Source organism: Salvelinus fontinalis, chromosome 23 (genome assembly GCF_029448725.1).
Source record: "Salvelinus fontinalis isolate EN_2023a chromosome 23, ASM2944872v1, whole genome shotgun sequence".
Lineage (NCBI taxonomy): Eukaryota > Metazoa > Chordata > Actinopteri > Salmoniformes > Salmonidae > Salvelinus > Salvelinus fontinalis.
Window position 1 is genome coordinate 3,073,026 of NC_074687.1, and position 144,179 is coordinate 3,217,204.

At 43.7% G+C, this 144,179-nt stretch overlaps 7 protein-coding genes across 15 annotated transcripts in view; 4 read left to right on the forward strand and 3 right to left on the reverse strand.

Moving 5' to 3' along the window:
- Positions 1–2,964: 2,964 nt before the first annotated feature.
- LOC129820712 (growth hormone-regulated TBC protein 1-A-like) lies at positions 2,965–10,123 on the reverse strand. 3 transcript variants are annotated; one of them, XM_055877606.1, is made up of 8 exons: positions 8,935–10,113; positions 8,358–8,503; positions 8,035–8,199; positions 7,667–7,791; positions 6,785–6,881; positions 4,425–4,597; positions 4,135–4,320; positions 2,965–3,902 (listed from the first exon to the last, which is right to left on the reverse strand). In XM_055877606.1, exons 1-8 carry the CDS (start codon positions 9,051–9,053, stop codon positions 3,798–3,800), a joined length of 1,116 nt encoding a protein of 371 aa, XP_055733581.1. In that variant the 5' UTR covers positions 9,054–10,113; the 3' UTR covers positions 2,965–3,797. The 3 variants fall into 3 exon arrangements, with proteins under 3 accessions (XP_055733581.1, XP_055733583.1, XP_055733582.1); XM_055877607.1 differs by having other exon boundaries at positions 3,813–4,005; positions 8,935–10,123; XM_055877608.1 differs by lacking the exon at positions 8,358–8,503 and having other exon boundaries at positions 8,935–9,021.
- An 11,798-nt stretch (positions 10,124–21,921) lies between these two features.
- On the forward strand, positions 21,922–35,657 carry LOC129820714 (transcription factor Dp-1-like). Of its 5 annotated transcripts, none has more exons than XM_055877615.1 (12): positions 21,964–22,005; positions 25,209–25,252; positions 25,372–25,438; positions 25,784–25,887; positions 26,624–26,745; positions 26,950–27,115; positions 30,246–30,392; positions 30,567–30,635; positions 30,764–30,915; positions 31,120–31,286; positions 31,517–31,598; positions 34,515–35,657. In XM_055877615.1, exons 2-12 carry the CDS (start codon positions 25,241–25,243, stop codon positions 34,651–34,653), a joined length of 1,227 nt encoding a protein of 408 aa, XP_055733590.1. In that variant the 5' UTR covers positions 21,964–22,005; positions 25,209–25,240; the 3' UTR covers positions 34,654–35,657. The 5 variants fall into 5 exon arrangements, with proteins under 5 accessions (XP_055733586.1, XP_055733590.1, XP_055733588.1 ...); XM_055877613.1 differs by lacking the exon at positions 21,964–22,005 and adding an exon at positions 22,012–22,936 and having other exon boundaries at positions 25,209–25,276; XM_055877614.1 differs by lacking the exon at positions 21,964–22,005 and adding an exon at positions 22,012–22,936.
- A 94-nt stretch (positions 35,658–35,751) lies between these two features.
- On the forward strand, positions 35,752–41,355 carry LOC129820713 (rhodopsin kinase GRK1-like). Its single transcript, XM_055877610.1, has 7 exons — positions 35,752–37,377; positions 38,119–38,246; positions 38,483–38,640; positions 38,729–38,812; positions 38,914–39,038; positions 39,302–39,503; positions 39,700–41,355. Exons 1-7 carry the CDS (start codon positions 36,679–36,681, stop codon positions 39,987–39,989), a joined length of 1,686 nt encoding a protein of 561 aa, XP_055733585.1. The 5' UTR covers positions 35,752–36,678; the 3' UTR covers positions 39,990–41,355.
- LOC129820715 (protein-lysine methyltransferase METTL21C-like) lies at positions 41,349–45,551 on the reverse strand. The gene is made up of 4 exons (XM_055877616.1): positions 45,418–45,551; positions 45,046–45,188; positions 42,197–42,314; positions 41,349–42,045 (listed from the first exon to the last, which is right to left on the reverse strand). Exons 1-4 carry the CDS (start codon positions 45,536–45,538, stop codon positions 41,648–41,650), a joined length of 780 nt encoding a protein of 259 aa, XP_055733591.1. The 5' UTR covers positions 45,539–45,551; the 3' UTR covers positions 41,349–41,647.
- A 12,951-nt stretch (positions 45,552–58,502) lies between these two features.
- Positions 58,503–67,263, reverse strand: LOC129820716 (fibrous sheath CABYR-binding protein-like). Its single transcript, XM_055877617.1, has 7 exons — positions 67,186–67,263; positions 67,013–67,055; positions 60,851–62,920; positions 59,791–59,873; positions 59,505–59,645; positions 59,312–59,423; positions 58,503–59,131 (listed from the first exon to the last, which is right to left on the reverse strand). The coding sequence occupies exons 2-7, from the start codon at positions 67,053–67,055 to the stop codon at positions 59,064–59,066; spliced, it is 2,517 nt and encodes an 838-aa protein (XP_055733592.1). The 5' UTR covers positions 67,186–67,263; the 3' UTR covers positions 58,503–59,063.
- A 3,093-nt stretch (positions 67,264–70,356) lies between these two features.
- On the forward strand, positions 70,357–82,012 carry LOC129820717 (junctional adhesion molecule 2A-like). Of its 3 annotated transcripts, XM_055877619.1 has the most exons (9): positions 70,358–70,567; positions 72,582–72,647; positions 72,726–72,836; positions 72,956–73,105; positions 74,822–75,009; positions 76,115–76,223; positions 77,091–77,199; positions 81,404–81,428; positions 81,645–82,012. In XM_055877619.1, the coding sequence occupies exons 1-9, from the start codon at positions 70,363–70,365 to the stop codon at positions 81,681–81,683; spliced, it is 1,002 nt and encodes a 333-aa protein (XP_055733594.1). In that variant the 5' UTR covers positions 70,358–70,362; the 3' UTR covers positions 81,684–82,012. The 3 variants fall into 3 exon arrangements, with proteins under 3 accessions (XP_055733596.1, XP_055733594.1, XP_055733595.1); XM_055877621.1 differs by lacking the exon at positions 72,726–72,836 and having other exon boundaries at positions 70,357–70,567; XM_055877620.1 differs by lacking the exons at positions 81,404–81,428; positions 81,645–82,012 and adding an exon at positions 80,259–81,384.
- Positions 82,013–135,230: 53,218 nt separating this feature from the next.
- Positions 135,231–144,179, forward strand: part of LOC129820718 (beta-galactoside alpha-2,6-sialyltransferase 2-like) — an 81,877-nt gene continuing 72,928 nt past the window's right edge. Inside the window, exon 1 of the mRNA XM_055877622.1 lies at positions 135,231–135,453. The gene's annotated coding sequence lies outside the window, so the exon portion shown is untranslated. The remainder of the gene's footprint in view (positions 135,454–144,179) is intronic.

Consider the following 144,179-nt stretch of genomic DNA (forward strand, 5'->3'; position numbering starts at 1 on the left):
CATATAACAATGCATATATTTATGTTTATATGATTATGGTTATACTTTATTAATCCCTAATCTCTGCCATTACATACAATGAAAGAAGATCACTTGGCTACATAGCTGATGCCTGCTGGACTGTTCATTAATCACGGTACTCCAATTTTTTGTTTATCTGTCCACCCCAGCCTCGAACTCAGGCCCTGTGTGTAGTTAACTGACCCTCTGCCCATTCATCGCCATTTTACCTGTTGTTGTCTTAGCTGATTAGCTGTCGTTGTCTTACCCGTTGTTGTCTTAGCTAGCTCTCCCAATCAACACCTGTGATTGCTTTATGCCTCGCTTTGTCTCTCTCAAATGTCAATATGCCTTGTATACTGTTGTTTAGGATAGTTATCATTGTTTTAGTTTTCTGCGGAGCCCCTAGTCCCACTCAACATGCCTCAGATACCTCCTTTGTCCCACCTCCCACACGTACGTAGTACTAACTAGTACGTCCAGTGATGCAACCTTTCTTATCGTCAAAAAATGCCTGGGTTTACCTCCACATTACCCGTACCCCACCATACCCATCTGTACATTATGCCCTGAATCTAATCTACCGCGCCCAGAAATCTGCTCCTTTTATTCTCTGTCCCCAACGCACTAGACGACCAATTTTGATAGCCTTTAGCCGTACCCTCATCCTACTCCTCCTGTTCCTCGGGTGATGTGGAGGTTAATCCAGGCCCCACGTGTCCCCAGGCACTCATTTGTTGACTTCTGTAACCGAAAAGGCCTTGGTTTCATGCATGTTAACTTCAGAAGCCTCCTCCCTAAGTTCGTTTTACTCACTGCTTTAGCACACTCCGCCAACCCTGATGCCCTTGCCGTGTCTGAATCCTGGCATAGGAAGGCCACCAAAAATTAGATTTCCATCCCCAACTACAACATTTTCCATCAAGATAGAACTGCCAAAGGGAGAGGAGTTGCAATCTACTGCAGAGATACCTTGCAAAGTTATGTCATACTTTCCAGGTCTAAACCCAAACAGTTCGAGCTTCTAATTTTACAAATGAATCTCTCCAGAAAAAAGTCTCTCACTGTTGCCACCTGTTATAGACCACCCTCAGCTCCCAGCTGTGCACTGGGCACCATTTGTGAATTGATTGCCCCTCATCTATCTTCAGAGTTTGTTCTGTTAGGTGACCTAAACTGGGATATGCTTAACACCCTGGCAGTCCTACAATCTAAACTAGATTCCCTCAATCTCACACAAATTATCAAGGAACCTACCAGGTACAAGCCCAAATCTGTAAACATGGGCACCATCATAGATATTATCCTGACCAACTCGCCCTCCAAATACACCTCTGCTGTTTTCAATCAGGATCTCAGCAATCACTGCCTCATTGCCTGCATCCGCTATGGGTCCGCGGTCAAACGGCCACCCCTCATCACTGTCAAACGCTCCCTAAAACACTTCTACGAGCAAGCCTTTCTAATCGACCTAGTCCGGGTATCCTGGAAGGATATGGACCTCATCCCGTTAGTAGATGATGCCTGGCTATTCTTTAAAAGTGCCTTCCTCAACATCTTAAATAAGCATGCCCCATTCAAAAAATGTTGAACTAAGAATAGATATAGTACTTGGTTCACTCCAGACCTGTCTGCCCTTGACCAGCACAAAAACATCCTGTGGCGTTCTGCATTAGCATCGAATAGTCCCCGCGATATGCAACTTTTCAGGGAAGTCAGGAACCAATACACGCAGTCAGTCAGGAAAGCAAAGGCTAGCTTTTTCAAACAGAAATTTGCATCCTGGAGTACTAACTCAAAAAAGTTCTGGGACACTGTAAAGTCCATGGAGAACAAGAGCACCTCCTCCCAGCTGCCCACTGCTCTGAGGCTAGGAAACACTGTCACCACGATAAATCAACTATAATTGAGAATTTCAATAAGCATTTCTCTACGACTGACCATGCTTTCTACCTGGCTACCCCTACCCCAGTCAACTGCCCGGCACCCTTCACAGCAACCCGCCAAAGAACCCACCATTTCTCCTTCACCCAAATCCAGATAGCTGATGTTCTGAAAGAGCGGCAAAATCTGGACCCCTAAAAATCAGCCGGGCTAGACAATCTGGACCCTCTCTTTCTAAAATTATCTGCCGAAATTGTTGAAATCCCTATTACTAGCCTGTTCAACCTGTTCAACCTCTCTTTCGTATCGTCTGAGACTCTCAAAGATTGGAAAGCTGCCGCGGTCATTCCCCTCTTCAAAGGGGGTGACACTCTAGACCCAAACTGCTACAGACCTATATCTATCCTACCCTGCCTTTCTAAGGTCTTCGAAAGCCAAGTTAACAAACAGATTACCAACCATTTCGAATCCCACCGTACCTTCTCCGCTATGCAATCTGGTTTCAGAGCTGGTCATGGGTGCACCTCAGCTACGCTCAAGGTCCTAAACGACATCATAACTGCCATCGATAAGAGACATGACTGCGCAGCTTTAAGCACCAGCTGTCAGAGCAGCTCACAGATTACTGCACCTGTACATAGCCCATCTATAATTTAGGCCAAACAACTACCTCTTCCCCTACTGTATTTATTTTGCTCCTTTGCACCCTATTATTTCTATTTCTAATTTGCACATTCTTCCACTGCAAATCTACCATGCCAGTGTTTTACTTGCTATATTGTATTTACCTCGCCACCATGGCCTTTTTTTGCCTTTAACCTCCTTTATCTCACCTCATTTGCTCACATTGTATATAGACTTATTTTTCTACTGTATTATTGACTGTATGTTTTGTTTATTCCATGTGTAACTGTTGTTGTGTGTCGAATTGCTATGCTTTATCTTGCAAATGAGAACTTGGGGGCGAGTTTGGTCCCCCCCAATGTTGACTCCATGGCCTACAGCCTTGGAACAAAGCAATACATTGTTTAAATCCTCACATTTTAAACCGACAGTAATTCACTTCATCTACAAAGGTGATGACAGTGAGAGAGCAGTTCTTTATTGTGGCAAAACAGTAAAAAGGTCCAATTCCAAAACCTTATACCCTAAAGTCAAAATCTATAGAGGTATGATTGCATAAGCATAATTCATGCATTCAATGGAAGATTAGCGCAGAAACATACATGCACAGATCAAGTTAGGATTCGGGCCTAAGGATGTACTTGTTCATGTATTAAAAGCATTTGGATGGTGTAAGTATAGGCTGGAATTTATTTTCCCAGACGATTCCTGGGTGGGAGTGAATGATTCTACACTTCGTGGGGGAGTGGACTACAGCCCGTGACTTCATTTCAGAGGTGACACCTCATTATCTTCAACCCAACAAGCCTATGCTTACATATTGGGGTGGCACGTAGCCTAGTGGTTAGAGCGTTGGGACAGTAAACGAAAGTTTGCGGGATCAAATCCCCGAGCTGACATGGTAAAAATCTGCCATTATAAAATAATAATTTGTTCTTAACTGGACTAAATAAAAGGTTCATAAAAATATATATAAAAACAACCTCCACTCTGACATACCCCAACCTATTGTTTCCAAGATCCTACCACAGGAAAATTACAGGTAGCTTTTTACAATGCAAAGAATTGCTACCTGAGAACAAATAAATAATATTTAGTTAGATGGGGTACTACAATCGCTCAGACCATTTTAGCACCTCAGATGTCATCATATGGTTCCTGAGATATTACACATTTCCCCAGGGATTGTGAGATCTAATAATCTGTTTAGCGTCAGGGCAACAAAAATGACCTGGAACACGGCCAGGCGAACCGCAAGGCGATTGCTTTAGGCAGGTTATTAATGGTGGTCAGGGGCAGAGTCTGGTCTCCTCCGCCACGATACGCTCTCTGTACGTCTCCCGCAGCTTAGTGATGGTTGCCATGGAGAGACTTCCTGGTTCCCTGAAGATTTCCTGTCAATATCAGGAAGAAGAGAAAGGAGGATTTCCTGTCAATATCAGCAAGAAGAGAAAGGAGGCCTTCCTGTCAATCAGGAAGAAGAGAAAGGAGGCCTTCCTGTCAATATCAGGAAGAAGAGAAAGGAGTTAGTAAACTGTTTGTGGAACAGATTAAGTTACCAATATACACTGATCACAGACCCTAGATCTGTGCCTAAGGTTACTTCTCTCTTTTGGAGTACCTTACCTGCATGAAGGTGTGGCAGTCGTATGTAAAGGCTCCCTGGGTGATCAGTTTGAAGCTCTCACACACCTCGACCATGGAGCGGGCCTGCAGGATCTCAGCCTGGTGGTGGCGAATCAGAGTTAAGGCCACGCGGAACAGGACCTTAGAACCCTCGTAAAACAGGCAATCCCAGATCCGCAGAACTGTCTAGGGAAGACGAAGAGAATCATTATCTTACAGAGGGTGGTGATGACAGTATTTCAGTCTGGGTCCTGTGTCAACAAGCACACGGAAACCCCCCAGACCCTCACCTCTACAGGCAGGACGTCGATGTAGAGGCAGATGAACCATTGGGAGACCACCAAGGTCCACATGACGTTGTGTTGGACCATGGCCTGCCACACGGCTGGGGCTTTGACCCTTACCAGCTCCCCCAACACCTCCTGGTCCGTCTTCAACCCCAGCATGGCCGGGCTGTAGTAGTCTACCACAACATGGACTGCTCAGGTTAATTCAGTTCTGTGTGTGTGAGATGAGGTTGTGTGTGTGTGTAAAATCAAATTTTATTTTTCACATGCGCTGAATACAATGGGTGTACACTATATAGCCCTTCCCAATGATGCAGAGTTAAAACAATATAATAAAAATAAATATATTAACACGAGGAATAAAATACACAAGAATGGAGCTGTATACAGGAAGTACCAGATCAATGTGCAGGGGTATGAGGTATTTGAGGTAGATATGTACATGAAAGCAGGGTAAAGTGACTAGGCATCAGGATAGATAATAATAAGAGTAAATTAAATAAAAAACAGTAGCAGCAGCATATGATGAGTGTAAAGGTGTGTGTGTGGTACATAAATGGTATATATCCTGAGAAACATCCTGTGGTTATTAATCTTGTAATGTGAGCCTGACAAACCAACAGCAAACAGTGTCTTACCACAAGCCACGTGATCATGGTGCTATTGCACAGAAGCACACAGCAATAGAGCCTTCCACAAACAAATAGGTCTACAACTACTGTATGTACAGTGGCCTTAGGAAGTAGTTACACCTTTTGACTTGTTCCACATTTTGTTGTGTTACAGGCCGAATGTAACATTTTATTGTGATTTTTGTGTCACTGGCCTACACACAATACCCCCATAATGTCAAAGTAGAATTATGAATTTTGAAATGTTTACAAATGAATGTAAAAAAAAATTTTTTAACCTTTGTTATGGCAAGCCTAAATAAGATCAGGAGTAAAAATTTGCTTAAGAAGTCGCAAGTTGCATGGACTCACTCAGTGTGCAATAATAGTGTTTAACCAAATTTTTGAATGACTACAATACCTCATCTTTGTACCCCACACAAACAATTATCTGTAAGGTCGAGCAGTGAATTTCAAACCCAGATTTAACCACAAAGACCAGGGAGGTTTTCCAATGGTTTGCAAAGAAGGGCCCCTATTGGTAGACGGGTACTGGGAGATGGGAGAACCTGCCAGAAGGACAACAGTCTCTACAGCACTTCACCAATCTGGGCTTTATGGGAGAGTGACCAGACGGAAGCCACTCCTGAGAACAAGGCACATGACAGCACGCCTGGAGTTTGTAAAAAGGCACGTGAAAGACTGAGATCATAAGGCACAAGATTCTGTGGTCTGAAATAAAAATGTAACTCTTTGGCCTGAAAGCAAAGTCCTATGTCTGGAGAAAACCATGCACAGCTCATCACCCATCTAACACCATCCCTACCGTGAAGCATGGTGGTGGCAGCATCATGCTATGGGGATGCTTTTCAGCAGCAGGGACTGGGTGACTGGTAAGGATAGAGGAAACAATGAATGGAGCCAGATACAGGCAAATCCCTGATGAGAACCTGCTTCAGAGTGCAAACGACTTTAGACTGGGGGGGCGAAGATTTACGTTCCAAAGGTACAATGACCTTAAGCATAGAGCTAAAGCAACGTTGGAATAGCTTCAGAACAAGAATGTGAAAGTCCTTGTGTGGCCCAGCCAAAGCCCAGACTTGAATACAAAAAAAATTGTGAAAAAATTCTGCAAGGAAGAATAGTAGAAAATCCCCAAATCCAGATGACTCAAAGCTGATACAGACATACCCAAGATGACTCAAAGCTGATACAGACATACCCAAGATGACTCAAAGCTGATACAGACATACCCAAGATGACTCAAAGCTGATACAGACATACCCAAGATGACTCAAAGCTGATACAGACATACCCAAGATGACTCAAAGCTGATACAGACATACCCAAGACGACTCAAAGCTGATACAGACATACCCAAGATGACTCAAAGCTGTAATTGTCACCAAAGGTGCTTCTACAAAGTATTGACTCAGGGGTGTGAATACTGATATACATTTGATATCTGTATTTTATTGTGAATAAATTTGCAAAAATGTCTAAATACATGTTTTCACTTTGTCATTATAGGGTATTGTGTGTAGAAGGCTGAAAAGAAAAAAATTATATTTAATCCATTTTGAATTCAGGCTGTAACAACAAAATGTGGAATAAGTCAAGGGGTATGAATACTTTCTGAAGGCACTGTACATGCACACCTCACCACACACATCCTCTCACACAACCACGCATGCACACAGGCATACAAACACAGACGAGCAGACAGACACAACAGGAGTGTGTGGTACTAACCGGGGAGTATTCTTCCCAATAAAGCATCCATCAGCCAGAAGGACTTCTCTTCATCCTTAGTGATGATGATGAGGTAGCCTGCAATGAAATTCATACCCTAGAATAGAGAGAGAAACTATAACTCCCTTCACACACACACACACCTGTGCACACATGGTATGCACACAACACACACACACTATAGAGAACAGGTGAGATATAAGCAGTTATGGCTGGGGACAGAACAGGTACAAGCAGAAGAGGCGACAGGAGACGTACAATACACACAAGGTACGTCAGACAGGAGACAAGTGAAATCCACTCAGTTAACAGATTATTTATACCTGGAGCGGCTCTCCAACCATGTTCCTGGAAAGTTATCTTCCTGTAGGTTTTCACTCCAACCCTAATCGAGTGCACCTGATTCCAATAATTAGCTGGTTGATAAGCCGAATTAGGTTACTTACAACTGGGGTTGGAGCGAAAACCTACAGGAGGGTAACTCTCCAGGAACAGGGTTGGAGAACCCTGGTTTATAGTATAGTGTTGCCATCACTAGCATATAGAGTCTGCTGCCTGTATACATAGACTTGAAATCACTGGCCACTTTAATAAACGGAACACTAGTCACTTTAATCATGTCTACATATTTTGCATTACCCATCTCATATACTGTATCTTAGTCTATGCCGCTCTGACATCGCTCGTCCAAATATTCTTAATTCCAGTCCTTTATTAGATTTGTGTGTATTGGGTGTAAGTTGTGTAATTGTTAGATATTACTTGTTAGATATTACTGCACTGTCGGAGCTAGAAGCACATGCATTTCACTACACCCGCAATAACATCTGCTAAATAAGTGTATGTGACGAATAAAATCTGATTTGATATAAGGCCCAGTACCTGGCAGTATCCCACAACATGGTTGTGGTGTCCGTATGCCAGCAGCACATTGTACAGGGCCTTCTGCAGACAGGGCTCAGAGCTCTTCCGGAACTGCACGTTTTCGGGGAATGTCCTGTGCATGTCTACCAAGACAGGACACTCAACCAATCATAAAGGAATTATCAGGGTCTTGATCATCAGGGAACGAAACTGAAGAAAATTGACAGTAACAGGGACCTCAAAAGCACTAATTTCTGTTTTCTGTTGCAAAACACTATAAAACATTTTATATTGCACGCCCTAATGAACATGTTCCAGATGCATCCACGGCAGGTGAGCTGAGTTAAGTAGAGGTGATTACAATCATGTGAATATAGTTACACTACCTATGCGGACTGTCTCCTCCAGCTTGGCGTCGTGCTGCTGCTCGGTGCCCAGCAGAGAGTGGTAGTACCCCGGGTTCTTCTCCAGGTGTTCCTGGGCACCGCTGGCTGCCATCCAGATCTGGGCTCGGTGCTCGTTGGGCACACCCTTACGCACGTACCGCTTCACTAAGGGAACCGAAACCATGACTAAAGCCCTTTTTTCTTCTTTAAAAAAAAAAATGTATGCACTCACTACTGTAAGTTGCGCTGGATAAGTGTTTGCTAACTAAAATGTAAACGTGTGTGTTTCTCCCTCTCGCTCGCTCTGTGTGTGTGTGTCTCACCCTTCTGGTTATTTTCCACGTTGACTTTCCCCTGCAGGAGTTTGGACCACTTGGCAGACTGCCTGTTGAGAACGGCTACATATTGAGCCATCATCTCCTCATAGGATTCATAACCCTCAGGCCTCTCAAACCCATAGGTGTCAACCCTATAGAGACAGAGTCAGGCCGGGAAGAGACACACACACTTAAATAACTATGGATCATTCAGATCTATATGACCCACATTTTAGACCCAGCAGACTGTATTGATCACAGCCTGTAATAGCACAGTGATAGTCAGATGACCTGACATTGGCCAAGCCTTAGCTACAATAACCCAGACTAGGTGGTTGGTAAGGATTTCTGTGACAGATAGCCAGCTATAGAATCAGATAATATGCTGTTGAATCAACCCGTGTGAAATTACAACCCGAGAGACAAGCTGATTAGAGCAAAAACCAAGCCAAACGAGGAAAGATCCCGAGAGAGTTCAAACATCCTTAAAAGATAAATATATAATTTATTGTTTTGATCATTAAAACGTTCATCATGCATAGGTCGGCTGTTATTAAAACATGATTTACAAGATAAGCGTTACCTGTCATTCGCGTTAATGCGGTTGTTCAGGTGAAGCTGGGAAGAGATGTTTCCGTTCGTTCCACTCTCCATAGCGTGAACTCCTCCGAATTGACCGTAACATGTGAAAACGCACCCCATTAGTAGATTGTCTGATCCACCAACTTCAACAGTGCGCAGTTACATTAGAAATCAATTTAACTGCCAGTCCGCATAGGGGGAGAGATACTGCGGTAGCTGGCTCGGAGGTATCAAATGCAGGCCACTATTGAACGTTTCTAGCGCTGCGGGAACCGTATTTACTTTGCTTTGTTCCGGGTCAATGTGGACCGCGCCGACTTTCAATGTAGCAACTGCTTGCTTGTGGAGGACTGCAGGAGCGACGTGGCTACTCCTAACAAGCAAGTAGCAAACATACACAAGCTACTGGGGAACACACGCCCGTTAGTTTTTATTTTTCTTCCAACCCAGTTGCCGAACGCGGCACTGGTCTGGTGGAATTTTCGCCGCCGTGTCGGCTCTCTACAGACGACTGGCCGGTGCTCAGCAGGGTTCCATCCCAGAAGGGGTCTCCCCCTTCCCTGGAGAACGGAGCCGTTCTCGACCCACCCAACCAGCTATGGATGTACGTCACTCGCCGTGGAAGTCGAAGAAAGCGTCCTCTGCCAACGGGGGTCTCCATGGAGATGTTGAACCCGGATCTGACAGACCAGAAACAGCTTTGCCGTCCTGGATCCAGAGGTTCCGGCGCCTTCTTCCTTGGGGGCTTCACATTCAAGATCGGATCCGGAGGTACCTGCGTCTTTGTGCTCGGTTCTGTCTCCCTCTCCGGTGGCTTCTACCTCGGGTTCAGATCCTCGGATCTCCCACCCTCTCAGACCGTGAGGCTGCCTGAGAGACCGGCGTCGTGCCAAAAATCTCCCCCCTGACAGAATTTCACCCCCTTCGCGTGAACTAGCACACACTCAATTCTTCATTGCTGCGACTTGCTTGCTAGTTGAGATTTATGCTCTTCACTCCGTTGTCAGTTTAGCCACTGATCTAAGAAGCAGAAAGCAATGTTTATTTGTGTCCTTCAAGGCAGCTGTCAATGATCACGTTTTTTTTTAATGGCGGTTTGATCACGGGAGGAAATTAGAAGAGGGGGATTTAGTTAAGGCCATTTTCTTGCCTGCCGAAATTCTCTCACCCCTTCTAATTTCCTTAATTTTGTCACTAGAGTCAAATACTTTTTTCTTAAATTTTTGCCTAAAATGACATACCCAAATCTAACTGCCTGTAGCAAGGATATGCATATTCATCTAATTTTATTGGTCACATACACATGGTTAGCAGATGTTATTGCGAGTGCAGCGAAATGCTTCATTTAATTTCACATTTAATTTGAAAGGAAACACTTTGAAGTTTGTGGAAATGAATGTAGGATAATAACACATTCGATCTGGTAAATGATAATTAAAAAAAAAACTTTTTTTTTGTTGTTGTACCATCATCTTTGAAATGCATGAGAAAGGCCATAATGTATTATTCCAGCCCAGGCGCAAGCAGTGTATGTGCAAAGTTTTAGACTGATCCAATTAACCATTGCATTTCTGTTCAACATTTTTAATCAAGACTGCCCAAATGTGCCTAATTGTTTTTTTTATAACTTTTCAAGTTCATAACTGTGCACTCTCCTCAAACAAAAGCATGGTATTATTTCACTGTAAATTGGACAGTGCAGTTAGATTAATACGAATTTAAGCTTTCTGCAAAAATCAGATACAGTTGAAGTCAGAAGTTTACATACACCTTAGCCAAATACATTTAAACTCAGTTTTTCACAAATCCTGACATTTAATCCTAGTAAAAATTCCCTGTCTTAGGTCAGTTAGGATCACCACTTTATTTTAAGAATGTGAAATGTCGCAGGGCCTCCCGGGTGGCGCAGTGGTCTAGGGCACTGCATCGCAGTGCTAACTGCGCCACCAGAGTCTCTGGGTTCGCGCCCAGGCTCTGTCGCAGCCGGCCGCGACCGGGAGGTCCGTGGGGCGACGCACAATTGGCATAGCGTCGTCCGGGGTAGGGAGGGTTTGGCCGGTAGGGATATCCTTGTCTCATCGCGCTCCAGCGACTCCTGTGGCGGGCCGGGCGCAGTGCGCGCCAGCCAAGGGGGCCAGGTACACAGTGTTTCCTCCGACACATTGGTGCGGCTGGCTTCCGGGTTGGAGGCGCGCTGTGTTAAGAAGCAGTACGGCTGGTTGGGTTGTGCTTCGGAGGACGCATGGCTTTCGACCTTCGTCTCTCCCGAGCCCGTACGGGAGTTGTAGCGATGAGACAAGGTAGTAATTACTAGCGATTGGATACCACGAAAATTGGGGAGAAAATGGGATAAAAAATAAAAAATAAAAAAAAAGAATGTGAAATGTCAGAATGATAGTAGAGAGAATTATTTATTTCAGCTTTTATTTCTTTCATCACATTCCTAGTGTGTCAGAAGTTTACATACACTCAATTAGTATTTGGTAGCATTGCCTTAAAATTGTTTAACTTGGGTCAAACGTTTTGGGTAGCCTTCCACAAGCTTCCCACAATAAGTTGGGTGAATTTTGGCCCATTCCTCCTGACAGAGCTGATGTAACCGAGTCAGGTTTGTAGGCCTCCTCGCTTGCGCACACATTTTCAGTTCTGCTCACAAATCTTCTATAGGATTGAGGTCAGGGCTTTGTGATGGCCACTCCAATACCTTGACTTTGTTGTCCTTAAGCCATTTTGCCACAACTTTGGAAGTATGCTTGGGGTCATTGTCCATGTGGAAGTCCCATTTGCGACCAAGCTTTAACTTCCTGACTGATGTCTTGAGATGTTGCTTCAATATATCCACATAATTTTCCTGCCTCATGATGCCATCTATTTTGTGAAGTGCACCAGTCCCTCCTGCAGCAAAGCACCCCCACAACATGATGCTGCCACCCTCATGCTTCACGGTTGGGATGGTGTTCTTCCCCCTTTTTCCTCCAAACATAATGATGGTCATTATGGCCAAACAGTTCTATTTTTGTTTCAAATCAGACCATTTCTCCAAAAAGTATGATCTTTGTCCCCATGTGCAGTTGTTCCTTGCTGAGTGGCCTTTCAGGTTATGTCGATATAGGACTCGTTTTACAGTGGATATAGATACTTTGTACATGTTTCCTCCAGCATCTTCACAAGGTCCTTTCCTGTTGTTCTGGGATTGATTTGCACTTTTCGCACCAAAGTACGTTCATCTCTAGGACACAGAACGCGTCTCCTTTCTAAGTGGTATGATGGCTGCATGGTCCCATGGTGTTTATACTTGCGTACTATTGTTTGTACAGATGAACGTGGTACCTTCAGGCGTTTGGAAATTGCTCCCAAGGATGAACCAGACTTGTGGAGGTCTAAAATTAGTTTTCTGAGGTCTTGGCTGATTTCTTTGGATTTTCCCATGATAGGCAAAGAGGCACTGAGTTTGAAGGTAGACCTTGAAATACATCCATAGGTACGCCTCCAATTGACTCAAATGATGTAATTAGCCTGTGAGAAGCTTCTAAAGCCATGACATAATTTTCTGGAATTTTCCAAGCTGTTTAAAGGCACAGTCAACTTAGTGTATGTAAACTTCTGACCCACTGGAATTGTGATACAGTGAATTATAAGTAAAATAATCTGTCTGTAAACAGTTAAGCAATAAGGCACAAAGGGGTGTGGTATAAACAATTGTTGGAAAAATGACTTCTACAACCGACTTGCCAAAACTATAGTTTGTCAACAAGAAATTTGTAGAGTGGTTTAAGAACGAGTTTTAATGACTCCAACCTAAGTGTATGTAAACTTCCGACTTCAACTGTATGTCTATGTCCTGGGAAATGTTCTTGTTACTTACAAACTCATTAGCCTACGTTAGCTCAACTGTCCGCGGGGGACCCACCAATCCTGTAGAGGTTAACCTTTATTTAACTAAGTCAATGAAGAACAAATGGGATTCCCAATCACGGCCGGTTGTGATACAGCCTGATTTTGAAACAGGGTGTCTGTAGTGACACCTCAAGCACTGAGATGCAGTGCCTTAGACCACTGCGCCACTCAGGATTCCCTGATCCAAGATGATTCAAGACCAGCTCAGTTAATCCCTACCATTGTGACAGTGAGTCGGCATAATGCTGCATCAAATGTACATGATCTTAGGGGCATTGGCAAACACAATGTAAGTAACTTAATTTATGTGCCCCTAATTGCATAAGCCTATGAACCAGAGTTACACTGTTAGCATTGAGGCGGTGTGCCCTAGTAGGAATACCACTTTGTGCAGCTCACCCTGCACTATTAGCTCCAATATAAATAACATGAGTAAGTCTACTTCTGATAAGCTTCCCAGTAAAGCATTAAAAACAATCAAGCAACCCAGAAAAGTGGTAAAAATATTCATATTAACATGCAGCCTGAGAAACAAGGTCCATGAAGTCAATAACTTGCTTGTAACATATGACATTGATATTCTGACTATCTCTGAAACTCACTTATATAATACGTTTAATGATACAGTGGTAGCAATACATGGCTATAACATCTACCGAAAAGACAGAAATGCCAACGGGGGTGGTGTTGCGGTCTATATTCAGAACCACATTGCTGTACAGCTTAGAGATGATCTAATGTTAAATACTGTTGAAGTAATATGGCTACAGGTTCATCTTCCACACCTAAAGGCTATTATTTTGGGAAGCTGCTATAGACCACAATTTGCTAACAGTCAGTATCTGGATAACGTGTGAAATGCTTGATAATGTATGTGATATCAACAGAGAAGTATATTTTCTGGGTGATTTAAATATTGACTGGCTCTCATCAAGCTGCCCACTCAAGAAAAAATGTCAAACTCTAACCAGTGCCTCCAACCTGGTTCAGGTTGTCAGTCAATCTAAGCAGGGTAGTTACAAACAAGCACATGAATTAAATCATCAACATGTATTGATCACATCTTTATTAAAGCTGCAGAAATGAGCTTTAAAGCAGTATCCAAATCAATAAGATGTGGTGATCACAATATAATAGCCATATCTAGGTAAACCAAAGTTCCAAAGGCTGGGCCTAATATAGTGTATAAGAGGTCATACAAGAAGTTTTGTAGTGATTCATATGTTGATGATGTAAATAATATTTGTTGGTCTGAGGTGTGTAATTATTTATGTCACCTTTATTTAATCAGGTAGGCCAGTTGAGAACAAGTTCTCATTTACAACTGCGACCTGGCCAAGATAAAGCAAAGCAGTGCGACAAAAACACAGTTACACATGGGATACACAAACGTACAGTCAATAACACAATAGAAAAATCTGTATACAGTGTGTGCAAATGAAGTAAGGAGGTAAGGCAATAAATAGGCCGATAGTGGCGAAGTAATTACAATTTAGCAATTTACATTGGAGTGATTTATGTGCAGATGAGGATGTGCAAGTAGAAATACTGGTGTGCAAAAGAGCAGAAAAACAAAAATGGGGATGAGGTAGGTAGTTGGTTGGATGGGCTATTTACAGATGGGCTGTGTATAGCTGCAGCGATCAGTAAGCTGCTCTGACAGCTGATGCTTAAAGTTAGTGAGGGAGATATAAGTCTCCAACTTCAGTGATTTTTGCAATTCGTTCCAGTCATTGGCAGCAGAGAACTGGAAGAAAAGGCGGCCAGAGGCCGGCTTTGGGGATGGCTTTGGGGATGACCAGTGAAATATACCTGCTGGAGCGCATGCTACGAGTGGGTGTTGCTATGGTGACCAGTGAGCTGAGATAAGGCAGGGATTTACCTAGCAAAGACTTATCGATGACCTGGAGCCAGTGGGTTTTGCGACGAATATGTAGCGAAGACTAGCCAACGAGAGCATACAGGTTGTTGCGAAATAGGAAGCCGATTCTAGATTTAACATTGGATTGGAGATGCTTAATGTGAGTCTGGAAAGAGAGTTTACAGTCTAGCCAGACACCTAGGTATTTATAGTTGTCCACATATTCTAAGTCAGAACTGTCCAGAGTAGTGATGCTAGTCGGGCGGGCGGGTGGGTGCGGGCAGCGGTCGGTTGAAGAGCATCCACTTCGTTTTACTTGCATTTAAGAGCAGTTGGAGGCCACGGAAGGAGTGTTGTATGGCGTTGAAGCTCGTTTGGAGGTTTGTTAACATAGTGTCCAAAGAAGGGCCAGATGTATACAGAATAGTGTCGTCTGCGTAGAGTTGTATCAGAGAATCCCCTACAACAAGAGCGGCATCATTGATATATACAGAGAAAAGAGTCGGCCCGAGAATTGAACCCTGTGGCACCCCCATAGAGAGTGCCAGAGGTCCGGACAACAGGCCCTCCGATTTGACACACTGAACTCTATCTGAGAAGTAGTTAGTGAACCAGGCGAGACAGTCATTAGAGAAACCAAGAGGAGTCTACCGATAAGAATGTGGTGATTGACAGAGTCGAAAGCCTTGGCCAGGTCGATGAAGATAGCTGCACAGTACTGTCTTTTATCGATGACGGTTATGATATCGTTAATGAGGAGCATCCAGACGCTGCACTTGACACATTTATGAAATTGCTTATTCCAGTTACTAATAAGCACGCACCCATTAAAACTGTTAAATCCCCTTGGATTGATGAGGAATTGAAAAATTTTATGGTTGAGAGGGATGAGGCAAAAGGTATGGCAATTAAGTCTGGCGGCCCAACTGATTGGCAAACGTACTGCAAATGAATAAATCATGTGACTAAAAAAATAAAAATAAACTACACTATGAAACAAATAAATTATGTAAAGAATGATGTTAAAAAGTTTTGGGGCACCTAAATTAAATTTTGGGGAAAAAAGTCAACTCGGCTCCATCATTCATTGCATCAGATAGCTCATTCATCACAAACCCCACTGATATTGGCAACTACTTTAATTACTTTTTCATTGGCAAGACAAGTAAACTTAGGGATGACATCACTACTTTTATTTATGAGAGGTATTGAAATGTTGAATGCACTGAGCTGTCTGTCTAAACTACTGGCACACAGCTCGGACACCCATGCATACCCCACAAGACATGCCACAAGAGGTCTCTTCACAGTCCCAAAGTCCAGAACAGACTATGGGAGGCACACAGTACTGCATAGAACCATGACTACATGGAACTCTATTCCACATCAAGTAACTGGCGCAAGCAGTAAAATTAGATTTAAAAAAACAGATTAAAAAAACACCTTATGAAACAGCGGGGACTGTGAAGCAACAATGACATTGGCACAGACACATGTACACACACACACACACACACACACACACACACACACACACACACACACACACACATGGATTTAGTACTGTAGAAATGTGGTAGTGGTTGAGTATGGGCCTGAGGACACACAGTGTGTTGTGAAATCTGTGAATGTATTGTAATGTTTTTAAAATTGTATAAACTGCCTTAATTTTGCTGGACCCCAGGAAGAGTAGCTGCTGCTTTGGCAGGAACAAATGGGGATCCATAAAATACAAATACCTCAGGTATATTAATAACTTCTGTAAATGCTACAGTCAACCTATACTGTAGGCCTAAAGTCTACTGCTGTAATTCACTACTCTAGGCATATCTATTGTATGATCTCGAGGGCGTTTGAACATCACAAGCTTTAAAGTGGCAACTGTGATCAGGTGAGAATTTTTGTTATTGTCTAAATAGAGTGCTTGTTTTGCTTTCCATCCTCAACGGTCTTCTTTGTTCTATCAAGCCTGGTAACAACCAATGACAGTGTTGAGCCTTTATGCTAACGTTATGGATTTACACACAAAAGACTGGCCTACTTTCCACGCTCCCATAGAGCCCCACAGTGTGTAGGTGTCATAATACCCATAAAACCTAGCAGTCAAACAGGAAAATTGTTCCAATCGTTTTTCCACCGTTACATTTTCCCATAGGGGATTTTAGAAACACTTAAAATAAGGGCTGTGTAGGCTTACACTGGCGTGACATTTTGATAACCATGTAAATCTCTCTCGGACCAGGTGACAATATATTCAGCCCTATTTACTCTGATTCAAAAATGCTCATTAGCATCAAAGTAGACATCATGCAAAATTGTAAATCCCTGCAAGCTCCTGCATGTCATCTCTAGCTGACACCTTTGCTAACAGGTATTGTGTCCATTTAAAACTTGTACAAGACAGTTCACAGAATTGTCCATTTAAAGAAATTTAGCAAATTTATTAATTACTGCATTTAACTAACATTAGATAATTAATCCAGCGATTCTTACCACTGCCTTGATTCGGCAGTCTCGTCCAGATCATCATGGAATTTGTAGTTCTTTATGATAGCCATATTAGCAGCTAATTAGCGCTTCATTTTGGGGGGTGAATACAGGCGAATATATTGATAAGTCACCTTGTCCTAGATTGATTTACACGGTTATCAAAACATCACGCCAGGGTAAGCCTACGTGAAACACAGCCCTTATTTTAAGTGAAAAATGTATGGTGGAAAAACAATTGGAACCATTTCCCTGTTTGACCACTAGGTTTTATGGGTATTATGACTCATTTGGTGGTACTCTGTAGCAGCTTTCCCAAACTCGGTCCTGTGCCCCACCGGGTGCACGTTTATTTTTTTGCCCTAGCACAAATTGTGCCGTCTGGTTTGCCTAATATAAGAAATTTGAAATTATTTTTTACTTTTGATACTTAAGTATATTTGATCATTTACTTTTGATAGTTAAGTATATTTAAAACCATATACATTTAGATTTTTACTCAAGTAGTATTTTACTGGGTGACTTTCACTTTTACTTGAGTCATTTTCTATTAAGGTATGTATCTTTACTTTTACTCAAGTATTACAATTGGGTACTTTTTCCACCACATTGTGTTCAGTAGGGTGAAACGTTAAAACATGTTCGTAATAGCAATAGAGACAGTTCACTAAAATGTATAGGAGACTGAATCATCACATTACAGCAAAACCTGGTTTATTCAACATTCCTTTCCAAACTAACCATACCTGTATGATTGGTGAATGTCAAAGCGTAAATATTGCTTGTTCACAAAGGTATTAATACTGAATGGATTGCGCTCTCTCTCTCAACATGCGAACGGACACACACCGCCCCCTAGTATTGCTTGGTGGTTTTGTCTTTGGAGTGTTGAAATTATGTAATGCAGAAGTACACAACTCACAGTCCTTGAGGGCCACAGTCCATAGCTGCAGAAAGTAGTTTGGGGGTGGGGATGCCGCATTTATTTTTAGGGTGTGGGGGGAGAATTGCCCGCGCTAAAGATGTCTAGATTGGTCCGCTAATACAGGACTAGTAAAGGCCCAGTACTCTACTTTTGTGTTAAAAAAAAAAACTAAATGTACTTGAGTGTTTACCAGCATTTGTAACTTCAGTCTGATAATTCTGTACAAAACAGTTAATCTGAATATAAAAGTAATTGCTTGATATGTTTTCCAGTTTCTTGAAATAATTTGCAAGTGCAACTTATTTCTATGTGAACACTGAAATGGTCTATTCATTCCTTTTCCATAGACACTCTTATCCAGAGCACTTTACCATAGTGAGTGCATACATTTTCATACTTTTTTTGTACTGGTCCCCCGTGGGAATCCAACCCACAACCCTAGCATTGCAAGCGCCATTCTCTACCAACTGAGCCACATCACATCCTCACAAACCACTTGATGTCTCCATGTACTCAGTTACTGTATTGGTCATTGTTTTTCTTCATGGTGATGGAAAGTCTACCGGTACAAACCTAGATGACCAGCCTATGTACAATACAGTAATGTACATGTACATTAAGTGGTTTGTAAGGATGGTAAATTAATACTGCACAAAAACTGGTTGTTTTCCATGTCATTTGATCAAGAAAAATATTTAATGTGATGTGGATGTTTTGTGTCTTTGCCCATAACTCTTCACCTTTTGATGTAAATGTTTGAGGACAGGGTTTTGTTATTTTCTGGATTCCATTAGAATGACAATCATAGAAAAAGTCACAAGGCAACAACTTACAATTCCAACTATTGAATCCTGCAAGATACTGTTCTTAATTATACAACTACATTTTTTTGCCAAAGTAGAGATACAGAACATTTGTGCCCATGTTACAGACGTCTATATCGGTTCGCTAATACTAGTAAAGGCCCAGTGGACTACTTTTTAAAAGGTATTTTAAAATATATTTTATTACAAAAAAATGCTATTCTGATTTTTCAGGGGGTGCTCCAGCACCCTCAGCCCCCCAATGCCACAGTCCTGCTTTTAATTCATGTCTTGCATTTAATTTATCAATTTGTGTCATTAATTGGCCAGCAGACAATGCAGCCCTTGAAGACCTGATTTTTGTTATTTTATATAATCCACCCAACACGACCAGGACTACATGCTTTCTGGTAAGTTTTGAAAACAATACTGGGTGTGGTGAATATATTTTATATGACATACATGATTTTTGTTAACTAGTAAATAGTAGCCTACAGCAAAGTGTGTTTAAATAATTTCAAACTTGTTAACAATTTCTGCTAGTTAGTTCTTGCTACCGTGTGGGTTTTAGCTTGCTTGAGCCTGCTAACTGAGGAGTGTTAATTCACCTGTTTCTATACATGTTTCATTTAAAAACATTTATCTTACAAAGGAGTTGTTTAATCTAACTGCTTAACTATTTATCTGTACATGGATATTTTTGTACTAATTTCTTTCTAATCTTTACAGGAAAATGCCACGGGCACTATCTGATGTGTGGAGACATTTCACTGCAGCTAATGTAGAAGGAAAAGCTGTGTACATTTGCAAATACTGTGCCAAATCATATGTGAAGAATGCAACAAAGATGCAGAATCATCTGGCCAAGTACATAAAGTTCCCTCAGCGCTCGCTCACAACAAGCAACCTCTGACAAAAGTACCTCTACTTCTATTCGAGGTGAAAATTATGAATCAGATAGCAACAGCTTATGGTCCTCCTGGAATCAGACGTTTTTTTAACTCAATGGAGGAACGTAGTCAGACAAATGCTGATGAATGTCTTGCCCGAGCTGTGTATGCAACTGGTTCACCTCTGATGCTCACAGGCAATGTGTATTGGAAGAGATTTCTGAATGTTCTTCGCCCAGCATACACCCATCCAACCAGACATGCTTTATCTACTCATTTGCTGGATGCAGAGTTCAACATAGTTCAAGTGAAGGTCAAGCAAATCATAGAGAAAGCAGACTGTATTGCAATCATCTCTGATGGGTGTTCGAATGTTCGTGGGCAAGGAATAATTAACTACATGATCTCCACCCCTCAACCAGTATCTCTACATTGCAGATGAGCTCAAGGCAGTTATCAATGACCTTGGACCACAGAAGGTATTTGCACTGGAGACAGACAATGCCGCAAACATGAAGGCTGCTTGGTCTAAAGTGGAGGAGTCCTACCCTCACATCACACCCATTGGTTGTGCTGATCATGCCTTGAATCTGCTCCTCAATGACATCATGGCACTGAAAACAATGGATACACTCTACGAGAGAGCCAAGGAAATGGTTAGGTTTGTGAAGGGTCATCAAGTTATAGCAGCAATCTACCTCACCAAGCAAAGTGAGAAGAATAAGAGCACCACATTGAAGCTGCCTAGCAACACCTGTTGGGGTGGTGTTGTCAGCATGTTTGACAGTCTCCTGGAGGGGAAGGAGTCTCTCCAAGAAATGGCCATGTGGACAGGGCCATCAGGAGGATCATCCTGGGTGATGTATTTTGGGAGAGAGTGGAAAGCAGCCTGAAACCTATAGCAGCAGCCATTGCACGTATTGAGGGAGACAATGCCATCCTGTCTGAGGTTCAGTCTCTGCTTGCAGATGTAAGAGAAGAAATCCGTACTGCCCTGCTCACTTCACTGTTGCTCCAAGCAGAGGAAACTGCAGTTCTGAAATACATCAAAAAGCGTGAAGACTTATGCCTGAAGCCCATACACGCTGCAGCGTACACGTTGGACCCCAAGTATGCTGGCAAGAGCATTCTGTCTGGTGCAGAGATCAACAAGGCCTATTGTGTTATCACTACCGTGTCTCGCCACCTTGGCCTGGATGAGGGCAAGGTTCTTGGCAGTCTGGCAAAGTACACTTCCAAGCAAGGGCTTTGGGATGGAGATGTCATATGGGAATCGTGCCAACATATCTCATCAGCCACCTGGTGGAAGGGACTTTGTGGATCTGAGGCTCTTTCCCCTGTTGCCTCCATCATTCTCCAAATCCCACCAACATCAGCCGCCTCTGAGCACAACTGGTCCTTGTTTGGGAACACACACTCCAAAGCACGCAACTGGCTTACCAATACAAGGGTTGAAAAATTGGGGACCATCCGGGCAAATTTGAGGCTTTTTGAGCCTGACAACTAGCCATCCTCAACAAGGTTGGAAAGTGACAGTGAAGATGAGGCCTCAGTCTGATGTTCAAGAGGTGGACATTGAGGAGGTCCAGGGAGAAGACATGGAAGCCTGAGAGGAAGACAACCAAAGCTTTAGTTTCTAGACTATAATTTTACAAATGTGTGTTGAAAACATTTTTGGGAGATGTGATGGATCATTGGGGGTCATTCAACATTCCCTTTCTTTTGTTGTTCAGTGAAATCATCCCATGTGAGTCAACTCATTTAATTAAAGTTCAATTCGTAACTAAATCGTATTTTTATTTTTTTCTATTGGAAGGATTTAACAATTTGAAATTATGTCAAGTTATGATAAGGTAAAAGGTTTATGTTTCTGTCTCCATATGATATGGTAAATATATCTAATGCAAAAAACATCTACATTTAAATGGTATTCATATTAATTTGCATATATTTCCGTTAATTCCTATATATTCCGGTTAATTCCCACGGACAGTTTCCACCTCTGAATATTCCCCAAAATGTACAACCCTAGGTCTACCGTATTAAAAGCTTTGGCCAACTCAATGAAAATAGGTCCTGGCACACCAAGCAATCAGAAAGCACTGAAGGCGTGGCTTTAGTAGCACGGATTGCTTGCGTCATGTTAAAACTATCCAATCCGAAACATCAGATATTAGACACCGCCAAGATTGGTTTGAGAGAAAGGATGGTAAACTGCTTAAGAGGAATTTCGAGTTTACTGCTAACAAAGTCAATAGACTTTGGTCGTTGTCGATTGAAAGGGGATATTTATTAACGTGACATTCGAAATGAGGATTTGTCTATCTAGCTATCGAAAGAATTGCCTACCTGCTTTAAAAGTTGGAGGTAGCTTGTTATGTTAGCAAGTAAGCTAACCATTTGCTAACTAGTACATTGACCGAGTTGTCTAGCATGCCTCTACTGTAGCTACTTCCCGTTGTTTATGCCAACTCGCTAGCGTTGGCTAATTTATCCATCAACTGATCAAAATATTAGTCGTGCTCTTGTAACTAGCAAAGCTGTATGTTTCGCTCGCATGTTGGTGTTAATAATTGCAAACGTAGCAGCTAACATTTATGCCGTTTTATACTAGTTATGTTTGCGGATATATTCTCTAAATAACGTTACCGTTATAATAGCCTCAGGCAGTGGTTTGCGCTAGCTACGCTTACTCTTACAGTCTTCGCTTTCGACCACTTATTAATTGCACGTTTTATTTTAGCTTTATTATAACTAGCTATACATTTATTTTTTATTTAATCGCCCGTGGCATTCAAGCGCGAGTAATATTATTCGTAGTTATTAGCAAGCTAGGTGACTAGCGAGGTTACTTTGAAAAGCATCCATTTTGAGATTGATACATGATTGACCAGAAAGCGGACTAACTGTAATTCCTAAAGGTCCATGTATGCTCCCCAATAAAAATATATCTGTCTGATGCGTGGATTATTGGGTTGTTTAGAAACCTAAATGTATTAGCTAGCTATTATTTCAGAATCACGATAATTTGGCGTCTAGTTTTGTTTCCTGTTTGGCGATAGGGATTTAGACCTCCTCTTCCTCTGTCCTCGATGCCAACAAAAACAGCCGCCGAAGAAGCAGAAGAAAAGAGTGCACTTGTAAGTGCACTTCAAGTTAAACCTTTTAATTGCTCGGTCATTCCTGCTTGCAAATGCATGTTAGTTTTTATTAGTATAACCACAAAATATCAAATTGGATCAGTTTTCTTATACACAATCGTTTTGCACTCGGAATCGTCTCAAAACGTGCCTCAATGAATTAGCTAATGTTAGCTAGCCTGTAATATCACTAATGTTAGGTAGATTGCTAGCATCAGTTAGTCCCTTGTGCGAGCTAGCTAGTCATCGCAGAATGTTAAATGGAAACAAATTCTCATTACAACAAGTAATCAGCCATCCAGGCACCTTTTATTGTTGAAACGTTAGCTGGCTAGCAATTTCTGCTCTGCTTGTAAACTTCGTGGGGAATCTCGCGTCTAGGACGTGGTCAACACCTACTAACGTTAGGCCTTACAGTTTGATGAAATTATGAAAGTTATGATAAGATATCATAAATACTAAAACATGAATGTCTGATACTCATCACAGCTGACCAGTCTCAACACTTTGGAATATGCAATCGAAGTTGACCTGCAAAGATAATTTAGTCGACTAGTAATGTTTTTGTTCTGGCAATAGCGAGGCTGTAGCCAGCTAGTGGTGCTTTTGTGCAATAGCTATGCTGCTTATAAACAGGCAGGCTTTGCTTCTTGATCAATAACACAATCTGCTGCCTACCTTTGCAAACATTTAATGTATATTATGCAGTTCGTATAAATGTGCAATAGTTTGCCTGTGTGAAGAAAATAGTTTTATCAGGGATTGTGAACTGTCCCATAACACCCATAGGCCTATACAACTGTCACACACGGGAGTGATTGAATGTTTTTTTTAATGCAAATCACGATTTTCTTTTTTTGCTCTCCATACCTAAGCCAGTCTACTTTATCCAATGCCACCCTGAAGTGATTTTAAGCAGGTTAACCCCAATTTAAATTCGTTTTCCAGCAGTGTATACTTCTATACACCCAGACAACTACAAATCCAGAGCTCTAACAAAATCAAATTCACATTTTATTGGCCACATATGTTTGATCTTATAGTTCTGACAGTGCAGTAATATCTATCAAGTGATCTAAAAATTCCACAACTACCTAATAAGGGATGGAATAAGAATATGTACATATGGATGAGTGATGACCGAGCGGCATAGGCAAGATGGTATAAAATAGTATATACATATGAGATACAGTATATACATATGAGATGAGTAATGTAAGATATGTAAACATTATTAAAGTCGCATTATTTAATGTGACTAGTGATCCATTTATTAAAGTGGGCAATGATTTGAGTCTGTAAGTAGGCAGCAGCCTCTCTGTGTTAGTGATGGCTGTTTTTCAGTCTCAGTCCCAGCTTTGCTGCACCTGTACTGACCTCGCCTTTTGGGTGGTAGCGGGGTGAACAGTCAGTGGCTCGGGTGGTTGTTGTCCTTGATTAACTTTTTGGCCTTCCTGTGGCATCGGGTGCTGTAGGTGTCCTGGAGGGCAGGTAGTTTGGTCCCAGTGATGCATTGTTCTGACCGCACCACCCTCTGGAGAGCCTTGTGGTTAAGGGCGGTGCAGTTGCCGTACCAGGCGGTGATTACAGCCCGACAGGATTCTCTCAATTGTGCATCTGTAGGGCCTCCCGGGTGGCGCAGTGGTCTAGGGCACTGCATCGCAGTGCTAACTGCGCCACCAGAGTCTCTGGGTTCGCGCCCAGGCTCTGTCGCAGCCGGCCGCGACCGGGAGGTCCGTGGGGCGACGCACAATTGGCATAGCGTCGTCTGGGGTAGGGAGGGTTTGGCCGGTAGGGATATCCTTGTCTCATCGCGCTCCAGCGACTCCTGTGGCGGGCCGGGCGCAGTGCGCGCCAGCCAAGGGGGCCAGGTACACGGTGTTTCCTCCGACACATTGGTGCGGCTGGCTTCCGGGTTGGAGGCGCGCTGTGTTAAGAAGCAGTACGGCTGGTTGGGTTGTGCTTCGGAGGACGCATGGCTTTCGACCTTCGTCTCTCCCGAGCCCGTACGGGAGTTGTAGCGATGAGACAAGGTAGTAATTACTAGCGATTGGATACCACGAAAATTGGGGAGAAAATGGGATAAAAATGTAAAAAAAAAAAAAAAAAAAAATTTGTGCATCTGTAAAAGTTTGTGAGGATTTTAGGTGACAAGCCAAATTCCTTCAGGCTCCTGAGGTTGAAGATGCACTGTTGCACCTTCTTCACCACACTGTGTGAGTGGACCATTTCATTAGACATCTGGCTCTATCATGGTTGCTTTCTGTTTCAGGATAGTAATTGGTGACTTATCAGAGGAGGATAATGGCCAAAGATGTGAGTCTGATCAGAGACAACCAGGTGCAGTGTTTTTCCATGCTGGTCCTGATTCAATACAGAGACCAGCTGTTGAGATTTTACTGGAATAGATGTTGATGATGGTGTCTTTCCCACAGGTTGGTCTGATGGAAACCAATGGAGAACTGAAGGTTTTCATTGACCAGAATCGGAGTCCCAGTAAAGGTGAGCAAAACAGTGTGTTGTGTTCCAGATCTGTTTCATTCAATACCGGTCTCTGTCAGGTATGTCTCAACTCAACAGCAGGGGGCAATGAGACTGCACAGATGTAGCTCATCTCGTTTTACTCCTTTGAAAACATTCTGCTCATCTAATCATGGGCTCCATTATCAGACAGGTATTCTATAGATTCTGGGTACACTCAGAATTTCCTTTGGGTCAGTAAGCTTGCATCCTATAGGGCCTCCTGTCCCCTGAAGCCATCTATCTGAGAACTGGATATGAAAAGAGGCAGCCATTTTGTGGACAGTGGTTCCAGGTAAGCCTAGTGTTGACTCTGTCCCCTCTCAGGTGTCCTGTCTCTGGTTGCTGTCCATCCTGTGTCAATCCCCATGGCCAAACAACTGCTGCCTAAAACCCTGGGGCCCTCCAATGTCAACATTGCTCCACACATGGTGAGTGTGTCCGTTTCCCAGGCCCCCTATTGCGTCTACCACAGAAATATCTCAACCACAGACTTGATGACAAAGGATTTTATTTTGACACAGTGGTAGAGTGCAGGTTGTTATTTGCTTTCAGACATTGCAAGCACAACCTTCTTAACTGCAAGCTCACCACTTAAATACACTTGCTGAAACCTCTACACAGTTTTAACCACACACAGAATCCATGGTCTCTAAGCCCCGTCCATTATCATTGTGACGTGACCGGGGGGTGAGCCTAAGCTGATCAACCTCTGCAGTCAGCAGGATTACTCCCATCATCCCATTACATACATGGTAATATATATATATATAATGTATAATGGGGAACAGCTTATGCTTCACCCGATGACCAGCCCGTAGACAGTGGAATACATCACCTAACTGGCCTGCCTCCCATAACAACTATAAGCAGGAAGTTCTCTTCACCTTATCACCCCAGAGTAGGTTCACTCCACCACAGGCACTTGGTACATTATGAGTCAGCTGCATAATGCTCTTTCCATCTTTCCTGCTGGTCTTGAGGGAGACACACTTGTCACGCCATGATGTCGAGAATCAGTTCAGATTGCTCTGTTGTAGGTATATGTACTGCATTTTGACTGCTTTGTGCAAAGCAAGTTGCTCTATGGGAATAATAAAGATTTTCTATTTTACTCTAAAACTAAAATGGTTGGGCCCTCTCTTCCCACCACCCCGCTCCCTGTAGGTGATTGGTACGCCCCAGAGGCCCAGTGTTTCCAGTGCCATACTTGTGAACAGCCCTCAAACACCCAACTCCCAGTTCCTCACACAGAGCCAGCCGGCCGACGCGTCGCCATGGTCCTCGGGGTGAGTCACTAACCCCCCAAAAGAAAATTGTATCCCACATCCTGGCAGGTCACTTATGAGGCACCCCCTCCTCTCTGTTCATTGATAGAGAAGCTATTTGAGCACCTAGCTGGTTTTAGATGTTTAGGTATTATGTGTGCCTGTGTGCAATATACCATTGGAATCTAGAAGTAAACAGCTGTTTGATCACTTCTTTGTCCACAGGAAGCGTGGTAAGAAGGGGGAGAAGAATGGCAAGGGCCTGAGACATTTCTCCATGAAGGTGTGTGAGAAGGTGCAGAAGAAAGGTGTGACCACCTACAACGAGGTGGCAGACGAGCTGGTGGCGGAGTTCAGCGCTGCAGACAACCACATCTCCCCCAACGACTCAGTGAGTTCTGAAGCTGTATGCACACACTGCATAGGGCTATACCTCAGAGCATGCAGGGGAGGTATTTATGACATCCCTTTTTCTCAGGTAGAATTCTCCATTATGACATCGCACATTCTGTCGGACTGAATAGGTCCTCACCAATAAAACGTGACAATACGGGGCAGAGTGTTCGATTTTGCTGCTGGGGGACAAGAAGATCCCTAGCTCTATTAAAACCATTGACAACTACGTGCCATTTTCAAGGGATTGTTAAATAAATGTAATAACTATTTGGTTTTAATATCATCTATTGAATATATCTATCAATAAAAACGTGGTCAGATAAAGCAGATGCTAAGCTACAGGACTGTTTTGCTAGCACAGACTGGAATATGTTCCGGGATTCCTCCGATGGCATTGAGGAGTACACCACATCAGTCATTGGCTTCATCAATAAGTGCATCAATGACGTCGTCCCCAAAGTGACCGTACGTACATACTACAACCAGAAGCCATGGATTACAGGCAACATGTGCACTGAGCTAAAGGCTAGAGCTGTCGCTTTCAAGGTGCGGAACTCTAACCCGCTATGCCCTCTGACGAACCAACAAACAGGCAAAGCGTCAATACAGGACTACGATCGAATTGTACTACACCGGCTCTGATGCTCATCGGATGTGGCAGGGCTTGCAAACCATTACGGACTACAAAGGGAAGCACAGCCGAGAGCTTCCCAGTGACACGAGCCTACCAGACAAGTTAAACTACTTCTATGCTTGCTTCTAGGCAAATAATACTGAAACATGCATGAGAGCACCAGCTGTTCCGGGAGACTGTGATCACGCTCTCCGCAGCCGATGTGAGTAAGACTTTTAAACAGGTCAACATTCACAAGGCCAGACGGATTACCAGGACGTGTACTGCGAGCATGCGCTGACCAGCTGGCAAGTGTCTTCACTGACATTTTCAACCTCTCCCTGTCCGAGTCAGTAATATCAACATGTTTTAAGCAGACCACCATAGTGCCTGTGCCCAAGAACACTAAGGTAACCTGCCTAAATGACTACCGACCCATAGCACTCACTTCTGTAGCCATGAAGGGCTTTGAAAGGCTGGTCATGGCTCACATCAACACCATTATCCCAGAAACCCTAGACCCACTCAAATTTGCATATTGCCCCAACAGATTCACTGGATTCTGGACTTCCTGATGGGCCACCCCCAGGTGGTAAGGGTAGGTAACAACACATCCGCCACGCTGATCCTCAACACAGGGGCCCCTCAGAGGTGCGTGCTCAGTCCCCTCCTGTATTCCCTGTTCACTCGTGACTGCACGGCCAGGGACGACTCCAACACCATCATTAAGTTAGTCGATGACACAACAGTGGTAGGGTTGATCACCGACAACGACTAGACAGCCTATAGGGAGGAGGTCAGAGACCTGGCCGTGTGGTGCCAGGACAACAACCTCTCCCTCAACGTGATCAACGAGATGATTGTGGACTACAGGAAAAAGAGGACCGAGCATGCCCCCATTCTCATCGACGGGGCTGCAGTGGAGCAGGTTGAGAGCACCAAGTTCCTTGGTGTCCACATCACCAACAAACTAACCTGTTCCAAGCACACCAAGACAGTCGTGAAGAGGACACGACAAAACCTATTCCCCCTCAGGAGACTGAAAATATTTGGCATGAGTCCTCAGATCCTCAAAAGTTTCTACATCTGCACCATCGAGAGCATCCTGACTGGTTGCATCATTGCCTGGTATGGCAACTGCCAGGTCGGCCTCCGACCACAAGGCACTACAGAGGGTAGTGCGAACGGCCCAGTACATCACTGGGGACAAGCTTCCTGCTGTCCAGGACCTCTATTCCAGGCGGTGTCAGAGGAAGGCCGTAAAAATTGTCAAAGACTCCAGCCACCCAAGTCAAAGACTGTACCGGAGCGCCAAGTCTTGGTCCAAGAGGCTTCTGAACAGCTTCTGCCCCCAAGCCATAAGACTCCTGAACATCTAATCAGATGGCTACCCAGACTATTTGCATTGCCCTCTCCCCCTCTTTTGCACCGCTGCTGCTCTCTGTTATCATCTATGCATAGTCACTTTAGTGACTCTACCTACATGTACATATTACCTCAACTAATCGGTGCCCCCACGCAATTGACTCTGTACCAGTACCGCCCTGTATATAGTCTCGCTATTGTTGTTTTACTGCTGCTCCTTTAATTACTTGTTACTTTTATTTATTACTATCCATATTTTTTTTAATTGCGTTGTTGTTTAGCGGCTCGTAAGTAAGTATTTCACTGTAAGGTCTACACCTGTTGTATTCGGCGCATGTGACTAATACGATTTGATTTGAAAAGCATAGTCTGAACTACACATTTCTGGTTATTCTGCATTTATCTTTAACATCAGTTATACAGCAAGTAACTGCATGCTTTTTATGATCAGTAAACATCAGTTGTTTATATGTTTTCAGATATGTAAGGGTAGCCTATCCATTTGGCATTGTAGCTAAGCAAACAACGTGTCATTTAGCTTGCTTCATCAGAGATTAGGCTTTTGGAAAGAGCTTTACATTGGCAAGTCCTCATCCTGGTAAAGTTGTCAGTCGGACTACTGTCATCTCCACTATAGATAGCAAGCAAATATAGCCAACATGACAGAACACCTCATTATGGCATCACTCTCTCTTACAGAACTCCTCATTATGACAACCCTCTTTCTGACAGAACTTTACTATCACTTTCTCTCAAACATAACACATCATTGTGACATCGCTCAGACAAAACAAACCTCTTTATGACGTCACAATATCACAGACACAACAAACCTGTTTAGGAAATAAAGATTCTCTGACATGGTCTTCCTCGAGCCTAATTTACTTGCGCTACTACCGCTTCAGTGTTTGGACATCAAACGTCCTCTCTCGTCCACATAGGGTTTTGCGTCCACATTCACCTCCTTGAAAACTTCTGCTGCGATTTTGAAATCCATGTGCGGACATTCCGGGAGGTAGACTGCACGGAAGTTGTAAATTAGGCTTTAGGGCACTGGTTTTCTTACGAAATCACCTCACAAATCCACTGTAAGCTCTCTGCACACACAGGAATCAAAGAGATGAACCTCTTCCCCCTCTCCTTGTAGCATGTGTATGACCAGAAGAACATCCGACGGCGTGTGTACGACGCGCTCAACGTGCTCATGGCCATGAACATCATCTCTAAAGAGAAGAAAGAGATCAAGTGGATTGGTCTGCCTACCAACTCAGCCCAGGAGTGCCAGAACCTAGAGGTAAGTCTATGCGCGCGCACACACACACACACACACACACACACACACACACACACACACACACACACACACACACACACACACACACACACACACACCTGGCCATCTATGAACTCTCCTCACTCCCCCTTTTCTCTTATGCTCGGACACCCTGTCTGCGTTGTTCCTTTGTAGGTGGAGAGACAAAGGCGACTGGAGAGAATCAAGCAGAAGCAGTCACAACTCCAAGAGCTCATATTACAGGTGATCATAGGACAAGCCTGCCTCATAGACAACAATACAATCAATGTTTAAGGGAAGCATAAAATACAAGACCACGGGTTGACTTAACCTTATTCTAACGTTCTCTCCATGTTGTTTCTCTCCTACAGCAAATAGCCTTTAAGAACCTGGTGCAGCGGAACAGACAGACGGAACAGCAGGCCAACAGACCTCCGCCCCCCAACTCTCTCATCCACCTCCCCTTCATCATCATCAACACCAGCAAGAAGACAGTCATCGACTGCAGCATCTCAAATGACAAGTGAGTGACTATGTGTGTGTTGGTGTATGCCAGTGTAAATTGATCATCAATTTAAGTAATGTAAAGACATTTTATTTTGTCCAACATCGAGGCCATGGCAACACACCGATTGAGTTTTTCATGGTTGAAAGTTTTTAATTCATTCCTGTTCTAACCATACTATTATAGTCTTCATTTCTTCCTCTCCCATTCTGCTGTGTTCAGGTTTGAGTACCTGTTTAACTTCGACAACATGTTTGAGATCCACGACGATATTGAGGTGCTGAAGCGCATGGGCATGGCCTGTGGCCTGGAGGTGGGCAAATGTTCCCCGGAGGACCTGAAGGTGGCACGCAGCCTGGTGCCCAAAGCCCTGGAGCCCTACGTCACAGGTCAGTGGTCATAGGGATCAGGGGTCATAGCGCATGCTTAAACTTCATGCCCAAATCATCTGTCATAGCTTGAGTCATCAAGCTACACACAATCTCTATTAAAGTAAATGAATGAATTGGGCATTGTAAAACGTTGATAATTTGGGGTACATTGGCTATGAGAAACAAGGGCCTGTGTGGTTCTCTCTAATGTCTATATGTGAATGTGTGTCCTACTGTCTGTCACATAGAAATGGCCCAGGGTCCCATCAGTAACGTCTACATCACTGGAGGATCCTCCACCAACGGGCGGCGCCATCACGGCCAGGGCAGGTGAGACTCTCTCCTCTTAGTCAGGCTTGCCATCGGCACTTTCACATAGAAATATATGGTAACTCTTAGGGATGTAACAATTCACCAATACGCATCGGTCCCCGATTCAAATGTTTAAGATACAAGTGCATCAGTCCGTGGACCCCAACCCGATCCAAATGTAGCGGTCAGAATATCGATACAAACGTTACGAATCAGCAGTTCACACATTTGTTTAGCTCATATTACATTCTTCCTTCCAAAAATACATAATCTCTTGTGACAACTGATGCTTCCTCTCCTTCAGTGTCGAACTGCATGTAACTGTGTTGACAGTCATTGATCTACAAGACATTTTGCATGCTGAACAACCTCAGGGAATATTGGTAGGCTAGTCAAACTGCGCACTGTGCCCAGCTTTGCACACTGACCAACGGGAGGTAAACGGCCTGTTCCTGATCTTGCACATTGCGCAGCAGCTTAAGCATTCAAATGCTAAAATGACTTGCGTGATATTAGGCTTTATTAGTTGAGTGACAACCTGTGTAATTAGTTGATTGTTATCTATGCGCTGTTGAAAATTGTGTTTTACCAGAAATAAAAAGTAATCTACCTGGAGACAAGTCATCTGGCTATACCTGTTGAAAGGGGCTTACAATAGATTTTATTTTGATTGTTCAGGTTCACCATCAGCAATAGTTTTGGTTGTTTTTCAGATATACAGGGTTAAGTTGATAATTTCATAACGAGGACAGCAATCACTTGCGAGGCACACTGCATGGCTGAAGCGAGAGGAGAAGAGATCACCACTCTCTAAAAATGTCCAAACCATTTTATTTTGAGATGGGAGGGTGGGAAATCCAAATATTCATTGGCTATGTCATAACTATTTTGTAAATAATAAATATTGATACGTTACTAGCTTAAACACAATCTGCAAAAATGACAAGTTAATTAGTGGGTGATGGTGATTTCAGAACCAGAGTGTGGACACAAAATGGGCTACATTGCCCCACCTAATCCGATAGTGGTAGTGAGTGGTAGATGCTTAGTCTCCCTTATGGCTCAGCTCAGGTGCCTACATAGTACGTACACCATAGTAGTCGGCTCAGACAGATCCAGCTCAGAGGCCCAGCTCACGAGCTTCATCAGCAGCAGATTTTCATTTCGATTGGAAAATGAATGTGTTTATGCTGCAAATGTTGGTGCGATTCGTTCTCTAATCAAACTAAAACGTTTAGTTCCTGTATGGTATCGGAGCCCATGTATCTAGATATAGTGCCTTCGGAAAGTATTCAGACCCCTTGACTTTTTCCACATTTTGTTACATTACAGCCTGTATCTAAAATAAATAAAATAAAATAAAAACATCTCTGTAATCTACACACGATAGCCCATAATGACAAAGCAAAAACAGGTTTTTAGACATTTTTGCAAATGTATTAAAAATACAAAACAGAAATACCTCATTTACATAAGTATTCAGACACTTTGCTATGAGACTAAATTGAGCTCAGGTGTATCCTGTTTCCATTGGTCATTGAGATGTTTCTACAACTTCATTGGAGTCCACTTGTGGTAAATTCAATTGATTGGACATGATTTGGAAAGGTACACACCTGTCTATATAACGTCCCACAGTTGACATGAGGTTGAAGGAATTGTCCGTAGAGCTCAGAGACAGGATTTTTAAGGCACAGATCTGAGGAAAGGTAGCAAAAAATGTCTGCAGCATTGAATGTCCCCAAGAACACAGTGGCCTCCATCATTCTAAAATGGAAGAAGTTTGGAAGCACCAAGAGTCTTCATAGAATTGGCCATCCGGCAAAACTGAGCAATCGGGGGAGAACGACCTTGGTCAGGGAGGTGACCAAGAACCCGATGGTCACTCTGACAGACTTTCTCTGTGGAGATGGGAGAACCTTCCAGAATGACCGCCAGCTCTGCAGCACTCCACCAATCAGGCCTTTATTCTAGAGTGGCCAGACGGAAGCCACTCCTCTGTTCATCATGTAGCCCGCTTGGCATTTTCCAAAATGCACTTAGACTCAAACCATGAGAAACCAGATTCTCTGGTCTGATGAAACCAAGATTGAACTCTTTGGCCTGAATGCCAAGCATAATTTCTGTCGAAAACCTAGCACTATCCCAGCCTGTGATGCATGGTGGTGGCAAGCATCATGCTGTGGGGATGTTTTTCAGCGGCAGGGACTGGGAGACTAGTCAGGATCGAAGCAAAGATGAACAGAGCAAAGTACAGAGAGATCCTTGATGAAAACCTGCTCCAGAGCGCTCTGGGTCTCAGACTGGGGCGAAGTTTCACCTTCCAAAAGGACAATGACCCTAAGCACACAGCCAAGACAACGCTGCAGTGGCTTTGGGACAAGTTTCTGATTTTCCGTGAGTGGCCCAGCCAGAGCCCGGACTTGAACCTGATCGAACATCTCTGGAGAGACCTGAAAATAGCTGTGCAACAACGCTCCCCGTCTAACCTGACAGGGCTTGAGAGGATCCACAAAGAGGAATATGAGAAACTTATCAAATGCAGGTGTGCCAAGCTTGCAGTGTCATACCCAAGAATCCTTGAGGCTGCAATCGCTGCCAAAGGTGCTTCAACAAAGTACTGAGTCAAGGGTCTGAATACTTATGTAAATGTAATATTTCAGTTATTTATTTTAATTATAAATTAGCAAAAATTTGTAAGCCTGTTTTTACTTTGACGTTATGGGGTATTGTGTGTAGATTGATGAGGGGGGGGGGGGGAAACATTTAATCAATTTTAGAATAAGGCTGTAACCTAACAAAATTCAGAAATAGTCAAGGGGTCTGAATACTTTCCGAAGCCACTGTAGGTATAGAATTGTCCTGAAAGGGGAAGATGCACATCCCTACTAACTCTACTACTCTCTTCTTCCCCCTCTGTATCTCTCTCTGTAGTGACAGCGGTGCAGATGGTCCCCTGGCCTCCAGCTCTAATGACTCTCACTACAGCAGCTCCCGTGTTGAGACCCCTGTGTCGTACATGGGGGATGATGACGAGGAGGACGACTACGATGAGAACGACGATGAAGATTAACTTTCTGCCGCGCCAAGCCTCTCGAACAAGCAGTCTGTCTCTTTTTCTCGCCCTCTCTCTCTCTCTCTGAGTATCTCTCTGAGTATTTCTCCCCCTTCCGAGTATCTCTCTCTCTGTAAGGGTCGTTGAAGAATGTTTTTCTGGGTATGAAGGGTGTGCAGCCCTCTTCTCCTCAGAGGGGGTGGTCCTGAATCACATGATGCACATTGGCTCTCTGGGAAGTGTAGTCTATGGCTTTGGCACTGCTGCAGCATTTCTCTGTCTATTATCACCTTCTTCTTGGCAAGCCACCCCGCTGGAGAATAAAGGGAAAATAAACATCTACCAGACAACCCACTGCTGTTGGAGAATAGTGTTCCTTGTGTGTGAAATAGTTAGCTTTGTTATGTTTTGATTTCTTTGGACAGACTCAATGGTGAACCACTGTTTCAAGATGGCTGCCAGTGCAACTTCCCCCAGACCGCTGGCTCAGAGACACTCACTGGATCCAAAATGTCCGGTTTAGTCGCCACAATGCCCTAAGAAAGTTTGGGACTGCCTTTCGAAAGTGTGGACACTGTTTTGTTATCCCCCTCTTTTGTGGCATTGATATCAATGGGCTGGTGTGTTGGGCTAGCTTCCTCTCATTCTGTAGGCAGCTTCTTTTCTGGTCCTTATTTGTTTAAGTTTTGGAGAGCGCCCTTCCACACCATGGTAGTGTTTACAAGTGACGGGCACGAGCGAGGAAAATAACTCTCCTACCCATGCTCCCCTATAGGAAAATGTTAAGCTTTGTGTTTGAATGATGTAAACTGATCCTATGAAGATTGTAGTTTATAACATCCTTTACAGGTCAGTGGCGGAAGGAAGACCTGAAATGTGGGTTGTGTAGATCTGTCTCCATGGACTCCCTTCGAAGATCTCCTTTTTTTTTTTTTTTTTTACTGAACATGTACTGACTCTTCCAAAATACCTTTTCTGTAATCTAATATAATTTTGTCAATTAAATATAGAGAATGTTTTAACACGTTTACTTCAGTTAGTGGTTTTGTGTGGTGTTATAATCTGAAAAGCATATGGTATTTTGCACTACTCAATTGGCTTCAATAGCTGAAATAGGACCGTAAATAACCTCAAATGGATCAAACATATGACATCCTTTGGGAATTTTCCTCTGGGAAATCTGATGTGTTGACTTGCGGTCTCTAAAGCCTTGTTCACATTGGTATTTTGAAGTGACTCAAATCCTTTTTCCTGCAGTCAACAGCCAAAAAGCACATGGAATCAGATATCTCAAGCCACATTTAAAACCACCTTTGTAGGTTTTTAGACAGTTTGGCATATCTTGTTGCTTGCTAGCTACTCTGTTGACAATTTTGACAAGAACAGGTGGTAGTTAACTAGCTTGTTAATTGTTTACAATCAAATTAGGGAATGTGCTGAAGGCTAGAGGGAGATATAACCATTTTGCTTTCACCTTTCTGATCCTTCCATATCTATGAAGACCAGGGGCCATTCCGATGTTTCGAGAGGTGTCTATTTTAGACTGCGCCTTACTCCCTCCCTTCTTTTCTACTGTTCTGCTCCCTTGTGTCTTGTTCTTTAGATAACAGGTGCTGCTCTGGCCTCCATGGCACAGTCTGAATACATCAGTCACAGCTTGGGCTCTCACTCTCAGCCTGAGGTATTAGGGAGTTAGTGGATAAAGGCATTACTGTCTGAAAGGTGCTGAGCCAGGTGTGTGTGAGAGATACGGGTAAAGCGCTCGGGTCAGGAGAAGGATCTTGTGTCCTCTGTCCTGCTGCTGGCACTGCTCTCCTTTTCTTTCTCTGCCGCTGTTCATTTTTCCTCTTAGCATTCCTCTCTAATCCTCCCTTTTTACTGTTTCACTCCCTCTTTCTCCTCTACCACCTTTTACTCACACTTCAACATATTTTTCGTAATCTCTTTTCTCACCCTATCCCTCCTTGCCCCCCCGCTCTCCTTCACCATGCTCTCCCTCTGAGTGTCCTCGCTGTCGGCGACAGCCTCTCTCCCTCCGTTGCCATGGATTTGGGCAGCCTGACCACGGTGGTTGCCAACTCGGCCTACATAAGCGCCCGCGGCAGCTTCGATGGCTCCAACCCGGCAGCCTCGCGTGACAAGAAGTACCACGCCCGCCTCAAGCTGCCCCACATCACCGTGTGTGAGGGCCTCCAGGAAACCCTGGACCTAACCTTTCAGTCAGTCTGCGTGGAGCAGCCCATCGGCAAACGTCTGTTCCGCGAGTTCCTGGAAACGGTGCCCGAATACCACGGTCCTTGCCACTTGTGGCGGGACATCGAAGAGTACGATTTAGCCGAAGACACAGACCGTGCCCAGAAGGCTTCTAGGATCGTCCAGCGTTACCTGGAATCCTCTGCTAAGCTCTACTGCCCCTTCCTGACCCCAGAGACCGTGACCCAGGTGAAGGAGGCACAGCAGGGGGCTGGGGACACACTCTTTTCCCAGACACTGGTCTCGGTGCTGGGCTACCTCCAGGAAGTTCCCTACATCTTCTTCCTGGAGAGCATGTACCTGAAGAGGTTCCTGCAGTGGAAGTGGCTGGAGATGCAGCCCATGGACCAAGACTGGTTCCAGGACTTCCGTGTGCTAGGGAAGGGGGGGTTCGGAGAGGTGTCTGCCTGCCAGATGAAGGCCACGGGGAAACTGTACGCCTGCAAGAAGCTCAACAAGAAGAGGCTGAAGAAGAGGAAAGGCTATGAGGTGAAAAGACGGGGTGGGATAGAGGTAGTTTCTGAGGGTCTTTGGTGTGGTCCATCATCTCTAGTCATGTGATACTTCCTGTATGATATCAGATGATATCCCAAGAGGAAATCAGTTCATTAGAATACAGGTCAGTTCTGTAGCCTATTATCGATAGATCAAGCTGAGTCACAATGACTAATGACATGGAAGGGTAGTGCTACATTGTGTGGCCAGGTGTCATACCCTCTGTGACTGTGTTAGAACCCCTGTAATCTTGAGTGAAACATTTGCCTCTGTCTTAGCCCTCTGTGTTAAACACAACACAGGGATAGAGCGATTACGGAGAGGTTTAGGGAAAAGCTGTTCTCAATGGAAGTGCTGGGGAAGGTTAGTCCATGTCCTTTACAGCTAGTCCAATGCCCTGTTAAAATGCCCCCATGCTAATGTCAATCACTGATATGATTAGATAGGTGAAAGCGAGGATTCCACTTCATATCCTTCACCTATCCAGGTGTTAGGTCAGTGATTACTTCAAGGATGCATTTGAAAAGTAATTGAGCAGGGCCTACCGCTGAGATACTGTATATAATGGCCAGATTGTCTCCCTAACAATGGGAGTATTGGAAGGTTAACGCTGTATTCCCTCAGTGAACAGATTTTGACTGGAGTGGATCCTCTCGCTTTGCCTCTTCCTCGCTGCCTACCGGTATGAATTTGTGAGTGATGGTTGCTATTGTCATGTTTATCCCTCTACTCTAGGGGGCGATGGTGGAGAAGAGGATTCTTGCCAGGGTTCATAGTCGCTTCATCGTGTCACTGGCCTACGCTTTCCAGACCAAGGATGAGCTTTGCCTGGTTATGACCATCATGAATGGAGGAGACCTGAAGTAAACACACACACACACTTATGATAGATTTGTAACATGTTTGTTCCCATACTTCACATTTGAGTAATTTAGCAGACACACTTATCCAGAGCGACTTACAGGAGCAATTGGGGTTAAGTGCCTTGCTCAAGGGCACATCAACATATGTTTCACCTAGTCAGCTTTGGGGATTCGAACCAGCGACCTTTCGGTTTCTGTCCCAACGCTCTTAACCACTAGGCTACCTGCCGTCCCAGGTACCACATCTATCTGGTGGATGAGAACAACCCAGGGTTTGAGGAGCCCAGAGCCTGTTTCTACGCAGCTCAGATCATCCAGGGCATGGAGCACCTCCACCAGAAGAGAATCATCTACAGAGACCTCAAACCTGAGAATGTGCTGCTGGACAATGAAGGTACACAATGAGAGGTGTGCATGTACATACAAACACACCCACACGCATGTGATGCTTGTGTGATGTGACGCTGTCCATATGTCCTTAGGTAACGTGCGTATCTCTGACCTGGGTCTGGCAGTGGAGCTGAAGGAGAACCAGACAAAGATCAAAGGTTATGCCGGAACTCCAGGTCAGTCTCGACTGCAGCGGCCCGACCTGGGGTTTCACGTTTATTGTCTCCAAGAGGTTCCATATTGGCTCTTGTGACTGACCTTTGCTATCTGCCCCCAGGGTTTATGGCCCCGGAGCTCCTGAAGGGGGAGAAGTATGACACCTCAGTGGACTATTTCACCCTAGGGGTCACACTGTTTGAGTTTATGGCCGCCAAGAACCCCTTCAGGGAACGTGGAGAGAAGGTAACCTGCTCTATCCCTCCTCCCTTTCATCCCTCCACACTGAAAGTGCACACTGGATAACAGTGTAGGTTGTCAATTCTGGTCGTGTAGAGCCACTGGAGTATGAATGCTTTCAATCCACACGCCTGTCTTTGATTCTTCCTTCAAAGGCCATCATTATTTGCATCAAGGGTGTCTGTGCAGGGCTGGAACAAAAGCCTGCACACACAGTTGGTTTATGGCTTTGATGTATTGTTGCTAACCTGCGGTCGTCTTCTGGTCAGGTTGAGAAGGAGGCACTAAAGGAGCGCATCATGACCGGGACTGTGGTCTACCCAGAGACATTCAGTGAGAACGCCAAGTCCATCTGCTCTGCGCTGCTGGAGAAACAGGTGGACAAGAGACTAGGTTTCAAGGACGGGACCTGTGACGAGATCAGAACACACCCCTTCTTCAGCGCCATCCACTGGACGAGACTGGATGCAGGTACGAACTGCTATTTCTAAGTGCTAAACTGAACCAAATGTTAAGTTGTGTATGTGGGCTAGATTTGGGCCATGATAATTTTGCTGTGTCACACTACAGCTGCCACAAAGACAGACTCCCAATCAGAAGCACACCATCCCTCCTTCTGAAGTTCACTCAGTAAGAGTCTCTCTAACACCCTCCCTCTCTCCTACAGGCATCCTGCCCCCTCCGTTTGTCCCTGACTCCAAGGTGGTCTACGCCAAGGACCTGGATGACGTGGGGGAGTTCTCCTCGGTGAAGGGGGTGGGGCTGGACGACCCCGACCGCGTGTTCTTTGACGAGTTTTCCTCTGGGAACATTGCCATCCCCTGGCAGGAGGAGATGATTGAGACGGGGATCTATGGTGAGCTCAACGTGTGGGGACCCGCAGGCACCATACCCAACGACCTGCGCAGGGAGTCCATCTTGGAACAGCCCAAGTCATCCACCTGCTGCTTGGCGTGATTGTCTCTTTGGAAACGGAGGACGAAGAAGGGAGCTCAGACGTTCCGGATCAGACCAACCGTAGCTCTTTGAGGTGATGTTGTGTTTAGTACACGCGGAAGCGCTGCCAACTGAATATTTTTTTGAACGCTTTACGTTTAGAGTAGAACAATGAGAGAAACTGTAAAAAAATAAATAAATAAAAAACATACACCTCAAAGGGCATTGATGGGAAAATGCGTCGCCATCGTGACAACAACACCTGGACCCAGACAAACACTCAAGACAGTCCAGAACAGCAAATCAGGTTCTACACAATAACGTTGCCATGGAGATGGAACTCCTGAGTGGCACGGCGTTCTGACTGCTCATTGGTTGAGATTGAGAGACTTCCGCTGCTCTTAGAGTGAAACTGTTAGATGGACTTTGGACTTTTGTACTTCATTTGGGCCCAGCTATAGATATTCTGTATTCTCAAAGCATTCTGACAGATCATTTAGCATCATCAAGATGCTTTCTGATTCTGCTCACTATAACACTAGTGAAATGTGCTAAGAAACATGAAATCTTGCAGTTCTCTAAATATGTCAATATACACTGAGTCTATCAAACATCAGGAACACCTTCCCAATATTGAGTTGCACCCCACCCCTTGCCCTCAGAACAGTCCCAATTGATCAGGCATGAACTCTACAAGGTGTCACAGGGATCCACAGGGATGCTGGCCCATGTTGACTCCAATGCTTCCCACATTTGTGTCAAGTTGGCTGGATGTCCTTTGGGTGGCAGACCATTCTTGTTTCATACGGGAAACTGTTGAGTGTGAAAAACCCAGCAGCGTTGCAGTTCTTGACACAAACTGGTGCGCCTGGCACCTACTACCATACCCTGTTCAAAGGCACTTCAATTTTATGTGTTGCCCGTTCACCCTCTGAATGGCACACATAAACAATCCATGTCTCAGTTGTCTCTAGGCTTAAAAATCATTATTTAACCTGTCTCCTCCCCTTCATCTACACTGATTTGAAGTGGATTTAACAAGTGACATCAATAAGGGATTCTAACTTTGGAAAGAGCAGTTGTTAATGTTTTGTATACTCAGTGTAAGAGCTTACCTTCTTGAACTAGTCTGTTTTCATGTATAGTGGAAAAGGGTTTGTTTACCATTATCGTAAATGCAGGTGATACTGTCTCTAGTAGATGTCTATGTATATATAGTAACTTTCAGAATATCTGTGTTGATGCCAATGCAGACTATGCGTAAGTAGCGAGAAATGAACACATTTCTCACACTGTAGTGCAAATCAAATTTATTTACAAAACATTTTGTCAATGTATCAAATGTATGAAAAAACATTGGTAGATAAAATTGCATTTTGAAAAGTCACATGGTTTAGATTCATTTTGGTTTCTGTTATTTTTTGCAGGACACGGGTTGTAAATATAATGTAGCTCACAGCAATGTCCTTGAAACCCAGAATCTGCTTTTGTTGTCTGTCTAATAATAGTGTGTGTTGGTGAGGTGAATGTACCCACACAGTGGGCTCCAGGCAGTCTGTAGTGAGCTCATGTTTCATCCATCCACAGTGGAGAACAATCTCTTCTTTCTCTTGCTCAACACTTTTCCTCTGAGTCTCCTCTACTCCCTGGTCTCTCCATTCTCTCCCCCTCTCCTCTCTTCACTCTCGTGCCGTGGCCTTGTAGATCATCACGTCTCCCTCCTTTAGCTCTGTCATCAGTGTTGTATCAAAACAACTCTTAAATCTCTCTGTGAACTTCAGGTCTGACTGGAACCTCACCTTATTGGCCCACATCAGCGTGGTGCCACTTCCTGGTTTGCAGAAGTGGTGCATGGTCGCCAGCAGCTCCTCCAGGTAGTTGTGGTGATACACTACATCGGCTGCCAGCACGTAGTCATAGTGACAGGAAGTGCTGGGGAAGTCTTTCTCAAGGTCGTGACCCCAGGTGAGGGCAGTTACCTGGGGCGTATAGCGGCAGCGGCCCTTGGAGTTCCGAGAGAGGTTAAAGGTCAGGTTGGGAAGGATTTCGGGCAGGTCGGTGGCTGTTACCCAGGCACCTGGAAAACAGGACACAAGGGGAACAGTCAGTTAGGAAAATTGAATCAGTCTGTCAAACCATATCACCAACTGACAGACTCATCTAGTAGACTGGCCAGTGGCCATTATACAGTTAGTCAGACTGAGAAAGAGACAGATGGACAGACTCACCCAGAAGACTGGCCACAATAGATAGTAAACCTGTCCCTGCTCCAATCTCCAGTACCGCTTTATCCAGGAAATTCACCTGCTGCCGGTTATTCTCCAGGAACTGACTCAGAGCCACCGCCTACCCAGACACACACAAACACATCGTCAGCAACAGCATTATTATCATCATCACTGCGATCACCATCAACATCTACACACAGTGATAGATAGAGCAACCCAGATCGGTCAATATGAATTAAAGGCCCAGTGCAGTCAATTCTTTTTTTGCTGTGTTTTATATCATATCGCACAACAGCTGATGAAACTAACACTGTAAATGTGTGCTGATTGTATTTTCAATCTACGCGGGAGTTTCTGCTTTTCATGGTGACATCACCATGCAGTAAATTGGTTAATAGACCAACAGAGTGCCAAACCTCTCTGCCAATAACAGCTTCCACTCTACACGAAGACCACTCCCAGACAGTCCTAGCTAAACTGTTGCTTGAGAAATATACTGAACAAATATATAAACGCAAGTGTCAAAGATTTTACTGAGTTACAGTTCATATAAGGCAGGTATTCCCAAACTGGGGTACGTAAATGCAATGCCGTCATGGGTACGCCAAATAAAAATGTGATTCACAAAAAAATACATATATATATTTTCACATTTTCAAACAGCACATTTATGTTTTACAATGGGGCTATACATTTTGGTGAGGATTTTTTCTCGCCTGAGTAGCCTTGTTTCACTGCCCCCCAAAAAATTCAACCGTCTAGTGTTCAGCAATTGTTTTATTTATTTCACCTTTATTTAACCAGGTAGGCCAGTTGAGAACAAGTTCTCATTTACAACTGCAACCTGGCCAAGATAAAGCAAAGTAGTGCGACGACAAAAACAACACAGTTACACATGCGATAAACAAACGTACAGTCAATAACACAAGTGAAAGTCTATATACAGTGTGTGCAAATGAGGTAGGAAATAACAGCACAATGTCAAATACAGGAAGCCTAGTCAAATAATTAACATCCAATCACATTAACCGTTACTGTCTCGCGGGAAACCTTCGCTCTTGCGCAGACATTTTTAGAAACATGACAATTTAAAAAAAATAAGCCACAGGAGTTTTAGTGAGAATAAAGGTGACTTTTGAGTAGTAAGACATGTATAAAAGCAACAGATACCATGAATAAGAAGGGGCTAGAAGCATCTTATATGGTGAGCTACCAAGTGGCTAGGACAGGCAAGCCTTATACTATTGTGGAGGACTTAATTCTTCCTGCTGCCCCGGATATGGCTGGGACAATGCTGGGAGAAAAGGCCCCAAAAAACTATACAGACAATGCCTTCATCAAACAACACTGTTTCACGACGCATCAGTGACATGGCAGGAGATGTTTTGAATCAATTACTGCTTCGCATACAAGCCAGTGAATTATATGCGTTACAGCTGGATGAGTCAACAGACGTAGCGGGCCTGCCACAGCTCCTGGTATATGTCCGTTACGTTTATGGGGGTCAATTAAGGAAGACATCCTCTTCTACAAACCACTGGAAACCAGGACAACATGAGAGGATATTTTTAAACTACTGGACATCTTTGTGACATCAAATGGACTTTGGTGGTCAAGATGTGTTGGTATCTGTACTGATGGCGCAAAAGCTATGACAGGGAGACATAGTGGAGTGGTAACGCGAGTGCAAGCAGTTGCTACCGACGCCACTTGGGTACACTGCAGCATCCACCGAGAGGCTCTTGCTGCCAAGGGAATGACTGACAGCTTGAAATATGTTTTGGATACTACAGTGAAAATGGTTAATGTTTTTAAAGCAAGGCCCCTGAACTCTCGTGTATTTTCTGCACTATGCAATGATATGGGCAGCGACCATGTAGCGCTTTTACAACATACAGAAGTGAGCTGGTTATCATGGGGCAAAGTATTGACACGTTTTTTTAAATTGAGAGACGAGCTTAAAGTCTTTATTGACCATTATTTTCACTTGTCTGACTGCTTGCATGATGATGAGTTTCCCACACGACTGGCCTATCTGGGTGATGTTTTTTCTCGCCTGAATGATCTGAATCTAGGATTACAGAGACTCTCCGCAACTATATTCAATGTGCGGGACAAAATTGAGGCTATGATTAAGAAGTTGGAGCTCTTCTCTTTCTGTATTAACAAGGACAACACACAGGTCTTTCCATCATTGTATGATTGTTTGTGTGCAAATGAACTCAAGCTTACGGACAATGTCAAATGTGATATAGTCAAGCACCTCAGTGAGCTGGGTGCGCAATTACGCAGGTACTTTCCAGAAACGGACGACACAAACAACTGGATTCGTTATCCCTTTCGTGCCCTGCCTCCAGTCCACTTACCGATATTTGAACAAGAGAGCCTCATCGAAATTGCAACAAGCGGTTCTGTGAAAATTGAATTTAATCAGAAGCCACTGCCAGATTTCTGGATAGAGCTGCGCTCAGAGTTTCAACATTTGAGAGTGCGCTGACCTTGGTGCTAGAGGGGGTAGCAGCTGGAGGTTGAATGTTTGAAGCGGTATGGGACTATAACAAGTTTGGGAACCACTGAAATAAGGAAATCAGTCAAATGAAAGAAATAAATTAGGCCCTGACCTATGGATTTCACATGACTGGGCAGGGGCACAGCCATGGGTGGGTCTGGGGGGGCATAGGACCACCCACTTGGGAGCTAGGCCAACCCACAGGGAGCCAGGACCAGCCAATCAGAATTAGTTTTTTCCCACAAAAGGGCTTTACTACAGACAGAAATACTTCTCAGCACCCCCTGCTGCATTCCCTTTAAGTTCAATCATCATGTTACTGAGTGTCTTTTGAACTCACCCCTGGCCAGACAAGGGCGCCATAGGAGTCCAGAGACTCTCTGATGCAGATTTCATGACCAGCGATAAGGAAAAACTCCTTCCCCAGCGTGTAGGAAACACTGGATTCACTGGCCATCTGCTTACAGTCAGACACCACTGTAGAGGACAGGACCACAACACAACCAGGTACACTACACACCGGACAGCCAACTGTTAATAACCACTACTACACACAGTCACAACATAACTAAGGTTGACTGTTACACACAACAGCATCAGAACCACAACACAACCACACTGGACTGCTAATATAATTGACCGTGACCACTAGAACACATTCACCATTCCTTACTGTTAGGGTTAGGAAACCGCTGCTTGCGTTCATCTTGTGTTCCATTGTCCATCACCTGTGGTCTCTCTTCTTCTTCCTTGTTCTCACCCGGCTCTCCGTCTGTCCTCTCCTTCTTGGGATCCTCTTGGTCTGGCTGTTTGACTGTAGAAGGGCTCTCCATCGCCACAGAACACTGTCGCCATTAGACAAAACTTTAGTTGACCTTGTGTGTGCGTCCATCCGTACATCTGTGTGTAAATACTGTATTGGTTAGGCTACATGTTACATGTGTGTAAATCCAGCCAAGGAAGCTTGGACTGGGCTATGATGAACTGGGCTCTTTTCCATTATCTCCCCTGGGTCTAGTTGTCTGTGTTCGGGCCCAGAGAAATACTTATATTTATAACCAACCATCAGCAGAACACTCGGACTCTGGAGGGAAATACCTGTCATAGCTTAGGATCCACATCACCGAACTTCCTCAGTTCCATACACTTAGTTTCTCTTCTCCACACACAATCACCAGACTTTCACATCAAACATTGTTAGCTAAGATGGTGTTAGTATCAGAAATGGAGCAGCATTAGTACCAAGGCTTTTACAGACTCAAATTATGCATTTCCGTATAGGATTTACCCCAGTGTTTTACCCCAAAGGCTAGGACTTTTCTGTTTCCATCTACGCGGGCCGGAACCCGTGTCTCACTTGGGGATAAAGCCAGGCCACTGGTACTTTTCAGATGGCATTTACATAACAAATGTTAACCATAAACTTCAAGACCTTCTCACAAAGCAACTGTTCTGATTATGCAGAAGTTGTTGATTCCGCTCCTCACAAGTCCTCACTGTCAGCCCTAGCTATGGAAACACAACATAAGGGTGTGTATACACTAGTGTAACACTGGTGCTACAGTCAAAAAGCAGCAGAAGACACTGATGCAAACACATGAATACCCACATATTGATGTTCACGGGGGCTTGCAGACTCATGCTCCAGAGAGATGAATAAAGTTCCATGGAATTGAACAGAATAAACGGGAGGATGTTGTATGTGATACAGACCTGTATGAGGTGGTTGTCTCTGTCTCTGTCTTTGTGACTGTCCTACTGCATCCTGTTTATACCTGGGCAGCAGCCCTTCAAACACACCCCCAAAATCACTGCGCTATAATAGAAAGGCAGAAAGTCAGACAAAGCTAGTATGATAGTGACAGACCGACAGACAGAGAGAGAGCGAAAGATATACTGCCTAAAGTGAAACTCCCTCTTTGATCCCACTCACATGGAGCCAAGTAAAGTCCACATTTTCAGAGACGTGTGTGTTAGACTGAGACTTCTGCGTGATGACATATCTGCCATAGTGCTAAGCAATAGCGGCTCTGAGTCAGAGCCCTTCACTGGGGAGACATGGGTCAAACAGAGCTGTATCATCGCGCCCACCCTGTTTGCTGTCTTCATTGCTGCCATCCTCCACCACATTGGCCAAGACCTGCCACCTGCCAAGGCATACAGGCTCCTGGGTCTAGCCCTGAATTTAAAGAAGGCTCAAATCCTTCAACAAGCCCCCTACTCCGCCCACGATACAGGTTGACAATAGCACCCTTGGAAATGTGGAACACTTCCCATATCTCGACAGCCTTCTCTCCCCCAAAACCTACAATGACTCTGAAATACACCTGTTGTATTCGGTGCATGTGACAAATAAAATTTGATTTGATTTTTGATGTGACTGAGTGACAGAAAACTTGGCTGCCCCCTGCAGTTGAGGACAGACACAGAAACATCCATCCGCGGGCTGCTCCTAATCTGCAGTTTTTTTGCAGTGACAATGTGCAGGGAGTTATTTGACAACATCTATTTAGGTATATTAAAACACTTCCGTTTTTTCCGATCAAGAGTATCATCGAATCCGACTATCAACTGTAAATTTACGCATACGACCACGTGTATGGCCATGTCGGCATACATCATACTTTACATGCTTGTACACTTAATTAAGGCACTATTTAAAATGTATAGCACACCCCTACCATGTAGTCTTATAGTCTCCACTGGCACAGCCAGAAGAGGACTGGCCAAGCCTCAGTGCCTGGTTCCTCTCTAGGGCCAGTAAACGAAAGGTCATTGGTTCAATTCCCTGAGCTAACTAGGTAAAAATAATCTGTTGATGTGCCCTCTACATCCGGCTTCTTCACTTGTGGGATCCTCTGAGACCAGCCACCTGGACAGTTGATGAAACTGTGGGTTTGCACAACCGAAGAATTCCGACACAAACTATCAAAAATCGTCTCAGGGAAGCATATCTGCGTGCTCGTCGTTCTCACCAGGGTCTTGACCTGACTGCAGTTTGGTGTTGTAACTGACTTTGGTGGGAAAATGCTCACCTTTGATGGCCACTGGCATGCTGGAGAAATGTGATCATCACAAAGAATATGTGAAATGCTTTCTTACAAACAATGCGGTCTTAAGAAAATCGAGCTAAGAAAATATTTACTAAATAAATTAAAGTGAAAAATAAAAAACTTTAAGTAATAAAATAACAATAACGGGGCTATATACAGTTGAAGTCGGAAGTTTACATACACCTTAGCCAAATACATTTAAACTCCGTTTTTCACAATTCCTGACATTTAATCCTAGTAAAAATTCTCTGTTTTAGGTCAGTTAGGATCACCACTTTATTTTAAGAGTGTGAAACGTCAGAATAATAGTAGAGAGAATGATTTATTTCAGCTATTATTTCTTTCATTACATTCCCAGTGGGTCAGAAGTTTACATACACTCAATTAGTGTTTGGTAGCATTGCCTTTAAATTGTTTAACTTGGGTCAAACGTTTCAAGTAGACTTCCACAAGCTTCACACAAATTGAATCTTCCTATTTTGTGAAGTGCACCAGTCCCTCCTGCAGCAAAGCACCCCCATAACATGATGCTGCCACCCCCGTACTTCACGGTTGGGATGGTGTTCTTCGGCTTGCAAGCCTCCCCCTTTTTCCTCCAAACATAACGATGGTCATTATGGCCAAACAGTTATATTTTTGTTTAATCAGACCAGAGGACATTACTTCAAAAAGTACGATCTTTGTCCCCATGTGCAGTTGCAAACCGTAGTCTGGCTTTTTTATGGCAGTTTTGGAGCAGTGGCTTCTTCCTTGCTGAGCGGCCTTTCAGGTTATGTCGATATAGGACTCGTTTTACAGTGGATATAGATACTTTTGTACCTGTTTCCTCCAGCATCTTCACAAGGTCCTTTGCTGTTGTTCTGGGATTGGTTTGCACTTTTCGCACCAAAGTACGTTCATCTCTAGGGGACAGAACGCGTCTCCTTCATGAGCGGTATGATGGCTGCGTGGTCCCATGGTGTTTATACTGCGTACTATTGTTTGTACAGATGAACGTGGTACCTTCAGGCATTTGGAAATTGCTCCCAATGATGAATCAGACTTGTGGAGGTCTACTATTCTTTTTCTGAGGTCTTGGCTGATTTCTTTTGATTTTCCCATGATGTCAAGCAAAGAGGCACTGAGTTTGAAGGTAGGCCTTGAAATACATCCACAGGTACACCGCCAATTGACTCAAATGATGTCAATTTAGCCTATCAGAAGCTTCTAAAGCCATTACATTATTTTCTGGAATTTTCCAAGCTGTTTAAAGGCACAGTCAACTTAGTGTATGTAAACTTCTGACCCACTGGAATTGTGATACAGTGAATTATAAGTGAAATAATCTGTCTGTAAACAATTGTTGGAAAAATGACGTGTGTCATGCACAAAGTAGATGTCCTAACCGACTTGCCAAAACTATAGTTTGTTAACAAGAAATTTGTGGAGTGGTTGAAAAACGAGTTTTAATGACTCCAACCTAAGTGTATGTAAACTCCCGACACACAAGTGCTCATTATATGTGGGAACTCCTTCAAGACTGTTGGAAAAGCATTCCAGGTGAAGCTGGTTGAGAGAATACCAAGAGTGTGCAAAGCTGTTAGCAAGGCAAAGGGTGGCTACTTTGAAGAATATAAAATATATTTTGATTTGTTTAACATTTTTTTAGTTACTACATAATTCCATGTGATGGCACCGACAGAGATGGTCTCCTCGCTTAAGGTCCTTAGGAAATACCGGTACACGGGGTACCGGTAGTGAGTCAATGTGCGGCGGTACAGGTTTGTCGAGATAATTTGTACATGTAGTTAGGGGTAAAGTGACAATGCATAGATAATAAACAGCGAGTAGCAGCACTGTAAAAACAAATGGGGGGGGGTGTCAATGTAAATAGTCCGGGTGGCCATTTGATTAGTTGTTCAGCGGTCTTATGTCTTGGAGGTAGAAGCTGTTAAGGAGCCTTTTGGTCCTAGACTTGGCGCTCCGGTACTGCTTGCCGTGCGGTAGCGGTACCAGAGTGTATATATAGTTCCTGGATGACAGGAAGCTTGGCCCCAGTGATGTACTGGGCCGTACGTACAACCCTTTGTAGCGCTTTACGGTCAGATGCCGAGCAGTTGCCATACCAGGCGGTGATGCAACCGGTCAGGATGCTCTCAATGGTGCAGCTGCAGAACTTTTTGAAGATCTGGGGACCCATGCCAAATCATTTCAGTCTCCTGAGGGGGAAAAAGTGTTGTTGTGCCCTCTTCACGACTGTCTTGGTGTGTTTGGACCATGATAGTTCGTTGGTGATGTGGACACCAAGGAACTTGAAACTCTCAACCCGCGCCACTACAGCCCCGTCAATGGAGGCCTGTTCGGCCCGCCTTTTCCTGTAGTCCACGATCAGCTCCTTTGTCTTGCTCACATTGAGGGAGAGGTTGTTGTCGTGGAACCACACTGCCAGGTATCTGACCTCCTCCCTATAGGCTGTCTCGTCGTCGTCAGTGATCAGGCCTACCACTGTTGTGTCATCAGCAAACTTAGTGATGGGGTTGGAGTCGTGTTTGACCACGCAGTTGTGTTTGAACAGGGAGTACAGGAGGGGACTAAGAACGCACCCCTGAGGGGCCCCAGTGTTGAGGATCAGGGCTGCAGACGTGTTGTTGCCTACCCTGAACTCTGAGCTGTAGTCAATGAACAGCATTCATTCGTTCCTTTTGTCCATGTCTGCAAACTACCAAATAACTGTCATCAAGTGGTGAAAGGCTTCAACAGTATAATAATCTTCAGAGGACAACACTCTCTGTTTAGTGACTGTGACTAACACGGCTTGAATGTGTTGAATCTCCAGATATGATTGGATAAGGTTGTCATATTCATATAATGATCTAGAGTTCAACACCATGAGAGTTGTGTTGATGGGAGTTGTATTGTGAGGGCTGTTCAAAACTGGCGGTCCTCTAGAAATGAACAATGAACCTGTTTCGGATCATCCAAACAAGCATTCCTTTAAGGTTGCTTTTCTCAACCACTGGGAGGGAGAGAGGGAGAATTTGTGTAATGACGTGTGTGATGTGTCTGTGTGTGTGGTAACTATTGATTAAAATAGAAAGATTAGACAGGGTTCATTGTCACCTGAGAGCTGATAATCCTGCCTCTGTCTCAGTAGCCCTTAAATAGCCTCTGTAATCACACTCATACACAGCTATGTGAGTCCCAACATGCTTCATATTGTGTGTGAAAGGCTGCTAAGCTCCTGGGGGATGGGCGTACAGTTGTTCTGTCTTCTCTCAACTACTCATACAAACTGGCACATATTCACAAACAGATGCATACACACTCTTTGTCATCCCTGTGGGCAACGAGAGACTGAGAGTTGTAATATAAGAGCTGGATGTGAGCAGCCCTGGTCGTCATGGGGTACTGTTGGCCCGGGAACTAATGCTTTCATGGACAGAGTGGCTCTTCCCTGATCCTACAGATGAAATGCAGAAAACACTGGAACGTTTGGAATTGTGAGGCAGATGAAGAGAGAAAGCCATGTGTGGGTTATATTTGGGCCACGTAGCTAGTGGGTCGTTCCACAAAATGAGTGCCTTTTGCGTCCCTTTGATATTTAAAATAGAAATTGTGCACAAATATAAACGTTTAAAAGCCTGTTATATTAAGTGCCTTTAACATGAGGTGCCCTTTAATATAGACTACATGGAACATTTTATAAATCAGATTTTTAATACAAATAAAGACTTTCTAAAGTGTCAAATTAAGCATTTTAACATGTCCCTCTGCATCCTCTGGGACTTCTAGGAAGATTTTAACTGACATTTCTCCAAGATTTCACCGTCATTATAAAGTTTTTTTGTTGATTTGACAGAGTCAATGTCTGAAGATGATTATTTATTAGTGATTCATTATTTTAAGGTCAACCTGTTACGTGAACTGAACGTTTGTTTTAATATGGTGAAACTATTCTTCTTCTTATTATTATTATTTTTTACATCTATTAGTCAAATGATAGTGTAAAATCAGATGAGTTGGTTACATTTACATTTTGGTCATTTAGCAGACGCTCTGAGGGATCCCCCTCCCCACTGTTTTTCATATCACCCTCTCCTTGTTCTGGAAAACAATTGCACATCCTCCCCGTCATAGAATGAACTCTAAATAATGTTTACGACCACAAATAACAATACCTGTAGCGAACCTGTGTTTATAAACGTGGATATAAACGTGGATTCAGCGTGCTTTTGAGGCTCAGTTGATGCTACGCAGGGCTATGGGCCAGAAGGTTGAGGTTTCGCTGACCACCACCGACAGCTAACTCTCCCTGCCTGTTTCTTACACTACGGTCAGAGCAGGCTGCAGACAATGATCAGCTAGGGGGAAATCAGATTTTCAACATTTTTATGCTCTATTTATAATTTATATTATCCAGGCTGTAACCGGCTGTGATTGGGCGTCCCATAGGGCGGTGCACAATTGCCCCAGTGTCGTCTGGGTCTGGCCATTTTCCACCAGCAGGTTTCTGTGCCAATGCACCACAGCCAATAAGCAAAGCATACCGACTTTGGACGCTTCAACCTGGTGGTTTTAAATAAATAAATATTTATTTAAACTTTTTTTGTGTGCTGGCGCCTCATGCCGCCCCCGGCAAGATGCCGCCCTGGGCAGCTGCACATGTTGCCTATGCCTAAACATATATACATACAGTTGAAGTCGGGGGTTTACATACACTTAGGTTGGAGTCATTAAAACGTGTTTTTCAACCACTCCACAAATTTCTTGTTAACAAACTATAGTTTTGGCAAGTAGGTTGAGGACATCTACTTTGTGCATGACATAAGTAATTTTCCAACAATTGTTTACAGAAAGAATATTTCACATATAATTCACTGTATCACAATTCCAGTGGGTCAGAAGTTTACATACACTAAGTTGACTGTGCCTTTAAACAGCTTGAAAAATTTCAGAAAATTATGTCATGGCTTTAGAATCTCCTGATAGGCTAATTGACATCATTTGAGTCAATTGGAGGTGTACCTGGGGATGTATTTCAAGACCTACCTTCAAACTCAGTGCCTCTTTGCTTGACATCATGGGAAAATCAAAAGAAATCAGCCGGGAGCTCAGAAAAAAAATTGTAGACCTCCACACAAGTCTGGTTCATCCCTGGGAGCAATTTCTAAACGCCTGAAGGTACCATGTTCATCTGTACAAACAATAGTACGCAAGAATAAACACCATGGGACCACGCAGCCGTCATACCGCTCAGGAAGGAGACGCGTTCTGTCTCCTAGAGATGAACGTACTTTGGTGCAAAAAGTGCAAATCAATCACAGAACAACAGCAAAGGACCTTGTGAAGATGCTGGAGGAAACAGGTACAAAAGTATCTATATCCACTGTAAAACGAGTCCTATATCAAAATAACCTGAAAGGCCACTCAGCAAGGAAGAAGCCACTGCTCCAAAACCGCCATAAAAAAGCCAGACTATGTTTTGCAACTGCACATGGGGACAAACATCGTACTTTTTGGAGTAATGTCCTCTGGTCTGATGAAACAAAAACAGAACTGTTTGGCCATAATGACCATCGTTATGTTTGGAGGAAAAAGGGGGAGGCTTGCAAGCTGAAGAACACCACCCCAACAGTGAAGCACGGGGGTGGCAGCAGCATGTTATGGGGGTGCTTTGCGGCATGAGGGATTGGTGCACTTCACAAAATAGATGGCATCATGAGGAGGTAAATTATGTGGATATATTGAAGCAACATCTCAAGACATCAGTCAGGAAGTTAAAGTTTGGTCGCAAATGGTCTTCCAAATGGAAAATGACCCCAAGCATACTTCCAAAGTTGTGGCAAAATGGCTTAAGGACAACAAAGTCAAGGTATTGGAGTGGCCATCACAAAGCCCTGACCCCAAACCTATAGAAAATTTGTGGGCAGAACTGAAAAAGCGTGTGCGAGCAAGGAGGCCTACAAACCTGACTCAGTTACACCAGCTCTGTCAGGAGGGATGAGCCAAAATTCATCCAACTTATTGTGGGAAGCTTGTGGAAGGCTGCCTGAAACATTTGACCCAAGTTAAACAATTCAAAGGCAATGCTACCAAACACTAATTGAGTGTATGTAAACTTCTGACTCACTGGGAATGTGATGAAAAAAATAAAATCTGAAATAAATCATTCTCTCTACTATTATTCTGACATTTCACATTCTTAAAATAAAGTGGTGATCCTAACTGACTTAAAACATGGATTTTTTACTTGGATTAAATGTCAGGAATTGTGAAAACTGAGTTTAAATGTATTTGGCTAAGGTGTATGTAAACTTCTGACTTATATTGCGAATGGTGACATTTGCGCTATTGGTTTTCTATCGCTCATTTGTACATCACATGATATCATGTCACCGTGTGCGACTCTGGGTCAATTAACCTTGTCGGAGTGGGCGCCCTGATTCTAGTTTGTGAGCTAGGCAGGCTACTGCCTGAGAAGGTCTCCCACTCAGAAGTACGAGAGGGGGCGGGGGTAGGTTGACCTCAGGTCTCACCACTGGAAGCCCGAGGTAGGGAGAGCGGGGGAATCTATCAAATAGCGCCCCTCTAACTTTGTACAGTACTAATGCAATTAGTACAATTTAGTACAATTAGTACAAATTAGTGCAATTTAGTTTGTGTGTTTCTTGTTTGAAGTGCAATAATCAGGTTATCTTCTTTATAAATGTGTTATTCTATTTGTGTAATATAAGATTTCTGCAATTTAGTTTTATTTGTGTTTTTTTGTTAGCAATAGTGTAATAATTTGATTCTCTTTTTTATTTGTATTTATATACTACAATTTGTTTCTATTTTTTTAAATTTTTGTTCACCTTTATTTAACCAGGTAGGCTAGTTGAGAACAAGTTCTCATTTACAACTGCAAACTGGTCAAGATAAAGCAAAGCAATGTGACACAAACAACAAGAGAGTTACACATGGAATAAACAAACATACAGCTAATAATACAATAGAAAAAAAGTCTATGTACAGTGTGTGCAAATGAGGTAAGATAAGGGAGGTAAGGCAATAAATAGGCCATAGTGGCAAAATAATTACAATTTAGCAATTTTAACACTGGAGTGATAGATGTGCAGAAGATGAATGTGCAAGTAGAGATACTGGGGTACAAAGGAGCAGAAAATAATAATAACAGTATGGGGATGAGGTAGTTAGATGGGCTATTTACAGATGGCTATGTACAGGTGCAGTGATCTGTGCTCTGCTCTGACAGCTGGTGCTTAAAGTTGTCTTTGTTACTTATTTTTGGATATTTATGAGTCTTATTGTTGTATATATATTTATATAGTTTTAAATGTTATGATTATTTATTTGTGTTGTTCCAAATGTCGTAATAAAAATTACAGTTAGTGCAGAATGGTACTTTTTTTTTGAAGGGGGGTTCGCCCAGGAAGCTAGAACCGCCACTGCGCAGCGCAGGTAGCCTACAGGAGACTTCTGAAGTAGCGTAATTAGATTAAAACATTGTGACTGGTTGTTTTTATGCCACACATAAAAGGTAATAGATTTTAAAAGATCAATTACAAAAATTTTGGCTATATTGTTCTAGGTGCGCGAGGAATAGCCACTCGGATTGGAGAGGAGGGAGAGTGCTGTTTAAGCTTTCCTGAATAACTGGGTCTGCTGGTAGCATATGTGGCCACATATGGACGATTTGAGAGAATTATGATCCACAACAGACTGTGCATCGAAAGTAGACCCACATCTGATCCAAATGGAATGAAATATTCAAATCACAAGGCTCTTTTGCTCGGTTATTCAAATTACATTTTCATTGCAGTTTACAGCCTAGAGTATAATTTTTTTACTCACTTGAAAACAATAATGCAATTATTAATTGTATTGTGGTGTTGTAGGCTAGCCTAGGAAGGATACTTGTATTTTTCTTAAACAAGATCGATAAGGGAGCTTTTTGAGTTCCGTGTTTAATGCGCAATGACGCACTTGGCCTCTCCGCTTATATTGAAAATTGGTGCAGCTTTGAAAGATTTTATGTGTGGTGTCATTGCTAGTTAGCATATTGCAGATCTGGACAAACGATCAACCTACCTCTATTGTTACTATGAATGGTGGATAGAAGGCAGCATAGACAGTTAGACTGGTACACGATACTGACTTGTGGCGTGTGGAAAAGCGTAGTGTGCTTGAGGGAAGTTTCCAAAACAGCTTGATATTGTCACGTTCCTGACCTGTTTTCTGTTGTTTTGTATGTGTTTAGTTGGTCAGGGCGTGAGTTGGGGTGGGTAGTCTATGTTATGTGTTTTCTATGTTGGGTTAATGTGTTGCCTGGTATGGTTCTCAATTAGAGGCAGGTGTTTGACGTTTCCTCTGATTGAGAACCATATTAAGGTAGGTTGTTCTCACTGTTTGTTTGTGGGAGATTGTTCCTGTGTCTGTGTATACCACATGGGACTGTTTCGTTTGTTCGTTTTAGGTAGTCTGTTCCTGTTCGTGCGTTCTTCGTCTATATGTAAGTTTGTTTGTTTCAGGTCTGTTGCCTTCGTTTATTGTTTTGTAGTTTGTTCTAGTGTTCATTAGTGTTTCGTCTTTCATTTAATAAATCAGTATGTATTCATCACCCGCTGCGCCTTGGTCCGTTCATTCACCACAAGACGAACGTTACAGATATAGGGGAGGAACATGCACGTAGATGAAGCACTTTGACTAGGATGGAAGACATTTTATAGTCAAACCTGCTAAAGAGTGAATGTAAAGCAGGGAAAAAAACAATCCTCCCCAAAGCAAAAAAATTAAACGATAGACAACCCCCCCAATTTCGAACTGTTCCTTATTAACCAGAGCAATTTAGGCTGCGTTTATTCTTGGTTCTTACTTGCGTCCTTTGTCCTAATCTTGTCCACATTCTGATTGTGTCCACATTTTTAGACAGGTGTAGACAATCAAAAGACACAAAGTGATCTGATTGTGATCAGATCTTCCTGCCCACTTTCAGAGGTAGTCAGACACGCAGTGTGTCTGGATGTCTTACAAGTGTAGACAGAGCTGGACAAAGAAACAACTTAAATCATCATTATTCCACTCTCTAAAATAATTTACAGGTTGCACCATTAACTGATTACATCAATATGTGTCTTACAATAAATAAATAAATATTATTTTCAAAGAATAGCTCTGAAATAATTTGCATGAAGTAAGGAACTAGAAAATCTGGTCACAATGAAGACGCAGTGGACGGATAAAAGACACATTTTTATACCATTTGTAGACACATTTCTGGAAATGTGTGCACAATCAGAATGTAGATAAGGTCAGGAGAAAGGACCCATGTTAGCACCAGGTATAAACAGGGCTACAGAGCGTCATATACAGTACCGTCCATTCAAATATTTGAGAAGTACAAAAGTAGGTAGAACTAGTAAAAAGCAACGCTCCTTCGCTGCGTTTGTGTAATTTGTGTAAAGTGCGTAGCAGCCTTTTACATTAGTGCTTAGATGGTTCTACTCTTTTTGGAAATGTTCTGGTGTTTTCTGTGGCGGAACACGTCAACCTTTTTGCACATAACATGTCATCTTTGTTACCCATAGATCGACAGGCTAGAAATGTTTTAACAATTACATGTTGCATTCAATTGCCACTCTCTGTTGCGCACAACAAGCTTCCTTCCATTCCGCCTATCACAAGGGGATTTGTTACGGTCAACCCTGTTACGGTCAACCCTGTACAATTATTTGGCACTTAACAGGCATCTACTATAGTATTTAAAAAAATTATTTAACCTCTTGTGATGGGAAAACATGTTTTTTATTAAGTTTAACATGTGCTCTTATGACAGAATGTTACTTTTAGGTGAAATGAAGTGTATTTTCCCCAAGTTACACTACTCAAAAGCAGTGGTGTAAAGTACAAAGACTTTAAAGTACTATTTAAGTAGTTTTTTGGGGTATCTGTACTTTACTATTTATATTTTTTACAACTTTCACTTTTACTTCACTACATTCCTAAAGATAATTATGTACTTTTTACTACATACATTTTCCCTGACACAAAAGTACTCATTACATTTTGAATGCTTAGCAGGACAGGAAAATGGTCCAATTCACGCACTTATCAAGTGAACATCCCTGGTCATCCCTACTGCCTCTAATCTGGCGGACTCACTAAACACATGCTTCGTTTGTAAATTCTGTCCGAGTGTTGGAGTGTGTCCCTGGCTATATGTAAATAAAAACATCTTGAAAATTGTGTGGTCTGGTTTGCTTAATATAAGGATTTTTTTATTATACATTTACTTTTGATACTTAAGTATATTTAAAACCAAATACTTTTAGACTTTTACTGAAGTAGTATTTTACTGGGTGACTTTCACTTTTACTTGAGTAACTTTCTATAAAGGTATCTTTACTTTTACTACGTTATGACTTTTGGGTATTTTTTCCACCACTGCTCAAAAGCCACCTAATTGGTGGAACGACCTGATGTATGGTTCTAATGTATGGGTCTAATGTATGGTTCTAATGTGGGCTGTATGTGAGTCATATATGTGTCTAATGTGGGCTGTATATGAGCCATAGACCCACAACAGTTTTCTTGCTGGGTTAACAGTGCTGAGCCAAAGCGCCCCAGATAGCACTTTGCTATGACCCTAAAGCTTAGCTATAACTGGGTGCCATAAAAATGGAGTCATCTCAAATATGAGACCAGTGAGCAAACATGCATGCACACCAAGATAAGTTAGTAATACTGAAACACAGGACCAAGTACGTTTCTAGCAAAAATGTCCCTTTATAGAATTCATTACAGTCATTTATATAACTTCTACACAAACATATGAGCATAGTTCTATTTTCAAAATATAAAAAGTGCTTTCCTATGGCTCTAAAATAGATTGTTTATCATAGAGAAATAATATCTTACGGTGTGAGTGCAGTTAAATGTTTAAGAATCTCTTTCACCACTGAAGCCAGGTACTTGAATCCCCCGTGACTCAGACTGGAAACCTCCTGAGAGGTTCAAAGTGCAAGGGTCATAAAATCTGACACCGCTGTGTTCCTAGAGCTCGGGATAGAGGATGCACTAATATGTACAGCTCTAGGATCAGTTTCCCCCCAAATATTCCACACTGGGATGAAGAATGTAATCTGACTTTAGATCAGTGTCTAGGGCGGTGGAGAACAGCTCAATATAATGGCTGGAATGGAGTTAATGGAATGGTATCAGAAACATGGTTTTCATGGATTTGACACCATTACATTCCATCCATTATACTCCAGTTCAGCCATTATTATGAGCCGTTCTCCCCTCAGCAGCTTTATCCTACTGTTTCCTAGACAGGGTGAGAGCAGACAAACGCTCGCAGATCCCAGCACGGCATATCATTGAACTTCCCATTTCCTGAAAAGCAGAAAACAAACATCAATAATAGCCCATATAACAGAACAACAAAGTGTTATTCAATTGTATAACTCATCAGTCATTATATTATCCATAGCTATCCTTCCATACTCTCAATGGCAGTATGGATGTATGCTCAAGAATACAGTACACGATTAGTTAGCTTTCAGTCGTACGTACCAAGTGCCAGTAGCTCCAGACAGTTCTCCACCCCTGCCGTGTAATTGGGCTCGCCAGGCAACCAATCCCCATAGGACCAGTGGGCACCGTCCAACCAGATGAAGCGACCAGTCTGACAGAGTAAATAGGATAAAATGTGTAAACAAATAAACAGGATAGTGACACACACACACACACACGTGCACACACTCACGTCCAGGTAGCGTAGTCCTCCAACCCAGGTGCGTGTGTATCCTCCGATCTGTTGCAGCATGAGGTCCATGACCTGTCTGTGGATGGTCGGACTGGTGATGGATGCCAGGTGGCCCGGAGGGAAGTTAGCCTGGCAGTAGAACTGCAGAGGAGCAGAGAAAACACGGGTTAAATGTCTACATGTTTGTTGAATTATAGATGGTGAACGATTCACTGAGAGACAAAACAGAGAAGGAACAGAGAAAACATTAAAACATGAAAAAAACAAGATATTAGTTCCCACTCACCTCAGCATCTGAAGCTGTCTTTGGGCCTCTGAAGAACTGGTAGCATTTCCCCTCCAGGACCACACCACTGCAGGAGCTCCTCCCTGTGGTAGAAATCAGCATTGCAACGTCGTTCCATATTTAACACGTTTGTGTAAGTGTGTGCTGGTGTCACAGAAGGTCGCTGAGGGAAGGACGGCTCATAATAATGGCTGGAACGGAGCGAATGGAATGGCATCAAACACATGGAAAGCACGTCTTTGATGTATTTGATACCATTCCACTGATTCCTCTCCAGCCATTATCACGAGCCCGTCAACCCCAATTAACGTGCCACAAACCTCCTGTGAGATGTGTGTGTGTGTGATTGTTGGAATATGTGGACCTCCCTCCATCTCACTGGTTGATGCTTATTTATAAAACCCTCTTAGGCCTCACTCCCCCCTATCTGAGATATCTACTGCAGCCCTCATCACCCACATACAACACCCGTTCTGCCAGTCACATTCTGTTAAAGGTCCCCAAAGCACACACATCCCTGGGTTGCTCCTCTTTTCAGTTTGCTGGAGCTAGCGACTGGAACGAGCTGCAACAAGCACTCAAACTGGACAGTTTTATCTCAATCTCTTCATTCAAAGACTCAATCATGGACACTCTTACTGACAGTTGTGGCTGCTTTGTGTGATGTATTGTTGTCTCTACCTTCTTGCCCTTTGTGCTGTTGACTTTGCCCAATAATGTTTGTACCATGTTTTGTGCTGCTACCATGTTGTGTTGCTACCATGTTGTTGTCATGTTGTGTTGCTACCATGCTATGTTGTCATGTGTTGCTGCCTTGCTATGTTGTTGTCTTAGGTCTCTCTTTATATAGTGTTGTGTTGTCTCTCTTGTCGTGATGTGTGTTTTGTCCTATATTTATATTTATAATTTTAATTTACATTTTTATTCCCAACCCCCGTCCCCGCAGGAGGCCTTTTGCCTTTTGGTAGGCCGTCATTTAAAATAAGAATTTGTTCTTAACTGACTTGCCTGGTTAAATGAAGGTTAAATAAATAAATACAAATAAAAAAATCTCTCTCACCTGTAGGTTGACGTTGGGCCGTGTTCTCCCGTAGCCCCACCTCCTCCATATTTAAAGACCGCTTCTCCCTCTCTGGTTCCACCCACATGCGCGCCTCTCCATCCATCATGGGGCCCTCGCCCATCATTGGCTGCTCCATGAGAGGCCTCTCTCTTACTCGAACCCCCTCCTCCAAAAGCAAACGCTCTTCCCGAAGACGCCTCTTCTCTTCTAGAGGTTCCAACTCCATCATTGGCTCCTCTACCATCACAGCTGAGTCTGTCATTGGATAATGCCCAGTGTATAGCCCCTCCCTCATTTCAGGTTCCAGCTCCATGATTGGTTCCTCAGCCAGGAAGTACTCCCTCTCCATCATAGGCCCCATGTCTTCCATCAGTTCCCTCACTGGCTTCTCTCCCTTGATGGCGTAATCTGTCGTGATTGGATTCTCTCCAAAAGGCACACCCCTAATTTCAGGCTCCAGTTCCATGATTGGTTGTTCCGCTATGACATACTCATCGTCTTCCTCCAGGCTAGGCCCCTCCCTTAGCAACGGCTCTAGTTCTGTCATTGGCTCCTCTTCCAGATCAAAATTATACATAATTTCTGGAGACATCTTGTTGCCATCCATAGGACTGCCTCCTCTCCAATACTGTTCAATCAAACTGTCCTCTGGTAGTGGTTCCAAATCCATGATTGGCTCTTCAGCCATGACATTTTCACCCTCCATAAGAGGGCCCTCCTCTTGGTAGGTGAGCCCCTCATCCATTGCAAACGCCATCTCCACCTCTGTCTCCATTTCTATTTCAGGTTCCATTTTTACCCTTGGTACTTCTGGTTCCTCCATTTCTAGTTCTTCCGTTTCTTTTCCTTCCATCTCTAGTTCTTCCATCTCTGGTTGTTCCATATTTAATCCCATCTCTGCTTCTTCCATCTTTGGTTTCCCCATCTCGGGATCTTCCATCCTCAGTAGATCCTCTTTCATCTCAGCCTCCATCTCCTGCTCAGGCTGAGCCTCCTCCTCTGCTGCTGGGCCCACCTCCACCAACTCCTCTACAACCACAGGGGCCACATCTTCCCGTGGTTTCTCCTGTTCGACAGGGCTCAGTGCTTCTGGTTTCTCCTGATCATCAGGGCTCAGTGCTTCTGGTTTCTCCTCTGCGGCAGGGCTCAGTTCTTCTGTTTTTTCCTGCACTGGAGGACTCAGTTCTTCTCGTTTCACATGCACTGGAGGGCTCAGTTCTCCTCGTTTTTCCTGCACCGGAGGGCTCAGTTCTTCTGGTTTCTCCTGGGCTTTCTCTACTGGTTTTTCCTGGGCTTTCTCTACTGGTTTCTCCTGGGCTTTCTCTACTGGTTTCTCCTGGGCTTTCTCTATTGATTTCTCCTGGGCTTTCTCTATTGGTTTCTCCTGGGCTTTCTCTATTGGTTTCTCCTGGGCTTTCTCTACTGGTTTCTCCTGGGCTTTCTCTATTGGTTTCTCCTGGGCTTTTTCTACTGGTTTCTCCTGGGCTTTCTCTATTGGTTTCTCCTGGGCTTTCTCTACTGGTTTCTCCTGGGCTTTCTCTACTGGTTTCCCCTGGGCTTTCTCTACTGGTTTCTCCTGGGCTTTCTCTACTGGTTTCTCATGGGCTTTCTCTATTGGTTTCTCCTGGGCTTTCTCTATTGGTTTCTCCTGGGCTTTCTCTACTGGTTTCTCCTGGGCTTTCTCTACTGGTTTCTCCTGGGCTTTCTCTACTTTCTTCTCCAGCTCCACAGTGTCTTCTGTCTCTGGTTTCTTTTGAACCACTGGCATCCATTCAGCTGTTTTTTCATGTCTTACTGGAATCACCTGTAAATCCAGGCTGGGTTCCACTAGATTCTCTTGCACCAGGGGGCTCAGCTCTTCTGGTTTCTCCTGCACTAGAGGGTTCAGTTCATTAGGTTTCTCCTCCACCACGGAACTAAGCTGGGTTTGTTTTACAATCGCCTCAGTGTTCCAGCCAGCTGGTTTCTCCACGTCTCTCAGGACTGGGTAGATCTCTCTCTGGTGCAAAGATGGTTTCCATTCATCAATCCATTCATCCATGACTCCATGTGGTCTCCCTAGAGCCACTGAGAAATAGAGAAAAATCAGATCATTACCCATTTTAACCTGTGCAATAGGTGCAGCGTTTTTTAAATGGCCCTGTACAAAAATAATGCACTTTGTAGAAAATATGGAATATGGATTTGAGATTCAGAAATTTAGTAACTCTGATCCCAGGTATACAGTAGTGCATATCAGTATTGAATCATAAAGTGGCTCAGCAGTCTAAGGCACTGCATCTCATAAGAGGCATCACTACAGTCCCTGGTTCGAATCCAGGCTGTATCACATCCGGCTGTGATCGGGAGTCCCATAGGGCGGCGCACAATTGGCCCAGCATTGTCAGGGTTTGGCCAGGGTAGGCCGTCATTGTAAATAAGAACTTGTACTTGAGTTAAATAAAGGTTAAATATTTTTTTCTTATAAAACCACCTCATGGAGATAAACTAAAGGATTATCAGGTAATGATAAGGGTAATGCTGATATGAGCCTAGACAACAGAGTCATAAACAGAGATTGAGGTTTGATCACAAACTCACAGTGACTCTAACTTTCACTTCAGCCACAGTCTTAGACTGTTTTTAAAAGATTTGAAAAGAGGAATATTAATTATTAATTTCTTCTTTTAGTAAGACCATCACATTCCAGCTCCCCCAAGTACTGTACAGTGCCTTCGGAAAGTATTCAGACCCCTTGACTTTTTCCACATTTTGTTACTTTACAGCCTTATTCTAAAATTTATTAAATAAATACAAATCCTCAGCAATCTGTAGACAAAAAAATCCTGTTTTTGCTTTGTCATTATGGGGTACTGTGTGTAGATTGATGAAGGAAAAAAACATTTGAATCAATTTCAGAATAAGGCTGTAACGTAACAAACTGTGGGAAAAGTCAAGGGGTCTAAATACTTTCCGAAGGCACTGTATATCTTAAAAACATATAATAGCTTGTGTGGCCCCTAAAATACACTGTACTGGTATTGCAAACAAAATGCACACAACAATACGCACAGAGGGGCCAAGCAACAGAAGAGCTATGTGGCGTAGCACAGTTTCGCGCGGCCTGCAAGGTCCAAGCTAATGCTATTTTACACATTTTGCCATGAGAGAAAATGTTGCTGTTTTAGGGCTTAGGGATTCTTGAAAGATGGGACAATCTCAAATATTTGTCCTAATATTAGCAACATTTTAAATATATATTTTGATAGACCAAAGTATCAGCTATCACACCATGTAAAGGAACAACCACCCAACTAACTGGATATACGTCAACTCCATCAGACACTATAAAATACATTTCATTTCAACAATTACTGTCCAAGTGTTTAAAGTCCTTAATTCTCTAATTCTAACAGTATGTTATTCAAATAGGTATTAATACAAATCTCTAAACTTCTTTTTATGTTGCTTTATAGCGCTATGAAATGTTCCAGGGCTAATTTCAATAGCATTGTGACATGTTTTTCTACATTTAGAACATAACATTTATATACAGTATATCACAAAAGTGAGTACACCCCTCACATTTAAAAAAATATATTTGAGTATATCCTGTTAAGGCTAGGGGGTGCTGTTGTCACTATTTATGGAAATCGTGTAATTTTTAAAACGGCTTCCTACAAAATTCTTGATCGTACAATATGCATATTATTATTATTATTGGATAGAAAACAGTCTATAGTTTCTATAGCCGTTGAAATTTTGTCTCTAAGTGGAACAGAACTCATTCTACAGCAATTTCCCTGACATGGAGTCAGATTTCACACATTTTGGCCCCTGTTCTGGAGTCAGTTTTAAGGCCACTGTTATTCCTATGAGTATACGGACACTGCTTACGTCTTCCCCTGGATGCCTTTACGTGATGACGCTTTGAATGGTATCGATTGCCCAATCACAGCCACTATAAATCAAAAAATCCTGTAGGTAGGAACTCTTTTCTAGGTGCGTCAGGTGCGCGGAGGACACCGACCTACTGTTTTTCCAAGCATTAGTGTAGCCAGTTATATTTCTCCGGTCATATTTTTACTCATTATAGGAGTTAAAAACATCATAAGGTAGTTAATTTAAAGCGTTTTATAGCAATTTATATCCGTTTAGTGCGATTTTGGGACATTTATTTCTGAGCCACTGTGAATCTCTGGGCACCGTTCCAGTTCATGCCGAACGCAATGTGCATTTCTGCATGGCAAGAGGACAGCTTTCGACCAAAAGACGATTAGACCCAAGAAAGGATTCTTTGACCAAGATTCTGATGGAAGAACAGCTCAAAGTAGGAACAATTTATTATGATAAATCGTGTTTCTGTCGAAAAATGTTAGTGGCTTAGGACGCCATCTTTTTTGACGTAGCTTCGCTTGGCGCAAACTGTATTGAAAAGTAAGGATAATTTAAAAAATGTAATTCCGCGATTGTATTAAGAACTAAATTGTCTATCAATCGCTGTCCACCCTATATTTTTTAGTCACGTTTATGAGTATTTATGTATACGACTAGATCACTGTCTAATATGGCGCACGACATTTTCTGACCAGCTGGGCTACTTTTCTCATTGTCTAACCATGATTTTGGTGGCTAAATATGCACATTTTCGAACAAACTGTATATGTATGTTGTAATGTGATGTTACAGGAGTGTCATCTGAAGAATTCTGAGAAGGTTAGTGAAAAAATTAATATATTTTGGCGATGTTTACGTTATCGCTCTCTTTGGCTAGAATCAATGCTGGGGTAATGTTTGCACATGTGCTATGCTAATATAAAGATTTATTGTGTTTTCGCTGTAAGACACTTAGAAAATCTGAAATATTGTCTGTATTCACAGGATCTGTGTCTTTCGATTAGTGTATGCTGTGTATTTTTACGAAATGTTTGATGATTAGTAGTTAGGTAAACACGTTGCTCATTGTAATTATTCTAGTCCATTTGTGACGGTGGGTGCAATTGTAAACTATGACATCTACCTGAAATATGCACATTTTTCTAACAAAACCTATCCTATACCATAAATATGTTATCAGACTGTCATCTGAGGAGGTTTTTTCTTGGTTAGTGGCTATCAATTTCTTAGTTTAGCCGAATTGGTGATAGCTACTGGTGTTGGTGGACAAAGAAAAGATGGTGGATTATGCTAATGTGTTTAGCTAATAGATTTACATCTTTACATATTGTGTCTTCCCTGTAAAACATTTTAAAAATCGGACATGTTGGCTGGATTCACAAGATCTGTGTCTTTCATTAGCTGTATTGGACTTTAATGTGTGAAAGTTAAATATTAAAAAAATATATATATATTTAATTTCGCTGCTCTGCCTTTTCAGTGGGGGTGGGGGGCGGCACCCCAGTCCTAGACAGGATATCTGTTCATGTGACAACACTGAAGAAATGACACTTTGCTACAATGTAAAGTAGTGAGTGTACAGCTTGTATAACAGTGTACATTTGCTGTCCCCTCAAAATAACTCAACACACAGCCATTAATGTCTAAACCGCTGGCAACAAAAGTGAGTACACCCCTAAGTGAAAATTTTAAAACAAATTTACACTGTTATACAAGCTGTACACTCACTACTTTACATTGTAGCAAAGTGTCATTTCTTCAGTGTTGTCACATGAAAAGATATACTCAAATATTGAAAAAATGTGAGGGGTGTACTCACTTTTGTGATATACTGTATATTAAAATTCCCCTAAACGTAAACTTTAAGCTCAAATAATTACATATATCTAAGTTTTTTTAGGATTTGTTCCGACTTTCAAGAATCCCTGAGATCATTTCTTGCTATTCTACACATTAGCCTTAAGGAAAATGTCCTGTCATTCCCCCCCAAAAATCATGGCTTATGACGGGTTCATATGCTATCTAGGGGGCCCGACCTCCCCAAAAATTGATTATAAAAAGCTTGTGGTCCTCCCTGCCTTGCTGGGGCAATGGGGGTGTGTGCTACGCCAGTGAACACATGTACTAGGTCAAACACATCTTTGAAATATTTATTTTGGTGCTGTATCATGTGATAGGCTATATGTACAACCCTACAGTCTATCATTCTTTAGGAAAATAAGAGAAGAGAACTTTGGGAGAGAACTTAGAAATCTTTCTAGAGCTCTCACTGAGACACCTTACCTGCCAGGCTCAACAACAGTAAGACCAGAGTCTTCATCTTCATCTGGAGAGGGAGAGAAATGACTGATTAGAACACTGACTACTCAAGACACAACTGTCTAACAAATCACCAACCTTGTTCTTTGTGAGTAAGAACAAATAATGAATTCAACGCTTTGCTGTTATTGTCTTACCTGTGAATGTAGTCCAGGTAACGGCTCAAACTGGCTGCTTTGTGGTGTCTGTCTCTTTATAAGCTTGTCATGAGCTCTCCTGACCCGATAAAGAGCTGTTCTTACACACTTTATGACCCCCCTCCCCTAAACCCCCCTCCACTCCTATCACGTGCAGGTTAGGTCTGTTCCCCTACCTCAGTATCTCTTTAGCAACCCTCTATTTCTCTCCCTCTGCTTCCTCGTTTGACAGACATTACATGGGCCCAAAGTGCACAACACTCTGATAACGTCTCATTACAGAAGAAAAACAATATCCGTATCTCAATATGCAATAACCATATAGCAATAATCAACAACAGTCGCTGGCAGACTTTACTACAGCATGTTTTGGTCACGTGTGTGAGGCCTTGCAGAATGTGTTTAATCTACAATGAATATAAAATGAAATAGTGAATGTAACTCCTACTTCTCACAGGGGCAGATGTATAACATCAGGTTAAGGAAAGACTATTAAACTGTAAAGTCATCCTTTTCTAACAATCCTGCAATGGTTAATTTCCTTTGGATATTTTGAATGTGATTAAAGACATCCTAACAATTGACTTGCCCAAACCTGTCATGTTTTCTGAACTGCAAATCTAAGTCATGACTACCCACTGGACACAGACGTCAGTTCAATGTCTCAATTCTTTGGTTGAATAACTTGGAAACAACATTAATTCAACCAGTTTGTTTCCTGGTTTGGGACGTGGGGTCGAAAGTATGGTCCTTGTTCAGACTGAATAGTATGTTCCTATCCCACTAGGGGGCAACCTCCTGATTAAGTGGTCACTACAGAACATTGAGGTTTGACAGGACAGGATTATACTATATGCTTTATACTATATTATATGCCATTTAGCAGACACTTTCATCCAAAGAAATGTACAGTCATGCGTGCATACACTTTTTGGTGTGGGTGGCCCCAGCGGGAATCAAACCAATGACGTTGCAAGCGCCATTCTCTACCAACTGAGCCACACAGAACAGGAGACTGAGGTTCTGTGTTAAAACAATCCAATAGATCCTCCCCTTCAGTGTTTATTGGTTTAGTTCAGCTCAAACTTCTTAAAACAGTTGCTATCAAAAACAAGAACTGATGCTGAAAGTCTGTTTCTAGAGCTAAGGAAAGGGATAGGTCGATAGGTGTAACGGCACTGGCTGAAACTCCCCTAAGATCTTTGGAAGGTTAGGTTGAACCATCATCTAATAGCTACCTATCCGGAAGGTACGAGACTAGATCAGAGGATTTTTTTTCAGTTTAGACTGGGCTAAAGAACGTCAACAGTCAGACACTGAGGAATAAGGAAATGTTTGTATTTCCATACACAACACATTGAAAGCCAGCCTGTCATTAATCTGTCACTCACGTTTTGTTTTGTGAACTTTGATCCGCTGCTTATCGGTTTTTGTGGCCTGACAAGTAAAGGTAGTAAATATGGTAGTATACTGATGAATGGTGCCTGTGTGGTCATGTGCAGTGAGTGTGTAGTCAGAGGGAATGGTTGTTGGTAATGGCAATAGGGTTTCATGACAACCCCTCCATCATGTGTCTGATCTACAATTCATATTAAATGAAATAGTGAATGTAGCTCCTACTTCTCATAGGGCGGTGCACAATTGGCCCAGCGTCGTTAGGGTTTGGCCAGGGTAGGCCAAAATGAAATAAAAAACAATGTGCATGTGTGTGTTGAGGTAACAGCAGCGGGGGCTCTCAACACAGCAGCTACACAGACAGTCACTTAGGAACACTGTGTGTGTGTGGTCCGGGTAGCTATTTGGTTAACTATTTAACTAACTACACTGCTCAAAAAAATAAAGGGAACACTTAAACAACACAATGTAACTCCAAGTCAATCACACTTCTGTGAAATCAAACTGTCCACCTAGGAAGCAACACTGATTGACAATAAATTTCACATGCTGTTGTGCAAATGGAATAGACAAAAGGTGGAAATTATAGGCAATTAGCAAGACACCCCCAAAAAAGGAGTGATTCTGCAGGTGGTGACCACAGACCACTTCTCAGTTCCTATGCTTCCTGGCTGATGTTTTGGTCACTTTTGAATGCTGGCGGTGCTCTCACTCTAGTGGTAGCATGAGACGGAGTCTACAACCCACACAAGTGACTCAGGTAGTGCAGTTCATCCAGGATGGCACATCAATGCGAGCTGTGGCAAAAAGGTTTGCTGTGTCTGTCAGCGTAGTGTCCAGAGCATGGAGGCGCTACCAGGAGACAGGCCAGTACATCAGGAGACGTGGAGGAGGCCGTAGGAGGGCAACAACCCAGCAGCAGGACCGCTACCTCCGCCTTTGTGCAAGGAGGTGCACTGCCAGAGCCCTGCAAAATGACCTCCAGCAGGCCACAAATGTGCAGGGTCCTGTTGGTTCCAGACTTGGTGCGTGGGTATCACTTGCCGTGCGATAGCCGAGAGAACAGTCTATAACAGGTGTCTGGAGTCTTTGACAATTTTTAGGGCCTTCCTCTGACACCGCCTGGTATAAAGGTCCTGGACGGCAGGGAGCTTGGCCCCAGAGATGTACTTACATGTATGGAACTAAACAAGACAGTTCAAACTGTTGGAAACAGCCATTCTGCATTTATAAATCACCTTACCAACAATATCAAAGTAAGTCTTATCGAACTATAAGTTATTACAACAACAAAAAGTATAAAAATACAAATATCACAAATAGATGTCACTGCTCCAAAGCAGAGTCGTAGATCTTACAAGGACCACAACACACATCTTAATGACAAAACCTCAACTTAGAAATAGTTAACTCCACAAGAGTAAAATCGCACCTTGTCACAAATTGATAAAAATAAATGTTTATTACAAATTGGTGGGAATTACAAATTGATCATCAATATGTAGGCTCCTGTAGGCTATGATAGTTACAATGGCACATCGAGACCCACATTTCTAATGTTATGTGGTGGTTGTGTGTTTGCTGTGTGGTGTGTTGTGACGGTTTATAATTTGTCCCGTTAATAACATCGTTTATAGCCGTTTACAGCCTACGCATACGTTGGCCGAAATACACATTAGAGATACATATGCGGTAAAATCCTCTACCGGAGCAAAACGTTCGCCCACCACGAACCACTGACGCGTGTTTCATGGTGAGCGCGCGCCTGAGTTCCTCCGCTAGATGAGATGGTCTCCATCGGGAGCGCGCACATGGAAAACTTCAGGAACTTCTCAAGTCTGGAATCTCATCCGTCTCGTGTGGAGCGAGTGTTCTCAGACACTCAAGAGTATTTCCAGGATATTTCAGTTCACTGCTCAGTCGTGTGTAAGAACTATGGACAGCACGGGGATTTTGTCTCTCACCCTTCTCCTCCTCTTGTCACAGAGTGAGTAGCCTTTTATTTTCTGAATTGTCCCTAACGGATATTTTGTCTAAAAATATCATTTTTAAGGGAGTGAATGAACAATCAAACAAACTATAGCCTTCATACATGACTAATGCAGGCGTGTACTATTCAATAGGACCATACATGACTAATGCAGGATAGTAGTATTCAATAGGACCATACATGACTAATGCAGGATAGTAGTATTCAATAGGACCATACATGACTAATGCAGGATAGTAGTATTCAATAGGACCATACATGACTAATGCAGGATAGTAGTATTCAATAGGACCATACATGACTAATGCAGGACAGTAGTATTCAATAGGACCATACATGACTAATGCAGGATAGTAGTATTCAATAGGACCATACATGACTAATGCAGGACAGTAGTATTCAATAGGACCATACATGACTAATGCAGGATAGTAGTATTCAATAGGACCATACATGACTAATGCAGGATAGTAGTATTCAATAAGACCATACATGACTAATGCAGGATAGTAGTATTCAATAGGACCATACATGACTAATGCAGGATAGTAGTATTCAATAGGACCATACATGACTAATGCAGGCGTGTACTATTCAATAGGACCATACATGACTAATGCAGGATAGTAGTATTCAATAGGACCATACATGACTAATGCAGGATAGTAGTATTCAATAGGACCATACATGACTAATGCAGGATAGTAGTATTCAATAGGACCATACATGACTAATGCAGGATAGTAGTATTCAATAGGACCATACATGACTAATGCAGGATAGTAGTATTCAATAGGACCATACATGCCATAGTGTTGATGTGTGATGATTTCAGATGGTGTAATTGTAAAATAGATATAATTTCTGTAATGACAGTAAGTTAAGAGGCAGTTTGCACGTCAGGCTAAATATCATTTTTCTAGTATACCCATCATGCACTGCATCAGCGCCTCTCAAGTTGTGTGTGTGTGCATGCGTCTGTATGTATGTACGTGTGTGTGCGTGTGTGTGTGTGTGCGTGTGTGTGTGTGTGTGTGTGTGTGTGTGTGTGTGTGTTTTGTACGTTTCCCAGCAGACTTTTAACAGTTAGGTTTGGTGAAGTGTGTAGTGTTCAGGGGCTGGGCGTGCGTTGGGATTGGGAGGACTGGTTCTGTGATCATACAGGTCTTCGGTTTACATTAAACCCTCTGATGCTGTCAAAGCCCAGAGGCACAGAGGCACAGAGACCCAGAGATCCAGAGGCTGATGAAAGGCCAGACCACTAAGGGGCTTCAGGGCTCTGGAGAGCCAACCTCTCTGATGCCCAGCGCAGGCAGGCTGATCTCCCTGTTTGATGTTGTCGATAGCACTGTCATGACCCTGCTTCTACTTGAATCAATCAGAGACACAGAGAGAAAGTGTGTATTAACAAATCATCTGCCAGTTGATGTGTGTTCGCATGTGTTGATATTGTTGTTTCAGCAGTGTGTATTCATATGTTAGTGTGTGTGTGTGTGTGTGTGTGTGTGTGTGTGTGGGAAGGTTAATCAGGTCTAGCAGTAGTCTGACAGGCTCTCATCAATCACCTCTATATCTCCTACACACTCCATTCCTGCTGGTACCACCAGGCACCAGGTCATATACTGTACATTCTGAGGGTTTACTCTACCTCTCTCTCTCTCTCTCTCTCTCTCTCTCTCTCTCTCTCTCTTTCTTTCTCTCTCTCTCTCTCTCTGTGTTAACGCCGGGAGTGAGTATGAACATGTGTTAGTGAGCGTGTATAGTAGGTGTGTGAATGAGTGTTTGCAATATGTGTGTGTGTCTGGCTGTGTGTCTGCTCTTTCGCAAACAAATATCTTCTGAAGTACCCCCCTCAGCCCAATCTGGACTGTGTAGCACAAATCTCAGTTGAATCAATGTTTAACTTTGCATTTAAGAAAGTTAGAAACATTGCTACAAATAGTTATCATTCAGTGCTGCGGTGTACTATTTATTTGTGAATCACCTCCCTCTCTCTCTCTCTCTCTCTCAGGTCCTGCCTGCCTCTCTTTGACAGTGAGCACCAGTAAGGCCAAAATGGAGGTCCATGAGAACACAGGTAAGAGAGGAGGAGGAGAAGGGATGAACTGTGACAGTTGATGAACTGTTTTTGTACATCTCTTTCTTTCTCTGTCAGACGCTGTGCTGTCCTGTCAGTTCGAGACAGATAAGGAGACTAACCCTCGTATTGAGTGGAAGAAGAAAGGGAAGGACATCCACTTAGTTTATTTCGATGGAAAATTCACCGGTGACTACTAGACCTCGCTCTACCTCGTTTCCCCTACCTCTCCTCCATCTCTCCCCCTCCTCACATGTTTCTTATTTCTTCCCTCTCTCTACAACCCTTTGGTCCCTGTGGTATTCCAGGATCCTTTGCAGGTCGGGCCAAGATCGAGGGGGCAACGGTGACGCTGCATGCCGTTACCCAAAAGGACTCTGGGTTGTACCGCTGTGAGGTCAGCGCACCAGCAGACCACACCAACCTAGGAGAGGTCAACATCACCCTCAACGTACTGGGTGAGCTGCTGTGTGTGTGTGTTAGTAACAATGTCATCCACCCACCCTGTGCCTTTACATTTGAGTAATTTAACACTTATTCAGAGCAACTTACAGTAGTGTGTGCAAATATTTTCATCCTTGTATTATTCTGGTACTGTTCCCATGTTGGAATGGAACCCAAAACCCTGGTGTTGCAAGCACCGTGCTCTACTGAGCCACACAGTTGTCTTGTGTGTTGTCAAATCAAACCAAATCAAATTGGTCACATACACATATTTAGCAGATGTTAATTTGGTGTAGCTAAATGCTTGTGTTCCTAGCTCCGACAGTGCAGTAGTGTCTAACAATTCACAACAAAACACACAAATCTAAAAGCTAAAGAATGGAATTAAGAAATAAGATGGCGCAATGTTGGAGTGGCATTGACTAAAATACAGTAGAATACAGTATATACATATGAAATGAGTAAAACAGTATGTAAACATTATTAAAGTGACTATTAACGTCACAGAGGATGTCATAAGGTGGATGTCATAAGGTGAACGCACCAATTTGTAAGTCGCTCTGGATAAGAGCGTCTGCTAAATGACTTAAATGTAAATGTAAACAGAGAGAGGAAAGAGGTGAGGACAGAGAGGAGAGAGGGGTGAGGACAGAGAGGAGGTGAGGACAGAGGAGAGAGGAGTGAGGACAGAGAGAGGAGGTGAGAACGGTGAGGAGAGAGGAGTGAGGACAGAGGACAGAGAGGAGGTGAGGAGAGAGGAGGTGAGGAGAGAGGAGGTGAGGAGAGAGGAGTGAGGAGTGAGGAGAGGAGGTGAGGACAGAGAGGAGAGAGGTGAGGTGAGGAGAGAGAGGGGTGAGGACAGAGAGGAGAGAGGAGTGAGGACAGAGAGAGGAGGTGAGAACAGAGAGGAGAGAGGAGTGAGGACGGAGGTGAGGAGAGAGGAGTGAGGAGTGAGGACAGAGAGGAGGTGAGGAGAGAAGAGTGAGGACAGAGGACAGAGGTGGTGAGGAGAGAGGAGTGAGGACAGGGAGAGGAGGTGAGGACAGAGAGGAGAGCGGAGGTGAGGAGAGCGGGAGTGAGGACAGAGAGGAGAGCGGGAGTGAGGACAGAGAGGAGAGCGGGAGTGAGGACAGAGAGGAGAGCGGGAGTGAGGACAGAGAGGAGAGCGGGAGTGAGGACAGAGAGGAGAGCGGAGGTGAGGAGAGCGGAGTGAGGACAGAGCGGAGTGAGGACAGAGCGGAGTGAGGACAGAGCGGGGTGAGGACAGAGCGGGGTGAGGACAGAGCGGGGTGAGGACAGAGCGGGGTGAGGACAGAGCGGGGTGAGGACAGAGCGGGGTGAGGACAGAGCAGGGTGAGGACAGAGCGGGGTGAGGACAGAGCGGGGTGAGGACAGAGCGGGGTAAGGACAGACAGAGGGGTGAGGACAGACAGAGGAGTGAGGACAGAGAGAGGAGGGAAGTGACAGAGAGAGGAGAGATGGGGTGAGGAAAGAGAGACAAGAGAGGGTGTGAGGACAGAGAGACAAGAGACGGGGTGAGGACAGAGAGAGAAGAGACGGGGTGAGGACAGACGGAGGAGAGACGGGGTGATGACAGAGGGAGGAAAGACAGGGTTAACGTCATTAACATGCCTTTGATCAGGCATCTAAAGCACCTCAATGACGTGTTACTCACAGTGTGTGCGTGTGTGTGTGTGCGTGTGTGTTGGTAATCCTGTCCTCCCCCCCAGTGCCCCCCCACACCCCGTTCTGTGAGGTGCCCAGCTCAGTGCTGTCTGGGGCAGGTGTAGAGCTCCACTGTAAGGACAAACCCAGTGTGCCCCCTCCTACCTACCTCTGGTACAAAGACAACAAGGCCCTGAGGGCCACACACACCCCTGACATCTCCTATAGCATGGACACTGACACGGGAACGCTGGTGAGTAACACATAATGGAGGTGCTTCAGATGCCTGATCAAAGCCATGTTAATGACGTTACATCACACTATACACCCTCCCTCTGTCATCACTCCGTCTCTCCTCCCTCTGTCATCACCCCGTCCCTCCTCTCTGTCATCACTCTGTCTCTCCTCCCTCTGTCATCACTCTGTCTCTCCTCCCTCTGTCATCACCCTGTCTCTCCTCCCTCTGTCATCACCCTGTCTCTCCTCCCTCTGTCATCACCCTGTCTCTCCTCCCTCTGTCATCACTCTGTCTCTCCTCCCTCTGTCATCACCCTGTCTCTCCTCCCTCTGTCATCACTCCGTCTCTCCTCCCTCTGTCATCACTCCGTCTCTCCTCCCTCTGTCATCACTCCGTCTCTCCTCCCTCTGTCATCACTTCGTCTCTCCTCCCTCTGTCATCACTCCATCTCTCCCCCTCTGTCATCACCCTGTCTCTCCTCCCTCTGTCATCACTCCGTCTCTCCTCCCTCTGTCATCACTCCGTCTCTCCTCCCTCTGTCATCACTCCGTCTCTCCTCCCTCTGTCATCACCCTGTCTCTCCTCCCTCTGTCATCACCCTGTCTCTCCTCCCTCTGTCATCACTCCGTCTCTCCTCCCTCTGTCATCACCCTGTCTCTCCTCCCTCTGTCATCACCCTGTCTCTCCTCCCTCTGTCATCACCCTGTCTCTCCTCCCTCTGTCATCACCCTGTCTCTCCTCCCTCTGTCATCACCCTGTCTCTCCTCCCTCTGTCATCACTCCGTCTCTCCTCCCTTTGTCATCACTCCGTCTCTCCTCCCTCTGTCATCACCCTGTCTCTCCTCCCTCTGTCATCACCCTGTCTCTCCTCCCTCTGTCATCACCCTGTCTCTCCTCCCTCGGTCCTCACGCCGTCTTTCCTCCCTCTGTCCTCACCCCATTTCTTCTCTCTCTGTCCTCACCTCTCTTCTCTATTTGTCCTTACTCCTTACTCCTCTCTCTCCTCACCTTTGTCCTCTCTCCTCTCTCTCCTCACCTTTATCCTCTCTCTGTCCTTACCCCCTCTCTCTTCATTCTCTGTCCTCACCCCCTCTCTCCTCTCTGTGTGTCTCCGGAGCAGAAGATTAAGAGTGTGTCCAAGGCCGACTCGGGCCAGTACCGCTGTGAAGTTTCCAATAGTGTGGGGGCGTCCAAAAGCTCTGTGGCCCATCACATGAAGGTCATAGAATGTACGTACAATCCAGTGTGTGTCTGTGTGTGTCTGGGTGTGTCTGGGTGTGTCTGTCTGTGTGTGTCTGTGTGTGTCTGTGTGTGTCTGGGTGTGTCTGGGTGTGTGTGTGTGTATGTGTGTGTGTGTGTCTGTGTGTGTCTGTGTGTTTCTGTGTGTGTCTGTGTGTGTCTATGTGTGCCTGTATGTGTGTGTCTATGTGTGTCTGTGTGTGCGCTAGAATGTTTGTGGGTTTGTGGAAATTGGGACACTTTCTGTCTTTTCTTTTCCTTTTCTTCATCATCTCTTCTCTCCAATCATCCTTCATCCTTCTCCAATCATCTTTCGTCCTTCTCCATCATCCTTCACCAATCATCCTTAATCCTTCTCCAATCATCTTTCATCCTTCTCCAATCATCCTTCATCCTTCTCCAATCATCTTTCGTCCTTCTCCATCATCCTTCACCAATCATCCTTAATCCTTCTCCAATCATCTTTCATCCTTCTCCAATCATCCTTCATCCTTCTCCAACCACCCTTCATCCTTCATCCTTATCTTTCCTGTCTCTCTCTGTTCTCTCTTGACCCCTGTCCCCTGTGCTGAGTAGGAGCATTGGGCCAGTAACCGAAAGGTTGCTGGATCGAATCCCCGAGCTGACAAGGTAAAAATCTTTTGTTCTGCACCTGAGCAAGTCAGTTAACCCATTGTTTCCCGGGCGCCGATGACGTGGATGTCGATTATGGCAGCCCCCCGCACTTCTCTGATTCAGAGGGGTTGGGTTAAATGCAGAAGACACATTTCGGTTGAATGCATTCAGTTGTACAACTGACTAGGTATCACCCTTTCCCCTTTCTTCATCCCTCTCTCCCTCTGTCCCCCCTCCTTCAGATCCGTTGAGCATGACGACACTGATAGTCGGAGCTGTAGGCCTCTTCCTGCTCATCCTCATGTGCTGCCTGGATGTGTGTCTCCCATTGACAGGGCTGCTGCAAAAAGGGTGAGTACATCACTATCACTCCACAAATTTGTTGGTCACAAACTATAGTTTTGGAAAGTCTGTTAGGACATCTACTTTGTGCATGACACAAGTCATTTCTCCAACAAATGTTTACAGACAGATTATTTCACTTATAACTCACTGTATCACAATTCCAGTGGGTCAGAAGTTTACATACACTAAGTTGACTGTGCCTTTAAACAGCTTGGAACATTCCAGAAAATGATGTCATGGCTTTAGAAGCTTCTGATAGGCTAATTGGCATCATTTGAGTCAATTGGAGGTGTACCTGTGGATGTATTTCAAGGTCTACCTTAACTCAGTGCCTCTTTGCTTGACATCATGGGAAAACCAAAAGAAATCAGCCAAGACCCCAGAAAAAGAATTGTAGACCTCCACAAGTCTGGTTCATCCTTGGGAGCAATTTCCAAATGCCTGAAGGTGCCACGTTCATCTGTACAAACAATAGTACGCAAATATAAACACCATGGGACCACGCAGCCGTCATACCGCTCAGGAAGGAGACGCGTTCTGTCTCCTAGAGATGAACGTACTTTGGTGCGAAAAGTGCAAATCAATCCCAGAACAACAGCAAAGGACCTTGTGAAGATGCTGGAGGAAACATGTACAAAAGTATCTACAGTGGGGCAAAAAAGTATTTAGTCAGCCACCAATTGTGCAAGTTCTCCCACTTAAAAAGATGAGAGAGGCCTGTAATTTTCATCATAGGTACACTTCAACTATGACAGACAAAATGAGAAAAAATTTCCAGAAAATCACATTGTAGGATTTTTAATGAATTGTTTGCAAATTATGGTGGAAAATAAGTATTTGGTCAATAACAAAAGTTTATCTCAATACTTTGTTATATACCCTTTGTTGGCAATGACAGAGGTCAAAGTCTTCACAAGGTTTTCACACACTGTTGCTGGTATTTTGGCCCATTCCTCCATGCAGATCTCCTCTAGAGCAGTGATGTTTTGGGGCTGTTGCTGGGCAACACGGACTTTCAACTCCCTCCAAAGATTTTCTGTGGGGTTGAGATCTGGAGACTGGCTAGGCCACTCCAGGACCTTGAAATGCTTCTTACGAACCCACTCCTTCATTGCCCGGGCGGTGTGTTTGGGATCATTGTCATGTTGAAAGACCCAGCCACGTTTCATCTTCAATGGCCTTGCTGATGGAAGGTTTTCACTCAAAATCTCACGATACATGGCCCCATTCATTCTTGCCTTTACACGGATCAGTCGTCCTGGTCCCTTTGCAGAAAAACAGCCCCAAAGCATGATGTTTCCACCCCCATGCTTCACAGTAGGTATGGTGTTCTTTGGATGCAACTCAGCATTCTTTGTCCTCCAAACACGACGAGTTGAGTTTTTACTAAAAAGGTATATTTTGGTTTCATCTGACCATATGACATTCTCCCAATCTTCTTCTGGATCATCCAAATGCTCTCTAGCAAACTTCAGACGGGCCTGGACATGTACTGGCTTAAGCAGGGGGACACGTCTGGCACTGCAGGATTTGAGTCCCTGGCGGCGTAGTGTGTTACTGATGGTAGGCTTTGTTACTTTGGTCCCAGCTCTCTGCAGGTCATTCACTAGGTCCCCCCGTGTGGTTCTGGGATTTTTTCTCACCGTTGTGATCATTTTGACCCCACGGGGTGAGATCTTGCGTGGAGCCCGGGATCGAGGGAGATTATCAGTGGTCTTGTATGTCTTCCATTTCCTAATAATTGCTCCCACAGTTGATTTCTTCAAACCAAGCTGCTTACCTATTGCAGATTCAGTCTTCCCAGCCTGGTGCAGGTCTACAATTTTGTTTCTGGTGTCCTTTTACAGCTCTTTGGTCTTGGCCATAGTGGAGTTTGGAGTGTGACTGTTTGAGGTTGTGGACAGGTGTCTTTTATACTGATAACAAGTTCAAACAGGTGCCATTAATACAGGTAACGAGTGGAGGACAGAAGAGCCTCTTAAAGACGAAGTTACAGGTCAGTGAGAGCCAGAAATCTTGCTTGTTTGTAGGTGACCAAATACTTATTTTCCACCATAATTTGCAAATAAATTCCTTAAAAATCCTACAATGTGATTTTCTGGATTTTTTTTCTCATTTTGTCTGTCATAGTTGAAGTGTACCTATGATGAAAATTACAGGCCTCTCTCATCTTTTTAAGTGGGAGAACTTGCACAATTGGTGGCTGACTAAATACTTTTTTGCCCCACTGTATATCCACTGTAAAACGAGTCCTATATCGACATAACCTGAAAGGCCACTCAGCAAGGATGAAGCCACTGCTCCAAAACCGCCATAAAAAAGCCAGACTATGGTTTGCAACTGCACATGGGGACAAAGATCGTACTTTTTGTAGAAATGTCCTCTGCTCTGATGACACAAAAACAGAACTGTTGGCCATAATGACCATCATTATGTTTGAAGGAAAAAGGGGGAGGCTTGCAATCCGAAGAACACCATCCCAACCGTGAAGCATGGGGGTGGCAGCATCATGTTATGGGGGTGCTTTGCTGCAGGAGGGATTGGCGCACTTCACAAAATAGATGGCATCATGAGGAGGTAAATTATGTGGATATATTGAAGCACCATCTCAAGACATCAGTCAGGAAGTTAAAGCATGGTCGCAAATGGGTTTTCCAACTGGACAATGACCCCAAGCATACTTCCAAAGTTGTGGCAAATGGCTTAAGGACAACAAAGTCAAGGTATTGGAGTGGCCATCACAAAGCCCTGACCTCAATCCTATAGAAAATTTGGGGGCACTGAAAAAGCGTGTGCGAGCAAGGAGGATTACAAACCTGACTCAGTTCCACCAGCTCTGTCAGGAGGAATGGGCCAAAATTCACCCAAGCTATTGTGGGAAGCTTGTAGAAGGCTACTGTTATGGAGATTCATATGTTTAAGGTAACGGTAAGATAATGACTAAATTATTTATACTTTCAAATTAATGTTAAGGCAATAACTAACATTATTCCACCCTGTCACTGTATAATGGAGTGAAATGTGTTTGAATCATAAGAATAGTATTCTTGAATGTATGTACACAGGAAAAGAGGACCCGTTAGCAGACAAGGAACTGTGGCAGACAACTTGTGACCATTGTGAAACTGATAACAGGAAGGAGGTCTCCCCACCCAGAGAGGGGCGAAACCATTGGGCTTGCAGTAGATTTTGTAACATATGGCAGGATATGATAAGCAATGTATGTGTAGGAGCAGACTTGTAAACAATATTGACAGTATTAGGAGAAGAGGAGGGACATTTATGACCAAATGGGAGGTATATAACCAAATGTGCATTGTATGATTTCAGAACGTTCTCTGAATAAACTTTTGACCTATTGCAGACTGGGACTTTGCCTAATTCTTCATTAACCAGGGATTTACAACCCCTGGGAATTATTCGAAGCTTAAGTGATAGTTGAGCTCACAACATTGGGATAAAAATTCTCGTGACAGCTACCTGAAAAGTTTGACCCAAGTTAAACAATTTAAAGGCAATGCTACCAAATACTAATTGAGTGTATGTAAACTTCTGACCCACTGTGAATGTGATGAAAGAAATAAAAGCTGAAATAAATAATTCTCCTATTATTCTGACGTTTCACATTCTTAAAATAAAGTGGTGATCCTAACTGACCTAAGACAGGGATTTTTTACTAGGATTAAATATCAGGAATTGTGAATAACTGAGTTTAAATGTATTTGGCTAAGGTGTATGTAAACTTTTGACTTCAACTGTATATGTCACCTTAATTGGGCTCCCGGGTGGGGCAGCAATCTAAGGCACTGCATCTCGGTGCTAGAGGCGTCACTACAGACACCTGGTTCAATCTCAGGCTCTATCGCAACCGGCTGTGATTTGGAGTCCCATAGGGCGGCGCACAATTGGCCCTACGTTGTCTGGGTTTGGCCGGTGTAAATTAGAATTTGTTTTTAACTGACTGGCCTAGTTAAATAGAGGTAAAAAGGACAGGCTTGTGGTAATGGCTGGAGCGGAAATAGTGAAATGTTATCAAATACGTGTACCATATCAGTTTCCATGTGTTTGATGCCGTTCCAGCTATTATGAGTTGTCCTCCCCTCAGCAGCCTCCGCTGAGACTCTCAATGTCGTAACTCTTCTTAACAGAAAAAGAAAGTAATTCATTGTGGTTTTTGTCTCTTTGTTTTTTGTTGCACCAACTTCTACAGTCCACCTCCTCCTCCCACCAGAAATGTGAGTGTGTTGCCATTCCCAGTTGTTGTTGTTCAGGAACTGTTATTATTCCTTCTGTCAGTATTAACTTAGATGACCAGTGGTCTTGTTTTAAATTTGACTGTTCTTGGAGCAGTTGTTGACCACACCAGTGTGTTGATAAGCTTGAGTTGAGTGAGTTGGTGATAATAGTAACCAGTCTAGTTAACTGATGGATACGCCTTTCCCTTTCTGCAGCCCAAGAACTACAAACACACCCAGTCCTTCATGACCTGAGGGTATAGCACGCACATACACACACACATTCAGTGGATGGATGGAGAGAATGTGCAACAGAATACATATTTTAGCTAGCCTACACCACCTACGATAAAGCTCACTGCTGTACCCTTTTCGGTGTGTGTTTTATTTACAATTCTGCTGTTTATGACTGTACTGAGAAACAATTAATTATATTAACATTGTTGTTTTACAGAGATATTTGTATACTTATATTTTTTAAGTAAGTGTTTGGGTCTTTTGTGTGATGAAGGATGTGTCATGTTTGAACAGGTGTTTGTATGCACTGACTATGCACATGTGACTATTAAATCATCTGAATCTGATTATCATGTTTTCATTAAATATATTTTACCACACGTTGCCTCATAATTGACGACATGATACGTTTGGCCATAAACCTTATACTGACCCTATTACATTTTTAAAATGTATAAGGAATAAAGTGGTAGGTAGGTAAAAAGTAGTCGGTTGAAAAAATTAACAAACGTTTGAATGTTATGCACAGATTTCCTTCATCATGCACAGATTTCCTTTGAGTTGGTTCCCTCAAGGTGGTACTACAGAGCAGGATATTTCTCTGGGGCAAACACTGCACAGAGACCTTAGCTAAGACTTAGTTTGTGTGTTAGTGGTCCATAAACAATGTCTCTCGTGTTCATTTAGTTATTTTATTGTTCTATTGTTATTCTGCTGCCTCTACGTTTGGGCCATAAGCTGTTTTTCTGACCAATTCAATGAAGTTTTTTCAAATATGTGTGTGTGTGCATTTGTGCATGATCTCGTGTGTTTGTGCATATGTTTGGGATCTTGTGTTTGTGTACATGCGAGTGTGTGAGTGTGGTCTTGTCACCGTGTGTGTGAGGGAGGTGATGGCTGTCCCCCAGATTCTGCGCCAGAACCTCCTGTTGTCAGATGTTAAATTAAGCCTCAAACAAGCTCTCCTCTAAGACGTATCCTTGGCTTGTCTCTCTCTGTGCCCACCTCTGCTAAACAGACATTAGCCATGCATCAAATAACACTGGGAAAACAGTAGTACTGAGTGGTTAGTGCTTTTTTTTGGTCGGTTTGGCTTGGGTTCGTAAAAAAAAAAAATTTTGATTATGAATATATGACCTTGCAATTATTTTCGTTTTTTAATAGAAATTCCAAAGCCAAATATTGAGAACATTCAACTGTCAAAACATGGGAAACATTCCATTGTCTCCAACAACATTGGACAAAGCGATTAATAAGAACCAAACGGTGACTGCCCGTCAGCTCATATTACTTTAATTCAATAACATATTTAAGTTGTGTATAGCATATAACTTTATCAGATGACTTTATTATTTAATTTCTTAAAGTCAACCATCTAACGTTTTATATGTGCTCTTGGCTAGCGAAAACGGTAGTCAGTAATCCTTGGGTTGCAACAGCTGCCCATACTGCAGAGCTGTCGGACGAAATCAATATTTTAGTAGTTCTTCAAAAGTAGAGAATACATTATTTCAAGACTGCTACAACTATGAATCCGCTATAGCTACCTCACAAACTGTCTCTATCCTTCTCGTCATTGTGTTTACATTCCGCTCTCATGCTGTGTGCAGTGCCGGGAAGAATAGGCGCAATGGATTCTGGTCATTGTAGTTCATGACCACGTTTTCTGCGCTGATTTAAATCGAATGTTTTCCTATTGAAACTATTTATATCTAGAGAAACGGCACGTTAAGTAAACAAAAAAATAACGAATTAAATGATATTGTAATGAAACAGGCAGGGAGCAGGTCTCGAACCCTCGACCTCCTAGCCCGAGGTCCGGCGCGCTATCGACTGTGCCGCAAAAGCATGCTCGAGTGGCAGAGTCGATTTCCGCGCTTATAAACCCAGGGTCGTTACACTACTCCCTCCTTTCAAAGAGCGTGTCCTCGCGCTAGCTTGCGACTTTACGTCTTACAGGAACGCGCTCACCGGCCAAGCACATGCACTGTCGTGGATGCGAGGTCCGATCACTTCTGACACCAATGTAATGAGACAGCAGGGAGCAGGTCTCGAACCCTCGACCTCCTAGCCCGAGGTCCGGCGCGCTATCGACTGTGCCGCAAAAGCATGCTCGAGCGGCAGAGTCGATTTCCGCGCGTATAAACCCAGGGTCTTTACAATATTTAAGTAATTCAACCGACATCGGTCAATTAGTTGTTTAATAATAAAAAAAACGAAATTTCATTAACCGCTCAGCACGAGAAAACCGTTAGCGAGGCATCAGTATCACATCACGATGAGAAAACAGACTTTATCCCAGGCAGCAGCATCACAATAGACTTGGACCAAGGCTCCTGAGACATTACATCTGGTGTGTATTCACTGAGGTGAAACATTCAGGACCATATAATTAGAATACAGGATCTCTATGTTCAGAACATTTGCAGACAGGAATGCAATTTGTATTTATTAAGGATCCCCTTTAGCTACTGCCAAGGCAGCAGCTACTCTTCCTGGGGTCCAGAAACTTTAAGGCAGTTATATACAGTAAAAAATATTACATGTCATATCTACCACATATCTACAGTACAAAATCCATGTGTACATGTGTCTAGAGTGTGTGTTATCTTGTGTATGTGTATGCGTGTGTCTGTGCATGTGTGTCTTTTCACAGTCCACGCTGTTCCATAACCTGTATTTGTATCTTTATTTTTTTCCTGATTCTAATGCTTGCTTCAGTTACCTGATGTGGAATAGAGTTCCATGTAGCCATGGCTCTATGTACAGTAGTGCTGTGCACCTCCCATAGTCTGCTCTGGACTTGGGGATTGTGAAGAGACCTCTGGTGGCATGTCTGTAATGAATAGAGCTGACATGATGCCCAATTGAGTTCTGCATGACTGAATATCATATCTGTTCTATACTGAACAAAAATATAAATGCAGCATGTAAGGTCCGATGTTTCATGAGCTAAAGTAAAAGATCACAGAAATGTTCCATATGCACAAGCTTATTTCTCTCAAATTTTGTGCACACATTTGTTTACATCCCTGTTACTGAGTATTTTTCCTTTGCCAAGCCAATCCATCCACCTGACAGGTGTGGCATATCAATAAGCTAATTAAACAGCATGATCATTACACAGGTGTATGGTTGCGGTGGACAATAAAAGGCCACTCTAAAATGTGCAGTTTTGTCACAGCAGTGGCATAGTGCTAAGGAAGTTTGCTGGGAGGGAGGAGGAAATGGCGACTGTTCTTGAATCTGAAAGTGCGGCAAGTGAAGTGTGTGATAAGGAATGGAAAATAGTGAAATCAAAGAATGGATCAAAGCAAGCAAAAGTTGTAGTAGAAGACAAAGACCGGTCCAATAATGCATTTCTTATTGGACTGTGTTTTTTTGGAGGAGGAGATTTATTTGGGAAATCCATTTGTAATATCGAGGACTGTGAAGAAAGCAGTGGGAAAGGTGAATTCAATCAAGGTGACTAGAAGCGGCCTTGTTTTGGTTAATTGTGTTGATGAAGAACAGAAGAAGCCTACACTGGATCTGGCTAAATTGTCCACGTCAGAAGTAACGTATTGGTCTTCGGAGCAGCGCGCCTGCCAAAGGAGTTATATCTGTAGTTTCGTTGAATATAGTACCTTAGTCATAAAATCCCAGGAGTGGTCAGTACACGTCGCCTGACCCGTATGGTAAATAGAAGGAAGGAGAAAAGCCTGTCAATATTATTGTTGTTTGAGGAGCCTCTACCTGAATATGTGAAGCTTGGATATGTGAGGTATGCCGTGAGAGCATTTGTGTGTGGAAATTGTAAAGGACATGGTAACATTTAAAATGTTTTCAGACAGGAGAAGTATGAATTAGAAAAATCTGTGATTGGAAAATGTTGCAAATGTGGTGGGGATCATACTCCGGACTTCCCTGAGTGCCCTGTTAGGGTGAAGGTGGTCAAGGCGTCAAGGATCAAGGCTTCCAACGGATCTCCTATGTGGAGGCGGTGAAAAGTCGAAGGGGCAAGAGGCAACAATGTTGAAGGTATGGTGGTGGATGCAATGCAGCTTTAAGTGTCTGGATACATTCATCGTGAAGAAGGTGGACTTTGTGGCATTTATAGCCACAGTGATTAATATCTAAGAAGTCCAAAATCTGGATATCATTATATCTACAGCCGAGAAGTTTTTGGGGTACCAAGACTTCATGGCAGAAGCACTACAAGGACTATTGTCGCTTGGAAATGTCCAGCCCTCACAAGAGGCTTCTGGGGATTTTCTGTGTTGGGACTTTATTAGAATTAGGTTTTTACAGAAAAGCAGGTTGATTTTGTTTAGTTAATTTTCTTTTTTGTAGTTTGTATGATTTTCTATTTATCTTTACCCAAGTGTTTTACTTTTTGGGATCCTTATTATCCACCTGCGTGGTAGGTGGCGGAATGCACATCTAATTGTTGCAAACACCATTATACCATAGAAGAAGAAGCATTTTTGTCACACAACACAATGCCACAGATGTCTCAAGTTTTGAGGGAGCGTACAATTGGCATGCAGACTGCAGAAATGTCTACCAGAGCTGTTGCTTCAACGTCATTTTAGAAAATTTGGCAGTATGTCCGAGTATGCCTCACAACCGCAGACCATGTGTAACCACGCCAGCCCAGGAACTCCACATCCGGCTTCTTCTCCTGCGGGATGGTCTGAGACGCCGGACAACTGATAAAACTGTGGGTTTGCACAACCGAAGAATCTCTGCACAAACTGTCAGAAACCATCTCAGGGAAGCTCATCTGCATGCTCGTTGTCCTCTCCAGGGTCTTGAACTGACTGCAGTTCGGCATCGTAACTGACTTCAGCGGGAAAATGCTCCCATTTGATGGCCACTGGCACGCTGGAGAAGTGGGTTCTTCATGGTTTCAACTGGTCTGGGCAGATGGCAGACAGTGTGTATGGAGTCGTGTGGGCGAGCGGTTTGCTGATGTTAGCAAACCATTCTCTTGAGTATGTTCTTGTGAGGATGAGAATGTGGAGAACGTATAAAACATCACATATGATAAGCATTCGCACTTCCCCTACCGTATTACCTCACGCTGCACAGCTCCATTCACTGAACCTTCTTCCAGCCAGGACAATGGCAACAATAAAGATCAAACAAGATATACGCAAAGCAAACGTTTTACTTCATAATTACCAGCAAGCTCTATGTGAATCGTAATAATCGAGCAATCTTGAAAATATGTACAAACGATTTTTAATTTGGACTCATTCTTCGACCCTCCCATGCTCCAATTTGCGTGCTCAGAGCATGGCAGTTTCCATTTGGGTAAATACCCCTTATCGCTGAGAATATGCTCCATATTTGAAACAGGTGGCACAATACACACATCTTCTGACACACTCTCCTTTCACAGTTCCTCCTTTCACTTTCATGTTTAAAATAAACTGGTAGTGTTGTTGTCGAGAACTCACTCGCACTCACACACAGACTCATGAGCACACACACAACACACACACAAAGATATTCACATACATATACAGGTGCAATCAGAAAGTATTCAGACCCCCTTTTCCACATTTTGTTACATTACAGATTTATAAAATAAAAATAAATGTTTTTAAAATATCCTCATCAATCTACACACAATACCCGATAATGACAAACCGAAAACAGGCTTTGATAGATTTTTTGCCAATTACATACGTTTTCAGAACCTTTCCTATGAGACTTGAAATTGAGCTCAGATGCGTCCTGTTTCCATCAACTTGATTGGAGTCCACTTGTGGTAAATTCAATTGATTGGACATTATTTGGAAAGGGACACACCTGTCTATATAAGATCCCACAGTTGACAGTGCATGTCAGAGCAAAAACCAAGCCATAAGGACAAAGGAATTCTCCGTAGTGCTCCGAGATAGGATTGTGTCGAGGCACAAATCTGGGGAAGGGTACCAACAAATGCAGCATTGAAGGTCCCCAACAACACAGTGGCCTTCATCATTCTTAAATGAAAGAAGTTTGAAACCACCAATTGGGAAGGGCCTTGGTCAGGGAGGTGATCAAGAACCCAATGGTAACTCTGACAGAGCTCCAGAGTTCCTCTGTGGAGCTGGAAGAAACTTCCAGAAGGACAACCAATTCAATTCAATTCAAGGGGCTTTATTGGCATGGGAAACATGTGTTAACATTGCCAAAGCAAGTGAGGTAGATAACGTACAAAAGTGAAATAAACAATAAAAATTAACAGTAAACATTACACATACAGAAGTTTCAAAACAATAAAGACATTACAAATGGCAGATGACCTCAGGCCTTGGATATTCCAGGATGATATAGTGAAGGCTTTTTGTTCCATAAAGTGTCCAATGTTGTTGGTCGTGGTTTGGCCTCAGGCCAGTAAGTGTGAGCAGAGCCTGCTGAGCATCTGGTACATGCCGTTGGCTTGGGTGAGTGTAAGAGTGGGGGTTGGTAGAGTCTCTGCAGCACTCCACCACCTCTGCAGCACTCCACCAATCAGGCATTTATGGTAGAGTGGCAAGACGGAAGCCACTCCACAGTAAAAAGCACATGACAGCCCACTTGGAGTTTGCCAAAAGGCACCTAAAGGACACTCAGACCATGACAAACAAGATTCTCCGGTCTGATGAAACCAAGATTGAACTCTTTGACCTGGAGGAAACCTGGCACCATCCCTACGGTGAAGCACGGTGGTGGCAGCATCATGCTGTGGGGATGTTTTTCAGCGGCAGGAGCTGGGAGACTAGTCAGGATCGAGGGAATGATGAACGGAGCAAAGTACAGAGAGATCATTGATGAAAACCTGCTCCAGAGGGCTCAGGAGCTCCGACTGGGGAGAAGGTTTACCTTCCAACAGGATAACGATGCTAAGAACACAGCCAAGACAATGCAGGATTGACTTCGGGACAAGTCTCTGAATGTCCTTGAGGGGCCCAGCCAGAGCCCAGACTTGAACCCGATCGAACATCTCTGGAGAGACCTGAAAATAGCTGTACAGCGATGCTCCCAATCCAGCCATAACAAAGAGGTTGAATACATTTCAGTTTACATTGTTTTATTAGTTAGTAAAAGCGTAGAAAGACATTATTCCAATTTGACGTTATGGGGTAGTATGTGTAGGCCAGTGACCCAAAAAATCTACATTTAATCCATTTGAAATTCAGGCTGTAAAACAACCAAATGTGGAAAACGTCAAGGGGTGTAAATACTTTCTGAAGGCACTGTATGTATAGCCTATTAATAGAAACCAGAACTGAGCTAAGATACTGAGGCAACTCAACGTTAGGAAGGTGTTATTAATGTTTTGTACACTCCCCTATGTTCCCTCCCCAAGTCCAACCTCTCTCCCTCATGCCCATATCCCCTCTCCCCATAATTTACCACTCTCTCTCACCCCTGTCTACCCTCACCTCCCCATCATCACTAACTACCCCACTGCCTCACCCCTCTGCCCCTCATCCCCTATAGTCCATACCTCATCAGCCCAGCTCCATCCTCTCACCTTCACTTCCTCATGCCTTAAAGATGAAATCCATAAAGGGGACACAGCACCACTGTTCATCCCTCTGCCCCTCATCCCCTATAGTCCATACCTCATCAGCCCAGCTCCATCCTCTCACCTTCACTTCCTCATGCCTTAAAGATGAAATCCATAAAGGGGACAAAGCACCACTGTTCTTCTTTTGTTTTGTTGATGAAAGAAGCATCCAGCATCGTGGTAAAACAAAGTTGCAGTACATATTCTGATGTTCTATCGCGCGTGATGTCAGATGGAAAGAAATGGCGGTTTCACCAACTACGGATTTCAGCTTCAAAGCTAGAATCCTTAGTTGCTGCATCCGTTTTGGGATTTATAAATGAATTATATATACCCATTGATTCTTGAAGAATATAACTTAGAAATGCCTCATGAGCTTAGTTCAACTGTCATACCTGGGGTTGCAAAGCTACCGGTAATTTACCAAAGTTAACAGAATCTTCTGTTATTTTTGGTTATTAACAGAACATCTATGGCAATCTATGGTAAGTTTGGAAATGTATACTTGAATAACTTAAAAAAGATATATTCATATATAGTATGTATTTTTTTAAATATCTGTGTCCATATTGTCCATGAGTTTCTAGTAGATAGACCAGATGGTTCAAGAGAAAATAGCCCAAATAATGAGAAAAGCATCTTATCAACAATAGTTTCCATTAACTCTGCAACTCTTCCAACTATATACTTTTTTTCACAACTGCCACCAGTTTGATGCCAAAACATTGATAACAAATTAATATTGATGTAGTAAAATAAATAAAAGTGTGTATTAAACACCAATGGCATTCACTAAGTTTATGGTACATATTTAGGATAATCAAATAAAATCACCTTATTTAATGATTAAATATATTGTACATGTGATAAGGCCACACAGAGGGGCAGCAATAATTACAGACACCTGTGATAATCTGAAGTGTCCAAAAATGATACTAAATTTAATCTTACAAAATTCCCAATAAACCATCATATTTACCGAAATTCTGGTAGTTTACTGGTAAATGTCAAACGTTTCTAGTAATATCCCAGCTAGCACGTTTGGTTCCTTGGAAGTTGTGGGAATGTACATTTTTGGTTTCCCATTGGTTCTGGGAACAAAGCCACACACACACACACGCACGCACGCACGCGCACGCACGCACGCACACACACACACACACACACACACACACACACACACACACACACACACACACACACACACACACACACACACACACACACACACACACACACACACACACACACACACACACACACACAGAGACAGACATTAATCTGCTTAGGCATTAATCAGCAAACACATTTATTTTTTATTGTGCCACAGCGTCAGTGAGAGTCAAACCCTTGATCTTCTTTTCTCTATCCAGGATGGCATGTTTTTTTTACTGATACAAAGCTGTTCATTTTAATCTATTTAAAGAGACCCCATATTAATATCAGGTGTGGCCAATTAGTGGGCGCAGCCAACACACCTGAACTTAACAAGATAGAGGATAGAGAGAGTTTAGTTGACGCTGAGAACAGAATGTATATGTTTAAAAAAAAACATTCTTAGAACGTTACTAATGTTTTCTTGTGTTTTTTAATGAAAGCTTTTTTAATGTTCTGAGAACATTTCTTTAAATATAACCACAAGGAAACCTGCAGAAAACATTATGCTGTAGTACCTTTATTTATCCAGGTAGAAAGACCCTTTGAGGTTAGAAGAACGTTTCTTAACATCCTCGGAACGTTCTAAGGTAACTTTAAATGGAACCATGAGGAAACCAGTAGAAAACGTTATGCTGAAGTACTGAAATCCCACCACTGAAATCCCACCTAAGAAACATGGTTCTCAGAACATTATGTGCCAGCTGGGTATCCTGTACCATTCCCAGAACCTTGTGGGAAGGTTGTATACAAAATAACTGTAGGACAACCATGTTCTTACCAAGCTCTAAGAAACATATGGAACGTTATGTGCTAGCTGGGATACCTTCCATTTGCAACCCTAGTCGTACCCCATCATAACTCAAAATATACATTTGTTTCCTCCAATGTTTGTAAAGAACGTTAAATGTAAACAAACACTGTATAGCCTCAAAACAAGGTTAAAACTATACATTTTGTATCATAGATGGTCTGTCCTTGCATCCATAGCTTTGTCTATTAATTTGAGAGCGGTTACATTTCGCCAGCCCCATCCCTTAGCTTTTTAGCGAAAGAGATGCAGGGAGAACGTATTTTCAATGAAGGATACTAGCCTTAAGCCACTCCTAAGCATTCTGGAAAGTAACGGATAGCTTTAATAACTCTGGTTATAGTTACAGTTAGAGCTCTGTAACACCAAGGCTGTGCCCTGGTCCCACTCCTCCCAGCATGACAGTAGTAGAATGAGAAAACGCAACATAAAAAAATGTAAACCCTTCACAAAGACAGGCCCTCAGAGCGCCATAAAAAAATGTGTGTGTGTGTGTGTGTGTGTGTGTGTGTGTGTGTGTGTGTGTGTGTGTGTGTGTGTGTGTGTGTGTGTGTGTGTGTGTGTGTGTGTGTGTGTGTGTGTGTGTGTGTGTGTGTGTGTGTGTGTGTGTGTGTGTGTGCAGGGTATTTAACGCTGCAGTGCCTCTGAGTCGTAATTCCTTCTTTATGGCATCTGATCTGAAAACAGTAACACACACACACACACACACACACACACACACACACACACACACACACACACACACACACACACACACACACACACACACACACACACACACACACACACACACACACACACACACAGAGAGAGACTTTCTCATATGGCGTTTCATTTCAAATCCGAAAGTGTTATAAGTCTTCATTTGGAGGCCCAGCCATGAGTGAAGCTTGTAATGATTAGGTGGGGACACTTTAAACAATATGTGAGCCAATCTCCATATTAGCAGCTGGGGAGGTGTGTGTGTGTGTGTCACAAAAGTAGAAGTTCAAATGTAATTTTAAGAAGTTAAAGTTGAACAGATGACACAGATTATGCCGAGCGATTAGCCCTTTCTAAGGTCGGTTCAGTTTTGGTTCTATTATTTTAAAAATAATTCTGGTTTTCAGTTTCCATTATTTCTTTAGACATTAAATGTACTATCCATTATGTGGGTTGAATGCTGTAACAACTCATTAAATGTACTATCCATTATGTGGGTTGAATGCTGTAACACAGAATAAAACAATGAATAAAAGTAGTGACTGCCCATTACTACTTATGACTTATTGACCATCATTTATTCACATTACTTTAATAAGATATTTGTTTTATTTGATGACTTTATTATTTCATTTCAAGTCTTTACAGAGCTGCTGCATATGCTGTCTGACAAAATCACTATTTGAGTAGTTCTTCGAAGTAAATAAGACATACTTTTATGACTGCTGAATACCAACTATCAATCACTTAGTTTGTGTATTTTTGGGTTGGCAAAGCAACTGCTTTCTATCCTCACCATCAAGCAATCTCTCTCAGGTGTCTGCTCCACACAGACTGGACAAGTTTAAGCAGGTGCGCAATGGATTATCATCATTGTAGTTAATTACAACTTTTTCTGCGCTAAACTATGTAGAATATTGGCCTGTTGGAAACTACAACTCCCTACTATATCGCACAGTTCAGGCTTGATCTGATTTATCTCTACAGAAACTGCACATTGAGGTCACAGAAAAAGAAACAAACTAAATGGAATTCAAATAATTGAACTGACTTCGATCAATTAGTTGTTTAAAAAACAAAAAATAACCAAAATGTTGTTTCATCACTCAGCATTAGACAGTGATGAATCTGCCTAGACCTACATTAGACAGTGGTGTCTAGGACCCTGTGATGCTACGTAGAGTGCCATTTGATAAGACTGTTTAACATTCATCAAGAACCCTCAGCTCTCAAGTAGCCCCAGTAATGTGCTTTTAACTCATCCCCCGAGAGAGAGAGAGAGAGAGAGAGAGAGAGAGAGAGAGAGAGAGAGAGAGAGAGAGAGAGAGAGAGAGAGAGAGAGAGAGAGAGAGAGAGAGAGAGAGAGAGAGAGAGAGAGGGAGAGAGAGAGAGAGATCCTTGAGGGAAGAGTGAAATTTCACAAGACATATTTAATTCTTGCCATGATACTAGTGATAATGCCTACAGGGCCAAGTCCCAGACACTTTTAAAAGCTTCTGAAAAAAGACAGACAGAAGCCCATCCCCATCTGATTTCATTAGCAGGAAGAGTGTTACTGCAAATGACCGCCACAGGGTGTTGGATGGATCTCATCTAGTTCTAGTTGTGGATTACAGTACTCATTTATGAAACTTATCATTCAGACTCAAAATTCTCTAAACTTCTCTACAGTTTCTCACTTCATCCATGATGTGCAGAATAGAAGCCATTTTGAGCCAACAGTAGATACGTTCACCACACTTTTGAGTTCCACATAGACCACTAGCAAAGTTTAGGCTCTCCTGAAGACTTCAAAATATTTTGTTTAAGCAATATAGTAAGGTACCTGAGTGGTTGTCTGGGAGTCATTAGCCGACCAAGTAGACCATAATTACACCTGATTGCTTTGAGTCGTCTTCAGGCCCTCAGCTCATCAATACACAAGCGCACACACACACACACACACACACACACACACACACACACACACACACACACACACACACACACACACACACACACACACACACACACACACACACACACACACACACACACACACACACACACACACACACACACACACACACACACACACACACACACACAAATCAACCAGATGAATATTCAGCTAAGTAAATAAACTGCCCAGTAATTTGATCAGTCTCACAGATGAACAAACAGAGCGAGGCTTCCACTCAGCCAGCCACATAATGGTACTTCAAAACAACAATGATTAAACCAGAGATATCATAGTAAGACAAACAACATGTATTTTTATTTATCCAGTTTCCACAGCAGTCCTATGCATTTACATAATGCACCTTGGTATTATTGTGGGGCAGCAACAGATCCGCAGTTTAGGAAATGAAAACAGCCATGACATCAAATAGGGATGTTTTGGTGTGTTCTGAAGATTATACAATTCTGATGGATTATTGGAGATGCCCCTCCTAATCTGGTGGGATTAGTTGGGATGCTCAGCTGGGAGAGGTGGATTATTAGGTAACAAAGGGTTACGAGTCGGGAGATGGAGAGAGTAGCTGTCAGGACATCAGAACATATCCTGTTTCTACCTGACTGGGATTAACAGATCCGCCTACGAATGATCAGATTACGATCATATCTGGGCACGTTGTAGCTACACCTGGCATTAAAATGTGTCACTGCCATGTGCCCCATTCAAAGACAGTAGAGGAAACACAAAGAGAGCAGTGGAGCAGAGAGACAAGTTTTGTCTAACCTTGCTGAACACATCTGTCATGCCTCCGGCCGACTCTCAGACCCTTCTTTTATTCTTCATCTCTTCGCCTTTCTCTTTCTCTATCCATGTCCGTTATTCAAACCCCTACACTGTACCTCTGTCTCTAAATGATGAGAGAGAGTGCTTTCCTTGATTACAGGAAGATAAAAATATCCCCACTCTACTCCAGTCTTCTCTTTTTGCTTTTCTCAACAATCAATTTATCTAAGTCTCTGCCATTCAGTACTCCTCCATCCCTCTCTCCTTTTGATTGCAACCTCCTTCTCTTTCTCTCAATCTCCCTCCTCATCGTTGATTACAACGACTTTCCCAGCGGAGGGTCTACGTCTTTCCCTCTTTCCCGCTCTCTTCTTTCCTTCACCACTCTGAGTGTTATCTCTGTGTCTGCGAACAGTGACATCTCCCTGTTTCTCTCTCGCTATCAGTCAGTCAGTCAGTCAGTCAGTCAGTCAGTCAGTCAGTCAGTCAGTCAGTGAGTCAGTAAGTCAACCAGCCAGTCAGCCAGTGAATCAGTTAGTCAGTCAGTCAGTGAATCAGTCAGTCAGTCATTGAGTCAGTCAGTCAGTGAATCAGTCAGTCAGTCAGTCAGTCAGTCAGTGAGTCAGTCAGTCAGTCAGTCAGTCAGTCAGTTAGTCAGTCAGTCAGTGAATCAGTCAGTCAGTGAGTCAGTCAGTCAGTCAGTGAAGCAGTTAGTCAGTCAGTCAGTGAATCAGTCAGTCAGTCAGTGAGTCAGTCAGTCAGTCAGTGAAGCAGTTAGTCAGCCAGTCAGTGAATCAGTCAGTCAGGCATTGAGTCAGTCAGTGAGTCAGTCAGTCAGTCAGTGAATCAGTTAGTCAGTCAGTCATTGAATCAGTTAGTCAGCCAGTCAGTGAATCAGTCAGTCATTGAGTCAGTCAGTGAATCAGTTAGTCAGTCAGTCATTGAATCAGTTAGTCAGCCAGTCAGTGAATCAGTCAGTAAGTCAGTGAGTCAGTCAGTGAGTCAGTGAGTCAGTCAGCCAGTCAGTCAGTCAGTCAGTCAATCAGTCAGTGAATCAGTCAGTCAGTCATTGAGTCAGTCAGTGAGTCAGTCAGTCAGTCAGTGAATCAGTCAGTGAATCAGTCAGTGAATCAGTCAGTCAGTCAGTCAGTCAGTCAATCAGTCAGTGAATCAGTCAGTCAGTCATTGAGTCAGTCAGTGAGTCAGTGAGTCAGTCAGTGAATCAGTCAGTGAGTCAGTCAGTCAGTCAGTCAGTCAGTCAGTCAGTCAGTCAGTGAAGCAGTTAGTCAGTCAGTCAGTGAAGCAGTCAGTCAGTCAGTGAGTCAGTCAGTCAGTCAGTCAGTGAGTCAGTCAGTCAGTCAGTCAGTCAGTCAGTCAGTCAGTGAAGCAGTTAGTCAGTCAGTCAGTGAATCAGTCAGTCAGTCATTGAGTCAGTCAGTGAGTCAGTCAGTCAGTGAATCAGTCAGTCAGTGAGTCAGTCAGTCAGTCAGTGAAGCAGTTAGTCAGTCAGTCAGTGAATCAGTCAGTCAGTCAGTGAGTCAGTCAGTCAGTCAGTGAAGCAGTTAGTCAGCCAGTCAGTGAATCAGTCAGTCAGGCATTGAGTCAGTCAGTGAGTCAGTCAGTCAGTCAGTGAATCAGTTAGTCAGTCAGTCATTGAATCAGTTAGTCAGCCAGTCAGTGAATCAGTCAGTCATTGAGTCAGTCAGTGAATCAATTAGTCAGTCAGTCATTGAATTAGTTAGTCAGCCAGTCAGTGAATCAGTCAGTAAGTCAGTGAGTCAGTCAGTGAGTCAGTGAGTCAGTCAGTCAGCCAGTCAGTCAGTCAGTCAATAAGTCAGTGAATCAGTCAGTCAGTCATTGAGTCAGTCAGTGAGTCAGTCAGTCAGTCAGTGAATCAGTCAGTGAATCAGTCAGTCAGTCAGTCAGTCAGTCAATCAGTCAGTGAATCAGTCAGTCAGTCATTGAGTCAGTCAGTGAGTCAGTCAGTCAGTCAGTGAATCAGTCAGTGAATCAGTCAGTCAGTCAGTCAGTCAGTCAGTCAGTCAGTGAGTGAGTCAGTCAGTCAGTGAGTCAGTCAGTCAGTCAGTGAAGCAGTTAGTCAGTCAGTTAGTGAATCAGTCAGTCAGTCAGTGAGTCAGTCAGTCAGTCAGTGAAGCAGTTAGTCAGCCAGTTAGTGAATCAGTCAGTCAGTCATTGAGTCAGTCAGTGAGTCAGTGAGTCAGTCAGTCAGTCAGTGAATCAGTTAGTCAGTCAGTCATTGAATCAGTTAGTCAGCCAGTCAGTGAATCAGTCAGTCATTGAGTCAGTCAGTGAAGCAGTTAGTCAGTCAGTCAGTGAATCAGTCAGTCAGTCAGTGAGTCAGTCAGTCAGTCAGTGAAGCAGTTAGTCAGCCAGTCAGTGAATCAGTCAGTCAGGCATTGAGTCAGTCAGTGAGTCAGTCAGTCAGTCAGTGAATCAGTTAGTCAGTCAGTCATTGAATCAGTTAGTCAGCCAGTCAGTGAATCAGTCAGTCATTGAGTGAGTCAGTGAATCAGTTAGTCAGTCAGTCATTGAATTAGTTAGTCAGCCAGTCAGTGAATCAGTCAGTAAGTCAGTGAGTCAGTCAGTGAGTCAGTGAGTCAGTCAGTCAGCCAGTCAGTCAGTCAGTCAATCAGTCAGTGAATCAGTCAGTCAGTCATTGAGTCAGTCAGTGAGTCAGTCAGTCAGTCAGTGAATCAGTCAGTGAATCAGTCAGTCAGTCAGTCAGTCAGTCAATCAGTCAGTGAATCAGTCAGTCAGTCATTGAGTCAGTCAGTGAGTCAGTCAGTCAGTCAGTGAATCAGTCAGTGAATCAGTCAGTGAATCAGTCAGTGAATCAGTCAGTCAGTCAGTCAGTCAGTGAGTGAGTCAGTCAGTCAGTGAGTCAGTCAGTCAGTCAGTGAAGCAGTTAGTCAGCCAGTCAGTGAATCAGTCAGTCAGTCATTGAGTCAGTCAGTGAGTCAGTCAGTCAGTCAGTCAGTGAATCAGTTAGTCAGTCAGTCATTGAATCAGTTAGTCAGCCAGTCAGTGAATCAGTCAGTCATTGAGTCAGTCAGTGAGTCAATCAGTCAGTCAGTCAGTGAATCAGTTAGTCAGTCAGTGGGTCAGTCAGTCAGTGAGTCAGTCAGTCAGTGAATCAGTCAGTCAGTGAATCCGTTAGTCAGTCAGCGAGTCAGTGAATCAGTCAGTCAGTCAGTGAGTCAGTTAGTCAGTCAGTGAGTCAGTCAGTCAGTCAGTCATTGAGTCGGTCAGTCAGTGAGTCAGTCAGTCAGTGAATCAGTCAGTCAGTCAGCGAGTCAGTCAGTCAGTAAGTCAGTGAATCAGTCAGTAAGTTAGTGAGTCAGTCAGTGAGTCAGTGAGTCAGTCAGTCAATCAGTCAGTGAATCAGTCAGTCAGTCAGTGAGTCAGTCAGTCAGTGAGTGAGTCAGTCAGTCAGTCAGTAAGTCAGTCAGTGAATCAGTCAGTCAGTAGTCAGTCAGTCAGTGAGTCAGTCAGTCGGTCAGTCAGTCAGTCAATCAGTCAGTGAGTCAGTCAGTGAGTCAGTCAGACAGTCAGTCAGTGAATCAGTTAGTCAGTCAGTGAGTCAGTGAATCAGTCAGTCAGTCAGTGAGTCAGTTAGTCAGTCAGTGAGTCAGTCAGCCAGCCAGTCAGTCAGTCAGTCAGTCAGTCAACCAGCCAGTCAGTCAGTGACCTTGGCAGGCTGATCGCATCATTCAGTGTAGAAAACGTTTTTCTCTCTCTGCACTTGAGTGTGTGTGTTTTTGTGTGAAAGTTATGTGTGAGTGTGTGTGTGGGTGCATATGCCAGTGTGTGTATGTGCATGTGTGTGAGAGTATGTGTGTGCTGTGTACATGTGTGTATGTATGTGTATGTGTGTGTCCTGGGTGTTGAGATAGCTGAGTTGTCTGGTTCAATCGGAAGAGAGCTGCCTCACCAGCCTCTGTGTAGATGGATAGAGACAGTGTGAAGATTGGGGAGGAGGTGGATAAGGGGGGAGAGAAAGGAAGGGGATGGATGAGGGATATGGGAAGGAGGGGCCGTAGTTCTCTAGTAGATGACTGGCACTCTGACCCCTCCACTACAACCCACTGTGCCCACGCCCAGTAGGAGAGATGAGCTCCAAACCTGGACCAGTATATCAAACCCTATTAGCATTTGTTCTGTTATTTTGCTCTTCTCTTTGTCAACATGTAGAGATTCCCTTAAGGGAAGGATGTTGAAATACAATTCTAGAGAAATGTTAGAGTGGGAGATCATCGACAGATCAACAGAGAGTGAATGAAGTCAAAAGGTGAGCAGGTGACAGAGTCAGAGAGAACCAGAGGGAGGGAGGAGGAGAAAGAGAGGGAGAGAGTTATAACCAGAGAGCGGGAGAGACAGAGAGAGAGGAAGAGAGGGAGAGAGAGAGAACCAGAGGGAGGGAGGGAGAGAAAGAGAGTGAGAGAGTGAGAACCAGAGCGGGAGAGAGAGAGAGAGAGGGAGATGAAGAGAGGGAGAGAGAGAGAACCAAAGAGAGAGATAAAAGAGAGTGAGAGAGAGAGAACCAGAGGGAGGGAGAGAAAGAGAGTGAGAGAGAGAAACTGAATAATAACATATGCATAGTAAGCAGTAACTTACTTATTATGACTGTTATTGTTATTACTGTTATTGTTATTAGTATTATTATTGTTGTTTATCATTCCAAATAGTAATGGTATGGGTGGTAATGGTAATGATAGCAGTTTAATGATAGTGGTGGTGGTAGTGGTGCATTACACAATACATTACATTCGACTATTGACTGTTACCATTTTATTGTTACTATTTTTTATATTTAATTTTGTATTATTATTTACTGCCATTCTATATTATTATTTGTCATTGTTTTAATTGTATTACAATGTATATTGTATACATTGTTGCTTTGGCAATATTGACACAATGTTTTTCATGCCAATAAAGCAGCTTGAATTTGAATTTGAATTTGAGAGAGAGAGAGAGAGAGAGAGAGAGAGAGAGAGAGAGAGAGAGAGAGAGAGAGAGAGAGAGAGAGAGAGAGAGAGAGAGAGGGAGAGAGAGAGAGAGAGAGAGAGAGCGTCTCCACTGGGATATATCTGTCTTACACTGTAAATCAATGGAAGCCATTAATAATTCCCCTGGCACTGGATATATTGCTTTCATTGAGGACGGACCGATATCATCCGTCTTTCTCTCTTTTCTCGTTCTCTCTATCCATCATATTCATCTGCCATTATCCCTTAATCACTATCACTCCCTGTATGTCTGTCCCTCTCTCATTCCCTGTATCTGTTTGTCTCTACACTCTTTGAAAAAAAGGTTCCAAAAGGGTTCTTTGGCTGTCCCCATAGGAGAACCCTTTTTGGTTCCAGGTAGAACTATTTTGGGTTCCATGTAGAACTCTCTGAGTAAAGGGTTCTACATGGAACTCAAAATGGTTCAACCTGGAACCATAAAGGGTTCTTAAAAAAGGTTCTCCTATGTGGAGGGCCGAAGACCCCTTTTAGGTTCTAGATAACACCTTTTTTTCTAAGAGTGAACTGTACCTTTCTCTTGCGCTCTCTCTCTCTCTCTCTCTCTCTCTCTCTCTCTCTCTCTCTCTCTCTCTCTCTCTCTCTCTCTCTCTCTCTCTCTCTCTCTCTCTCTCTCTCTCTCTCTCTCTCTCTCTCATCCCCATGCACGGAGGGTCTATTTGATGCAGTAACAAAGCTTTGAGAACAGTGTGCACAGATATGATATACATGGCTCTGGCTTTCCTCTCCCCTCCTGTCACAAGATATGAAAAACAGTGCTGTCTGCTATGTCACAGGATAAGGCTGTCTGACGACCCCTCTGCTCCACCCTTGAACTCCTCTGAAGCCATTAACCCCACTCCATATATCCCTAACCCTGACTGGACCCCCCTCCACTTGTCATGCTCTTCCCCCTATTTCTTTTCATTTTTCTACCTTGCCCTCTCTCTGCCCTCTATCTTTCCATTCCTTCAGCCCATCCAACCCCATCTCTTCCCTTGTGGAGATCACGCGTCTCATTGGTCCAGATAGACAGGAAGTCACACAGGAGGTGTCTCTGCAAATGCCTCAAACAGGAAACAGCCGAGAGGAAGTTTAGGTGTTTTTGTAGTAATTTGATTGGCAGGCATGGCCATCATGTCCCTAACTGGAAGTTTCTTATCTGGGGATAATAAAAACATACTCTCTCTCTCTAATATAAGACTGCATAATAAGTTCAATCCTGGGAAAATATTATGAAAAATATGAGTCCTGCACAGCCCCCTCGTAATAAATTCCAGCAGAAAACATCCAACATGTAAAACACATATGGTACAGAACAGAGGACAAGAGACAGAGAGATGGAGGGAGATAAAGATAGAGGGAGGGTACCAAAGAAAGAAGGGAAGAAATACAAAGAGAGAGAGAGGAGAGAGATGGAGAGATGGAGAGGGAGATACACTCTTAGAAAAAAAAGGGAAATGTATTTGTTTTCAGCGTTGCAGTTTATAAAAACACTGAACTGAGCGGACCACTCATTGAACTAATTGAAATGATTCCCTCATTGAACTACAGTACCAGTCAAAAGTTTGGACACACCTACTCATTGAAGGGGTTTTCTTTATTTCACCATTTTCTACATTGTAGATTATTAGTGAAGACATCAACACTATGAAATAACACATATGGAATCATGTAGTAACCAAAAAAGTGTTAAACAAATCAAAATATATCTTATATTTGAGACTCTTCAAAGTAGCCATCCTTTGCCTTGATGACAGCTTTGCACACTCTTGGCATTCTCTCTACCAGCTTCATGAGGTAGTTTATAATGAGTATTTCTGTATTTGAATTTGGCGCCCAGCAGTTTCACTGGCTGTTGAAGAGGTGGGACGCTAACGTCTCACGTACCCAAGAGAGGTTAACAAGGCACACCTGTTAATTGAAATGCATTCCAGGTGACTACCTCATGAAGCTGGTTGAGAGAATGCCAAGAGTTTGCAAAGCTGTCATCAAGGCAAAGGGTGGCTACTTTGAAGAATCTCAAATATAAAATATTTTTGATTTGTTTATCACTTTCTTGGTGTTAAACAAATGTAGAAAATAGTATAAATAAAGAAAAACTGCTTGGATAATCAATCTAATGTGAACTTAAACTTAAACTAAACTCAGTGTGGTGTCTACTTCCGGCGCAGACAGAGATGGCAGCCTCGCTTCGCGTTCCTAGGAAACTATGCAGTATTTTGTTGTTTTTTACGTGTTATTTATTACATTGGTACCCCAGGTAATCGTAGTTTTTATTACATACAGTCGGGAGGAACTACTGGATATAAGAGCAACGTCAACTCACCATCATTACGACCAGGAATACGACTTTCCCGAAGCGGATCCTGTGTTTGGCCCACCACCCTGTGACAATGCATCGGATCCCAGCCGGCGAACCAATACAACGACGCCGTAAAAGGGGCAGACGAAGCGGTCTTCTGGTCAGGCTCCGGAGACGGGCACGCCGCTCCCGAGCATACTACGCGCCAATGTCCAGTCTCTTGACAACAAGGTTGATGAAATCCGAGCAAGGGTAGCATTCCAGAGAGACATCAGAGACTATATGGAAACATGGCTCACTCGAGACACGCGATCGGAGTCGGTACAGCCAGCTGGTTTCTTTACGCATCGCGCCGACAGAAACAAACATCTTTCTGGTAAGAAGAGGGGCGGGGGGGGTATGCCTTATGATTAACGAGACGTGATGTGATCATAACAACATACAGGAACTCAAGTCCTTCTGTTCACCTGACTGAGAATTCCTCACAATCAAATGTCGACCGCATTATCTACCAAGAGAATTCTCTTCGATTATAATCACAGCCGCATATATTCCCCCCCAAGCAGACACATCGATGGCTCTGAACGAACTTTATTTGACTCTATGTAAACTGGAAACCACATATCCTGAGGCTGCATTTATTGTAGCTGGGGATTTTAACAAGGCTAATCTGAAAACCAGACTCCTTAAATTCTATCAGCATATCGATTGTCGTACCCACAAAAACTATTAAAACATTCCCCAACCAGAAACCGTGAATGGATGGCAGCATTCGCGTGAAACCGAAAGCGCGAACCACTGCTTTTAACCAGGGCAAGATGACTGGAAACATGACCGAATACAAACAGTGTAGCTATTCCCTCCGCAAGGCAATCAAACAAGCTAAGCGTCAGTATAGAGACAAAGTAGAGTCACAATTCAACGGCTCAAACACAAGAGGTATGTGGCAGGGTCTACAGTAAATCACGGATTACAAAAAGAAAATCAGCCCCGTCGCAGACCAGGATGTCTTGCTCCCAGACAGACTAAATAACTTCTTTGCTCGCTTTGAGGACTCTCCTTCACTGCAGCCGACGTGAGTAAAACATTTTAACGTGTTAACACTCGCTAGGCTGCAGGCCCAGACGGCATCCCCAGCCGCGTCCTCAGAGCATGCGCAGACCAGCTGGCTGGTGTGTTTACGGACATATTCAATCAATCCTTATCCCAGTCTGCTGTTCTGCTGTTCCCACATGCTTCAAGAGTGCCACCATTGTTCCTGTTCCCAAGAAAGCTAAGATAACTGAGCTAAACGACTACCGCCCCGTAGCACTCACTTCCGTCATCATGAAGTGCCAAGGACCATATCACCTCCACCCTACCTGACACCCTAGACCCACTCCAATTTGCTTACCGCCCCAATAGGTCCACAGACGACGCAATCGCAACCACAAACATCTCAACAACATCTCCACCCCACTGATCCTCAACACTGGGGCCCCACAAGGGTGCGTTCTGAGCCATCTCCTGTACTCCATGTTCCCCTACGACTGCGTGGCCATGCACACCTCCAACTCAATCATCAAGTTTGCAGACGACACTACAGTGTTAGGCTTGACTACCAACAACGATGAGACGGCCTACAGGGAGGAGGTGAGGACCCTCGGAGTGTGGTGTCAGGAAAATAAACTCACACTCAATGTCAACAAAAGAAAGGAGATGATTGTGGACTTCAGGAAACAGCAGAGGGAGCACCCCCCTATCCACATCGACGGGACAGTAGTGGAGAGGGTAGAAAGTTTTAAGTTCCTCGGCGTACACATCACGGACAAACTGAATTGGTCCACCCACACAGACAGCGTGGTGAAGAAGGCGCAGCAGCGCCTCTTCAAGCTCAGGAGGCTGAAGAAATGAGTCTTGTCACCAAAAGCACTCACAAACTTTTACAGATGCACAATCGAGAGCATACTGTCGGGCTGTATCACCGCCTGGTACGGCAACTGCTCCGCCCACAATCGTAAGGCTCTCCAGAGGGTAGTGAGGTCTGCACAACGCATCACCGGGGGCAAACTACCTGCACTCCAGGACATCTACACCACCTGATGTCACAGGAAGGCCATAAAGATCATCAAGGACAACAACCACCCGAGCCACTGCTTGTTCACCCCTCTATCATCCAGACAGGTGCATCAAAGCAGGGACCGAGAGACTGAAAAACAGCTTCTATCTCAAGGCCATCAGACTGTTAAACAGCCACCACTAACATTGAGTGGCTGCTGCCATACATATAAAAAATGTATCACTAGCCACTCTAAACAACACCACTTAATATAATGTTTACATACCCTACATTACGCATCTCATATGTATATACGGTACTCTATACCACCTACTGCATCTTGCTATCTTTATGTAATACATGTATCACTTACCACTTTAAACAATGAAACCTAATATAATGTTTATATATATACACTCATTCATATATCTTTATGTACATATTCTTCATCCCTTTACACTTGTGTGTATAAGGTAGCTGTTGTGATATTGTTAGGTTAGATTACTCGTTGGTTATTACTGCATTGTCGGAACTAAAAGCACAAGCATTTCGCTACACTCGCATTAACATCTGCTAACCATGTGTATGTGACAAATAAAATTTGATTTGATTTGAATTCAATTCAGTGTGGAGTCAATTCAGTTCAGTGTGGTGTCAATTCAGTTCAGTGTGGTGTCAATTCAATTCAGTGTGGAGTCAATTCAGTTCAGTGTGGAGTCAATTCAATTCAGTGTGGAGTCAATTCAATTCAGTGTGGAGTCAATTCAATTCAATGTGGAGTCAATTCAATTCAGTGTGGTGTCAATTCAATTCAGTGTGGAGTCAGGTCAGGTCAGTTCACTAATCTAGTCCACTTCAATTAATCCAGTCAGTCCCTAGTGTCTCTGCATATCTAATTGATGTCTCATTAATGGCTCTGTGTGATAAACATGAGGAGACACACACACAAACGCAGGCAGGCAGGCAGCGTCTAGTTGAGTTTGCCTGCTCATTCTGGCGGACATGTTATTCCACCTCAGTCTGCCAGGAGGATGTGTCATTCATGTGTATTAATGTTAACGTCTTCTGTGGAACAGCACTGTGACACATCTTGCTATTTCCTGTCATAACACATGGACCACGTGTCCGAAGAAGGAACAACTCCTGGTCAAACTTACAAACTCAAACTTGTTGATGTGTTTTTTTGTTGCTCTGCATTGGCTGACGTGCTGCCAATCATTAAGTTCCAGAACTCTAAAGGCTGTGACACTTCTAGATAAACGATAGAAGGCTCCGAAACTAATCCCGACCATTTCAGAGGCCTAATTGTTTTCTTTCTCAGTGCTTTCCTTTTAACTGGTTAGACTGTAAACTCTCCATCCAGACTCACATGAAGCATCTCCAATCCAAAATTAAATCGGCTTCCTATTGCGCAACAAAGCCTCCACTCACACTGCCAAACATACCCTCGTAAAACTGACAATTCTACCGATCCTTGTCTTCTGCGATGTAATTTACAGGTCATCTATAAGTCTTTGCTAGGTAAAGCACCACCTTATCTCAGCTCACTGGTCACCAAATCAACACACACCCGTAGCATGCGCTCCAGCAGGTATATTTCACTGGTCATCGCCAAAGCCAACACACCCTTTGGCCGCCTTTCCTTCCAGTTCTCTGCCAATGACTGGAACCAATTGCAAAAATCACTGAAGCTGAAGCTGGAAACGTATATCTCCCTCACTAACTTTAAGCATCAGCTGTCAGAGCAGCTTACCCCCCTGTACCTGTACACAGCCCATCTGTAAATAGCACAACCAACTACCTCATCCCCATATTGTTATGAAAAATATTTTTTCTATTTTGCACCCCAGTACATCTACTTGCACATCATCATCTGCACATTTATCACTCCAGTGTTAATGCTAAATTGTAATTATTTTGCCTCTATGGCCTATTTATTGCCTTACCTCCCAAATTTTACTACATTTGCACACACTGTACATATATTTTTATATTGTGTTTTTGACTTGTCATGCCCTGACCTTAGAGAGCCTTTTTATTTCTCTATTTGGTTAGGTCAGGGTGTGATTTGGGTGGGCATTCTAGTTTGTCTGTTTCTTTGTTGGCCGGGTATGGTTCCCAATCAAAGGCAGCTGTCTATCGTTGTCTCTGATTGGGGATCATACAGCCCTTTTCCCCACCTTCAGTTGTGGGATCTTGTTTGTGTGTAGTTGCTTTCTGCACTGCATATAGCTTTATGTTCGTTTTTGTATTTTGTTGTTTTTCAGTGTCATTTTTAATAAAGAAAAATGTACGCCTCCCACGCTGCACCTTGGTCTCATTCTATCAACGAGAGTAACATGACTGTACGTTTGTTTATCCCGTGTGTAACTCTGTGTTGTTGTTTTTGTCGCACTGCTTTGCTTGATCTTGGCCAGGTTGCAGTTGTAAATGAGAACTTGTTCTCAACTGGCCTACCTGGTTAAATAAAGGTTAAATAAATACAATAAAAACTATAAATGGCCTGAAACCTCCACCATCATATCCCCCCCTCTCCAAACCCTTAACCCCCCACTATCCTCCACCAGTCCCCCCCATGCATCTGGGCCAGTCAGACCAGTCAGGCCAGTCAGGCATGGGGTGGGTTGAATAAATGTTATCTCAAGGTCTCCCAGTCTTTTAAAGGCATGCTGCCAAGGCAACACCATGGTTGCCAGCCCTGAATGGGTCTGTGCTGACTCCCATTCTCGCTGCCGTCACACTCGGGTGAGCACGCAGAATGACTCCCTCATTCCACAGCCTTAATGGCCACCCCCAGGCAGCCCTTGGCAGCATTTCACAGAGATGCACTATGGGTAGAGAGGAAAGGAGGAGCAAGGCAGAAGGCATGTTTTCAGTGGTCTGGATTTATGTTCTGACTGTATGTTACCGTGTGTGTGTTACCGTGTGTTACCGTGTGTGTGTGTGTGTGTGTGTGTGTGTGTGTGTGTGTGTGTGTGTGTGTGTGTGTGTGTGTACAGTACGTGTACTACGTCTAGAGAGATGGTGGTTCCATCGTCCTTCCCAGTTTTAAGGCGTGCATGCACACACACACACACACACACACACACACACACACACACACACACACACACCGTGTGTGTGTTACCGTGTGTTACCGTGTGTGTGTGTGTGTGTGTGTGTGTGTGTGTGTGTGTGTGTGTGTGTGTGTGTGTGTGTGTGTGTGTGTGTGTGTGTGTGTGTGTGTGTGTGTACAGTACGTGTACTACGTCTAGAGAGATGGTGGTTCCATCGTCCTTCCCAGTTTTAAAGCGTGCACGCACACACACACACACACACACACACACACACACACACTCACACACACACACACACACACACACACACACACACACACACACACACACACACACACACACACACACACACACACACACACACACACACACACACACACACACACACAGTTAAAAGGGTTAAGATCTGTAAAGGGTTGTGGGGATCAGGCTTGATTTCTAATGATGACATCATCATTATTCAGGATCAGGGGCTGATCTAGAGGGCTTTGAGGTTCAGAAGACCAGGTCAGCGATCAGATCACAGAGGAACACAAAGAGGATTTTGAGGTTCAGGACAGAGCTAGTTTGTTAAGAATCTGAATTTATTTGTAAGACCTTTCAAATCCTTTGAATGGGGAACACTCTTCAACAGAGAAGGCCCTCCCCCGCCCTCCTTTTGGAAAAGCTGACCACGACTCCATTTTGTTGCTTCCAGCCTACAGACAGAAACTAAAACAAGAGGCTCCCGCCCTCAGGTCTGTTCAACGCTGGTCCGACCAATCTGATTCCACGCTACAAGACTGCTTCGAACACGTGGATTGGGATATGTTCCGCATTGCGTCCAACAACAACATTGACGAATACGCTGATTCTGCGAGCGAGTTCAGTAGCAAGTGCATCGACGATGTCGTACCCACAGCAACTATTAAAACATTCCCAAACCAGAAACCGTGGATTTATGGCAGCATTCGTGTGAAACTGAAAGCACAAACCACTGCTTTTAACCAGGGCAAGGTGACCGGAAACATGACCGAATACAAACAGTGTAGCTATTCCCTCCGCAAGGCAATCAAACAAGCTAAGCGTCAGTATAGAGACAAAGTAGAGTTGCAATTCAACAGCTCAGACACAAGAGGTATGTGGCAGGGTCTACAGTCAATCACGGATTACAAAAAGAAAACCAGCCCCGTCGCGGACCAGGATGTCTTGCTCCCAGACAGACTAAATAACTTCTTTGCTCGCTTTGAGGACAATACAAGTGCCACTGACACGGCCCGCTACCAAAACCTGCGGACTCTCCTTCACTGCAGCCGACATGAGTAAAACATTTAAACGTGTTAACCCTCGCAAGGCTGCAGGCCCAGACGGCATCCCCAGTCACGTCCTCAGAGCATGCGCAGACCAGCTGGCTGGTGTGTTTACGGACATATTCAATCAATCCTTATCCCAGTCTGCTGTCCCCACTTGCTTCAAGAGGTCCACCAAGGTAACTGAGCTAAACGACTACCGCCCCGTAGCACTCACTTCCGTCATCATGAAGTGCTTTGAGAGGCTAGTCAAGGACCATATTACCTCCACCCTACCTGACACCCTAGACCCACTCCAATTTGCTTACCGCCCCAATAGGTCCACAGAGGACGCAATCGCAACCACACTGCACACTGCCCTAACCCATCTGGACAAGAGGAATACCTATGTGAGAATGCTGTTCATCGACTACAGCTCAGCATTTAACACCATAGTACCCTCCAAACTCGTCATCAAGCTCGAGACCCTGGGTCTCGACCCCGCCCTGTGCAACTGGGTACTGGACTTCCTGATGGGCCGCCCCCAGGCGGTGAGGGTAGGTAACAACATCTCCACCCCGCTGATCCTCAACACTGGGGCCCCACAAGGGTGCGTTCTGAGCCCTCTCCTGTACTCCCTGTTCACCCACGACTGCATGGCCATGCACGCCTCCAACTCAATCATCAAGTTTGCGGACGACACTACAGTGTTAGGCTTGACTACCAACAACGACGAGACGGCCTACAGGGAGGAGGTGAGGGCCCTCGGAGTGTGGTGTCAGGAAAATAACCTCACACTCAATGTCAACAAAACAAAGGAGATGATCGTGGACTTCAGGAAACAGCAGAGGGAGCACCCCCCTATCCTCATCGACGGGACAGTAGTGGAGAAGGTAGTAAGTTTTAAGTTCCTCGGCGTACACATCACGGACAAACTGAATTGGTCCACCCACATAGACAGCGTGGTGAAGAAGGCGCAGCAGCGCCTCTTCAACCTCTGGAGGCTGAGGAAATCCGGCTTGTCACCAAAAGCACTCACAAACTTCTGCAGATGCACAATCGAGAGCATCCTGTCGGGCTGTATCACCGCCTGGTACGGCAACTGCTCCGCCCACAACCGTAAGGCTCTCCAGAGGGTAGTGAGGTCTGCACAACGCATCACTGGGGGCAAAATACCTGCCCTCCAGGACACCTACACCACCCGATGTCACAGGAGGGCCATAAAGATCATTAAGGACAACAACCACCCGAGCCACTGCCTGTTCACCCCGCTATCATCCAGAAGGCGAGGTCAGTACAGGTGCATCAAAGCAGGGACCGAGAGACTGAAAAACAGCTTCTATCTCAAGGCCATCAGACTGTTAAGCAGCCACCATTAACATCGAGTGGCTGCTGCCAACATACTGACTCAACTCCAGCTCACTTTAATAATGGAAATTGATGGAAATTGATCAAAAATGTATCACTAGCCACTTTAAACAATGCCACTTAATATAATGTATATGTATATACTGTACTCTATATCATCTACTGCATCTTGCCATCTGTATGTAATACATGTATCACTAGCAACTTTAATCTATGCACTTTTATGTTTACATACCCTACATTACGCATCTCATATGTATATACTGTACTCGATACCATCTTATGCATCTTGCCTATGCCGTTCTGTACCATCACTCATTCATATATCTTTATGTATATATTATTTATCCCTTTACACTTGTGTGTATAAGGTAGTAGTTGTGGAATTGTTATGTAAGATTACTCGTTGGTTATTACTGCATTGTCGGAACTAGAAGCACAAGCATTTCGCTACACTTGCATCAACATCTGCTAACCATGTGTAATTTGATTTGATTTGATTTGATGGGTAGGAGGGAAGTGGGTTCTTCAAAAACTCCCAAGCAGTTTCTGTGATGCATATGAGAGAAACAGAAAGACCAAAGCCACAGTAGGGGTAGACCCATCATCCAGAAATGTAGCTCAATAAACTGTCAAGAACTGAGATGTGTTTAACAGGGGAATCCTTTAAATGTTGTATTGGTTGTATACATCTTCTGTATCCCAGTACACCACAGTATATGTCCACACAGCTTTTTCCTATAGCTCCTCAGTGTGTGGAACGGATCTGCGCTGAACACACACTTTCTGACCACATGCAGAGCAGGAAGCAGTGCATTGTGATGAAACTGCTGAGGTGTGTGTGTGTGTGTGTGTGTGTGTGTGTGTGTGTGTGTGTGTGTGTGTGTGTGTGTGTGTGTGTGTGTGTGTGTGTGTGTGTGTGTGTGTGTGTGTGTGTGTGTGTGTGTGTGTGTGTGTGTGTGTGTGTGTGCTTCCAGACAGCAGTGGGCATTCAGCATGTAGCCCATACCCTATGAAAGTCCCACCTACTTCCTGGTGCAAATCCAATACTGTTTTTGAATGGGCTTCAAGCTTACATGATCAAATTCATGAAAACATGTTCATTTAAGATATATGTAAAATTATATTTGCATTCTACCTGATGCCTTTCATGAAGGTTTTCGATTGTGTTTATTTTTTCATAATCGAAAACCTTCATAAAAGGCATTGGGTAAAGTTAAATACAAATATAATTGTACATATCTCTTAAATGAACCCATCTTCATGAATTTGATGATATAATCTTGAAGCCCATTCAAAAACAGTATTGGACTTGCACCAGGAAGTGCTGGGTTTCAGGCTGGGTTTCTGTACAGCACTTTGTGACATCAGCTGATGTAAGAAGGGCTTTATAAATACATTTGATTGATTGATTGAAGTAGGCGGGACTTTCATAGGGTGTTATGCCAGCTGGTGGAGGGTCAGTGAACTGAGCTGCTTAGCTACAGATAATTGTTGGTTAAGAATTATAAGGAACAAACAAGTAAGTAATTCATAAGTTATTGCTGTGTACATTCATACCATTTCACTATATATTTTCATAATAAAAACGAGGTCATTTAAAGTAAAGTGCTACCTTAAGATTACACAATTGTTTTCCAAGTTGGCAGACATGGTCATGGAAACCATTGTGCTTAAAATATGAATGAACTACTTGTAGTATTAATAGTGTTACTAAATTCACAGTACACCACAGTTAAATATATGACCTAATCTAAATGTGATCCTGTCCATTCCCCTCTCCTTTCTAATCCTTTCTAATTCTGCCATGCTATTTCAGTTTCTCCTGTCTCCCAGTAACATGGATGCCTAGTCAGTACTTCCCCAGCTTGGTGAGACTGGTGGCCATTTTGGCTCATTATTGTCTGAAGGAGGGCCAGCCCTGGCAGTCTGGAACTCGGGAACACACAGCGGTTTGAAGCCACCAGAGGACAAGTCAAATTACATGGTGGTGTTCCTACACCCACTAAGCAAAACTGGTGGCTTCTCTGGCCGACACCGAGTGCGAGCAGGCCTCCTTTGAGTGTTTTGGTGTGTGTGTGTGTGTGTGAGTACATTATCATGTGTGTGTTTGAGTGTAAACTGTATTTGTACGGATACCTTCCACTGTGTTGTGGTGCTGTTGTTTTCCAAGTGTGTGTAGTGACCCTTCTCATTTGTTTCAAGTGTGAATGTCCTGATATACACTCTATGTGTACTTATGATCATGTACAGCATGTGGAGGTGTATTGTTTCCTTGAATTCTGCAGAGCATTGCGATGGGGATGGTAGGTTTATAATGCTCCCTTCTGATTCCAAATCCAAATATTTCTACTATTTCCAGCTTACCGATATTGTTCAGACCAATCAGAATGCTGCATGTTAGGTAACCTTGAGATTCCAGAATGGCGTCTAAAATGTATTATACTGTAACTATAACGTGGTATATTTGCTTGACCTTGGTTGATGTTATCAACAGTATTTAATGAAAGACCTCTGCAACTTGCAACAGTATAATAACTTGGCCCAAACTCTCCATGCTTTCAGCTCTGTAGAACTGAAGGTCATGTGATTGAGGCAGAATTCTTGTCCTCTCAAAATATATATTTTCCTCCATTCCTCTATTGATGTCTGTTAACTTATCTCTTGTCGCTTTTGCATACCGATATCAAGAAGCCCTCGTCCACGGAACATCAGACTGAAAGTAACATTTCTGTAAATTCCATTACTAACTGGCCATTCTGCATTCTGATGCTCATTGTGATGTTTTCTGCTCACACTCAAGTGTTTAAAGTTCCCTGCTTCCCCCTCCTTTTGTTAACTGGACCAGTACAGTGAAAATAAATGTGCAGATGTCTCTAGGTAACTCAACTATGTGTTTTAGTATATGTAGCACATGGGGATATGTGAAACTTACTCCTCATCCCGAAGTGTCGCCTACTACTTACGCCACTGAATAGCTAGCTTTTCGGAAGGCGCTGCCTGGTAAGATGCTTCAGGAGGGTGGTCACCTGTACTGGCAAGGAAGAGATCCTGGGTGTGAGCTTAAGGGAGGAAGTGGTACTCACTAGCAAGCAGCTTGACATCCTTTAAATCAAATCAAATCAAATGTTATTGGTTACATACACATGGTTAGAAGATATTATTGTGAGTGTAGCGAAATGCTTGGTTTCAAAAGTCACTCTGTCGGAGAACATCTTTTTACGCTTTTAATTTGATTTATTTAACCTTTATTTAACTAAGCAAGTCAGTTAAGAACAAATTCTTAATATACAATGACGGTCTACCCCCGGCCAAACCCTAACCCGGACAACGCTGGCAGGTTGATGTTGTGCTAGAGAAGTGTCATCCATGTCATGGGGGGGTACTGTAGCAGATGTGTTGTGTGCTACACTCAAAAAGGGTTCCATAAGGGTTCTTTGGCTGTCCCCATAGGAGAACATTTTGAATAACCTTTTTTGGTTCCATTTGGAACCCTTTTGGGTTGCATGTAGAACCCTCGTTAGAAAGGTTTCTAACTGGAACCAAAAGGGTTCTAAGGTTCTAGATATAACCTTTTTCCAAGAGTGTAGCGATTGTGTTGGGAGCTGACCAGGGTGAATTTCCTCCTGGAAGGTTAGGGGAGTTGGCGAGTGTGTTGGGAGCTGACCATGGTGAAATTCATCCTGGAGGGTTAGGGGAGTTGGCGAGTGTGTTGGGAGCTGACCAGGGTGAATTTCCTCCTGGAGGGTTAGTGGAGTTGGCGAGTGTGTTGGGAGCTGACCAGAGTGAATTTCCTCCTGGAGGGTTAGGGGAGTTGGCGAGTGTGTTGGGAGCTGACCAGGGTGAATTTCCTCCTGGAGGGTTAGGGGAGTTGGCGAGTGTGTTGGGAGCTGACCAGGGTGAATTTCCTCCTGGAGGGTTAGGGGAGTTGGCGAGTGTGTTGGGAGCTGACCAGGGTGAATTTCCTCCTGGAGGGTTAGTGGAGTTGGCGAGTGTGTTGGGAGCTGACCAGAGTGAATTTCCTCCTGGAGGGTTAGGGGAGTTGGCGAGTGTGTTGGGAGCTGACCAGGGTGAATTTCCTCCTGGAGGGTTAGGGGAGTTGGCGAGTGTGTTGGGAGCTGACCAGGGTGAAATTCCTCCTGGAGGGTTAGGGGAGTTGGCGAGTGTGTTGGGAGCTGACCAGGGTGAAATTCCTCCTGGAGGGTTAGGGGAGTTGGCGAGTGTGTTGGGAGCTGACCAGGGTGAATTTCCTCCTGGAGGGTCAGGGGAGTTGGCGAGTGTGTTGGGAGCTGACCAGGGTGAATTTCCTCCTGGAGGGTTAGGGGAGTTGGCGAGTGTGTTGGGAGCTGACCAGGGTGAATTTCCTCCTGGAGGGTTAGGGGAGTTGGCGAGTGTGTTGGGAGCTGACCAGGGTGAATTTCATCCTGGAGGGTTAGGGGAGTTGGCGAGTGTGTTGGGAGCTGACCAGGGTGAATTTCATCCTGGAGGGTCAGGGGAGTTGGCGAGTGTGTTGGGAGCTGACCAGGGTGAATTTCATCCTGGAGGGTTAGGGGAGTTGGCGAGTGTGTTGGGAGCTGACCAGGGTGAATTTCCTCCTGGAGGGTTAGGGGAGTTGGCGAGTGTGTTTGGCGCTACTGTTTGAAGCTAGCAAGTTTGATTGGCTCTGAGGAGTGTATTCTCCTCTCATGAGTGAGCTTCTCCACGCTCTCCGCTACTCTGCAATCAGCCTCCATTGTTTTTGTGACCTGCATGTGCTGATAAGCTCTGAGGCGAGCAAGGCATGACGAGTGGCACAGTGCTCACTTAGGGGAAGGAGTGCCAGGCATAGCAAGTTGCAAAATGAAAATTCATATTTTCCAAAAAAATGCTCACACTCCACATTCACACTCCACAATCTAACTAACACCTTCTATCCAGCCATGTGCATGTATACTGTTCTGTGTGCCTGGAGTTTTTCATGGTCAGTCTACTTTTGACTATTCTATCATAACAAACTAGCGACCAGAAGAGATTTTGGTGGTGGCTTCTCTATTAAAGCTGCAATATATCACTTTTTGGGGTGACCAGACCAAATTCACATAGCAATGTGTGTTGTAGATCTGTCATTCTGACTAAAAGCAAGTCTAGCAAGTGGTAGATCTGTTCTACATGCGCTTTTTCTATGCTTCCCGTTCTTAAATTTAGTTTTTGCGTCGTTTACTTTCAGTTTTGTACACCAGCTTCAAAACAGCTGAAAACACAATATTTTTGGTTATGGAAAATATATTTCACAGTGGTTTAGATGGTACAATGATTCTATACACTATACTTGCTTGTTTTTGTCACATAAACTGAAATTAGGCGAACTATTAGAATTGTACCAACCAGGAAGTGGCAGAGCGATTTCTGCACAGTGCATCTTTAAATATATCTGCATTAAATGAAGGATGTGGGTATTTATGTTTGAGGCTAGAAAGAAGGAAAAGAGGGAGGGATGAGTGAAAAAAGGAGAGCGAGAAATCAGGGCTTAATGCTCTCAACACACACTAATCCTCTAAGGAAGGCTTTGCATTAGTCCACTGCCAAACACTCTGATGTGTCCTTCAAAAGAACGACTGAAATAAGGGATGAAAACAATAAGAGGGAAATATTAGGAAGGACTAGGAGTGTAGGATGGGAGAGAGAGAAGAAGAGAGGGATATGAAAATTGTCATCATTTTATGCCTTTATCTCCCATCTTAGCTGTGTCATTATAAAACAGCTTGAAGCACTCCCACGGACACTGAAGCAGGTTTTCATCTAGAAAACCATTATACTTGGTAGAACATTTAATCTGACTTGGAGGAGACATATTCATGTATCTCAAAGGCTAATTTTGAATTGTTCAACTTTATTTGAAGTCAGAAAAGGCTGCCATGAGACCAACATCACCTGTCACAACTAGTGAAAGTGCACTGCAGTGTTATGACAAATAACACAGAAAACAACTAGGGTCTAACTTCTAACTTTTGTCATAAAAGGATTTTGTTGTTATAAGTTCTGTATGAGCGATGCTATATGATTCATTCGACAGCATCATGTTTCCTTTATGATGGATCCATCCCCCCTGTAAAGTGCTAATGTTCTTACCGAGGCTGTTTGCATTAACTGACTGTTATAATCTCTTTGACATGTTGCTGTGAGAGCAACTTCTGCTCTGCCTAGCGGCTACAGTAGGAGTTTTGGGGATGAAAGAGACCAAATCTGCCTAGGTACTACCTCAGCAATAGGACAAGTAGTGCCAAACAATCAAGGTTGCCTGTAACATATTCTTGAAAAATGTATAGCCGATTTGAAGAATCTCAACTCTCTTGTTTTGAGTGTGGATTAGTGATGCAACTATTGTGCTGTAAATCAGAATGCCTGACTTCACGCATAAAGACTTCCTGCACATCAGATTAGGGCTGCAGAGCCAGGACAACTGTGTCACAACAGCAGAGAGAACACAGCGTATTGTATATAGATCTGAGGGGGCCTGGCTGTTGGTTCGTTTGGAGTATGGACACGTGTGTGTGTGTGTTTGTGTGTGTGTGTGTGTGTGTGTGTGTGTGTGTGTGTGTGTGTGTGTGTGTGTGTGTGTGTGTGTGTGTGTGTGTGTGTGTGTGTGTGTGTGTGTGTGTGTGTGTGTGTGTGTGTGTGTGTGTGTGTGTGCTGTTGTACAGCAGATGAAATATAATCTGATATGCTGAGAATAACAGGGTGTGTGTGATTGTGTAATATGCCGTCTGTGAGGTTTGTGACTGCTTCTGTTTGTACAGGATGTGACTGCATTGTTGTTGTATAAGTCAAGTGTTTGTATTGAGTCTAGGTGTTTGTGCATACGTGTGTATGTATGTCTTGACTATTGACGTATATGTGTGTCTGTGCATAGGTGTTTGTGTGTGTGCGTGTGTGCGTGTGTGTGTGTGTGTGTTTCGTGTGGCGTGACAGAGCTGCTAATTGCTTAGCGTCTCGCTGGTGGAGCTGTAGCAACCGATGGAGACATTCCTCACTGAGGGCCAGTGCACACACACAGACCTATCCGTCAAGCGCTCTGTCACCATGGCAACAACCTACTTCCCAGCGAGCTGCAGGCGAGCGTAACGAAGCCCTTGTCGGAGGAGTATGAGAATGACAGAGCTCTGCCAGGGGAAGGTGTCGTGGTTATTACCATCCCCACCATGTCTGGTTGTGTTAAAAGGAGTGAGAGAGACACCAGTAACTGTGAAACAACTAGAAGTGAACTAGAACCATTTCTCCATTATTTTGCCTGGGTATAAGTGTATTGTGCTTGTGTGTGAGCACCCCTGTTTGTGTAGATAGAAGCGGACATGTCCCTGTGTCCCTGTGTGTGTATGGAAGTGTATTCGTGTCTGCGCGAGTGGTTTCAGGAATCAACCTTTTCCCAACTGGTTGTCAGATTGGACTGATTCTGACAGTCCTGACAGTGAGCCCGGAGCCTTATCTGTCAAACACCATGTAACCATTACAAACATTACATCCAGCTTACATCTCACCACCAGCCTGATAATGAGCAAATTACTGAGAGGGAGCAGGGGAGAGAGTGAGTGACAGATTTGACATGTGTGTGTGTCCGTGTGTGCGTGCGTGTGTGCATGTGTGTGTATATGTGTGTGTGTGTGTGGGCATATGTGTGTGTGTGTGCGTATGTGTGTGTGTGTGTGCATATGTGTGTGTATGTGTGTGTATGTGTGTGTGTGCGCTTGTGTGTTTGTAAAAGAGAAATTCATCTTGATGGTTGTAAAGTCGTCTCAAATAAAACTGTGAAGGACCTCGGCGTTACTCTTGACCCTGATCTCTCTTTTGACGAACATATCAAGACTGTTTCAAGGACAGCTTTTTTCCATCTACGTAACATTGCAAAAATCAGAAATTTTCTGTCCAAAAATGATGCAGAAAAATTAATCCATGCATTTGTTACTTCTAGGTTAGACTACTGCAATGCTCTACTTTCCGGCTACCCGGATAAAGCACTAAATAATCTTCAGTTAGTGCTAAATACGGCTGCTAGAATCCTGACTAGAACCAAGAAATTTGATCATATTACTCCAGTGCTAGCTTCCCTACACTGGCTTCCCGTTAAGGCAAGGGCTGATTTCAAGGTTTTACTGTTAACCTATAAAGCGTTACATGGGCTTGCTCCTACCTATCTTTCCGAGTTGGTCCTGCCGTACATACCTACACGTACGCTACGGTCACAAGACGCAGGCCTCCTAATTGTCCCTAGAATTTCTAAGCAAACAGCTGGAGGCAGGGCTTTCTCCTATAGATCTCCATTTTTATGGAACAGTCTGCCTACCCATGTGAGAGACGCAGACTCGGTCTCAACCTTTAAGTCTTTACTGAAGACTTATCTCTTCAGTAGGTCATATGATTGAGTGTAGTCTGGCCCAGGAGTGTGAAGGTGAACGGAAAGGCTCTGGAGCAACGAACCGCCCTTGCTGTCTCTCCAGGGCCGGTTCCCCTCTCTCCACTGGGATTCTCTGCCTCTAACCCTGTTACTGGGGCTGAGTCACTGGCTTGCTGGTGCTCTTTCATGCCGTCCCTAGGAGGGGTGCGTCACTTGAGTGGGTTGAGTTACTGACGTGAACTTCTTGTCTGGGTTGGCGCCCCCCCTTGGTTGTGCTGTGGTGGAGACCTTTGTGGGCTATACTCGGCCTTGTCTCAGGATTGTAAGTTGGTGGTTGAGGATATCCCTCTAGTGGTGTGGAGGCTGTGCTTGGCAGAGTGGGTGGGGTTATATCCTTCCTGTTTGGCCCTGTCCGGGGGTTTCTTCGGATGGGGCCACAGTGTCTCCTGACCGCTCCTGTCTCAGCCTCCAGTATTTATGCTGCAGTAGTTTATGTGTCGGGGGGCTAGGGTCAGTTGGTTATACCTGGAATACTTCTCCTGTCTTATCCAGTGTCCTGTGTGAATTTAAGTATGCTCTCTCTAATTCTCTCGTTCTCTCTTTCTTTCCTTCTCTCGGAGGACCTGAGCCCTAGGACCATGCCTCAGGACTACCGGGCATGCTGACACCTTGCTGTCCCCAGTCCGCCCGGCCTTGCTGCTATTCCAGTTTCAACTGTTTCTGCCTGCGGTCACGAAACCCCTACCTGTCCCAGACCTGCTGTTTTCAACTCTTAATGATCGGCTATGAAAAGCCAACTGAGATTTATTCCTGATTATTATTTGACCATGCTTGTCATTTATGAACATTTTGAAAATCTTGGCTCTCTCTAATTTTCTCCTTCTCTTTTTCTCTCGGAGGACCTGAGCCCTAGGACCATACGTCGGGACTACCGGCCGTGGTGACTCCTTGCTGCCCCCAGTCCGCCTGGCCTTGCTGCTATTCCAGTTTCAACTCTTCTGCCTGCGGTTATGGAACCCCTACCTGTCCCAGACCTGCTGTTTTCAACTCTTAATGATCGGCTATGAAAAGCCAACTGAGATTTATTCCTGATTATTATTTGACCATGCTTGTCATTTATGAATATTTTGAAAATCTTGGCTCTCTCTAATTTTCTCCTTCTCTCTTTCTTTCTCTCGGAGGACCTGGGCCCTAGGACCATGCGTCGGGACTGCCGCCCGTGGTGACTCCTTGCTGTCCCCAGTCCGCCTGGCCTTGCTGCTATTCCAGTTTCAGCTGTTCTGCCTGCGGTTATGGAACCGCCACCTGTCCCAGAACTGTTGTTTTTCAACTCTTAATGATCAGCTATGAAAAGCCAACTGAAAATTATTCATGATTATTATTCGACCATGCTTGTCACTTATGAACATTTTTGAACATCTTGGCATAGTTCTGTTATAATCTCCACCCGGCACAGCCAGAAGAGGACTGGCCACCCCTCATAGCCTGGTTCCTCTCTAGGTTTCTTCTTAGGTTTTGGCCTTTCTAGGGAGTTTTTCCTAGCCACCGTGCTTCTACACCTGCATTCTAGCTGTTTGGGGTTTTAGGCTGGGTTTCTGTACAGCACTTCGAGATATTATCTGATGTACGAAGGGCTATATAAAATAAAATTGATTGATTGATTGATATAAAAAACATGCCAAGCTTAGCTGACTGTTATTTCTATATTCCACAGATGATGTGATGACATAATAAGTCATTTATGTAAGACATTAAGATCAAAATGTGTTTATGGTATTGAAATACAGACCTGTATTAGCACCTTGCCTTGATTGATATGAAGAGGAGACTGTTTAATTAGATGGGTATGGTGAGTGAGCGAGTGATTGTGTGTTAGTGTGTGTGTGCGTGTTGTGTGTGTTGGTGTGTGTGTGTTTGTTTGTGTCAGTGTGCATATGTATGCATACTGGTGGGGGTCTTGGCAAGGAACATCGTTTTCTAATTCCGAGAGAGTACGCGGGTAAACGACAGATGAACGGAGGAAGAGAGGGTGTGAAGAAAAGAGAGCTAGAGAACGTTTTGGTGGAAAAAGAGGTGACAGAGTAACTGACGTGGCGATGACAGGAGGAAAGTCCCTAAGATTCTGTGAATCGAGAAGGGGTTATATATAACATATGTATGTTTTGTTTCATTTTTATTTAACCTTTATTTAACTAGGCAAGTCAGTTAAGAACAAATTCTTATTTACAATGACTGCCTACACCGGCCAAACCCGGACAACGCTGCCCCCCCCCCCCCCCCCCCCCCCCCCCCCCCCCAAAAAAAAGATAGATTATGAGAAAGTGTAAAGGATGCTGGGAAACCCCAGAGGGTTCAAATTTCTTGTGTGAAAATTGAGAGTGAGAACAGAATGCAAAGTGCGAATGACGTCAGAAAAAAAGAGGGGAAAGGGGGAGAGAAGGCGACAGGAGTTGAAGATAAGAGAGAGAAAGTAAAATAGGGAGAGGGGAGTGGGTACTAATTCGTCTTTGGAGAGAGGTGCGAGAGCTAGCCACACACACACAGAGGTGTAGCGTTGTGTTTACAGTCACAGCTAGTTTCCAAAGGGTTCTCGTTGTGTTTTCACTCTGTAATGACCGACAAAGACAGAGAGAGAGAGAGAGAATGAGCCAGATGCTTTGTCGGTCATCACCTCTCTCCAGTCTCTCTCTCTCTCTGTCTTTGTCGGTCATTACAGAGTGAGAACACAACAACCTTCAGGCCACGAGAACCCTCTGGAAACTAGCTGTGACTGTAAACACAACGCTACACCTCTGTGTGTGTGGCTAGCTCTCTCACCTCTCCAGTCTCTCTGATCTGAGGGAAATATGTGTATCTAATGTGGTCATACATTTGGCAGGAGGTTAGGAAGTGCAGCTCAGTTGTTCATTTTGTAGACAGTGGGTACCAGACATGGGACAACTATAGTTTAAAATACGCTTTGTGGAAAGTAACAACTTTTTTTGCGGAACAAATAGTTACATTGGAGGTGACTACAACTATTTGAATACAGATCTGAGAAAGCAACTACTTTAAAAAAAGATTTGAATACAGATCTTAGGAAGTGACTACTTCTCAGAAACTTTTGGATTAGATACCTTCAACTAGTGGAGCACAGACACAATGTCCTATAATATTTAATTATATCTGATAGTAGATCATAATTGATCTACTAAAAACAATTCTATCTGAAAAATGTGTGAATTTCCATTCTTCTGAACAGGCCCCAGGTGTAGATAGATAATCAAGTCAAACCAATCAACCAATGATATTGTGTACAGATAAGTATAAACAGGTTGTGACACTATAGAGGGCTTGTTGTTTCGTCACAGATCACCTACTGTAGTAACCGGACCAGGAGCCATGTTGGAAGACCACCCCTACCTTGTCACAACACAATTAACTGGCTCAAATTAAGTGAGGAAAGAAATTCCAGAAATTTGTTTTTAACAAGGCACACCTGTTAATTGAAATGCATTCCAGGTGACTACCTCATGAAGCTGGTTGAGAGAATGCCAAGTAAGTGCAAAGCTGTCATAAAGGCAAAGGGTGGCTACTTTGAAGACTCTCAAATATTAAATACATTTTGATTTGTTTAACACTTTTTTGTTTACTACATGATTCCATTTGTGTTATTTCATAGTTTTGATGTCTTCACTATTATTCTACAATGTAGAAAATGGTAAAAATAAAGAAAAACCTTTGAATGAGTAGGTGTCTGTCGTAGAAATATTGAATCAAATATTTCTCAGATACCGGAGCTTGTGAATTCAAATAGACTTCATTACAAAAGTAACAAAGCCGAGCAATTCCATGTAAGAACTGATCTCTCCATTCTCAGTACTCTGCTTTTATACAGTTTTACCCTTACATAGTCACTCCACTTTATGTAAATTATTAATATATTCTAGCCTTGGTCATCCCAATCCATTTCCATTCTCTGATTTCCTCAGACATTAGGGCATAGATTTTATTGGTGGCGTGACACACAGACATGCACACTTCTACTGCAGGTCTAATGGTGCCTATAACTGATTAACTAATGTTTCTGTACAAAGGTCTTCACAAGTTCAGGCTGATGTTGTCTATGTATGATTAACCCATGTGTATGTCCAGTAGCCTTCACAAGTCAGATATGGCCCAGACCAGTCAAGTCTGTGTTGGTCTACCTTACCTCATCCACATGGATTCTGCTTACGTTCTGTTTTTGCATGTCTCATGGTTAACTTGATATTGATCCAGCTTGTACATTCACATGGGTTCAGCCTTCATTCTGCTTACACATGTCTAATATTCAACCTTATATTGACTTTACGTTCTACTTCAAAGAAAGCAGTATAGGTACTGTAAAATTACCAGAGGACTGGAGATTCTCCAACATAATCCCCCCTATGGAACTTTCAAAGTTTTGACTGGTACTCTGAACCAGCTTCATGAATAATGAGGAAGTGGAGGTGACTAAACTGCTTGTAGTATCCCTGGATTGTAAACTGTCATTGTCAAAACATGTTGATACAACAGTATCTAAGATGGGGAGAAGTCTGTCCATAATAAAGCCCTGCTCTGCCTTATTAACAGCACTATCAACAAGGCAGGTCCTACAGGCCCTAGTTTTGTCACACCTGGACTACTGTTCAGTTGTGTGGTCAGGTGTCAAAAAGAGGGACTTTTACAATTTGCCTAGAACAGGGCAGCCCGGCAGGCCCTTAAATGCAAATGGAAAGCTAACATTAATGATATGCATGTCAATCTCTCATGGCTCAAAGTGGAGGAGAGATTGACTTCATCACTACTTGTTTTTGGAAGAAGTGTTGACAAGCTGAATGCACCCAACTGTCTGTTTAAAATAATAGCACACACCTCGGACACCCATGCATATCCCACAAGACATACCACCAGAGGTCTCTTCACAATCTCAAAATCCAGAACAAACTATGGGAGGTGCACAGTATTACATAGAGCCATGACTACATGGAACTTTATTCCACATCAGGTAACTGATGCACGCAGTAAAATCAGATAAAAAACAAACAAATTCAAATACACCTTATGGAACAGTGTGGACTGTGAAGAGACACACACACAGGTACAGAAACACGCATACGCACACGGGCGCTAGCACACTCACTCTACAAACACATACATTGTGGTATTGTTGTATGGGTTGTCGTGCATTTTGTGTTGTGGGTTTGTAGTGGTGTTCCTTTCTCTTTGTGTCAAAGTGTTTGTGGAGAAGGTCCATGTAGTTGGTGGAATAGTTCTTTAATTCATGTCCATTTGATTGGCTGGGCCAGAGGGCTTTAATTAGGTTTGGTGGACATGTCCGACAGATCTCAACTCATTAAAGGACGAAATCGCCACCGCTCGACCGCACTGCTTTCTCTCCCCCAACTGTGTCTTATCCAGACATTGTGTGCATCCACAAATCAATGTAAATCCACCATATCTCTCATCTGAACTATTTATTTGGGCTTCCGAGTGGCGCAGCGGTCTAAAGCACTGCATCTCAGTGCAAGAGGCGTCACTACAGTCCCTGGTTTGAATCTGGACTGTATCACATCCGGCCATGGTTGGGAGTCCCATAGGACGGCGCACAATTAGCCCAGTGTCATCCAGGTTTGGCCAGGGTAGACAGTCATTGTAAATAAGAATTTGTTCTTAACTGTCTTGCCTAGTTAAATGTTTAAAAAATATATATATACTGTATATTGCGCTTGGGAGAGCGGACCATCAGTTATTGTTTATAGTTATTACTGCAGAGCTCGAATTTGAGTTCACGCTCCAAACCTATTATGTTATATTAATGGACAATGATCACGGCCCGACAGATCCTCACAGGACAATTATGCCAGTGATATATGGTTAAAATGTAACTAAACGATAGGTACATATGAAGACAAACCTGGAAGTATGACATATGAAATGTCATTATTGATTGTTGATGCTGAGAACAAACTGATGGAGATTATAGATTGAATAATCGATAGCTGATTGATTTATTTGCATTATCGTTATCAGGATTATGATGAATGGTTATGATCCTAAATGACTCAATCATACTTCGTATTGGTCCTCCCGAGTGGCTCAGTGGTCTAAGGCATCGCAGTCCTTGAGGTGTCACTGCAGACGCGGGTTTGATCCATAACCGGGAGTCCCATTGGGCGGCGCATAATTGGCCCAGCTTTGTCCCGGTTAGGGGAGGGTTTGGCCGGGGGGCTTTACTTTGTCCCGGTTAGGGGAGGGTTTGGCCGGGGGGCTTTACTTTGTCCCGGTTAGGGGAGGGTTTGGCCGAGGGGCTTTACTTTGTCCCGGTTAGGGGAGGGTTTGGCCGGGGGGCTTTACATTGTCCCGGTTAGGGGAGGGTTTGGCCGAGGGGCTTTACTTTGTCCCGGTTAGGGGAGGGTTTGGCCGGGGGGCTTTACTTTGTCCCAGTTAGGGGAGGGTTTGGCCGAGGGGCTTTACTTTGTCCCGGTTAGGGGAGGGTTTGGCCGAGGGGCTTTACTTTGTCCCGTTTAGGGGAGGGTTTGGCCGGGGGGCTTTACTTTGTCCCAGTTAGGGGAGGGTTTGGCCGGGGGGCTTTACTTTGTCCCAGTTAGGGGAGGGTTTGGCCGGGGGGCTTTACTTTGTCCCGGTTAGGGGAGGGTTTGGCCGGGGGGCTTTACTTGGCTCATTGTGCTCTAGCGACTTGTGTTTTGGAGGACTTATGACTTTCGCCTCTCCCGAGCCTGTTGGGGAGTTGCAGCGATGAGACAAGATCGGAATTGGATATCATGAAATTGGGGAGAAAAAGGGGGTAAAATACCAACCCAAAAATAAAAAAATCATGCTTCATATTGAACTGAATTGCTGCATTACTTCATTATGTTAATGGTGACAATTATTTTTATTATGATTTGGCTTTTGTGATTATGGATTTGATTGGATACATGTCATTCTGTTTCCTTTGTTATGCAGCACACAAAAAACTATTCAGTAAATATGTCACTTTGTGGTTTAAGCAATTCCTGCCTCAGACTCCTCCATTCCTCTCAGTCACCTGACCCGTGACCTCCTGTTCACCCTCACTACTGTCAGTCATCCTACCTGTCCTGCTACACCCACAGATTCCAAGAATCTTTCAGTGTTATTGTTATTCATCAAGTCAAATGCTGCATGTGCCACAGAACATGTCTACAGATCCACGTCACTCACTGTATTTAATCAATTTGAGACGGTCAGAAAATCTTTATTGGGAACGCCCTGACGCTTGCCAGCAATGGTCAGAGATTGGCTCAACCTATTAAGCATGCCTGCTGTTGCCCATGCATCAGGGTTGGGGTCAATTCCGATTCAATCCAGAAACTAAACTCCAATTCTAATTCAAAATGTTCCTCATTGAAAAGCATTGAAAACCCCAACCCTGCCATGTTGACCCCATGCCATGTTGACCCCATGCCATGTTGACCCCAACCCTGCCATGTTCTATCTCAAGGCCATCAGACTGCTAAACAGCAATCACTAACTCAGAGAGGCTGCTGCCTACATAGAGACTCACTAGTCACTTTAAACAACGGCACTTTAATAATGTTTTCATATCTTACGTTACTCATCTCATATGTACAGTATATACTGTATCTTATACCATCTATTGCATCTTGCCTATGCCGCTCGGCCATTGCTCATCCATATATTTATATGTACATACTCTTAATCCATCCCTGTAGATTTGTGTGTATTAGGTAGTTGTTGGGGAATTGTTAGATTACTTGTTAGATATTACTGCACTGTCGTAACTAGAAGCACAAGCTACACTCGCATTAACATCTGCTAACCATGTGTATGTGACTAATAAAATTTGATTTGATTTGACGTTGACCCCAACCCTGACTACTAGATGGCCATGCATTACTTTTAGATGGCCATGCTACCAAGGACATGATTGGCTATGTCATCACAACTATTCAATCAAGGACAACTACAACTTGAGGGTTAGGGGTGAGGTTAATTATGGAGTCACCTCTCAATGCACAGAAGTTTAGAACCCATGAAGAACATTATAAAGAATGCTATAATCAAAGTCAAAATGCTGTTCCTTGTGTCTCTGCCTTCAGCCAATCTTCTGAGAGCCAAACCAGTTGTATCCGGACGGGTGTTGTCAACAATGCTTTGTGACATGTTGACTCAATCGGTGGCAACACGCTAATCAGTGGAAACAGATGGGATGAAATGACCAGGATGACCGCCGAGATAAGATGGCTCCATCGCTATGGAAACGGCTTTGCTCCTTTGCGTCGCTAACGGCCCTGATTACAGTGACGGCTGTAACGGCGGTCCTCCTCCTCTTCTACCGAAAAGGAGGAGTAGTGATCGAACCAAGGCGCAGTGAAGTTTAACGACATAATTTATTTAACAAAACACGAAAATGACTCAACTAACAAAAACAACAAAACGGTGAAGACAGACCTAGACGACGAACTTACATGAAACAAGAAGAACGCACGAATAGGGAACAGACTACATAAACCGAACAAACCGTATACAGTCCCATATGGTGCAAACATAACACAGACATGGAAGACAATCACCCACAGCGAACACTGTGACAACGCCTACCTAAATATGACTCTTAATTAGAGGAACGCCAAACACCTGCCTCTAATTAAGAGCCATACCAGGCAACCCAAAACCAACACAGAAACAGAAAACATAGAATGCCCACCCAACCTCACGTCCTGACCAACTAACACACATAACAAACTAACAGAAATAGGTCAGGAACGTGACAACGGCGAACTGCACGTTGGGTTGGATCCGAGCAATGACCAGATGTTTAGAGGATGTTTAGAAACCAAAAATGAAGAAGATGATACACTCCCTGACTCCATTATATGGTCATAATACTGAACAGAAAATGATGATGATGATGATGATGACAACGTTGAGAAAGAGAGCAGGAAGACGAGGACCACAATAACAGTGATGACATACATCAGATAATGATAATGATGACATAGAGACTAATTCATGAGGAGATTAAAATGGAAACCACATTGGCGACACGCTAATCACGCTCTCCTCACCCAAACACTGCTCTACAGTTTCAAAACATCACAGACAGGAAGCTACCGAACTACAGCACCAACGCCATCAGTGAGAGGAAGTTATGAAGCTCATCCGCTAATGACAGAGGTGATTTCATCTCAAATGGGGGGCATGAAAGAAGGAGAGTGTGTCTTTGATGGTAAGGAGAGGAATCTAAAATGGTGAGGATGAGCACAATCTAAAATGAGGTGAGTAATCTACGATGGTGAGGAGAGTAATCTACAACGGTGAGAAGGAGGAGAGTAATCTAAGATGGTGAGGAGGAGAGTAATCTCCAATGGTGAGGAGGAGAGTAATCTACGATGGTGAGGAGGAGAGTAATCTCCAATAGTGAGGAGGAGAGTGATCTAAGATGGTGAGCAGGAGAGCAATCTAAGATGGTGAGGAGGCGAGTCTCCAATGGTGAGGAGGAGAGTAATCTAAGATGGTGAGGAGGAGAGCAATCTAAGATGGTGAGGAGGAGAGTCATCTACGATGGTGAGGAGGAGAGTAATCTAAAATGGTGAAGAGGAGAGTCATCTCCAATGGTGAGGAGGAGGAGAGTAAAATAAAATGGTGAGTAGGAGAGTAATCTAAGATTGTGAGGAGAAGGAGAACAATCTAAGATTGTGAGGGGGATGAGAGTCATCTAAGATTATGAGGAGGAGGAGAACAATCTAAGATGGTGAGGAGGAGAGTAATCTAAAATGATGAGGACGAGAGTAATCTAAGATTGTGAAGAGGATGAGAGTAATCTAAGATTGTGAGGAGGAGGAGGAAAACAATCTAAGATGGTGAGGAGGAGAGTAATCTAAAATGAGGAGGAGGAGAGTAATCTAAGATTGTGAGGAGGAAAGTAATCTGAAATGATGAGGAGAGTCATCTAAGATTGTGAGGAGGATGAGAGTCATCTAAGATTGTGAGGAGGAGGAGAGTAATCTAAAATGGTGATGAGAAGGGTAATATGGTGATGAGGAGAGTAATATGGTGATGAGGAGAGTAATACGGTGATGAGGAGAGTAATATGGTGATGAGGAGAGTAATACGGTGATGAGGAGAGTAATATGGTGATGAGGAGAGTAATGTGGTGATGAGGAGAGTAATACGGTGATGAGGAGAGTAATACGGTGATGAGGAGAGTAATATGGTGATGAAGAGTGTAATACGGTGATGAAGAGAGTAATACGGTGATGAGGAGAGTAATACGGTGATGAGGAGAGCAATATGGTGATGAGGAGAGTAATATGGTGATGAGGAGAGTAATATGGTGATGAGGAGAGTAATACGGTGATGAAGAGAGTAATATGGTGATGAAGAGAGTAATACGGTGATGAGGAGAGTAATATGGTGATGAGGAGAGTAATACGGTGATGAAGAGAGTAATATGGTGATGAGGAGAGTAATACGGTGATGAAGAGAGTAATATGGTAATGAGGAGAGTAATACGGTGATGAGGAGAGTAATATGGTGATGAGGAGAGTAATATGGTGATGAGGAGAGTAATACGGTGATGAGGAGAGCAATACGGTGATGAGGAGAGTAATACGGTGATGAGGAGAGTAATACGGTGATGAGGAGAGTAATACGGTGATGAGGAGAGTAATACGGTGATGAGGAGAGTAATACGGTGATGAGGAGAGTAATATGGTGATGAGGAGAGTAATACGGTGATGAGGAGAGTAATATGGTGATGAGGAGAGTAATATGGTGATGAGGAGAGTAATATGGTGATGAGGAGAGGAATACGGTGATGAAGAGAGTAATATGGTGATGAAGAGAGTAATACGGTGATGAGGAGAGTAATATGGTGATGAGGAGAGTAATACGGTGATGAAGAGAGTAATATGGTGATGAGGAGAGTAATACGGTGATGAAGAGAGTAATATGGTAATGAGGAGAGTAATACGGTGATGAGGAGAGTAATATGGTGATGAGGAGAGTAATATGGTGATGAGGAGAGTAATACGGTGATGAGGAGAGCAATACGGTGATGAGGAGAGTAATACGGTGATGAGGAGAGTAATACGGTGATGAGGAGAGTAATACGGTGATGAGGAGAGTAATACGGTGATGAGGAGAGTAATACGGTGATGAGGAGAGTAATACGGTGATGAGGAGAGTAATATGGTGATGAGGAGAGTAATATGGTGATGAGGAGAGTAAAATGGTGATGAGTAGAGCATATTACAAGTGGTGAAGTCTATGTGTGAGTGTGCAACTAATCACTCATTCATTCTCAGTAAATAGATCTGTAAGTGTGTGTATAAATGGATGTTTCTGTGTAAAGGTTGTATTAGTGTATTAGTATCAGTGAGTTTGGTGTTGTTCTGTGATTTTGTGTCTTTCAGTGCAGCACATTCTCTGTTAGTCTAAGCTGCATGGGTCATCTCTGCTGCTACTATTTATTCATCTACAACATGTTTTTCCTATAGGTCATTGCTGTACGACAATATATTTATTTTATTTAACCTTTATTTAACTAGGCAAGTCAGTTAAGAACAAATTCTTATTTACAATGACGGCCTACCCCGGCCAAACCCAAATATGCTCTAAGCCAGTGTCCAGTATCTAGTAGGCCCTCTACCTGCTAAAACAAAGGTCAAATTAAATAAAAGGTATTGCTCTCTCTTTAAGTCCGTTCTCTCTAAGTACATGGCCAGCTTCTCTCTGTGTAGCTGTGACAGTACATGGCCATCCGGCTGACCAGCTTCTACATGACCAACCGGCTGGACAGCTTCTCTCTGTATAGCTGTGACAGTACATGGCCATCTGGCTGGCCAGCTTCTCTCTGTGTAGCTGTGACAGTACATGGCCATCTGGCTGGCCAGCTTCTCTCTGTATAGCTGTGACAGTACATGGCCATCTGGCTGGCCAGCTTCTCTCTGTATAGCTGTGACAGTACATGGCCATCTGGCTGGCCAGTTTCTCTCTGTATAGCTGTGACAGTACATGGCCATCTGGCTGGCCAGCTTCTCTCTGTGTAGCTGTGACAGTACATGGCCATCTGGCTGGCCAGTTTCTCTCTGTATAGCTGTGACAGTACATGGCCATCTGGCTGGCCAGCTTCTCTCTGTGTAGCTGTGACAGTACATGGCCATCTGGCTGGCCAGCTTCTCTCTGTATAGCTGTGACAGTACATGGCCATATGGCTGGCCAGCTTCTCTCTGTGTAGCTGTGACAGTACATGGCCATCTGGCTGGCCAGTTTCTCTCTGTATAGCTGTGACAGTACATGGCCATCTGGCTGGCCAGCTTCTCTCCTTATAGCTGTGACAGTACATGGCCATCTGGCTGGCCAGCTTCTCTCTGTGTAGCTGTGACAGTACATGGCCATCTGGCTGGCCAGCTTCTCTCCTTATAGCTGTGACAGTACATGGCCATTTGGCTGGCCAGCTTCTCTCTGTGTAGCTGTGACAGTACATGGCCATCTGGCTGGCCAGCTTCTCTCCTTATAGCTGTGACAGTACATGGCCATTTGGCTGGCCAGCTTCTCTCTGTATAGCTGTGACAGTACATGGCCATCTGGCTGGCCAGCTTCTCTCCTTATAGCTGTGACAGTACATGGCCATTTGGCTGGCCAGCTTCTCTCTGTATAGCTGTGACAGTACATGGCCATCTGGCTGGCCAGCTTCTCTCTGTGTAGCTGTGACAGTACATGGCCATCTGGCTGGCCATGTTTCTCTGTCTAGTGATTTATTATTCATGGTAATATGTCTGTGTTCTGTTGTAATTGCAGTGTGCTACAGCAGTGGCCGCGTCTGATGGAGCACAAATGAATAAATAAATCGGGACGGTGAAGCCATTTGGACGTTTGACATTTACTGATGAGACAATTAAGTGAGCAGCGCACAAACACACAGGCAGCGCCGCAGGAAACACACGCCCACACTTCCACAGACAGTTTAAACACACACACACACAAATGAAAGATGAACACACACGAACCAATAGTGGAGCTCAAACAAACACACACACGATACACACACAAAAGCACACACGATACACACACATGATACACACACAAAAGCACACTCGCACACGATACACACACAAAAGCACACACACGACTGCATGCAAACTAATACAAACTATCATGTGATGTCCCCTCGCTAATTTGTACCTTTTTATTTCACAGGGTCCCATTCTATTCTGGAAGACGCATGGACTCAAAGAAATAGGGGCACCGGGTGATATAGGGCACCAGTTGATATAGGGGCACCAGGTGATGTAGGGGCACCAGGTGATGTAGGGGCACCAGGTGATGAAGGGGCACCAGGTGTTATAGGGGAACCAGGTGATGTAGGGGCACCAGGTGATGTAGGGGCACCAGGTGATATAGGGGCACCAGGTGATGTAGGGGCACCGGGTGATGAAGGGGCACCATGTGTTATAGGGGCACCAGGTGATGTAGGGGCACCAGGTGATGTAGGGGCACCAGGTGATATAGGGGCACCAGGTGATGTAGGGGCACCAGGTGTTATAGTGGCACCAGGTGATGTAGGGGAACCAGGTGATGTAGGGGCACCAGGAGATGTAGGGGCACCAGGTGATGAAGGGGCACCAGGTGTTATAGGGGCACCAGGTGATGTAGGGGCACCAGGTGATGAAGGGGCACCAGGTGATATAGGGGCACCAGGTGATGTAGGGGCACCAGGTGATATAGGGGCACCAGGTGTTATAGGGGCACCAGGTGTTATAGGGGCACCAGGTGTTATAGGGGCACCAGGTGATATAGGGGTCACCAGGTGATATAGGGGCACCAGGTGTTATAGGGGCACCAGGTGATATAGGGGCACCAGGTGATATAGGGGCACCAGGTGATATAGGGGCACTAGGTGATGTAGGGGCACCGGGTGATGAAGGGGCACCATGTGTTATAGGGGCACCAGGTGATGTAGGGGCACTAGGTGATATAGGGGCACCAGGTGATATAGGGGCACCAGGTGTTATAGGGGCACCAGGTGTTATAGGGGCACCAGGTGATATAGGGGCACCAGGTGTTATAGGGGCACCAGGTGATATAGGGGCACCAGGTGATATAGGGGCACCAGGTGATATAGGGGCACCAGGTGATATAGGGGCACCAGGTGTTATAGGGGCACCAGGTGTTATAGGAGCACCAGGTGATATAGGGGCACCAGGTGTTATAGGGGCACCAGGTGTTATAGGGGCACCAGGTGATATAGGGGCACCAGGTGATATAGGGGTCACCAGGTGATATAGGGGCACCAGGTGATATAGGGGTCACCAGGTGATATAGGGGTCACCAGGTGATATAGGGGCACCAGGTGATATAGGGGTCACCAGGTGATATAGGGGTCACCAGGTGATATAGGGGCACCAGGTGATATAGGGGTCACCAGGTGATATAGGGGCACCAGGGGATATAGGGGCACCAGGTGATATAGGGGTCACCAGGTGATATAGGGGTCACCAGGTAAGGTAAGTCTTGGAAAAGTCAGTAAGATGATACACACACAAAAGCACACTCGCACACGATACACACGCAAAAGCACACACACGACTGCATGGAAACTAATACAAACTATCATGTGATGTCCCCTCGCTAATTTGTACCTTTTTATTTCCCAGGGTCCCGTTCTATTCTGGAAGACACGTGGACTCAAAGAAATAGGGGCACCAGGTGATATAGGGCACCAGTTGATATAGGGGCACCAGGTGATGTAGGGGCACCAGGTGTTATAGTGTCACCAGGTGATGTAGGGGCACCAGGTGATGTAGGGGCACCAGGTGATGTAGGGGCACCAGGTGATGAAGGGGCACCAGGTGTTATAGGGGCACCAGGTGTTGTAGGGGCACCAGGTGATGTAGGGGCACCAGGTGATATAGGGGCACCAGGTGATGTAGGGGCACCAGGTGATATAGGGGCACCAGGTGATATAGGGGCACCAGGTGATATAGGGGCACCAGGTGTTATAGGGGCACCAGGTGTTATAGGAGCACCAGGTGATATAGGGGCACCAGGTGTTATAGGGGCACCAGGTGTTATAGGGGCACCAGGTGATATAGGGGCACCAGGTGATATAGGGGTCACCAGGTGATATAGGGGCACCAGGTGATATAGGGGTCACCAGGTGATATAGGGGTCACCAGGTGATATAGGGGCACCAGGTGATATAGGGGTCACCAGGTGATATAGGGGTCACCAGGTGATATAGGGGCACCAGGTGATATAGGGGTCACCAGGTGATATAGGGGCACCAGGGGATATAGGGGCACCAGGTGATATAGGGGTCACCAGGTGATATAGGGGTCACCAGGTAAGGTAAGTCTTGGAAAAGTCAGTAAGATGATACACACACAAAAGCACACTCGCACACGATACACACGCAAAAGCACACACACGACTGCATGCAAACTAATACAAACTATCATGTGATGTCCCCTCGCTAATTTGTACCTTTTTATTTCCCAGGGTCCCGTTCTATTCTGGAAGACACGTGGACTCAAAGAAATAGGGGCACCAGGTGATATAGGGCACCAGTTGATATAGGGGCACCAGGTGATGTAGGGGCACCAGGTGATGTAGGGGCACCAGGTGTTATAGTGTCACCAGGTGATGTAGGGGCACCAGGTGATGTAGGGGCACCAGGTGATGTAGGGGCACCAGGTGATGAAGGGGCACCAGGTGTTATAGGGGCACCAGGTGATGTAGGGGCACCAGGTGATGTAGGGGCACCAGGTGATATAGGGGCACCAGGTGATGTAGGGGCACCAGGTGATATAGGGGCACCAGGTGTTATAGGGGCACCAGGTGTTATAGGGGCACCAGGTGTTATAGGGGCACCAGGTGATATAGGGGCACCAGGTGATATAGGGGCACCAGGTGAAATAGGGGCACTAGGTGATGTAGGGGCACCGGGTGATGAAGGGGCACCATGTGTTATAGGGGCACCAGGTGATGTAGGGGCACCAGGTGATATAGGGGCACCAGGTGATATAGGGGCACCAGGTGTTATAGGGGCACCAGGTGATATAGGGGCACCAGGTGATATAGGGGTCACCAGGTGATATAGGGGTCACCAGGTGATATAGGGGCACCAGGTGATATAGGGGTCACCAGGTGATATAGGGGTCACCAGGTAAGGTAAGTCTTGGAAAAGTCAGTAAGATACACACACACAAACACATGCAGCGGCCATGCCTCCCTCCATGGGACTACATATAAATGTGACTTTGCTATTAAGCATCCTAGAGATAATGTGTCTTCATCATGTAAGTGTAGGTCTGAATAATGATTTGACAGATTTAGCAGTCAAGCAAATTAGGCTCCAAGTTTTTCATGATAGGCTATGAGTTGTCACCACACAAGCAGGCCTATGAGGGAAATATTTCAGTTTCAATTTCTTACATCAAATCGTATTATTATACACTGAATGTACAAAACATTAAGAACAGCTGCTCTTTCCATGACATAGACCAGTGGTTCCCAACCACAGGTGTACTAGGACCACTGGAGGGTACTTGGCCTATCCACTGGGGGTACTTGAGAAGAGTCATGAGACCATAGGCCTACTGGTAAAATGCACTATGAGGGGGTACTATGTGCAAAGCAAAATTCAGTTGGTGGTACAGTAACTGAAAAAGGTTGGGAACCACTGACATAGACTGACAAGGTGAATCTAGTTTAAAGCTATGATTCCTTATTGATGTAACTTGTTAAATCCACTTCAATCAGTGCAGATGAAGGTGAGGAGACAGGTTAAAGAAGGATTTTCAAGCCTTGAGACAAATGAGATGTATTGTGTACGTATGCCATTCAGATGGTGAATGGACAAGACAAAAGATTTAAGTGACTTTGAACGTGGTATGGTAGTAAGTGGCAAGCGGCCTGGTTTGTATTAAGAATTGCAACGCTGCTGGGTTTTTCACCCTCAACAGTTTCCCATGTGTATCAAGAATGGTCCACCACCCAAAGGACATCCAGCCAACTTGACACAACTGTGAGAAGCATTGGAATCAACATGGGCCAGCATCCCTGTGGAACCCTTTGGACATCTTGTAGAGTCCATGCGCGACGAATTGAGGGCAAGGTATTATTCATGTTTAGGAAGGCTTCAAATAAACTCGTGTTTGACCCAAACACTCAAAGGCGCTATATTTCACGCTTGGTTACAACCTCAAAGCGAAAGAGACATCGAGGCTCCGCCCACCACTCTCATGCTGAGGGTGCATGAAAAACGCTTGCGACAATGTGAGACGACACCGAATGTGCAGCTTTCATGAATCTGATTTCAAACAGCGCTGTGAAACCGGACCACTGCCCACACAGCTCGGTTAACGGAGGAAAAAACGGACACTAGCCTGACTTCTAAAACAATGAAGACGGGCACATTTCCTAGGTAAGGCTTTAATGGCTCCTCGCAGGATTTGCAGGCAGTTGCTCCTCACGCTTCAGAGCGCTTTGTGCTAACAGCCCCGCGGTAGACTACATTGTAATGATGAGCAGTCACTTGGCAAAATGTGTGGCTACAAGAGATTCAGCCAGCGGTCGATTTGTTTTTTTAGAATGGACATATAAATTAAACATAATTAAGCAAGACTATTCAATAGCAAATAAATAGCCTGAACGGGTTAGGTTAACGGGTTTATCTTTGCACGGTCAGAATGATGAAAGAACCATAGCCAACTGCACCGTTAAATAGTTTTTATCCTAGGCTATCAACATCAATCACGAGCCTACTACTTGATAGATTTAGAACAACCTTTGGATCATAATTAAAGCATGCGATACCTCGTTCGGCAACATTGTATCCAAGTCACACATTTAAACCACAGCCTACTATGTATGGAATCTTTATGTAAATATTTTCCTATTCATAGATGTCTAATTGTATTACACCTTCCTGTGTTTTACTCATTTGAGTTTAACACAGTACTTTACTCATTTGAGTTTAACACAGTACTTTACTCATTTGAGTTTAACACAGTACTTTACTCATTTGAGTTTAACACAGTACTTTACTCATTTGAGTTTAACACAGTACTTTACTCATTTGAGTTTAACGCAGTACTTTACTCATTTGAGTTTAACACAGTACTTTACTCATTTGAGTTTAACGCAGTACTTTACTCATTTGAGTTTAACGCAGTACTTTACTCATTTGAGTTTAACACAGTCCTTTACTCATTTGAGTTTAACACAGTACTGTTAGCTCATGAAATTAGACAATTTCATTTATTTAGACTGCATGTTAAATTAGCAATATAAGGCCATAAGTTCCACAAATGTGTGTGTGTGTGTGTGTGTGTGTGTGTGTGTGTGTGTGTGTGTGTGCGTGTGTGTGTTGAAACCCTGTCTGTGGCATAAGAGGTACGTTTGATTAAGGAGGATCATGCATTTCAATAATGTGAGATTGGAGGGGTCCTGTCCTCCATCCAACTAACATTACTAAAATCAAATCAAATTGTATTTGCCACATACACATGGTTAGCATATGTTAATGCGAGTGAAGCAAAATGCTAGTTCTGACAGTGTAGTAATATCTAACAAGTAATCTAACAATTCCCCAACAACTACCTAATACACACAAATCTAAAGGGGTGAATGAGAATATGTACATGTAAGTATATGGATGAGCGATGGCTGAGCGGCATAGGCAAGGTGCAATAGATGGTATAAAATACATGTATATACATGTGATATAAGCAATGTAAGATATGTAACATGTATTAATGTGGCATTATTTAGAGTGCATTGTATGAAGTGACTAGTGATCCATTTATTACTGTCCAGTGATTGGGTATCAATGTAGGCAGCAGCCTCCTTGAGTTAGTGATTGCTGTTAAGCAGTCTGATGGCATTGAGATAGAAGCTGTTTTTCAGTCTCTCGGTCCCAGCTTTGATGCACCTGTACTGACCTCGCCTTCTGGATGGTGGCGGTGTGAACAGGCAGTGGCTCGGGTGGTTGATGTCTTTAATGATCTTTTTGGCCTTCCTGTGACATCAGGTGGTGTAGGTGTCATGGAGGGCAGGTAGTTTGTCCCCGGTGATGCATTTTGCAGACCGCACCACCCTCTGATAAGCCTTGCGGTTGTGGGCGGTGCAGTTGCCGTACCAGGCTGTGATACAGCCCGACAGGATGCGCTCGATTGTGCACCTGTAAAAGTTTGTCAGGGTTTTGGGTGACAAGCCACATTTCTTCAGCCTCCTGAGGTTTAAGAGGCGCTGTTGCAACTAAATGCGTGGTTTGTAAATTATTTCGGAGTTATTTATTTTTGTCCTTCATGTATATTCTATTTAGTAGCCTTGATTGTATCATATCTATAGGGCAAAGAGTGTTTCCTGACACACTATTGGTGTGTCTGAGCCATAATAAATGTCATCTACGGGTGACTGGTTCAAATCAAATTGGATTTGATCTCCTTCATTTGGTTACGTTCAACACAGTGGCCATGCCAGTCCTGTGGACATTCAATGGTGGTTTGGCAGGCGGTCGTTGGCAGCTCACGCCCGTCCTGGGAACTACGCTGTCCGTGCCAGAAGATGTGTGATTAGGACCATTTAAACCGTATCATTATTGGCTTTAACAGCTGTTTGAATCAAACCCAACAGTGTTATGGTCCAAATTGCCATTGTATTAGACAAATTGAACGAAGTGCCGGTAGTTACGTCATTTTGAGAGAAATTATGAGAAATGAAAGGACACAAGTGCCAAGGACAAAGAGTTTTAGGAATTATCCCCATAAGCTAGCTAACAGTTTTGGTTTGGGAGTGTGTGTGTGTGTGTGTGTGTGTGGTAGAGGCTTTGAAGTGGTCAGATTCCTTGTTTCTTTGTCTGGGATGTACAGATAGGTCTCGGTTTGTTTTAGAACAGCGAGACATTTTTATTCCATCGCCTAACAAATCAAAACCAAGACTCATCTGAGGGAAAAAGAGGTGAGGAATGAAAGAAACATGAATTCTGTGTAATATATTCAGCAGCATACACCAATCTATTTTTGGATCAACCTACAGTCCTCGAACCAACAGTATTTCTAAGGTGATGTGTGATGAATACAAAAACAATGAGTAAAATTCCTATACCAAAACAAAGTGTGAGTCACAGTTTCACTCTTTTGAAATGGTGTCCTTCTGCAGCATGGGGAAGGTGAACCCTGGAGGGCTTTTACTGATTGTGGTTGCTGAGGGAACTCTGCTACCTTGGTAGTGTGTTCTTTGTAGTGATGGGGCAAAAAATCAATAGTTCAGTGTCACAATGTTATTTTAGACGATATTATATCAATACTTGTTTCTCATGGCTCTCTCTTGTCTCTCTGCTGCAGACATAACAGTGAGCAATATGTTTGGAACATCGAATCACATTAAAATCGCAGTATCGGATCACAATACATATTTGTAGAATCGTGATACATATAGAATTGCAATAAAACATGTATCTGCCACTAAGTATCATGGTAATATGGTATGGTGAGGTCCCTGGCAATTCTCAGCCCGCAGCTGGACAGTTTAATGGGTGTGTCTTTGTATTGTGGATGAATGACAACAGGGGTGTGTGTCTGTGTTAAATTATAACACGGGTGGGTGTTTGTAGGTTGTTGACTTATACCAGTGTTGGTTGTTTTTATTGTTGAGTTATAACAGTGGTGGGTGTTTGTGTGGTTGAGTTATAGCGATGGTGGTTGTTTGTATTGTTGAGTTATAGCGGTGGTGTGTAACGGCAGCCTTCCTCCTCTTCGTTTGATGAGGAGGTGTAGCAGGGATTGGACCAAGACGCAGCGTAGTTTGTGCTCAACATGTTTTAATAAAGACGATAATGTGAACACTTACAAAATACAAAAACAACAAACGTGGCAAACCGAAACAGTCCTCTCTGGTGAAACGAACACAAACACAGGAAACAACCACCCACAAGCCCCAACACAAAACAAGCCAACTAAATATGGTTCCCAATCAGAGACAATGACAAACACCTGCCTCTGATTGAGAACCATATCAGGCATACATAGAAATGGACAAACTAGACACACAACATAGAATGCCCACCCAGCTCACGTCCTGACCAACACTAAAACAAGTAAAACACACAAGAACTATGGTCAGAACGTGACATGGTGGTTGTTTGTATTGTTGAGTTATAGCGGTGGTGTGTGTTTCTATTGTTGAGTTATAACAGTGGTGGGTGTTTGTATTGTTGATTTATAACTAGAGGTCGACTAATTATTCGGCCTGATTAATCGGCCTCGGGACGATTTCAAGTCTTCATAACAATCGGTATTTGGCCTTACGGCCGATTACATTGCAATCCACGAGGAGACTGCGTGGCAGGCTGACCACCTGTTAGGCGAGTGCAGCGTCAAAAGGACCTTGTGGCTGCAAGGAGCCAAGGTAAGTTGCTAGCTAGCATTAAACTTATCTTATAAAAAACAATCTTCACGTAATCACTAGTTAACCACACATGGTTGATGATATTACTACGTGAAACTAGCTTGTTCTGCATTGCGTATAGTCAATGCAGTGCCTGTTAGTTTATCATCGAATCACCGCCCACTTCAACTTCGCCAAAAAGGGTGAAGATTTAACAAAAGCGCATTCGCGAAAAAGCACAATCGTTGCACAAGTGTACCTAACCATAAACATCAATGCCTTTCTTAAAATCAATACACAAGTATATTTTTTTAAACCTGCATGTGTAGTTAAATTAAAATCATTTTAGCAGGCAATATTAACTAGGGAAATTGTGTCACTTCTCTTGCGTTCAGGGCAAGCAGAGTCAGGGTATATGCAGCAGTTTGGGCCGCCTGGCTCGTTGCGAACTGTGTGAATACAATTTCTTCCTAACGAAGACCACAATTAATTTGCCAGAATTTTACATATTTTTGACATAACATTAAAGGTTGTGCAATGTAACAGCAATATTTAGACTTTGGGTTGCCACCCATTCTATAAAGTAAGGAACGGTTCCGTATTTCACTGAAAGAATAAACGTTTTGTTTTCGAAATGATAGTTTCCGGATTTGACCATTTTAATGACCAAAGTATCGTATGTCTGTGTGTTTTTATTATAATTAAGAATATGATTTGATATTTGATAGAGCAGTCTGACTGAGCGACTGAGTGGTGGTAGGCAGCAGCAGGCTCGTAAGCATTCATTCAAACAGCACTTTACTGTGTTTTCCAGCAGCTCTTAGCAATGCTTGAGACACAGCGCTGTTTATGACTTCAAGGCTATCAACTCCCGAGATTAGGCTGGCAATACTATAGTGCCTAGAAGAACATCCAATAGTCAAAGGTTTATGAAATACAAATGGTATAGAGAGAAATAGTCCTATAATTCCTATAATAACTACAACTTAAAACTTCTTAACTGGGAATATTGAAGACTCATGTTAAATGGAACCACCAGCTTTCACATGTTCTCATTTTTATTTTATTTTATTTATTTTACCAGGTAAGTTGACTGAGAACACGTTCTCATTTGCAGCAACGACCTGCGGAATAGTTACAGGGGAGAGGAGGGGGATGAATGAGCCAATTGTAAACTGGGGATTATTAGGTGACCATGATGGAGGGCCAGATTGGGAATTTAGCCAGGACACCGGGGTTAACACCCCTACTCTTACGATAAGTGCCATGGGATCTTTAATGACCTCAGAGAGTCAGGACACCCGTTTAACGTCCCATCCGAAAGACGGCACCCTACACAGGGCAGTGTCCCCAATCACTGCCCTGGGGCATTGGGATATTTTTTAGACCAGAGGAAAGAGTGCCTCCTACTGGCCCTCCAACACCACTTCCAGCAGCATCTGGTCTCCCATCCAGGGCCTGACCAGGACCAACCCTGCTTAGCTTCAGAAGCAAGCCAGTAGGGGTATGCAGGGTGGTATGCTGCTGGTATGCTCATGTTCTGAGCAAGGAACTTAAACGTTAGCTTTTTTACATGGCACATATTGCACTTTTACTTTCTTCTCCAACACTGTTTTTGCATTATTTAAACCAAATTGATCATGTTTCATTATTTATTTGAAACTAAATAGATTTTCTTTATGCATTATATTAAGTTAAAATAAAAGTGTTCGGGCCTCCCGGGTGGCGCAGTGGTCTAGGGCACTGCATCGCAGTGCTAACTGCGCCACCAGAGTCTCTGGGTTCGCCCCCAGGCTCTGTCGCAGCCGGCCGCGACCGGGAGGTCCGTGGGGCGACGCACAATTGGGCCAGCGTCGTCCGGGTTAGGGAGGGTTTGGCCGGTAGGGATTTCCTTGTCTCATCGCGCTCCAGCGACTCCTGTGGCGGGCTGGGCGCAGTGCGCGCTAACCAAGGGGGGCCAGGTGCACGGTGTTTCCTCCGACACATTGGTGCGGCTGGCTTCCGGGTTGGAGGCGCGCTGTGTTAAAGAAGCAGTGCGGCTTGGTTGGGTTGTGCTTCGGAGGACGCATAGCTTTCGACCTTCGTCTCTCCCGAGCCCGTACGGGAGTTGTAGCGATGAGACAAGATAGTAATTACTAGCGATTGGATACCACGAAAATTGGGGTGAAACGGGGATAAAATTTATAAAAAAATAAAAAAAATAAAATTAAAATAAAAGTGTTCATTGTTCATTCAGTATTGTTGTAATTGTCATTTTCTATATATATAAAAATCGTCCGATTAATCAGTATTGGCTTTTTTTGGTCCTCCAATAATCGGTATCGTTATCGACGTTGAAAAATCATAATCGGACGACCTCTAGTTATGACTGTTATTACTGTTATGATATAAATGTCATGGTTGTTATTACTGTTATGTAATGACTTATGTTATAATTGTTATGACTTATATTACTGTTATTACTGTTATGATATTACTGTTATTATGGCTATTATGTTACTACTGTTATTATGGTTATTATGTTAGTGTTATTATGGTTATTATGTTAGTGTTATTATGGTTATTATGTTAGTGTTATTATGGTTATTATGTTACTACTGTTATTATGGTTATTATGTTAGTGTTATTATGGTTATTATGTTAGTGTTATTATGGTTACTATGTTAGTGTTATTATGGTTATTATGGCTATTATGTTAGTGTTATTATGGTTATTATGGCTATTATGTTAGTGTTATTATGGTTATTATGTTAGTACTGTTAGTATGTCATTATGCTATGACTGTTATTATGGTTATTATGTTAGTGTTATTATGGTTATTATGTTAGTGTTATTATGGTTATTATGTTAGTGTTATTATGGTTATTATGTTAGTGTTATTATGGTTATTATGTTACTACTGTTATTATGGTTATTATGTTAGTGTTGTTATGGTTATTATGTTAGTGTTATTATGGTTATTATGTTACTACTGTTATTATGGTTATTATGTTAGTGTTATTATGGTTATTATGTTAGTGTTATTATGGTTATTATGGCTATTATGTTAGTGTTATTATGGTTATTATGGCTATTATGTTAGTGTTATTATGGTTATTATGGCTATTATGTTAGTGTTATTATGGTTATTATGTTAGTACTGTTAGTATGTCATTATGCTATGACTGTTATTATGGTTATTATGTTAGTGTTATTATGGTTATTATGTTAGTGTTATTATGGTTATTATGTTAGTGTTATTATGGTTATTATGGCTATTATGTTAGTGTTATTATGGTTATTATGGCTATTATGTTAGTGTTATTATGGTTATTATGTTAGTACTGTTAGTATGTCATTATGCTATGACTGTTATTATGGTTATTATGTTAGTGTTATTATGGTTATTATGTTAGTGTTATTATGGTTATTATGTTAGTGTTATTATGGTTACTATGTTAGTGTTATTATGGTTATTATGTTACTACTGTTATTATGGTTATTATGTTAGTGTTATTATGTTACTACTGTTAGTATGGCTATTATGTTAGTGTTATTATGGTTATTATGTTAGTACTGTTAGTATGTCATTATGCTATGCCTGTTATTATGGTTATTACTGGATTATGGTCTCTGTCTAAACATCCTCCCCCTGTAGCATTCTCTTACTAAAGGTGAGTTTCTCCCATACTGTACCATGGAAAGAACTTTGAACACCTGGAAAGTGTAATATTAATGATGATCATCTTTATAATGGCAGTGTCTGCGTTTGTAGTGCTAAAATACTCTCAAACAGGTACCATTGTGCTATTACTGTAATTGATATTATTTTCACATATTTCTTATTGAGTGAGTTACACCCTAGACAAGATGTACCATAGGGGACCAGAACCCTCTCCAACAACACACATACACCCCATTCACACATCTGTGATTGTATCACCTTCCATCTGTTCCACAGGATTCACACCTGACCTGTGGCTCAGAATGGGGAGGGCCTGTGCCAGGCCGAAAGCCAGCCAACACACACACACACACACACACGCACGCACGCATGCACGCACGCACGCACGCACGCACGCACGCACGCACGCACACACACACAATCAGTGTCAGTGCTCCACCTGGTTGTTAGATCACAAGGCTTATAACAAACAATCCCCAACCGCACCAAACTGTGTCCCTCTACCACTGTAACTGTGCTTATATTTAGCAGCCACCTGGACGGACGGTCCCACCCACCCACCCACCCACCCACCCACCCACCCACCCACACACACACACACACACACACACACACACACACACACACACACACACACACACACACACACACACACACACACACACTTACACTCACACACTCAGTTTCAGTGCTCCACCTGGTTGTTAGATCACAAGGCTTATAACAAACAACCCCCAACCGCACCAAACTGTGTCCCTCTACCACTGTAACTGTGCTTATATTTAGCAGCCACCTGGACGGACGGACACACCCACCCACCCACCCACCCATCCACACACCACACACACACACACACACACACACACACACACACACACACACACACACACACACACACACACACACACACACACACACACACACACACACACACACACACACAATTACACTCACACACTCAGTTTCAGTGCTCCACCTGGTTGTTAGATCACAAGGCTTATAACAAACAACCCCCAACCGCACCAAACTGTGTCCCTCTACCACTGTAACTGTGCTTATATTTAGCAGCCACCTGGACGGACGGACACACCCACCCA

Excerpts from the sequence above, each read along its gene's own strand:
- LOC129820717 (XM_055877619.1), top strand. The coding sequence starts at position 70,363 with ATGAGATGGTCTCCATCGGGAGCGCGCACATGGAAAACTTCAGGAACT. Across the intron at positions 70,568-72,581 it reads TCTCCTCCTCTTGTCACAGA|GTCCTGCCTGCCTCTCTTTG; the intron begins GTGAGTAGCCTT and ends TCTCTCTCTCAG. Across the intron at positions 72,837-72,955 it reads TTTCGATGGAAAATTCACCG|GATCCTTTGCAGGTCGGGCC; the intron begins GTGACTACTAGA and ends GTGGTATTCCAG.
- LOC129820715 (XM_055877616.1), bottom strand. The coding sequence starts at position 45,538 with ATGGAGAGCCCTTCTACAGTCAAACAGCCAGACCAAGAGGATCCCAAG. Across the intron at positions 42,315-45,045 it reads GCGCCCTTGTCTGGCCAGGG|GCGGTGGCTCTGAGTCAGTT; the intron begins GTGAGTTCAAAA and ends GTGTCTGGGTAG. Across the intron at positions 42,046-42,196 it reads TATTGTGGCCAGTCTTCTGG|GTGCCTGGGTAACAGCCACC; the intron begins GTGAGTCTGTCC and ends CCTGTTTTCCAG.
- LOC129820713 (XM_055877610.1), top strand. The coding sequence starts at position 36,679 with ATGGATTTGGGCAGCCTGACCACGGTGGTTGCCAACTCGGCCTACATA. Across the intron at positions 38,247-38,482 it reads ATGAATGGAGGAGACCTGAA|GTACCACATCTATCTGGTGG; the intron begins GTAAACACACAC and ends CTGCCGTCCCAG. Across the intron at positions 38,641-38,728 it reads TGTGCTGCTGGACAATGAAG|GTAACGTGCGTATCTCTGAC; the intron begins GTACACAATGAG and ends ATATGTCCTTAG.
- LOC129820714 (XM_055877611.1), top strand. The coding sequence starts at position 21,937 with ATGTTAAAACTATCCAATCCGAAACATCAGATATTAGACACCGCCAAG. Across the intron at positions 25,888-26,623 it reads TCAACATTGCTCCACACATG|GTGATTGGTACGCCCCAGAG; the intron begins GTGAGTGTGTCC and ends CGCTCCCTGTAG. Across the intron at positions 26,746-26,949 it reads GCGTCGCCATGGTCCTCGGG|GAAGCGTGGTAAGAAGGGGG; the intron begins GTGAGTCACTAA and ends CTTTGTCCACAG.
- LOC129820712 (XM_055877606.1), bottom strand. The coding sequence starts at position 9,053 with ATGGGGTGCGTTTTCACATGTTACGGTCAATTCGGAGGAGTTCACGCT. Across the intron at positions 8,200-8,357 it reads CGTGGAAAATAACCAGAAGG|TGAAGCGGTACGTGCGTAAG; the intron begins GTGAGACACACA and ends CGGTTCCCTTAG. Across the intron at positions 4,598-6,784 it reads ATTGGGAAGAATACTCCCCG|ACTACTACAGCCCGGCCATG; the intron begins GTTAGTACCACA and ends ATGTTGTGGTAG.
- LOC129820716 (XM_055877617.1), bottom strand. The coding sequence starts at position 67,055 with ATGAAGATGAAGACTCTGGTCTTACTGTTGTTGAGCCTGGCAG. Across the intron at positions 62,921-67,012 it reads ACTGTTGTTGAGCCTGGCAG|TGGCTCTAGGGAGACCACAT; the intron begins GTAAGGTGTCTC and ends TCTATTTCTCAG. Across the intron at positions 59,132-59,311 it reads TCTGGAGCTACTGGCACTTG|GAAATGGGAAGTTCAATGAT; the intron begins GTACGTACGACT and ends TCTGCTTTTCAG.